The 143,229-nt window shown below is 40.2% G+C and overlaps 9 protein-coding genes across 16 annotated transcripts; 4 read left to right on the top strand and 5 right to left on the bottom strand.

The window, feature by feature from the left end:
• The first annotated feature begins 75,481 nt into the window (after nt 1-75,481).
• On the top strand, nt 75,482-77,459 carry atoh1b (atonal bHLH transcription factor 1b). Its single transcript, XM_019268429.2, has one exon. It carries the CDS (start codon nt 75,999-76,001, stop codon nt 76,728-76,730), a length of 732 nt encoding a protein of 243 aa, XP_019123974.1. The 5' UTR covers nt 75,482-75,998; the 3' UTR covers nt 76,731-77,459.
• Nucleotides 77,460-77,536: 77 nt separating this feature from the next.
• Nucleotides 77,537-84,432, bottom strand: dok3 (docking protein 3). Of its 4 annotated transcripts, XM_027279371.1 has the most exons (6): nt 84,341-84,432; nt 84,075-84,201; nt 82,618-82,911; nt 82,273-82,363; nt 79,739-79,926; nt 77,538-78,617 (listed from the first exon to the last, which is right to left on the bottom strand). In XM_027279371.1, exons 2-6 carry the CDS (start codon nt 84,129-84,131, stop codon nt 77,754-77,756), a joined length of 1,494 nt encoding a protein of 497 aa, XP_027135172.1. In that variant the 5' UTR covers nt 84,132-84,201; nt 84,341-84,432; the 3' UTR covers nt 77,538-77,753. The 4 variants fall into 4 exon arrangements, with proteins under 4 accessions (XP_027135179.1, XP_027135175.1, XP_027135172.1 ...); XM_027279378.1 differs by lacking the exon at nt 84,341-84,432 and having other exon boundaries at nt 77,537-78,617; nt 82,777-82,911; nt 84,075-84,328; XM_027279374.1 differs by lacking the exons at nt 84,075-84,201; nt 84,341-84,432 and adding an exon at nt 83,926-84,013 and having other exon boundaries at nt 77,537-78,617.
• A 23-nt stretch (nt 84,433-84,455) lies between these two features.
• ddx41 (DEAD (Asp-Glu-Ala-Asp) box polypeptide 41) lies at nt 84,456-90,993 on the bottom strand. The gene is made up of 17 exons (XM_027279354.1): nt 90,804-90,993; nt 89,207-89,302; nt 88,602-88,752; nt 88,438-88,512; nt 88,257-88,317; nt 88,034-88,170; nt 87,853-87,925; nt 87,595-87,748; nt 87,178-87,314; nt 86,871-87,033; nt 86,297-86,428; nt 86,102-86,173; nt 85,907-86,003; nt 85,485-85,634; nt 85,289-85,360; nt 85,034-85,144; nt 84,456-84,891 (listed from the first exon to the last, which is right to left on the bottom strand). The coding sequence occupies exons 1-17, from the start codon at nt 90,828-90,830 to the stop codon at nt 84,755-84,757; spliced, it is 1,845 nt and encodes a 614-aa protein (XP_027135155.1). The 5' UTR covers nt 90,831-90,993; the 3' UTR covers nt 84,456-84,754.
• A 1,332-nt stretch (nt 90,994-92,325) lies between these two features.
• On the bottom strand, nt 92,326-102,057 carry fam193b (family with sequence similarity 193 member B). 2 transcript variants are annotated; one of them, XM_010744739.3, is made up of 10 exons: nt 101,615-102,057; nt 99,601-99,879; nt 98,874-99,060; nt 96,697-96,915; nt 95,883-96,294; nt 95,565-95,748; nt 95,214-95,447; nt 93,037-94,099; nt 92,883-92,958; nt 92,326-92,768 (listed from the first exon to the last, which is right to left on the bottom strand). In XM_010744739.3, exons 1-10 carry the CDS (start codon nt 101,771-101,773, stop codon nt 92,672-92,674), a joined length of 2,910 nt encoding a protein of 969 aa, XP_010743041.1. In that variant the 5' UTR covers nt 101,774-102,057; the 3' UTR covers nt 92,326-92,671. The 2 variants fall into 2 exon arrangements, with proteins under 2 accessions (XP_010743041.1, XP_027135149.1); XM_027279348.1 differs by lacking the exon at nt 101,615-102,057 and adding an exon at nt 101,212-101,336.
• A 1,432-nt stretch (nt 102,058-103,489) lies between these two features.
• Nucleotides 103,490-112,581, top strand: LOC104930061 (max dimerization protein 3). Of its 2 annotated transcripts, none has more exons than XM_027284293.1 (6): nt 103,490-103,571; nt 110,925-111,024; nt 111,158-111,187; nt 111,296-111,410; nt 111,517-111,682; nt 112,148-112,581. In XM_027284293.1, exons 1-6 carry the CDS (start codon nt 103,502-103,504, stop codon nt 112,264-112,266), a joined length of 600 nt encoding a protein of 199 aa, XP_027140094.1. In that variant the 5' UTR covers nt 103,490-103,501; the 3' UTR covers nt 112,267-112,581. The 2 variants fall into 2 exon arrangements, with proteins under 2 accessions (XP_027140094.1, XP_010743042.1); XM_010744740.3 differs by lacking the exon at nt 103,490-103,571 and adding an exon at nt 110,071-110,292.
• LOC113745771 (max dimerization protein 3-like) lies at nt 103,647-105,727 on the top strand. Its single transcript, XM_027278715.1, has 6 exons — nt 103,647-103,686; nt 104,264-104,306; nt 104,441-104,470; nt 104,577-104,691; nt 104,802-104,966; nt 105,719-105,727. Exons 1-6 carry the CDS (start codon nt 103,647-103,649, stop codon nt 105,725-105,727), a joined length of 402 nt encoding a protein of 133 aa, XP_027134516.1.
• A 1,399-nt stretch (nt 112,582-113,980) lies between the features above and the next one.
• Nucleotides 113,981-118,872, bottom strand: prelid1a (PRELI domain containing 1a). The gene is made up of 6 exons (XM_019268502.2): nt 118,719-118,872; nt 118,121-118,246; nt 115,852-116,077; nt 115,646-115,759; nt 115,325-115,403; nt 113,981-114,874 (listed from the first exon to the last, which is right to left on the bottom strand). The coding sequence occupies exons 2-6, from the start codon at nt 118,210-118,212 to the stop codon at nt 114,753-114,755; spliced, it is 633 nt and encodes a 210-aa protein (XP_019124047.1). The 5' UTR covers nt 118,213-118,246; nt 118,719-118,872; the 3' UTR covers nt 113,981-114,752.
• A 5,570-nt stretch (nt 118,873-124,442) lies between these two features.
• npy7r (neuropeptide Y receptor Y7) lies at nt 124,443-130,021 on the bottom strand. Its single transcript, XM_010744742.3, has 2 exons — nt 129,878-130,021; nt 124,443-126,556 (listed from the first exon to the last, which is right to left on the bottom strand). The coding sequence occupies exon 2, from the start codon at nt 126,517-126,519 to the stop codon at nt 125,404-125,406; it is 1,116 nt and encodes a 371-aa protein (XP_010743044.1). The 5' UTR covers nt 126,520-126,556; nt 129,878-130,021; the 3' UTR covers nt 124,443-125,403.
• Nucleotides 130,022-133,535: 3,514 nt separating this feature from the next.
• trim105 (tripartite motif containing 105) lies at nt 133,536-138,890 on the top strand. 3 transcript variants are annotated; one of them, XM_010744744.3, is made up of 8 exons: nt 133,545-133,661; nt 133,804-133,881; nt 134,056-134,398; nt 135,581-135,676; nt 136,487-136,720; nt 136,850-136,863; nt 137,010-137,125; nt 137,361-138,890. In XM_010744744.3, exons 3-8 carry the CDS (start codon nt 134,108-134,110, stop codon nt 137,918-137,920), a joined length of 1,311 nt encoding a protein of 436 aa, XP_010743046.1. In that variant the 5' UTR covers nt 133,545-133,661; nt 133,804-133,881; nt 134,056-134,107; the 3' UTR covers nt 137,921-138,890. The 3 variants fall into 3 exon arrangements, with proteins under 3 accessions (XP_010743045.1, XP_010743046.1, XP_010743047.1); XM_010744745.3 differs by having other exon boundaries at nt 133,795-133,881; XM_010744743.3 differs by lacking the exon at nt 133,804-133,881 and having other exon boundaries at nt 133,536-133,661.
• Nucleotides 138,891-143,229: the final 4,339 nt, after the last annotated feature.

The raw sequence follows: 143,229 nt of genomic DNA, 5'->3' as shown, positions 1-143,229 counted from the left end.
GATTAAGTCAAAGTCAAGTCTCAAGCCTTTATTTTTCAAATCCAAGAGCTCTGAATGTGACCAAGAACTACCACCAGTGCTCCACGTCAGTGGAGGTGAAGAATACTAAACCACTGATTAAAAATCTAGGCTGTAATTAACCACAATGCTTTGAGCTTAATGCTAATATCAGCATGCTAACATGCTCACAATGAGAGTACATGTTGTAGACTGCTGGCCTGCATGGGCACGTCTTTTTTTATGCAGCATTCTTCTTTCCTGCTGTTCTGCATGTTATGATTTTCCGAACCAGGAAACAACAAGCTCCTGCTAGCAACCTACATGCAAAAATGACTAGTTTTCAATATCAGCTGAGAAAAAAATTACAGAAAAAAATAAAATAAAAGCAGAACCAGGGTGTGAACATGTTTATTTCTGCTGTGAAACTGGGCATTTTAATATGCATATGGAGATATGACTCACTTTTGCAGCCGGTCTCAGTCAAGTTTTTTGCACTTCCATATTGCCTTCATTTCCCAGCAGGTTGCTGCTTGTTTTCGATTCTATTTTTATTTTTCGTTGACAAAATTATCATACCCCCATAATGCAATCCCAGTTTGAAAAACACTATTGAAGCTGGGGTGCTGCAGGAAGGACTCTCCGCCTTTCATGGGATGCACACTCGACTACCAGGGCACTCCTGTTTCTTAGTATTTTTCTCATCCTAATATTATTGTGTGTTTATATTGGTGTTGGCTCCTCTGTCTGTCTTTGTGTGTGTGTGTGTGTGTGTGTGTGTGTGTTGAAGTGGGTGTGGTCCTCCTTTCTTCAATCTCCCGGTTTGCGCGGCTCTACTCACACACCTGTATACAATTGGCTCATCAACCTCTCTCAGTCCACACAGCTGCCTCTCGTCATGTCATCAGCCTGCAGTGTATCTACCCAACCATTGTTGTTTCAACCTCAGTGGTAGTTTCCCTTTAAGGCTAACTCACTGTATATTCCCACTGCTTTTGTTTCTTCGTGTTGGGATCATCACTCACCTGCCAGCCTTCCTGCACGTCTTCCGGCCTGCCAGCCAACAACCTTGTAGTCTCCCAGTTATCCCTGCCAACCACACTTCCCGTCATTACCTCCTGCTTACACCAGCCATGCTCCTTTATTATCATCACTCACCCCTGATACCGCCTCATGTTCATTCCCTGCTATCAGCCCCTCATCTATATTCTCCTTTATAATGAAAATGATCTTCTTTACCAACACCATCGTGTCCATGTCCTGTGTTTGGGTCCCTCCTGTGTTCATGGTAAGAAGTTGTTAGAGTTGCAGTTGGCACTTTCTCTTATGTTTGTAGAAAAGCAGAATACATGTTTGGACAATGATTGGCAGGTGATTGGATCACTGTGTATGACTTTAACCATCAACAGACCCAAACACAATGTAGTCAAACTTACTTACTTACTTACTGTAGCCAGTTGGATGAGGAGCCAAAAGAGCCTTCAGTGTCGTTCTTTGCTCTTCGGCGACATTTTGCTCTTGATCCATGTATGGGTAGGTCAACATAAACCAATGACTCAGCCTCATCAGCATTAAAAAATCAATTATCCCCTGACTGATGACCCCACCCAATTTGAAGCAGTTTACATTTTACTCAGCGAGCCATGAACATATTCACAAATAGATTTCTTTATGTCACATAATCACATATGGAAATATCAATTTGTGCTTCAAGATGCTTTTTTACTGTCGTGTTTTTGCAGCACTCACATTTTGTTAGTAAAATTACTGAATTTATTAGAATGAACAGAAATACTGCTACAACTGTGAGGTATTAATGGGATTCAGTGAAAGTTTTTACTTATCAAGTAAATTGCCTTTGCCACCGCCCGCCAAAAAACTGTAAGAAAGTATTATTAAAACTGAAAAAAAATTATTCTGCACTTTAGTTAAAAAAACAGATAAAACAAACTGGATATTTAAATGTTAATCCTATCAATATTCAAGGACATATTTTTCTATAAAAATAAAACATGGGGTCTCTGTGTATTTTCTATTAGAGACTTACAAAATCTGATTTACATTCTTTCTTTGATGGCTTAAACATCCCCAATTATCCAAAATGCAAATGAATTTACTCTTCTCTTGATGAACTACATGATGCACAAATAAATTATTGAGGTTTTCAGGTCTGAATATCATCCTTCTGAAATATTCTGGGATGAATTTGGTCCTCTCTTATTGAATGATGTTCCAGCAAGTTATCAGAGAAGGAAGCTTTTCATAGAGATGTAAACACAGCTATAATTACAGTTTTACTAAAAAAAAATATTCATTTATGCTCATATTACCATCCTGTCTCTACTTACACTAATGGAGATATAAAATTATATGCTAAAGTGCTTGGTTGGCGTCTTGAGTCAGTGCTGCTTATTTTTGTTAATCCAGACCAATCCATCCAGGCAAACAAAGATTTGCATCAGACAATTTGAGACATCTTTTCCATTTACCTGTAATTTATATTCAGCAGCAGTAGACAACTGCTATGTAGAATATATTGTAAATCTATTATTGTAAGACCGAATGGCAGTCCATTTTTGTTTTTCTGCAGCCCTGGGGCATAGAAAGATATTTTTCTTCTTCTTTTGTGAGACTGTTTTATAGAGTAGATATGGGTCAAAAACATAATTGAACAATGTTACATTTTGACCTAATGATGGCAGTAGACAAAAATTAATGGGATCAGAAAAAAATATTGCAATTAATCCTGGGAAAACAAATATTTATATCAAATTTAATGGACGTCAATAGTTGCCAAGACCCTCAAAACCACAAAAAAGTTAACCTCATGCTGAAGCCAAAGGAAAAGACAGGTGGTCACAAAAGGCAGTGAAATTCAACTTGTGTGGATCATTAATGGTAATACCAAAATTCATGTCAATCCATCCAACAGTTGTCGAGATATTACAGGTGGTTGACTGACTACCTGACTGACTAATCCACCACTTGGCTAAAAATAGAGTAATTAGTAGGTGCAAGTGTGTTATATCACCTAAAGTTACAGACCATGAATTCATCCTTTGTAACTATGACAGGTTTGGTGCAGGAGCTTCCAGAGGGAACACAGCATGCACACCCTAACGAGGATCCTGACACCGCATGTTGAAATCTCAAAAATCTGATGTTAAGTGTTTTCAACCATCAAAAGTTAAAATACATTATTCTTCTGCTAGTTTGGTTCAGTCTTTGAAAAGCCTCAAAAGTCTGTCTCGTTTTCATGTTTGTGCCCTGACTTTAAATTTAAGTTAAAGTTTGAAAGTTCAACATTTTAATGAAGTGATTACACTGGGTGAATGCCATACCCTTTTCATTAGAGTAAAAAGAAAATGTACATCCAGCCAGAAGCAACATCTTTAAAACTGGACCCTCAAAATATATATTTAGGGTTTTGTTCTTGTGTAAAACTACTTTTATAATATCGCAAAGCTCCTTCAAATGACTACAGTGAATGTACTGAAAACATGATGAAAGTCTACAACAAATCTCTGCTTCTTTCTAAGTAAATTATCCAAACAATAAGCCAAGCTGTAGAGAGAACTCATTTCTAAGAAGGAACAATCCAGGCTCTTTTCATTAGCAGCCACGTGCTCTTGGTTTTGTGTTATGAATGTTCTTGTTATGCACCCACATCAACCCAAAGTATGTCATTCAATTGCGAAACATTATGTAGTTTCAAAATGCTGAATATAATCATGAATCTGCCATTTCATGTCTTGCACAATATAACAATCGGTTTTGAAATTTCAGAGTATTTTGCACAAATTAGACTACAATGGACTGTTTCACCTGTTTCAAGAAGAAGTTTATTCTTCCCACGATGTCTATTGAGAGGTTTAAAATGTTTGTTTTTCTCCCAGTACAATGGACATATACCATGTAAAAACATGGCTGGTTGTGTATATACAATATGTTATTACCTCCTCTCAGGTGCTTTTAGTTTGTTTGTTGGTTTCTCTGTAGGGTTATGGAAAATCCTCTGGCCTGATTTTCATGAAGTTTGGTGGACTGATGCAGCATAGGCCAATGAAGAAGTAATTAAAATTAGAGCAGCTATGAATGACGGTTTTGGTTTTGGTTTTGTTGAGTGAGTGAGTGAGTCAGTTGTAATACTGACATAGTTGTTGCAGACTTGCATATCATAAAAGTCTACTGGTCCTTAAGTGCCTTGCTAATTTGATTTGTTTCTGGCTCGTTTCTGTTTGATGGTGTCTTACATTTTTTGTGATGTTTATTTGATCAAGACAATTCCCAGACTGGGATTAATCACATTCAACTCTTACTAATCATATAAATCCTTGAATACACATGAAGCATACTCACACATCCCTCATGGACACTCATGAGCCAGTGAGTCTGCCTGGCACACCACATACTCAAACACATATCTTATGTAGGGATTTCATTAAAAATTTCACCTGGGTATGTGGCTTTTCTTATTTATCTGATGTGAGGTTTTATGTGCCTCACGTTCCTACAGTATTGCATCCACAGATTGAGCTCTCAGCGAGCTGGATTTCAAGGTTATCATTGCATAACAGCTTTCAGATGAGCTACTTAACGTAGGCTAGGGATGTTACATCTGGACAGTTTATCCAATGAAGGTGTTTGTGCTTACAGGGATCACACATGACTCCAGTCAAGGGAGTCTTGCAATCTTTCTCTTTAATAAATCAATAAATTGAACTCTGATCTGTCATGCTACATGGAGTATTCAACAGCCACACTTTGCCTTTGCTTTTATTAGTTATTCCTGTCACTTTCTTTGCAAAAATCATGGCTAAGTTTCCCATAGCATTCTGGATGGGAAGAATAAAAAAAGAAATCCTTTGGTTCAAAAACAAGGAAATGTCTATTTGCAGTGCTGGTGAGACTTCAGGGCCTGGTTGGGTGCATGGTGGCGTGGTGGAGTTCGCCTGCAGAGAGTGTGCGGGATGTGAGTGGCCTTGCAGGAGCCCAGACAAAGACACACCATTACAGTTAATATGCACTCTCTGGCGCTGCTTGAAAAGAGACATTTGGGAAACTGCAGATCGCTGTGATAAGGGTGGATATGACAGTTCTCTCTGTCTTGCCTTTCTTTCCTCCTTTGCCTCAATCCCTCCAGCTTGCTGTCTGTCTGTTAGTTCTCTCTGTGTCTCTTACAGCCCTCCTCCTCCTCCACTGTTGCCCCCTTATATCTTTTCTTTCCTCCCTCCACCCGCTCTGCCGTCTCTCCTGGTGATGGCTGTCCCCGACACCTCTGTTCAGTCAGCCAAATGTCACATAACAGAAACTGAAATATCAACTTGGCAGTCGATATGGCAGAGAAATGATAGGGAGGAAGGAAGGTGCGCCTGTCTTGTTGTCCTCAAAGGTGCTGTGAGCATTACCAAGTATCGGACTCTCCGGTAGCTAGTGAAGTGATGACAGCCAGCCAGCCAGCTGGAAAAAAAGGCAAATTGGACCTTTAGTAGTCTCGTGCATTGTAATAACATTATATTCAAGTTCACCTGCTAATAACTGAAGATCACTTTTGAGCATCTACGAGCATTATTACAGGAGGAGAGGGGAGAAAATGGTTTAATTATTTTTTGCTTTTTTACTCTCTCCAAATTACCAAATGCAGAATGCACAACCCTGTCTCTTTTTTAGGGTTAATGTTTGTTTTTTTCCACGGTAAACTAGCCAACTCGGACCAATTTGTCAGATATGAAAAACGCAAACACATGAGGATCATTTGTTGATGTTAGTGATTAAATGTCATCGCAGCCAACTGTTAACTCTCTAAATACAGCCATTTATTTAGTATCTCATAATAAAACAAACACGGTCTTAAATATTCATAGTTGTGCAATGTTTTGCTATAAATCTGAAAATGTCAAATCCCATTTTAATTAAAATATTGTAGGTTAAACTAGATTACACTTTTAAAAATGTTTTCTATGCCTTGGCTCTTAGTTATTTATGGTGAAAGGGAACATTAATAACGCTTGTTACACGAGCCTCCCACACCCTACCTCCCTTCACCAACACTTTTTTGTACAGTCCCTTATCATCCACCTCCACTTATGTATCATCTGCATTATCGGCTAATAATGTATTTTCTTGCTGAAGAAAACCACATTCATACTTAATATCATTAATATTAATCAACATGTATATTGGATTAGCTCCCCCAGTGTGTGCATGTGGTTAATATTAAAAAAGTGGAAAATAAAGTATTTACTGTCCTCCAGGAATTCAGGACATCCTACTGTCATTCAACTGTGTGCTTTGTTTCTCTTTCGTGCTCTCCATTTTTTTTTCCTAGATGTTTGCTGGTTTTGTTTTTGTGTGACTATGCATATAACGCTGCTCATTTTTGCAATACATAAAAAAACAAAAAAAAACAGTGCTGGCCAGTACTGTATGCTGTACTGTTACAAAACAAAATGCAGGAACATATGTGAAATACTCAGCTGCTGCAGAGTACTTCACATTTATAGTTTAAGTATGAGAGATCAACCAAGACAGGGCCAAATCAATACAGAAAAAAATCATTAATAATAATCAGAGCATTTATTGGCATCCTTACGTGAGCTAATAAGAAGTCCTGCTTCTTTCTTTTTTTTTTAAACTGTCTTCATTTGAAGATCCAATTTGCTCTGACCTTTAATGACACAGCATGTAACTGCTGGCTCTGGAGAGAGACATTAATAGACACGAAGAAACTATTATCAGCTTGCTCTACCTAACTGTTAATAGGAGAGAATAGAAAGACTCCCTGGCAGCATGTCAGACTGTACCAGCTCCACACACTCTCTTACACACTCAATCCTGTGCTTATAATCTACATATTTCAGGTTTTCTTTATCTGAAATGCTTTTACTGTCATTTCTGAGAAGCTTTATGAAGAGACTCTGGACATCTAAGATCTTTCCATGCAGGAAATTGGAAGCGGTCTTCTCGTGGTAGTAATTTAGGCTGGGTCGTATTACAGGATGAATTATTGCAGGAATACATAGTCCATTACGAGACATTATGAATATCTTTGTAAATATCAAATGTGCAAAAAGAAATGCAGGGAGTCCATTTATAGTTGAAGCATTTATCAAACTGTATGGATTTAGAGCCGGTGTAATCTGATGTGAAGACTTTCGATTGTAAGAATTAAACACAGGGAAGGTTCGTCCTGACCCTTACCACAGACTTTGTTCACTGCAAGATGCTTCTACATGCTAATTATGGCCAAGTTGTTTGTCGTGGAGCAGCTCTTTCTCTTGTTTACTAATGAATACCATGTGTGTTGCTGCTGTAGCCTTGATTAAAATGGATTAGGTGACCTCTCCTCACTTCTGCTTGCATCCACCAGCAGAGGCCCAAATGCTCATCCATTTTACCTATCAGGCAGTCACACCTTTCAAAGTGGATCCCTGCTACATCCAAAGTGATCTGGCTGTTTAATGGGGTACACATGGTGCCTCTTTTTACCTGCTGAGACACATCTGTGATCATTGGGAGCCTGTCCGTCTGATCCAGGAATTGAAGAGTGGCCAGAGAGGATCGAGGCTCTTTAGAGTGCACCTCTGTGGTTTACCTGAGGGGAGCGTGTGACCTCCGGGGTCCTCCAATCCATGCACTATTGTTTTGTTCTGCTAATTAAGAAGCAGTGTTCAGGCTGATTGGTTTCCAGTGTGTAATTACTAAACAGTCTGCTGAGAGTGCTTTCCATCTGAGTGCCAGCCTCTCCCCCTCAACCATGAGGAAGCGATGTGAGAACTTGGTGATGCAGAAAGCCAGGGTCATGAACCTCATTTACCCAAAACAGGCCCAAGGATTCTAAACAAAGATGAAGGACAAGGAGAGGCGACGGCAATACGCAGGGCGAGACAGTGCACCAGACAGGTACAGGCGTCCTTACATCTCCTGTTGCTGTTTGCTTTAAACAATCCATTTTTATAAAGGAGAAATATGGCAGCCACAGTGCTCCCTCTAAAGGAGGCTTTGACTAGTGAATCCAGCACACCAGAAGGGAGGAAAAAAACAAACAAACTATTGACTATGGTTTTATCTGCTGCTATCTGGAACTTATTCAACACTCTAAGAAACCAAGATGGAGTGACTCATGAGTCAGGCCCAGAATATCATATCAGAGGCCGCCAAAAAGCATGCAGAACAGTTGGCCAGACTCTTATTATAGTAACACATTTATAGGATGGCAGATTAAAATAAGAAGTTTTCTTTCACATCAAGATGTAAATGTGAACATAAGTATTACAAATGTCCAACTACTGTAAATAGCTCATGGCAGATTTTAATTGCAATAAACATTTATCACGACCATCACCACGGAGTAATAATGACACAACTGCGAGTGTCAAAGTGTCAACCATCCTCCTCTCCAGCATGCATGCCGGAACACTACGTTCACTCTGTTTGATCTTTACAATGCCGTTCAGTATTCATGAACCTGCTAAGCGGAGCAGAATATCTTTTTCCAAGGATGCTTGCCATGAGCTGATTCCACAATATCACTGCTTAGAGGGACAAGCCAGCATAGTCTTCCATCCAAATGAAGAGTGAACAAAGGAATGCTTCATTTCCAGCTCCGGGTTTTAAAACCACAGATAAGACAGAAAAAGGGAGGCAATGCATACATCAGTCCTTGGGAATAATGAACATAATAAATGATAAAGCCACACTAAAGAGCAACCTATAAGAATAACCATTGTGTTACAAGGAAAATGAACAATTCGAGACAGAAGAAATGATGCTTAATCTTCAAAGGCTGTGTTTTCTAGTTTGCATTCTCAAAATCACAAAAAAGCAGCATCTGAACAAGTCATACATCATTAGCAGAGAAAAAAATAAACACCGTGTTTGTTATACAAAACTAATTATTTTTTTCTCAAAAAATTTAAAGAGGTTATTGTAGAGAAGCACCCATTTTAAGAGAAAGTAAGTCCTTGGAGAGAGCTTTGCAATCTTAAGAAATACGATTTATTGCAGTGTTGGTCTGAGAAAATATCCTTTCAATGAGAGTTGTCATTGGATTCACAATAGATCAACACAATGAGATGTAAAACTAGAGATTCAGTCGCAATGGTAAATGGACTTAAAGCGCTTTACACTACATATCTCATTCACACACATTCATACACTGATGACATAAGCTGCCATAGAAGGTGCCAACTGCTCATCAGTTAAGAGCTAACCATTCATACACAGCCTTCAGGAGCAATTTGGGTTTCAGTATCTTTCCCAAGGACACTTCGACAGATTGGAGGTGGATTGAACCGCCGATCTTCTGATTAGTGGACGACCCGCTCGGCCTCCGAACCACAGCCGCCCCAATGCGTCTCTCGCAGCTGGTGGCTTAAATGTGTAGACTTCTGAGATTGAAAACTCCATGTACCAAATATAAAATGACACCATCGAGCATAATGGACGTCTTTCAGCACTGTTGTTATTATTGCCTCTGGAGGGGAAAAATGATATAGGTCTGACAAAAGAAAAGCTTAGAAATCGAGAAAGTGATACCTCCTGAATAACATCTTCAAGTCAGAATTGCTGTCTATAAATGAAAGTCTTCAGCACTTTCAGAAAAAAGTCGCGATGGCGCACTTACCAGATGTTTACCTACCCGCATGTGTTTGAATGATGATGTCATCACCAGCCATCATCAGCCTCGGTGTGAAAGATCTTGAAAATGAGGTGAAAATATGGACAACTTGCAGTGCTGGCTATACAGTACATGCCGGCATGCATGGAGTGTAGCGATGAGCAATGCCAGACGCTAAATGAGTCAACATGAGGCTGTTAGAGATATCTCTCACACAGCAGTACATCATATAGGGTGTGTTTATGTGTGTGTGAGAGAGAGAGAGAGTGTGAGAGGATGGTGGTGTTGTCCAAATGAATTCTCCATCTACTCTGACAGAACTGCGAAGAGTTGTTTGCACTGACATATGAGCTAAACTTTACATAAAAGTCTAAATGATTTTCAAAGAGCCCAACTGCAGTCTTTGATTTCGGAGTCGAAAACTTCAAAAGTTTGTCTCAAGCTATGACCAAGGCAACTTTTTAAGAGAGTTACCTCTTGCGTGACCTATAATTTCATCTATATTGCAGCAGATGGCCACTCACTGTATATTGTGTCACGTTGGAAATGGATGATGGTGATAATTGACCGAAGCACGGCCTATATGACAGGTCCATCTAATGATAAATGCGAGAGAAGACAGCAGGTGGACAGCATAGTTTGATATCTCGTTTCTCCCCTTTTATCACAGCATGAGTCCCCAGCACAACATCCTTCCTGTGCTCAGGGGAATGGAAAACACTGAAATCTTTTCAGTCTTTCACCGCAGTCTTTTTCTCTCTATCCTCTTTGTGTGTGTGTGTGTGTCTGTGTGTGTGTACAAGCAACACAACTGTTCCATTTCATCAGGTTTTAGTCCCTGCTACCCATTAAAAAAAAAAAAGAAGCTCAAAACAGGATTTCAGCTACCATTGTCCAGGAGACACACTGTGTTGACAGCAGACATTTTTCATGCGAGCTACTCAAAAGCTTCGGGACGCAATCTACAGTGCAACAGGAGAGGAGCAGACAAATCAGTCCCCTATGAAAACAACAAGAATAAGAGCATTCAAAAATGAAATAAGCAGCTCCAATTTCAGGATGTGTTGCAGCAATAATGCATGTAGCATTGTGTGTCATCTACATTTCACCAATTACCCCCACTCCTGTCATGCCACAATGCTCCCAGAGCCATTTGTAATTCAAATGAAACATTTTAACCACTATCGCCCTAAACATGAAAATCTTGCTATTTACTCCACACATTCCCAAGCCAGTATCATGCCTAATTCAGAGCTAGCATGTCAAGTGAGATAATTCAGACCTCAATGCTGGAGGAAATCCCCTTTGGCATATTCTAGAGATTTTAAAGTAGCAGTGTAATGCAAATATGAAGCGGGATACGTTGCTAGTAGAAGTCAATGTATCTAATGGTCTCTAATTGCCATTCATTGCATGAAAGTAACTGTGGGATACAAATTATGAAAGACTTAATAAATCCCAGTGTCCCAGAGCTGAGATCTATTGAATAGGACCCATATTGGTTTGTATGAACCCAACTAACAGTGACAGCACAGCAATCTAGCTGCGACTACTGAGAGAGGTCTTAGCTGGAACAAAGGAGATTTCAATTTGATTTGGTTTGAAAGAAAAGTCGAGGGAGTCCAAAGAAAAGAAGTTACTCACCCAGCCCTCCTTAATTTACACAGACTGTTAAAGTCGGACTGAAAACACTATTGGCCGCTTGGCAAAAAACATGTAAAAGTGTTTTGTTTTTTTTAAAGTTATTGATATTTAATTATCAAATGGACAATAAAAAAAAGCAAGAGCACAGACAGTAAACAAACACAGGCAGATAGATTTAGCCGTGTAGCTGCTGCATTATCGTTGCTTCATGCATGCATGGTGTTAGAAGTTCTGTATCTAAAGTAAACAGAGAAGCGACTGCAGTTTGTTTGGGTAATGAAGCCGTCGCTGTCATAAAAGACAAAATATACACAATTTCTCCTTGGATTGTACAGAGTGACTGCAAAACAGTTACAGAACGATGCAGAAAAGGACAGGAGGCCATGGGAGAAATAAAGGATGAGAGAAAATGACAGAGAGAGAAGCCAACTGGTTGCTCCCTGACTTTTCTGGACGTTGTAGCCGCAGCAGCTGTCATTTTTCCATCAGGAGGGAACAAAGTCACCTTGGCCTGTGTGAGGACAGGTGACAGGAGGAGTGGGAGGCTGCAGCGCCGGCGCCGGCCCCTGCTGACGAGGGTCGGTGTTAGTAGAGGTGACAGAAGCGAGAAGCTGCTCACCGGGGGCCCCTGACACCACACAGCACCTGCCCCCCCAAGAGATGCAGCGTCAGCACATTTTTTTTTTTTCCAAGGAAAGTTGGAATGAAGAAGTTATCCGTTTCCTTCCTCTCCCATTGTTCTGTTACTTTATTTTGTTATTCCACTAACCCCCATGTGAAAGACAGACAGAGACATAAAATATTGATATGACCTGGTGTGTCTCATATTGCATTTTGCTGTAAGGGTGTAAGTGCCAGGGATCTTTCCATCGATAGCATTTGGAGGTACACAGGGGTAGAAGTTCTGGACTTATATAGGAGTGCTTTTGATCTCTTGTGGAAAGTGAAAATCCTCTTATTGTATTACTCGCTGTCTTATTACTGTGTGTGCTCAGTGTTATTCAAATACTACACCCAAAATATCAGATGTCTGCTCATTTCCTGACTCCTCTCCTCCTCTATGCTCCTTTTCTCTCTTTTTCTCTTCTTCCTCCCAGGTCGGCATCCATCACCATGCGGGAGGCCACCTCTCCTCTGACAGCTTTGTCAATGTAAATTACTGCAGTCTGTCTGGAGTGGTCTCTACCCAGGGAGAGCAGTACCTGCAGGGCTGCCCATTGCATGCTCAGAAGAACCCAGAATAACCAACCTGCAGGTCTGCACTGTTTGGTCTCCCCCATCTCTCCTCTGGCTCTTCTTGTATCTCTCTCACCCTCACATAGACACTGTATTCCTCTCTGCATCATCGTCTCTCCCAAACACACAAGGTTAACTCTTGACTGTCTTAACTAGACTGATCTCTATTAAGGACTATGTTGTTATTCTATTGATCTTAATCTTCCCTTTTAACTTTGCAAACACCCGGTGTGTTTTGAACTGAAGCAATGAATTCACTGCCTGGTTATCTCCCTGTCTGACCAAAAATTGCAAGCTACCATCCTGGAAGTAAACAAGGTTGCATGGCGCTTTGATTTCCTCCATTACATGACTATTCGGTTACACATTTCCCCTATGGAACTATGTGCACATGGTGGTTTTCCCCACTTAGAAATATGGCCTATTTCCTGCTTCAAATGAGGTCCCTCGGGATTTATTTACTAAATTGCAAAGGACGAAAGATAATTCATATCTCAGTAATTAGGCATGCAAGGAATACATCACAGAACCCAATACGCCTTGTTATTAAAAAAGAAAAAGCTACGGTTTGATATTATGTAGATTTAAAAACCCTCCCTAAGGGTTTTCATTCATTAATTATTTTAGCTTTTTTTTCCCCCCCTTTATTTTGTCTGTGAATAGAACATCAGTGTGAGCTGGTTTACATCCACAATGTGGTGCAAATTAAGAACAAAGATGACAGAGGGAAGAGGTGATTCCATTATTGTTCTCATCCATGTTTCTTTCAAGAAATACAAGTTCGAGGACTCACTTATGCAATATTAGCACACAGAAGAGGAAGAATGTTTACAGTATGTTAACAGCCTCGGATGACCTGGTAGGATGATAGTGATGAAACATTTTGCATACGGTGTGTTTTTCCTCCAAGGTAGCTGGATCTCCCAGAGGTCTGGAGCCACGGCAACCTGGGTGCAGAGTCAGACTCCTTCTCTGTCTAGCTGGAAAAAATGAGAGCCACTGCTGAGGCTGTGTGTATATGCTTATATGCTTGTTGTAGCTGTAGGTGTGTGGTTGTCTCTGTTTGTGCGTTCGCTTTAATACACACATCCCTGTGTGTGGCCTGTGTTTCTGTGGAGATAGATTTCAAAGATGGAAAACGTGTCGCCGACAGTTTTCAGAATTATTTTCCTGGGAATGGGGCAAATTTTCTACTTTGAAAGTTATAGCACTATCAATATAAAATGTGAAACTTCAGGCAAACATTGTATGAGTACACAAAGTCAGTCTCCCATTCATGGTCAATGAAGCAGCTCCAAGCTGTATATCAGCATGTCATCACAGATTAGAGTCTCAGTTTTTTTTTTTGTTGTTGCTCATGACTACACCGTTAAAGACTTTAGACGTTTACACACTGGATGTGCTTTCTTAAAAGTCAAAAGAGCTCAATATGAGTTAGAAGTTAAACTGATCAACTTCACAGGAACAGACATGGCATGTAATTACCAAAATGAAATAAACACATAAATAAACATTAAGCCTGGAGGTGCAGCATCAGTGTCACTTATATTTAAACGAAGAACTATCTTGAGTTTACATGGCACATGTGATTGCATTTTTATTAAATCACGCTTGCAAATTAGAGCAGCCGAATGCAAATATTGAAACATCTCAAACGTCCAGTGAGATTGAAATATAGCTCTTCATATCTAAATAAATATGTGATGATGTTGTGAGATGTTCTCTGATCACAGCAGTGGAAGGGGGCACAAGAGTGGATGGCAACAGAAAGGGACTGGATTGAGCAGACCGACTCTCCTTCAGGCTTGGGAGCACAGCCACCTGTCACTCCTCTTCAGCCCCAGCAAGAAATCATCCAATTTCATCCACACACTATCAGAAGGTCACCGGGATGGTGGTCCATACTCTGAGCAAGCAGAGAGAATCGCTCTTACTTAGAGCTCCGTCTCCTGGGACCCTTGTTCCTCTCAATCACTTCTGAGACTCTTGGACATGCCGAGCCACTTCTGAGACTCTGACCATTACGCATCTTTGCTGCATCAATAGTGGAGAACATCCCAATTTGAACCCTGATCTGATTTTACCCATAAACTTTTCCTTAAGTTGTTTTGAAATTAAAGTTTTAATGCAGTGAGTTTTGATATCATCGCTCTGCATCTGTTCCAAGACTTCATTGCAGCTGAGATATGATGCCTAAGAGAATATCTAAATCCCAGACAGCAAGTTTCTTTGGTTACACTGTGTTAATGAAATCCTTTATTTAAACAGGATGCCTCATTGAGATTAAGACCTTTTTTTTTAAGAGAAGCCTGAGCACAACAATAACCATATCCAGTATAAGCATAAACAAATGCACATTAAATCTGGCACTGCTCAAGTGTTCAAAAGTTTGTAATTTCAAAACTTTTCTAACTCAAATGTAAGAAATGTAGTATTTAAAACCAGTTCTCAACATTGTAATTATTTAAATTAACTCTCTTCTATTGCTTAAGGAGGACCACAACTTCCCTCCACTTAAAAGTCTCTTCACTCACTGTTTTAAGTGGAGGGAGAGGTCTGCATATTAACAGTACCACAATAACCCAATGATGGATAATAAACAATAGTTTACCAGCTAGCAGAAGAGAAACATAATTAGCTTGTTTTATTAGAGTTTAATATTTTTAATTTGAGCAGGTTTGGATATAACCAATCGACCGACTGACAGAATGATATAGCTTTTCCTGCGGCCAGTTTATCTAAAAAACGAAATAAATTGGATTCAATTAAATTAATTTAGTATGGTGAAATTGATTGGTTTTCAAATAAAAAATATCTTCCCTGCACATAAACGTATATTTCAATGCCCTATAGCAGGCCATCACACATGCACACATAATGATTTCTCCCATAACTCTACATCTTACTAATTTAATAATTGTTTTGTGTCTGCTTCTCTCTGTACAGCAGGTTAAAAAAAATTATCCATTCTTGGGTGAGGCTCGCAGGGGGACTCATGACTCATGACCTCAGTATTTCTAAACTCCGTCCCTGCATGCAACAGTTGGGCTTTTGCACAGGCAACAATGGAGTCGTTGACGTTTATTGCAAAACAATACATCTACTGGATTTATCCTCGATCCCAATGCAAACATCAGTAAATCTATTTTTACTGGTCTCAAAACATTAATTTTTAGAGCAGAATGCCTTTTTAGTTATTTGTCAGTGTGGCTGAGAGATGTCTAAAAACCTGTTTGAAAGTCTTTTCTCCCACAAATATAAACTGAGAGCTATTTTATGTTCAAATAGTTATTTTTGCAGTGCTTCCTGTCTGACACTCACTCTGACAAAACAGCTCCGTGAGAACAGCTTGCCTCACAATGCATGGCTTAATTTGCCTAGGTGGAATCCCTCGTCTCTGCTGGTCCATTGACTGGTGTCACAAACCAGAGCTCGTGTCCCAGTGTCAACATGAGTGCACCAGTTGTTTCTCTTCTTAGTGACACGCAGCATGAGGAAGGCTAATAAATAAATTAACAAAGTCCGTGCAGCACCCTGACTCATCATTGTTGTAGATAAGCAGAACAAGGTTCTGGTCTGAAACACATGTTGCTGTGTGCTTTGATCTAGTTTGACAGAGGCAGAGAGCTGCAGAAGACAGGCAAGGCCGACAGTGATCAAAGTCAACACCAACATACCTCTGCTTTCAATATTTCATAGAGAGCACTGGATTACTAAAACATGTCATCATAAAATATCTGACTTTTTCTGACTGATATTTGCTGAATAGGTGTCATCCAAGACTCTAGTGTGCTTTTGAATCTTTCAAACCACATCTACACAAAATAGATTTTTTTTTCCCGGCACTCATTCCACCGAAAAAACTGAAGAGAGGATGATGAGAAATCATGTTTGCTCTCACTCCAAAGTGATGCAATGAACTCCATGATCAGTGTTTTACAGCAGGGTGAGCACTCCACCTCAGTGTTTTATTTATCACTGCCGTTTCACCTGCCAGACAAAGCAGCAGTGACAGATGCACGGAACAAAATGCTGAATACCTGAATCAGAGAGAATCCGACACAATTACAAGGAAGAAAGACTAGACGTTTTTTCCCTTTGCAGTATTTTGTAATGCATCGTCAGTGCTTCACGCAAAACCCAACACCTGCAGTATCATGACCTTGAGAAGATCCAAATTGGGTGAAAATTCTAAGAATAAAGTATTTTGTTCATTTTTGCTCCCAAGATGATGAAGACTTCAGTGATCTGACTTTTCCTAGCACCACCACGAGGTTGAGGTTTTTATTTTTTTTTTGGCAACTATTGGATGGTCACTACATTGGGATAAGATTAACTCAAATACTTAAAGGATCTGTGTACGACTTTCAGAGCCCTTAGATGTTGCAGTAGAGCACCGCCATCTCCGAGCTCTAGACTCCATTGACACAAACAATAATTATCAAATCAAATCAAATTTTATTTGTATAGCCCGAAGTCACAAAGTACATTTGCCTCAGAGGGCTTTACAATCTGTACAGGGAGTGACACCCTCTGTCCTTAGACCCTCGGTTCGAGTGAGGAAAAACTTGCCCACAAAAAAAACCCTTTAACAGGGAAAAAAGGTGGAAGAAACCTCAGGAAGAGTCACAGAGGAGGGATCCCTCTCCCAGGACGGACAGATGTGCAAAAGATGTCACGTGTACAGGACAAATCAACACAAACATACTGTACAATTACAATGAATGATAAAATGATTATAGTAGCAGATATGGTAGCAATAATGACAGTGGTAATATGTGTAGTGGACGTTATGCAGGACCACAGCAGCAGTGACGATCTACGAGAACCGAGAACAAAATGATATCTTGCAGATCATAAAACATCATTTAAACTGAACAGACGGAAAATAAAACTCAACCAACGCTGCATTGGACGAGTTATTCTTTGGGACAAAAAGTGCTCAGATTACAACAGACATAGAGGTAGTGTTACTTCATTAACTGCTTTGGTCGCCATTACTTTTCCGTCTTTGACAAATACGATTGTGAGAATGTCGATGTTTGCATTTAGCTCAGTGCTTAAGTTCAGCCTCTGTCCTAGCATGGCTGCAGACTGTAGTTATCTAAAACATTCAAGTCAGCCCACAAAACGCAACTTATATTATATGTGTGTTAGTGTATAATGGAAATTGTTCTTCTTGTGTTTTACTTACACTGTATTTCAGCGTCTACATCTATTTGTACTGCGACACACTGATGATGCTCCCCAGACAAACATACTTGAGCTCTGATATTCTTACATTTTGAAACCAACAGTGTACTAAAACTCTAATTTCATGGCTGGTTGTACTATTGCACATCTTTTTTCCAAATAGAAAATGAAAAAAGAAAACCTTGGTTGTCAAGAAATTTTTTCTGCTCTCTTGTCTATCTGTTCACCTTGTCACGCTGTGTGTACAAAAGCGTATTTAATGGCTCATACTTAGATTTCACCTGGCAGACATGAGTTTGGATTAGTGTTACATGGGACCTGTCTTCATTTAAATCTCCCAGTCGTGTGAGTTTAATCGGTAAAACCAACGTCTTCATGAGATCTTCATGTGGTTATTTTAAACACACAGCAAAGTGGTTGTACTGCATAATATGTATGCGGTATACCAGTTTTTGATGCTTCTTACTGTTTACTGAAATTCATACCAAACATAGTGTCGGATGAACACCACAGTATCTAATTAAGTTTCCTCCAAGAATGAGCATAACCTCCTTGTTTCATGATCATTTAATTCACTTTCTTAAACTTAAAAAGTTTGTTAATGCTGTATAATATATATATCTATTTATATTTATATGGAAAATGGATGCATAATTAAACTAAATTAGAAGTTGATGATGACCAAAAACAGCAAACAAAACCTTTTTGCAGTAAATGTAATACGGCTGGGTATTCGAAGCTCCCCTAATTAACACAAAAACAAAAGGTCACACCAAGTACGAGAGTTGTACTTGTTTACTTACTGTTTAAATTCATATCACAGTTTTTCCTTGAATCAACTTCCTTCTCTTTAATCTTCTGAGATTTAACTTCGCTACCGTGAAGACAATCACTGAGGCAGTGAAATCTCATTTTACAGCATCGGCAAGCTGTAATAGATTCAAATGTAATACCGTTTGAATGTTTTAGATGGTGACATAAGCACGTTTATAGGTTTTAAATGCCAATCTGATGCTTGATTCACAATGTCATTTATTAAACTGAGACACACCAACAACATTTTAAGTGGATTCTGGCATACTAAATTATTCTACACATCTTTAGAGAGCAGCAATAAGCCATAATACAGCCTGATAATGAAAGACAATGGTGTACCGTTGTCATCATAACACCTCACAGTACCTCGTCTTTGTTTTTTCTTACCTTCCATCCTGATTTACAGAGTCATGTTGATTCTCATCACGGGTCAACTGAGGAACATGGCAGAGTCCACATCGGCAGTTTGTCACATGTAACCGCTATAATCTGCCCATTGTCTTAATGACGCTGTCAGCAGCCCCTAATGACCCGGCTCAGACGTCGCCTGCTGCACTGTATTAATTTGAGCAGGCCCCACACTGGGAAGGTTATTTTTTATTGTGTCTGTCAGTGTCTGATAAACCCTTGCGCATCTTCAATCCTTCTGAGGAAACGAGAGGGGGGGGGAGGACGGAGATACAGAAGCATCTTACAATTCTCCTCGTCCCACTCTTTTTTTTTCTTCCTCTCTGTATTTATTCTTTGTCTTCATTCCTTATTCCTCGCCCTGCCTGCCATAAGCTTACCTCCCTTTTCACCCACCTCAGACTAACACCCATTGCATTTTCTTCTTCTTTTTTTTTTCTGCTGCTCCACATGGAGGCCCTAATATTTTCCCGCGGGGCGCCCACTTCTCTCAAACGGTGATGAATGGCTCTGGCTCCCGTATCGATTTCCAAACTGAAACAATTTAGGGACAAAACAAGTAGCAGTTTATCATATTGATTTTCTTCTGAATTCAGTTTCTCCCTTTAAGGTGACACTGTGCATCTGAATGAATACATGAATGAAAGCGTAGATGAATGCTTAACACTTCCTCGCTGAGCAGTGACTGATATTTAAGGCCGCTTTCACACACCCCTGCATGACTGAGTCTTCTCAAAGTGCTTTTTAAGTAGGAAGTCGATATGGCAGCAGGAATATGTATGAAGGTTGCTAAATCAGGAAATCAGTGGCCAAGCCTTCCTTGGAGATATATGTGTTTTTTATTCCCATCCAACCGTTGAGAACACACATCAAGAATTCACATGGAAAATCCTTACTGCAACTGTGTTGCAGACCAAAGGACTATTGACTCCATTCAAAAAGGTTGAATCTAGTGTGCAATCCATATTAAGTTTATAAGGTGACCAGTGGCAGGAAGATCATCGAGGACTTGTCTACAATCACATTATACAAGCTAACTTTCCCTGTTTTCTTTTGATGGAGTCAAGTGTCAAGATCGTCTTTTAATACCAGATTGGATTTGATTACAATCTGCTGAGGCTGCAGCCAGCGACACACCTGAAAAAGCATGTAGCTCTGCCCTGAATGCATTAGTGCTGACAGTGGAGTCACAGGCGGGCGGGCGTGCCCTTGGCCACGGTGATCTTAGCCTCGCCCTGATCAGCGACCAGCACCGACAGCGCTGCAGAGCGCGGAAATTGGGTATGAAAGGGCCCACTAGAAAAACTTTAAGAACAAACAAAAGAATAATAATATTGGACAAGCAATGGATGACAGTTTGCTATTGCAAACACATTATCTGCTTAACCTTATGTCCTTTCCTCATGCTGCCTCTTTTTCTCCAGCTGGTTAAATTAGCTCGACTCCTAGGACGCCTGAAATAGAAAATTGCTTTTACATGAAACATCTGCAGTGTGGTGACAACAGCAGGGAGCACACGCATTCAGATGGACATGTGGCTGTTTTTTTTTTTAAAGATATTATTCTAATGGAAAAACGCATCATCGCCCTCATGATAGAAATCACAGCAAAATCAATATCAAGGAAATGAAAGGAGGGTGTTTAATATACTGTACAGTGAATTAAACATGGACCGCATTCATCTAATTAAAAAAATATATAATAATGTGATCACTGAAGGCTACAAATAATAAAACCAATAATATTTCAAGTAACAACAAATGTAATTTAAATTTTTCACCAAACGAAAAACTGACTTTTGTGCCAAAAGCATGTGTATTTGACCTTCAGCACATCAATAAATCCCACACAGGTGTAATGGCAGTAGTAATAATCCAATGCCAGACGGCAGCTCTCTCTTGATGATTAAAAAGTAATACTCCAACTGCTGTTATGAACAGGAGCATCATTTTCTCAGTGTACTAAAAGTTAAGCAATAAGAGATGAATCAAGAATAGATAGGATAATTTCAGACTCTCACACATTAGAGTGAAGGAGTAAACTCTCACTGTCTTGCACTTAATAATATGTTAATATGAAAACACTTTTGCAGCGAGGCTGAAGTGTTTTGAGTCGCTGACACTCAAGTACCGCAATCAGGCCAAATCAGCCCGTATGCAAGAGATAACACTAACTAATAACTCAAATATGAATCAAATTCACATTTGTGCTCTGCAAAGGATGTGCTAGGTTCAGGTTAAAAACGGGTGGATGATTCCCAGAGGTTGGACTATTTATTTTTTAAGACTATAAAATTGCATTTAATGGACATTACAGCCTTAAAGAGTCACAACAAACAAAGATTTTTATTATTATTTTTGTATTGTTATTAAATGTCAGATAACAGAAGAAATTATCCAGCTTTATTCAGTTGAGTGATGATGATCTTTAGATATGTGACAGTCAGATCTGTCCGTGGCATTGCTTCGCTGTAGCAGGTCATCGTTTCTGTTGAAGAAAGTAATTTATGGCTATTTGGTTTATTGTGCACCGTCAACACTAAATCAACCATATAGACACCAAGTGAAGCATCATTTCCTCAGAAGGTCTGCATACCTTGTGGTCCATTTACTATGTCATGCTGGTCTTAAACTACAGTATGTCATAGTTGAAGTCCCGTCCTATAGGTGGCAATCTAATCTGTAGAGGACCCTGTGCTCCTCTTACAGCGCTGGACATTATTAATCTGTAATGTCCACCGCTCTCCAGTAGTTATTTAGTGTTGTAATTTACTTTTCCGTTGACCTCTTTTGCCTCAACATGCCATCAGCGTCATCTACAGGTGCTTCTATCACCCAGCAGAATGCTTTTTGACAACCCTCAGCAGAGGTCTTTGCTGCACACCGCATGTGTGTCTGACAGAGGAATGGAAATAGCTTTGTGTGTGACAGTAATTTGCCACTCAAAAAAAGTGTGTGGAGGGAGAATAACAGTATGATGCTGCGCCTTGTTGTACAAATAGCAAAAAAAAAAAAAAAAAAAAAAAAAAAAGCTCCAGTCCCCGATGGAAATGATGACGGGTGGTGTTCTGACCTGTGTGGCTACTATAGGAATTAAAATTGGTATCTCCCCTGCTTCTGTTATGGATTTCTCCCTGCATGTAACAAAAAGAAAAAGCCTAGTGACATAAAAATTGGAAATCTATAAACTTTAGAAATAATAAGAATAATAAAAAAATATATATATCAACCTTTAAAAGCCCATGGCACCTGCACTGGAAAAGTGGTAGTATTCAAGTTTGGTTTGTTGCTGACTGAAAACAGCAAAAAAAAAAAAATGCACCAGCAAACAACAGAATGAGCAAGAAAGTCACATTGACAATAGATGTAGACTGTCTTAGATGTGTAGGTTTTAAAGAAAGACATGGGAATTCAATGTGCATGGAAAATAACTACACAGATTAAAAAAAAAGAACAACATCACATCACATGTCAATTCATGGACATAGTGTTCAGTGATGGAGTTTGATGGGGTGCATGGTCAAACCAGCATGACCTTTGGAGGAGTGCTTACAGCTGTGCCCGCAGGCTGTTGTCAGGCTACGGTTGGCCCGGACTGACCTCTCAGTGCTCTGCGGCACATTCTCACACCAATATCTCCAGGCCGTCACACCTTTGCAAGTCAAAGACCTGGCTAGATAACACTGTCATCAAGACATAGAAGTGCACAGCATGTACAAGGCATGTGAGTGAAGAAAAGTGGAACAGCCAGTTCTCTTGAAGGTGCACTTTAAACGATGAATGGTGCTTTTTGAACAATTAAGTGCTTGTTTCCATTCAAAAGGGGTCTTATTTTTTTGCTGAATGTCATCGAGTTGGTCCGCTGTCTGGCTCTGTGTTTCAGACCATTAAATTGAAAAGGATTGAGTGATACATGGTGAAAAGGCTACGTGTTTTAGCTGCAATTATGAGCACACAACTGAAGGGAAAAGGTTCCAAAAATGTTTTCGGTACCAAAGGACACATACCCCCCTCCAAATGAAATTATAGCTGCTGATTGATTGATCAAAGAGTTATTATGCTCAAATTTGGTGAACAGATGAAGAATCAGCATGCAAATCAGGCCAAAGTGGCTCCCGACTGCTTCCAGAGCACGATTGCTTTTGGTTGGTGGTCTGAAATTTGGTGTATCCCTCCAGCCTCGCTAAAAACACACAACATTCAGAGCATAGCGTGTCTGTTACTGACAAACTTGTTTTTGACCAACAGCTAAAATGCTTAAATATTTGATATATAAGTGCTTTATATATCTAGAATTATATATCTGTTATTTGACTCTGCATTTTTCTCTCTTTTTGGTGCAAACTGCTAAAAGCAACCTCAGATATAAAACAGATATAAACAAAGCTCTTGGGGCCAATGGGCATCGGGACAAAACATGTGTTGTATGTCTTTATGAGCATGAAAAAGACACACACACAGTATGGGACTTGTGCAGCCAGCTAGTGTTGTATAATGATCTCAGTCTAAGCTCTGGTGTCTAACTAGCTGCTTCACTGGTCTACTTAATGTCAGTCCACCGACCAGTAGGAATCGATCTGGAGTCCAACTGTAAACAATTCTGCTCGGAGAATTTTCTTTTCTCGGTTTTTCTCCCACGTCCACCTCTCTGCTCGCAGTCTGCAGCATGGTCAACCCTCTCGGGTTCTGAACTATACTAAACTTTCTGATATAGGCAATCAATAGTCATTTCTACACACACACAAACACACAGGTAGTGAAGTTTAAATGTGTGTATTTGCAGTTTAACTGTTATGATTGATTCCCTCCCTAACACGTGCATGAGCCATCTTAATATGCGTTTAATAGAATATGAACGTAAGAAATTGATTATGCATACAATGTTGCACACAAAACAATAGCAGAAAATATGAAGAGAAAACTTTGAAGAGCTTTTGCAGCGTACCTGATATTTCTTGACAGTGAGCTATTTGTACTTCGTCTACTGGTTGGCTTTGTTCAGTGTTTTCTTATTACCAGCAGAGTTTCATTCTCAGTCCTCAACAATCGTTTCGATAAACCAAATTGGGAAAAGAAATTATAGTCCAACCGAACAGATACCTCAGGGAACATTTAAAGTTAGCATCACGAAAAAAACAAAAAGCGCAGAAATGATGCATTTAAATGTTTCTGTTAAACAGTTTTCAATTTCGATCCACACTCCGGCAACTCCAGAAAGCAAGGAGCAGAGAATCACTTCTCTTTTACCACTTAATGCATTTATCAGAAGCTTTACCTACTAAATTTCTCCCTCTCGCCTGTTTGGTATAATCCATTTAGACTTCTGAAATCCAGGTATTTTAAGTAGCTCAAGTTCAGCAGTGTATTCTAAGTAAGTTTATGGTACAGTGTATCCCTCACAGAGACAAAGATGGATTCCCAATGTTGCCGAGCTCAACCCTTGTGTGTCAGCCGCTGCTCAGTATACACTCTGCTCCCTGCAGGCAGCACATACATCCCGCTGGCCTCTGTGGCCATGGGTCTGAGGTGCAGCACTGAGCCTTAAACTGAAACAATAGATTATTGTCACCTCGGCCATGTTAGAGCCAACAGTGAAGAGAGCCTTCTGAAAAGGACAATAGGGTATGAATTGATTTATGAGGGTTCAGGGGGCCATAATGTGCAGTAGTAACAAGGAATCAATGGGCTAGAAAAATGCTAACAGCAGCCCTTTATGTCCTAAGCCTTTGTCTCATCCAGAATTTAATTAATTTCACTCGTTTTTGGGAGCGGGTGGAGTGGTGATGGAGAGGTGCATCGGTCTCCTCTCATGCTGCTGCTTCATTGCAGTTTATAAACCAGCTCAATATGACAGATGTGATGGTGTTCTTTTGAAAATAGCTCATCCCATAAGGACCGAATAGATTTTTTCTTCTCTCTTAACTGAGAAGACAAAGTATAAAGGTGCGAAGAACTTTGGTTGCAGTTGTTAACATGAGCTGAGGGACTAAAGCAGGAGAATCTTCCTCCAGATGCCACTGCCTGCTAATTTACAGGTTTTTTTCTTTTTTCTTTTTACCTGACTTTGTCATTTTTAATGTTAGTCACATCACTGAGTAAGTATGATGAGCCCCCTTTAATATTTTATCAGATACTGGAGGAAGAAAAAGGCATTTTAACCTAAATTTGATGCAGCAGTTTATCACTGACATACAAATAGCTTTTGAAAGCCAAGATTCTAACACATGTTAAATTTTTTAAAACAGTGATTTGTTTCCAGTCTCCAGTAACAACAGGATCTCATATAAGACATATTCATTTTTGTCATGATGGTATTATACAATTAATTTTCCATGCGCCATTAACTTTGGCAGCAGATCGTATTTTCACCCATAAGCAAAGGAAGACTCTTATAAATTAAAAAACCTGCATAAATATCATCATCACAGCAGTGATGCTGTGTCTTTGAATTAAAGACTTTTTGTGATGGCACAGTCTTAGTAATGCAGTAACCGGAGTGCACTAATCTGCCTCCAAGTTGAACAGATTGTAAGATTATGTAACATGGTATGGGAAGAAATTGAAATCGATGCTGTATTCTAATTAGCCATGTCACTTTTTTGTTGCCGCGTGTTTAGTTTAATTGGCACGTAGGCTATGTGAGCACCACCGTTGCACTTGGCAAAATAAAACTCTATCCTCATGCTTAACACAAAACTGTGGCTGATGTATTGGTTTTCCGTCTGGAAGTGTTAGTGTGAAGATGATGTGCCGTACATTAGATGATGTCCTGTATATCGAATTAGTTGCTGAGCTGTCCGTGAATATTACATTCAAACACATTCTGCTTCAGCTCCTGGGAGGAGGTGTGAGGTCACTATTCACTGTTTCATGACCAGTCAAAGTGGGATACACGATTCAAATGTTTTGGAGTCGGCTTGTACTGGTGGCTTAACAGTTAATTACTTATTTGAACCTGCTGTCATTGTGATTTATAACTTGCTTAGTCATGTCCGGATATCAAATAATCCTCAGTATGCAATGTCCAAAAAAACACAGCTGTGACTGTTTAACCTTCACAGATCAGACAGTAAGAATTCACTTTTACATGGCTGAACTCGATGTGCTGTGATTTAGCATCATCTCTCCCGTTATCGGCTCGCTACCTCTCTCGCTGTGTCATTAAAGTCTGTTCAGATTAGAGCTGTCGCATTTCAAGTGATGTGTTTTACGACTGTAAACCATCTGTATGGCTGTACCATAAGGCGGAAATGAGAAATTTTAGCTCCCAGTTCCACATTACTGTACGTACAAATTTAAAGTTTAGATACCGTTGTGTGGGAAAGCAATGAGATTAAAGTCTGTGTAAAGGCAATTCTGGTATTTCTTTCAAAATACATAAATATGTTGGAAAATAGTTGCTGAAAACATGGAAAAATACGTTGAACAAAGATTAAAACCAGTTTTCCAGTCCAGGATTTTTTGGGCGGGCTCGATGACACAGTGAGGCCACCCTGAGCATACCCCTGCACCACAAACAGTGAGATAGAGATGAATTCATCTCGCTCAGAGTGTTTCACATTAGTCATTTTCTGAACTCATCTGACACGTTTCAGTAGCTTCAGTGGACACACCCCCACAGTCCTGGAGCTGAGAATACTGCTCACTGATTTTAACAGCTAATTTCATAAACTTGTCGATATTTTTAATCATTCAAATTTGGCTGGATGGTTAACAACACTTTCTGCTTTGGTCTGACAAACTCAGAACATATATGTATTCTAACTTTACATGGACACAAATAAACATAGCATACATCTCAAACACTAGATTTCCTGATTGGGCTGTTAATGTAAACTACTGTGCAATGAGCAAAAGATCATTAAACTAAAAAGTGTTAAATCTTTCTTTTCTTTGGCAGTGGTATTCCAAGTGACACACTCAGTATATTGAAGTGTCCCAGTACTTTGATTCATTGTTAGTATAGAGCAGAAAACTGTATTGATTTCCTGCATACTAACTGCACAATCGGTGTAATAATTATAGGACATCCTGTATACAATTACTCTGCAGTATGGAATTTGGATCCCCATCGCATCTTGCTCAACTTTACACTGAACTCAACCCTCTGAAACCGAAAACAACGCACTCCTACTGTGCTGAGTAAATTCTCAGGTGATGTGGTCATGAAATATTTAACCTTCCCCGCAGAAAGAGTTGCAGAATAACAGAATATATGTACATGTCGTCTTTTTATTTTATGTATTCTGGATGCTTACCGGTAGGCTTTAACTGTGTATCATGACACACACTGTAACAGCACAAAGCTAAAAACCATTGAATTTGTAGAAAAATACCACAAACAGTGAAGCCAAGGAAACTGATAATCTGACATCAAATGAATTCTCTGGTGTTACTTTCTCTACCACCACCATGTTCATGTAAAAACTACACATGCTTTTTATTTTCATTACAGAGTGTTCTGGCTCATCCTCTATGATTTATTCTCTTGATGAATTATTAGCTGAGATGACACATTTCGAGCAGATTTTCACACTCTTTGATGTTCAGGCGCCAAACCTGGACTTGAAAAGTCATTACTGTTGCTCCAACATGTTGAAAAAAAAAAGTGGGAGAGCTTGAATATATTTTTAAGTTCATTTGCCAAAGTCTTACTAAAGTAATGTTAGAGTGTGTGCCTGGAATTATTGTTACACTGAACTCATAGCTGGTGACTATTTGTAGACACCAATTTATATTTTTATTGCTTCATGAACTGTACAAATATCATCAAATATCATTTCCTATATACCGTCAATGCACCTTAAACATTTTCCCCATTACAACAAGCTCAGTTTCCATGGAAATATTTTGTCTATTATATCTATATCCCTCCTCATATTGGAGGAACATGAGGAGGCATACAGATCTACTACCTACGATCAGATCCTGGATATATGAGTTCATATTTGGAATATATGCAAATGCATTCACTGTTGGCACAGGCTTTAAATCAACAAGAAATGGTGAATTGGGTGGCTGTTCCTGCATTAAAGATTAAAGGAGTGATTTTTTGGGCATGTTCAATTTCCATATATAAATAACTCATGCAGGCCAGCGAAAGCATTAAATTATCACAGAGTGTCATTACGTCGCATTTCATCTCTTGTATTATAGTTATCTTTATTTTGGATAAGCTGGCATCACTCACATCTCGCCGTGTGTTATTTATATGATCACTGCCTGCCAGCACTTTGTCAGCACACAGCTGAGGTGACGGATGATGTGGCGACTGTACTTGAGCAGTTAAAGGAGGTAGATTTTGCAAAGAAGATAGGAAAAAATAAATATAAACAATAACAACTTGTCTTGTGCACGCTTTTATGAAGAAGCCACTCGGCGTGAATCGGGCATGATTTGTCTCTCTGAAGTGCGGTAAAGCAGGATGAGATGCAGAGGTACCATGAAGTATTTGACACTCGACTGAGTGATCTGAATTGAAAATATATTGACTGCTTGCTGTCTGATAGCGGGTATGTCAGTGTGTGTATCCAAGTGGTTGAACATCGATTGGCAGGCTGTGTCTGTGGCAGTGTGAAACTATGAAAACTACTATAACTACTGTATTGGGAAACCATTATCGCACTGGCCAACATAATGATAGCTGTAGTTTAATGAGGCAAGGAAGAGACCCACGATGCAATTTAATTGACCAATACAATTAGTTTACTAATTTAAGTTTAATACTGCAATCTGTCCCAACACTGAGATTTGTTCAGCATTTAAGACACCTGTCAACTGAAACATTGCTTTTAAAACAAGAATTAAATGTATTGTTATCAGTGATGAAGTGGAACATTTGCAGCACAAACCAGTATAACCAGAGGTGCAGGATAAAAAATGTCCTGCTTGAAATAACAAACCAAAAGCACAGGAATTAAAATATAAAAGCAATGCTGGCTATTATCCAGCTAAACTGATAAATGCACGAGTGCAGAGCTTCTAACCAGCCAGGATTTGTTGTGGCGGGGGAGGCGGAGAGGCAGGCCGTGTGCCATGGCTTTCCCTTCAGCTCCCCCACGGTCACCCATCCTGGGGGAAATCCCAGTAGGATGCATCAAATCAAAACATGAGTAGGTAAACAACACAACCGAGCCTTGTTTTAAGATGAGACCGAGACAAGCCCCAATTTAACACTCGCAAACACATACACCCAGGAACATACACACAGCTATGTAAACCCTACACTCTAGGTACCAGGTAACCCTGTGCCAGACAGCCAGCTAAATCAGCCAGGCGTGTGGAGAGGGAAGTGGTGCAGTGAGACTGGAGATATTTCTCCTCTATTTTAGGCATCTTCCTAACAAGCATCCTCAGACAGGGCTGTAGGGGAGCAGGGTAACTGCTGAGCCTGGCACCACTCAAAGCCCAGAACAGTGCAGCCAGCAGGGCTAACAACCATCAGCAGCCCAACCAGCTGCTGCTGAGTGCCCCAGTCCAGGCACCAACACCCCTGGGAGGACAGCGATCAATAAAACCCACAGCCCTGGAAGATATGCAGGAAGAAATGTGTTGAGGCAAAACAGGCTCATTTAAAACTAAACTGTCCTATCAGTGGGGTTGGAGGAGCATGCTGAATATCTGTTCAGAGAGAAGGGAAAAAGGGGATATTGCATTCACTGTAAGAGTCTTTTGGATGGTCTGCGCAATTTGGAAGGTCAGAGTAATTGGTCAAATGAGTGTGTCTGCATTTGTGTGCGCACAATGTGTCTGTATCACAGCAAGAGGAAAAGATGGAGAACCAGAGGCAGGAAGAGAAAAGAGATGAAGAATTGAAGTAGGTGCAAACATCTGTTCAGTCACACGGGTAATTTGACAGCAAGGCTGATGAGTCTCACTACATGAAGCCAAAGCATATTGGTGGGTTTAACATGTTTCAACATAAATTGGTTATTTAATGAGCAGACTTTACTGATTTGCACATGTTTTGGTTTTTTTTTTCTTTATTCATGTGTTGATTTTGGAAAGAATACCTGCTCATGTGTACAACAGTACAACTTTGCAATTATATGCTTTTTTAAATGTTTTTATCATCGTCACGAAATGTGATTTCAGAGACAGGAACCTTGAAGGTCATTATACTAATTCTTTATATAATTATACTTGCCCACGTTGCTGTCTAGTAATGCAGATAGTTTTGGTTTCATGTGTTCAGGCTTTAGATATCTGTCTCTGACATTTCTGCGACGAGCGTAACACAGTGCAAGCAAAAAAAAAAGTAGTTTGTGGTGTTTTCGCCATTCAATGAATATTTATTTATTTATAAAACTCCAACATCTCTTTTCAGAAATAATGTTTTTGTCCAACGACAACACGTTTTGCTCTGCAGTACCTTCTACCAAAGTAATGGTTCCAGTGAAAACTGTTGACTGTGTGCTCTGTGGATCATCCATTCAGGAGTAATGGGAAAACATTTTGTAGAAAGAAATGTTTCATTTTGGGACAATTCTGCAAAAGAAAATCCCAGATGATATGTTTTTTGTCCAGTAGTTTTCTACAGTATTTCTACAGTATGATTAGAGCTGAAGGAAAACTTTCTACAGTATTTCTACAGTATGATTAGAGCTGAAGGAAAACTGTGGCTGTTACTAATAAAAACACAAACAGATCTGACGGGAAGAAAACTTCGGTCTCCTGCATAAAAGTCAGAGAGGCGGGGGACACCCTGGACAAGTCGCATATAGAGACAAACACCATTCACACTCACATTCACACCTACGGCCAGTTTAGAGTCACCAGTTAACCTGTTAGGTGGACGTCTCTGGATTGTGGGAGTCCCTGGAGGGAACCCACACACACTCAAACCAGGAACCTTCTCACCGTGAGGTGACAGTGCTAACCACAACTATCGTGGAAGGTAGGTAATTAGAAATAAACATGTTATTTTGTAATTTGGGTGAACCCACCCTTTAAGAAATGTCTGCTCTTTTTTGTTCAACCAACATTTTGTTCGGACACACAGACACTTCTCAGGGTCTATAAACAAAAGTTGAGCAGCAGCCCGCTGGAACAAAGCCAAAGGAGTCAAGCATCCCATGTGTTGTGAGGATAATAAGAGGACACATATGCTTCACTTTGGGTAAATTCGGTATGTTTGTGAGTGTGTGGCGAGGCTGAGAGTGTGTGTGCGTGCGAGATGAAACGCACTCATGGTACGTCTGGCACACCGCAGACCTTGTGCTGTCATCCTCTGTTGAGGAGGCGCGACTGAGGTGACATTCATGTCCCCGGTAATTATCAGGACTATGATGTGGGAACATTAATGATGTATGAGGGCCCAGTGAGGGGTGAGAGCCACGGCTTCACAGGGCCTCATTACTGAGAGACACCGCCAGTGAGAGAGAGACTGCACTGCCACACCCAGCCCAGACTCAACTGTGCATTAGACTGCAACACTTCACTCTCAGTTGTGCTCTGTTATTTTCAGTTTTGTCACTGTTGTTGTCACACAATAAATTTGCTTCCAAACACCGACACCAGTATGATTCTGTGAATAAATACCACTTCTTCCTTTCAGCTGGTAATGATGGATAGTTTGTCGATGCTGACTTATTTGCTCCATACACGGAAAAATCTTGGATTAACAATGTTGTCAAATTTAAGAAATTGGAGTCAGAATGTCAAATTGAGGACTTTGATCCAAGCAGACCTCGATTTTTGCCCTCTTGTAACTAGAATGGACAAGATGTCTGATTATCTCTAATTAAAAATGATTAAGCACCTACTTGCTGCAGTCAATGACCATTGATTGAGGGGAATGCTGATGCAGTGAGTGTGGCCCTGGTTTGGGCTTATTCCAACAGGCCTACAAATTTCTCATTTCAAATCAGAGAAGGTGCTCATTGATAAGATTTAAATCATTAAAGCCATTCACTTCTCTCCTGTAGGGGGATTATGGATCTCCGGGCTCCCCCGTGCTGTCCACTTCATGCATGCTGAGCAGAGGGAATAGCGAATGAAGCCAGTGAATGTGAAAAGTGAATAAAGGATTTAAAGTGGGAATAAAGACAGAGGGGGAAAAAGTCGATGACATCTCCAGATTGTCCAACATTTGATCGTGAACCAAAGTGGGAGAGGAAAAGGAAAGAAAGTCAACATCTCTGTGCATCACTGGGTGGTTGGGAGAATTAAACAGGATAAAAAGCGATTACATGTCGCAGGCTGACAAACAGCGCCGTTGTATTGGTTTCCCTTCTTCTTCCTCTTGTCTTCTGAGTAGTATGGATTCTTGGAAAGATGTCATCCGGCTTGTCTTGCTGTCACAATCCAGAGGGCACGTGCATGAGTTCATGTCTAATCAGGTGGTGGTATCCATGGAAACTGAGGTAGCGGAATGTCATGTACAGCATCTCGTCTCATAACACTTCTTGGCAAACAGCAAGGCTGCAGGGCTCGTGGCCCACATAGAGCATGTTAGCAATGTTCAGAACAACACACTCCATCACAAACACGCCAAAACCTGCTCCTCAAAAAGTTCTACAGACTTGTAGCTAAAAATATCTATCTATCTATCTATCTATCTATCTATCTATCTATCTATCTAAAGATGTACCCAGGTGGTGCTTTGAACTAAACGCTAATGTTATACTAACATACTCACAAAGCACAGCTGAGGTTGACAGGAATATTGCTACATGTCCAGGTATTTTTGAAACAGTCTTTCTGTTTGCACTGAAGTGTTTGCGTTCACCAACTTTCCAATGACAATGGCGGAGCCATACTGTAGTGTACAGGATCGGCCAAAACTTTGTCAGTAAGATTGAAAATGTGAAATTTTCCTACTTTTATCAAGTATCCACATGCAGAACAAGGGTTCTTCTGCATATTCATATTTGGAGAACATTTAAGAAGACATGGCCATTGTGCAAAAAAAACACGCATTTTATAAGTGGTACCACTTAAGCGAAATAGCTTGAATCTGAATGTGAACAATGCCGAAAATAAATTTATTCTCAGAAAGGTCCAATTGTTTTGCTACACAGCCAAGTACAATTGCTTTCTGATTGTTCTTATGTGCCCAAATGAGCCAAACTAAGGTGGAAACTAGTGCAGGGTTTTTACCCCATTCAAAGTAATTCACTCCAAACTTGCACAAAAGAAAAATACTCTCCAGTTCCTCCGGATACAGCTAACAACAGCAACATAAAGAGCCTGCAACACTGACAAAGAAAATTATGAAAGAAACTTTGTAAACAAGGTAACAACCCATTGCACTCTCAGACAAATATGACCAAAATTAAATGCATACTTCAAACCGAGGTCTAAGGACACATCTTTGTCACAACAACTAATATCATTTTAATTTCCATCAGAAATGGATTTAGGATTTACTGAGCAAACATTCACAGCAAATCTTCAAACTGTGAATTTACCAAAATAATCAGAAGAAAAAATTCAAGTTAATTCAAATGCACGGCATGCTGTGAAGTACGCCGGCGAGAATAATTAAGATGTTCCTTCAACTTACAAGTTCAAACTCACAGGCGTTCTAAAGCTGGTAACCAGCGAGGTAAAACTGACAAAAGCATGAATAAGGACTGATTTACTGATTAAAGATTAAGATGATCATTTCCACTACATTGTTTGAACAGGACAGCGTTGGGCAGTTATACGTAAGTAGGCCTATTGTGGCGTGATTACCCGTCTGTGTCAGTCTGTTCATTTGACTGCACAACTTAAGAGTTTCCTGCAATTAATTGTGCTTCATGACAATGTTCAAACATTAACCAGACAGATATTTCACTGAGACATCGGTGCTTTGAGAGCCTGCAGCTCATCTGCCTGTGTGTCTCTCTGGTGGTCAGGCTGCTGCTACCAAAATAAAATGATGCATGACGTCCACCAACAAACTAATCAGTGGGACAAGTTGTGGCCAATTTACCCCATACAGCTACAGTATGTTCATATTATAATGACTCGTACAAATATAACTCAGCTCCTGGTCCACCTGTAGCAAACAGGTGGCATTAGTTCAAAAAAATAAAGATTAATTATAGAACATCTATGCTAGTATCTACTAAGAGTTATTCTAAGAGCTCAACACAGTGCAACTTAAGAGAACACATGCAAGGAAACAACTTCATCAATTTGACAAGTCATGCATGATTAAAAAAAATGCTGGTAACTGTTACCTGAATCCAAAGTTGTCCTCTTTACATGTTGAGACTTCTTATACCAGACACAAACTGATACCTTTGCCTAGATTCGGTTGATTAGCCAAAGACGGGACTTTGTCTCCAGACGATAGGTTAGGTGATTGTTAAATTACAATGACTTGTTTTCTATTTCTACACATTAAAAACGGAAGTTATGTGTGGAGGCGTTGGAGTTTAAAGGCATTTTAATTGAGTGACAAAAGGAATTCAATCACTATAACTAAGTAGCCTACTTTTGGTGATGAGTAATTACCAAAGTAGTGTAATAACTTTAATTAGTAATATGTACTAAGTGCTATAATTCATTACTGTGTGTTGTTCAAGTAACTTGGAGCACACTAAATCATTTTTCGGTTGACTGATATAAAAGATTCAGACCTTTACAGAAATCTGCTTCAGACAGATGTGAAAAACACAGGTGTTATTAACATCAACACCGGCTCTGTTCTGTGTGACAGTGAGTCAGCATGCACAGCACCAGAACCCTGAAACTGAAGCAGTTAGATTGACTTCAACCGTCATTAATTTCATTATTTACACCTGTGCTTTTCCACATATGACATCCCAAAATGTCAATTTAAAGTGTTTTACAGGAGCCTGACAAGCTACTTAATGAGAGTGTACAAATTATTAACAGTAAAACAATGTTCTGCCGCTGGTTTTCTGTGTCAGCTCTCTCTAGAAACAGAAATACAAGCTCTCCTGCACGTGCAAGGTCTTCAGCATCTGCTGCTAAACTTATGTAAAACGCTGACATGATTGCGAGCTTCTGAAACTGCACCTGCTGCTTTGTTCAATTCAAATTTTTACGACAGAGTGTATTAGAGGCACACAAACGGAGCGATTACCACTTCAAATCAATATTTTCTTAATATTTCACGAGGTTATAATTTGAAGTAACGACACTCACAGTCCACTTTTCTTCACAGGAATCTGCTTTTGCATTCGTCTCTGCTGTGCTGGCTGTAGAGTTGCTCTCTCACCTGCTCTGGCTCTCGCTGTTCTCAGGATAACGCAGCATCTCCTCTCCCTGCAGGTAAACGCCGTAGTAAAATGTCCAGCACTGCAGATGCAGAATATTAAATGTAAATCACCAAGACATAACCGTGAAGAGAAATAAGATTGAACCAAATGAGTCTCAGCCCACATCTTCTCTTAGTTGTATGTTTGGACAGTATGTAAAGCCTAAAGCTGGTAATGTGCCCAGCACTAATATCAATTAGCATGCAATATCAATTAGCTCCCAATCTCACAGCACATTAGTAACGATAATGGGTTGACCCCAAATATGACTCGTCCACTATTCTCTACAAACATAGCTTGCTTGAAAAGCCAAGACTGTTTGCAACAACAATGCGATAAAGAACATCAATTATTTAAATCATTTTGTTTTGGAGTTAGAATTTTTAAAATTCAGGTACCACAGAGCACCACAATGAGGAATATTGCTATTCTTACTACAGGAGCAGGCCTCAGCCTGGATAGCGACTGAAGGGTCTATAAATGTTCTATGCTCTGCGTCCCGTGAGTTACAATGCTCAGGGCAGGCAATAACTCACACCATTAAACATAACGAGGGCTTAGACAGGGCTTAGGCGTTGGCAACAACCAAAAATAATGTCTAATCCTGCAATGATGTGGTATAATATTCCTTTCCTTGGTGTTGTCAACCAGTGACAAATCCAAAAAAAAAAAAAAAAAAAAAGCCAAGAGATGGTTGTGTCATGCTGCCACTGACAGGTAGGCTCCCCTGCGAGGGAGATCCATCAGACAAGGTCAATTAATTTCAACTGAAAACAAATACGATTATCCGAGGTGATGCGCATTAGCCTTTCGCCATATGGTGCCAAGCGTGTCAAGGAGATGCTCAAAACATGTGAGCATGCATCGCCAACAAGTAGAAAATAAAGTAGTTTCACAGATTTAAGTGAAGTGGTGTAGGCAGGAGCGATCCTTAGAAATTGGACAGTTTTGAGCAGAATCGACTGCCGTTCACGACAAGAACTGCAATGAAAGATCAAGGTTGAATTTGAAAATGGATTCTTTAAAATCTTTAAAATTTAACAGAAATAGCTGAATGATTTTTCTTTTTTTTTAAATGGAAGAAGTTTGAAGTTGATAAACATGTAACACAAAAATCCTTAAGGTCAAATTCTTTTCAAATGTATTGCAACATACAGTAAGATTTCATTTTTTTTATTTTTCCAAATCTCTGACTCACATTTTTAGAGTGGGCGCCTTAAATCCCACTAGCTCAGGGATACGGGAGCTGGTTTAAATTTAACATCATGAGATGAGGATGATGCAGTTCATTGACATATACAGTACATGCAGAGTATTTGTTCAGCTGAAGGGAGTTCATCTATTATTTTTACTCATCCATGATATGTAGATTTATGTCATTACATACCTCTGTGATTAAAATTTCTTCCCTCTGACACCATTATGCCACACCAGACTGCTGCGAGCAAGAGATGGCAATCTGTTATCTATCTGTTAATGCCATACTTTCTCCTTCACATTCATCTGTTACGGCATGACAATCAAAATTCAGCAATTAACCCGCTCTGTCACCCCACACTGAGAGGGACTGCTGGACTGAAGCTGAACTTCAGAGGCGGCAAATGAATTTAAAAGGGACGAGGGGGTGGCGGGCAAGCTTGCAAATGAAAGCTGACATGCTGTGCTCAATAGAGACGTTACATATTTTGTCATTAAGTAAAATATATTTCAAGGATGTTTTTTAATATTAACAGGCACTATTGTTTCATGTTGAAAAACACCCACAGCATCTGTCAAAATTAAAATAACATTAATTACCATAGGCAAAGTAGATATTTAATTTAATGCAATCTGTCTGTCTGTTTTAATATTGATAGTTAAGTTGGTGTTGGTGTTATTAATCACCGAAACAAAGAGCAGTAACTGCAGCATTAGTTAGACAGTTTGTAGACCTGGCATCTTATTAGATGTGCTTTAAGAATATATATTAGTACATTTTTTAAAATGTTCTCTGATGTGTTCTGAGGCAGCATAGGTCATAGAATACAGCCATGGTGTTATAGCAGTTTCTGTCACAGTGGGATTTTGTTATGGCCTCTTCATAACCCTACTGGGTAGAGGGAAGTCAAGGAGGAACCTGAGACTCCTGCTTGTTCTCCAAGCAGCGTTTGAATTACATAATGTGGGTGAAATCCAATTGTCTCCAGTCATCTCAGGCTCCCATGTTATCCATCATTTTTATTAGTGCGGCAGTGAGATAAGACTTTGTTATGTTTCGCGGGGAATCCATTTTCACATGACAAAGAGCGGCGATTAAATGTGTTTAAGCTGTGAGGTTACTTGAATCGCAAAGCTGCTGGACATCGGTCCAGGTTGCTACTTCCGAAGCAGAGAAATGGATCAAACAAAAGAAGATAATTCCGATTTCACAAAGTTTGTGCGTTCAAAGAAGAAATCTCCCTGCAAAAGAGGAATTGGGATGATATAAAGTATAGAGCATGGCTGGCAAAGAGGCTGTTGTACAGCACAGGGATTTATTAAATTGAATTTCAATGGCACATTGAGCAGTTCATTGAGAGTGTGCCAAAAGTGAGAATCCTATGACGGATTGAGACAAATCACTGCCCAAATGAGCTGACAACAAGATGCCTGAGGCATTGCATTACTATTCAATTAGCATTTAAGAGGGCTTTGGGGAGAATTGTTTTGTTCTATTTTGCAGATAAAATATGAGTATCTCCCACAGATTTCTCATTAGGGCCACTTTGAGGGTAACTCTCACCCCATTTATCTTCTCCAATATGGACCCCTGGTGAATTGAGAGCTTCGAATCGAGAAGAGAGGAGACACGCTATTGAGTTATGCTCATTGAACTGCAGCGTGATGAGTAGTTAACTACTTTCCTATCAGTTCCTATCTGGATTTTCTGATGCTAAATGTGTCGTGGACATCTGTAAACATGACTGGAGCGATAACAACATCCTTCTACATTCAATTGGTTTAAGTTTTGATGAGTAATCACACCAGCGTCTCATGTCTCTTGGTGACTACTGACTAAAACTCTTTTTTGACATCCAAGGCTCCTCTGTACAATTGCTTTTAATCCACAATGCTGTCCATCATTTGTTATTTAATAACAGTTTCCTCACAGTAATGCACGGCTTTGAAAAGAAGAACTCCAGACTGCAAAAATATCCACTTTTACATTAATAAATCCTGTCTTATCTCAGTCATCAGCTCACGCTACTTTCATTTGGTTTTTCATGAATCCATTATGGAGACTAATATGCGTGAGAAACCTTTCCTTCAGTCTCATGGTGCATTAATCACTGGGCCTCTAATATGCTTTTGTTCTGATTATGACAGTGGCTAGCTTAGAGCTGATAAACACCTATGACGTCCGGTTTGTGTCCCTCCCGGGCTTCTGTATGACCAAGAAGCCAAATTGCAAGAGAAAATCATCAGGGAAAAGGCCAGCTAAAGCCCACTACAGAAATGAGGCTACAAAGAACAGACAGCTCTATTCAATCTCTACCTGCATGCACCTTTTTTTTCCCACAATCAATTTGATTTTCTCTTTTTAATTATGGCAGGATGATGATGTATGCTCCACTAATAAGACATGAATGGGAAATGAAAGGTCGGTGAGACCTAGATAAATGACTGCCATTATTTCACCAATCGGATAGAAGCCCCTCTATATGTTCTAATTTGAATGATAATAAAATTCTGAATTGCTTTGTCCTAGCAGGCCACTTTCTCCATGATAAGCAGTCTGGCAAGGTAACCTTGTCCTGTAACCCAGACTCCCATTGCCTTCTGAGAATGTAATTGCTTTAAATTAAGGCGCAGAAAACACACACACAGTCCAAAGCAGCATCTGATCCAGAGATAATGCGACTAAACCCTTCCCCGATTTTGCATTTCTGTGGCAAACCTGTTACAAAATTGAAGTTTTAGGCAGACATATGCAAGAAGAGAAATAGATGAAGAGTTCTCAATCGATGTCAGTTGTAGATTTAGTTTATTGTTGAATAATATATATGTACTTTACTTCAAAGCACATTATGTCTAAAATGACAATGTCAGACTGCATAAAGCATGAAGCATCCATTATCTGTGCTTAGAAGTCCTAAATGAATTGTTTATTTTTAGCCTGACCATTGGCAGCGAAGGATAAGGTGGCTTTGGGAGTATAAATAATAAATCACATTGTCCTTGTCTTGGAATACGTTTGAAAAGCAATGAAATGTGATAAAGTGTCTCATCCGGATTGTCTGATATTTGTGGCAGTCACTTGTGAGTTGACATGCCGTGCTGTATAGGTTACTTATGGCACAAGTCTCAGCGGGTCTATAGCACAGGAAAGGAGAAGGCAAAACAAGTCGATGTCAGTCTGTAACTGTGGAGAAGGGCTACAGGAGCTGCAGCTGTCTGCATTTAAAACATCAAGCACCAAACACACTTCATAGTATTCATATACTTTAAGGATAAAAACACAATAAAGGATCCTATTCTGACTGCTCAACATACTTTCTTCTAATTTAACTAAGTGCACCTAAGTTTGAGGGATACATGTACTTTACATAATAAAGTCTATTTTATGCCACAATAATAAAATAAATTACTAATGCTGCATTTGCATTAATGCACCGGTAACTATTATAAGTACTTTACATTTGTCTGATCACATGATTTTGTAAATTTGTTTCATTTTTTACGCATCAACTTTGACCTCTGGAAGTTTTTCCTGTAAAAGACCTAAATAGTATATAGCAAGAAATTCCATGGTGAGTTTCCACCGCTAATTGCCTATTAAACATTAAAATACAATTTTATGAATAAATTAGTATTTACTGTTGAATCTGCATTATCACAATACAACACAGACACAGAGGGCGTCACCTGTATTTCTATAATGTTGTATTATAATGTTGCCTAATATCTACAGTGACTTACTGTAATCACCATATGGCATCATATAAATTATCCTTTATTATATATATATATATATGTATATATGTATATATGTATATATATATATATAATAACATATATGAATATTATAATAACAATATATGAATATTATGCAACTTACAGTACTGTAAAATGGTTTAGAGTAGGAATTTTAGCAGTATTACAGTTTTTGTCCACCGGTTTTCTTTACTACTAAGATTTCATTGTGTTCATTTTTTTCCTTTTTTTGTTTTTTTTATACAAATGTGAGGTTATGAAAATTGTAGCATCAGTCCGTCTTCTCAACATGGCACTGTGTATTGGTTTGTTTGTTTGTTTGTTTGTTTTTTTCCTGTCCCTTTAAGCTCTCTTTACCTTTTGATACAGACCTATAGGTAAAAGAACATAACCTCAAGTCAGCATGACTTTCCACAGTAAGCCATAGGTGCAGCCAGACTTCCGTCATGCCTATTTAACTCGCTCTAACAGCAGCTTTGGCTGCGATATGTCTGAGCCAATTGAAGGGCTAAGTTGAGCATAACTGGGTATGTCTTTTAATTAAGTGGGAATAACAGGTCAGCCCATGGATATTGGAAAGCATCATACCGAATTGGAGAAATGCATTTTTGTAATAAATAGCAATGATGTGGTTTTGTGGATTCATTTATTTTGATTAGGCCCATTATTGTTCCACTTTATGAAATTAATTGAATTCCTCATGCGTTTGAGTAAACGGACAAACAAATTAATCAAAAATTGGCAAATGGGTTTCCATTCAGCTGTGCTAGGAATCTTGCCATCGTGTGTGTGTGTGTGTGTGTGTGTGTGTGTGTGTGTGTGTGTGTGAGAGAGAGAGAGGGTGCATAATCTATCCTGTGTTTGTGTGTAGTTGTATAGGTGGCCAGAGCATGTATGTTTTAATAATGATGTGTTTGGGTGCATGACCCTGTCTGAGCACTTGAAGAGCTGAAATGCGTTCACTCACAGTAACATCAGATAAGATTATCACACAGAGAAATGTCATTGTTTTGCTTCACACATACGATCTGCTCGAGAGCTTTCCATCAGCTCACTGTTGACAACAAACAATGACTGACACATTTTATACGGCCTCTCATGCGCCTCATTTTCACTCCAGCATTATTCGGTAATTGTTATTTTTATTGGACATTATTTTTCATCTTACACAACTACAAATGAGTCATGTTTACTGCGTTGAACATTTTCTCTTGGGCTTGCGAACAGTACAGTGGCCTTGCGAGTTCAAAACTCTGGAGCCAAAGAAAACCTGAAAATAGACCAAACACAGGAAAAAGGAAGAAAAAGAAAACCCCAAAAACATCCTAAATTGGCAACAAATGTAGCATAATAGAACACGAAAACACAACAATATTTAGAAAACAAGACTAAACAAGGACATGTGCTGCAAAAACAGATGAGAGAGCCAATTACAAAAAGCACAAGAACTCAGTTTTCTCTTTCTGGAAATCAGGAGTTTATGCCTTCTCGTTCTTGTGTTTAAAAACAATAGCCATGCACTCAATTGAGTCATTATACTTGTCAATTTATAATAGTAAAATTCACAGATTGTAATCTAAACCAGCCCTGAGTTAACATTCATAGAGCATCACATGCTGTCATTACAAGGGAAGGGGGAAAAAAAGGGAGAAAGTGCTGTCAGAGACATCAATGGATTTTTTAGAACATATCAAAGCACAGTTACTCTGAGGACATGATAGGGTGGTATACCTGTTTTTATCTCCGAATGCTGCCCTGATGTTTTCTGAAGCCTGCCTACCACTGACACAGCCTTCAAACTATTATCTCTCTGCTTCCTTCCTCCTCCTCCTCCTCCTCCTCCCTCTCCGCCTTCCCCACTCCCCCAGAACATAAAAAACACTCTCTGCAAGTCTCTGTCTCAGCAAAAAATATTGTGAGATATAATGATGATGCGACACAAGGAGCAGAAAGCGGTAAAAAGAAAAAACACAAAAAAAAAACTTTGTACTTCACTGTTCGCAATTCGTTTGCTGGGGAAAAAAAGTGATTTTAAGAAAAACTGCCGTTTTTTTAAACTCTTCTGAAAATACAAAACGCGTATATGAGACAATATTATTACCATCTCAGCTAAAGTGAAGAGGAACAGAGAGGTATGTTTTAATGGAGGCAAATTTAATCTAAGTAAAGTAGCGATTATGTAAATTCCTCCACACAACAATGGGATCATCAATAAGAGCGTGATGTTCATTAGGCTCAGCGAGCTTTAATATATGGATGTTTTGGCTAATACACAGAGCAGATTGGTAAGCAAGCGCACTCATGCATGATTTCTCTGTTAATCGCTTGACTGTATTCAAATGTGTCAGCCACAATGGGATGTTACATCTTATGCTCTTCTTACAAATCATATTAGCAGCCGGAGTTACAATAGCACCAGTAAATGCAGTCACTGCAAAAAACAGATGGAGCTTCTTTTTTTCTGCTTTGAGAGAAGTTTGTGAATTCAAGTTGTAATTTTTATGGATGATATCAAAGACAGAAAAAAACAAAAGAAACAAATTAGGAAACAAAGCACCTGCAAAGCACCGTGACATTCAAGAAGTAATTGGACTAAAATGATGTCTCAGTTTCTTGATGAATACATGATGAGACAAACGTTAGTCGTAGATCAGTGCAGACAACTTCTCAAAAGAAATGAGAAATGATTGTCTCCTTCCTTCTATCTCACTCGATTCTTGTAAAAACTTGTGCATAAAGACAACTTAAGGTAAAACGTTTGGATCTGGGATCTGAGGGAAATTACAATGGCATTAGTTATTTTGTTTTTATGATGAATATAATATTTTTTAAAAAGGCGCATTCCTAGTGGACTTATTCACTGGGATGTGACACTTTATGATAATGTTCTATCCTTAAAGCAACATTGTATAATGTTTCTACTCACATGCTACCAAAGATGTCACTGATTTTGATGAGAATCACATTTGATAGAGAAAATATTTTGTGTTTTTTCCCTCACAAAGTTTCCTGATGGACAGTAAAGTAACTGCTGTGGTGTCAGTTAGTTAGCCATACTGCCTGGACTGGGAACTGAAAGAAGCTGTGCTGGTGCCAGAGCCAGAGCTGGGCAAGCAAGCAATGTAACTGACGTCAACAGCCTCTACTAACATAATGAAAGAGGCAAATCGACCAAATAAGTGGATGAAAGAAACTGACAATAAACAGTAAGAGTGTCAGACAAGAGCAGCTGTCCATATTTATGACAGTGGTATTGCACTTACATACATAATATTGTTTTAAGTGTCTTATCTTTGTTTGATTTGATATTAACTCAATAAAAACATAAAACATTTCTAAAATATCCAGAAGAACTGATATCTGGTGCTTTTTTTCCACCCCTAAATATTGGCTGCAGTTTTTCTCACAGACATCTGTGTCCCCAACAACCTACCTGATGAGGTACAGTGGACTACATATAGCCTGAGAGGTGAAATCCAGGGCAAAAAAAATAAAAAATCCACCGTTCTCCTCTATTCTGTCACCTGGAGTTTGTTTGGCTGGACAGTCAGAACACGCTGGACACTGTTTACAGTTATTTCTGTGAGTGAATATAGCTGAAACTTGTGTGTGTGTGTCTTCCTGTGCATTTGTGTGTGAGCTCTCTGTGGAAATCAGAGCAATAAGATGTTGAAGCCTTCAGTACTGCTGAAAACAAACAAGAACTAATGACAGCGTGTGTGTGTTACATATCTGGGGTCAATTTTGAAAGTGACATGACTTATGGTTTGTCCGTCTCCTCCTTCGCTCTAGTTATTGCCTTTTTCACCGGCTTCACAGCTGAAAATAAAGAAATTGACGCCTCTTCTCTTGTCAGAAGTCGTTGCAGAAGCAGAAGTAAACGAAGAAGGCTCAAGAGAAGGGGATATACCACTAAAGTAAACTGCAACACTTTGAATATGTTGCACTGGGAGTTTCCGAGGTGGATTTTTATCCTCTAACGTATAGGCTTTACTTAGCAAGTCAATAACGATTTTAGCAGTGTGAAGTGTACAGTATGCATTGAGTAATGGATAAATTCTACACTCGCCTGGCTGCCATTTGCAGAGGAGTTAGCCTTTTAATCATGACAAGTTGAACCTCGCTTAGTAATAGAGACACGGTATGCTTTCAGTGATGTTGAAACAGTAGTTAAAAGTTTAAAGTTTCACTGCTTTAAACTTTGAATGACCACTGTCAACAGTAACTCATCAGAAGTCATCCATACTCATCCTGTCTTTACGCTTCGGCCTAGTCACACTAACTACTGGCTAATGAGACAGCTGACCCTGCTGGATGAGGCAGCCCACTCAGCAGTGCAGTAATTTAGAATTGAGACAGTAATCAGTTAATGGGGGGCAAAAGAAAAAAAAATCAATGTGGACGATTTAGAAGAGACACCAGAGTATGAGGAAAACATTTTTTTTTTTCTTCTTGACTTTGATGAGTTTGATTGCAGTCTGCTGTGGGGGCTGTTTTATTTCTCACTTGTGAAATGATCAGCAGTGTCATTGTCAAAATGACCCTTCTGCATTGTCTCACACCCCGCAGCCTCTGGCCGATCTTTTTATTCTCGATGCTCGCCGGCAAAGGCAACGCGTCATCTGTGTATTTATTGTCACAAACAGCCGCACAGCGCTCTCTCCAGCAGCAATTTAGCTCCATCTCTTAGGGGGAGAAAAAAAATAGATAAAAGAGACAAGAGAAATCAACCAAAGGCCCGTAGCATCCGGCAGCGTCACTGCTGCTGTCTCACTTCTGACCGCCGTCTGACGGCCATGTGTGCAAATAGGCACTGAGGAAAAGAGAAGTACAGCACAAGGTTGTGAACTTTCCCTCTCTGTTTCTGAGTGGCAGAATGTTCCCCCTCCCATGAATACCAAGGGCAACCTCCTTCCATTATTCATAACCCAGCTGTTCTAAGGTGCCCATATTTACACTTATATTGCAGAACCAGCAAGTGGCTTCCCCTTTTTAATATTGTGGCTGCCAGCCCTCACTGACTTCTGCAGCTGAAGGACCAGCCAGAGTTGCTCTGGGGCAAAAAAGTGTGCACTGATGGGTGGCAGGCTGGCAAATTTATAAACAAGGACTGGTAATATCATATTTGCTTTTTGAATTATTGAGCAGAGTTTTATGATGCTTTTAAAAACTCTATGAGAATTTGATTATAATTTGATTGTAAGCCAGCTGTAGCTCCTGAGGATGTCCACTTGATTAGGTTATTCATATGGTTTCAACCACAATTTTGTGTCTCGCTTCAGGATGTCTGTTGAATAATGAACAGCCGAATTTGCCAGGGCGAAAATCTCAATCCAGTGTACAACTGCAGTGATCAACAGTCATTACATGGCCACCGGCCAGCAGCCCAGGCAAATGAATAACACATGAATCCCTGTTGATGAAACATTGGAGAGTAGTTACCAGTACCCAGCTGTCTCATTGAGATAGTATTCATCGCCAAGTGGAGCAAATCTGGTCAACCCAAGCAGGTGGTATGTAAGGCTCATGACATCACAGAGGCGCCTGCTAACAGGTTTAAAAATGACCTGGTCTGCCAACCACAGGCAGATTGTTTCAGTGTCTCTTTTTCCCTAATAATCCCTCACAAGGACAGAGGCAGTTTGCTGGTGTCTCTTACACAGACCGACCCAGCCGATCACAGATATGAGTCAGATAAGTTCTCACTAGCTCTTGTAGATACTGTTGCAGAGCTGTCCCTGATGGCTAAAAAAAAATCTATGGCCAGCTACTGCAGTTTATCCTCTGCACCGGTCAGCATGACGGTGACTTGGGTTTTACTCCCAAATCCTGTTCAACCCCCCTGGGATTCCAGATGAGAACGCAGTCGAGAGCGATGACAGGATAGAGTTACAGAACGAGACACATATCTTATTTATTGTATGTGGTCAGACTGCATGGGTGGTTTGGGCTTAGCTGGAAATAGCCATTTGTTGCTGTTGTTTTTCATCATTTCCCACCAGGGACACCTTCAGCTGACACCATATGAGACAATGTAAACACAGTTTGATGTGAATTATACACCTATATCACACAGGAGGATGTCTGAACATCCTCCTCCTTGTTAGATTAGATCTATATGTTTGTTACTTGGAAACATTATTTGCGGTACAACGTGAAATTTGACACATTTTGTGGATAAATGAGGAGCACGATATAAATTTTTAATGGCTCATGAGTTGTAACTAATAGATTATTACTTTTACTTTATAGTTAACTTATATATATATATAAATAGCCATTTAAAGGTATTTTTCACAACCTGGAAACCCAATGTGTCCTCATTAGTATCTTATAAATCTACAGAGAGTCTTATAAGAAAGTGGTACCATTATATAATTTTTTTTATTTTTTTTTCAAAGGACATGCTGCAGTGCTAATGAAGCTTCTCCTATGTGAGACTCTGAGGAGAAGATGGGTGTATATCAACATGTCTGCAGAGGTGGAACAAAGACGCTGATACATCAGAGATAAATGGGTCAGGGCCGCTCACAGGGAGACGGAGAAGCAGACAAAGATCCAGAGGTTGGGTAACAGTCGGAGGGGGGAAAGGCGTTAGACAGGAGCAGTGCATCATTTGCATGGCTGCAGCTTTAAGTTCTGTTGTTGTAATTGTTGTTGTCAGTGTTGTTGAGTCACAGGAGAGCGGCGAAGGTGATGATGTCACAGAGATTGCCTGGCATGTAGGGCAGCAGCTGCCTCATTTCGGAACCGTTCCACATTTTTGCGCATCGTTGTGAAGGAGATGTCATCTGAGCGGGAACCTATCTGACAGCTGAGAGTGAAATGAGGTGAGAAATCAAAGTCACATTCTATTTGGGAACGTCTCCGCGGTGCCTATCCTGCAGGCTGAGATCACCAACAGCCTCCACCCCCCCGCCAAACCCCAACCTCCCCACCTCCCACCGCCCCTTACCCCGCTCTCACTCCGCCTCTTACCCTGCCTCTCACACAGCAGGGGCCCTAGTCCCTGCTCTCTGAAATAAAGTGTTATTATTGAGCAGAAAGGAGTGCATATACAGGCATTTACACCTAAATATGAATGGAAACAATATTTACTGGAAAAATTCCTGTACTTAAGATGTATGAAAAACAATGACATCTGTATTCATAAAGACCGGAGGATGCTATACAGTTCAACAGCATAATTTCCCTCTCCCCAAGCTGTCATACCACAATATGTTAAACCCCACTTTTAACACAAGCTGTGATCTATGTCTATATTTAGATGACATTAATCATTAAAGAAGCTTTGTTTTGAGCTTGTATACTGTTAACACGACTCTCCCCCAGAGAAAGTTCCATGTAAACACTTTAAAGCTTTACCGCACCACCAACAGGAGAGTAACCCATTATTGGGCAAAGAAACTAGCAGGATGGATGGCTCCTTTCACAGTCTGTCTATTAGTTTTCATTAGGCGGCCCAGGGAAACCTGGAGATTTATAGGGCACATTTGCTTTAAATTCAGCCCTGCAGGGTTTCACCTGATTGCTGCACGGGACAGACAATAATCATCTCCCATCCGTCTCAACACTCTGCTTCCATTTCCATAAATTCTTCCTGTCTGTGGGAGAACAGGAGCCTGTCATAGTCTACAATGTCACAGCGGAGACATCCACCCCGGCTGGACTCCTAGTTGCTCCAATCCCCATCTTATTCTGCCAGGGCTTAGCGTGGATCAGCGCTGACAGATCCACACCTCGAGTTGTTCCCGTCTGAAGACTTGTCAATCATGAGTGTTCAGGGACACTTTTTCATGAAACAAAAAATTACTTTTTTTTTTTTCCTCCTCCTACTTCTTTTGGTAGAAGCAATATCCTGTAAATTCTTGAGCATGGATGTTGTAAGCTACTGATTCTCTGTATGACCCAGCAGAGCCGGCAGGTCATTCAAAGATGTTTGTCACAAAGTGAGAAATGGGTGATTTACTCAGAATGAAAATAATCAGGCAACTCACCGCATTCAGTGGAACATATTATTCCAGCCACCACTGACACGGATTGCCTATTATTCACCAGACAAATAGTTAGATGAAAAAGAGGCGAGAAAACTTTTGAGATCATTTTATTAGATTTCTCTTCTTTTGAAGTGACCGCCGATCACATGTTTCCATTTATATTTGTTGCACGTGTTTTCCGGACTTTGAGTAATCATTCCCTGATTGTTATTCCAAAAAACTTCTCAGAGAGTAGGCGTGATCGCTTCCATTATGCAAAGCAATGTCATACAGCACATCCAGTGATTAATCTGAACTGGCAACGTGATATAGGATTTCCTCCCCACAGCGAAATCAATACCCTCTTCCTCAGCTCAGAGTAAAGTCTGAGATTTCATTAACCCATTTAGAAAGACTTGACCATATTTTGTGAATTATTATGAAAGGGTAAGAAGGCCAAATGCATTCTTTAGCCAAGATGATGTCCTCTGGGGTTGGCATTTTTCCCTCATAGGCTGTTAGCGTACAGAATAGAAATGATGATGATGATTTATATGCATTTCAGTCAATGGCAGATAAATCCCTGTGTTTAACCAATCAATAATGCTGTAATCCATCAATTGTATTTCACTACTCCTGTCAGAGCCGCTCTCCTCCTTTAAACAATATTTTGCATTCACCAGGCGGGCCATGAATAAATGTTTTGCTTAGAAATTCTAAACCTCCCATTTGGTCTGCAGCCATGTTACTTCAGACTTCCGCTATGTTTTATTCATATTTCCTCCGTCCAGGCAGCCAAAGTTAAAAGCAGCAGACCTGATGTATTTGATCCCTCTGATGTTTTGATGAGATCACTCACACTCACGAAAGCATGTGTTCCACCTCTCCGTCTACTGTTTCATTCATTCAACCCCCGATGACTGTTCTCTATCTGTTTCCACAACATTAGGCTACAACACATTAGCATCAGAGGGAGTGTATCCGTTCGAGCCCAGCAGCCTGGTGTGGTTGTGAAAAGAGGCAGGCTGCAGCCATCATCATATGCGTCTGAATGGCCCTGTCTGTGAGTCATTCCGCTCAGTGAGCTTCTTCTTCTTACTGCCTGTTCTCGGGGTGAGTAGCTCTCCTTCTCTGTCTGATTGTTGCTCCTGTGGAGCTGAACCGCCTGCTGTTACCAGGCCTGAGGGACAGCCTGCCTCGTTCTCCGAGAAAGAAAGAAAGAAAGAAAAAAAAAAAAAAGCGAGGAGTGAAAATCAATTTCTCATTAAACAAATTTGTAAAGGCTGCATCAAAAGGTGTTCAACATTTGCTTTGGCACAGCTGTCCTGCCTGATGCGACCTTGAGAATGCGACGCGTCACCTGACAAATAGCGTGGCATGGCTGCTGAGGAAGAAGGTGTTATTTTGTCTTACTCTTGATTGATAGTCGGGTCATTGCTCCCTTCACTTTCCAACATGGAGAAACAACAACTTAGCGGTGAGCAAATCTGAACGTGAATCAATAAGAGTGTGTGTGTGTGTGTGTGTGTGTCCGTGTGTGCGCATCTGTCTGACTGTCTGGGTTGTCAACAGCCAAAGTCTGGATATTTAAAAGTGTTAATGAAATCCAAAGAGCAAATAACAATACGGAAGTGAGGGAGAAAAGAAGAGAAAGGGAGGCACGAAAAGGTGGAAGAAGAAAGTCTAAAGTTCCGTCACAGGCCAGAGGAGGGAATGTCATATTCTCCGTGTCCTCTCTTGGCAGAGGAGTGGAATTACCCACCCTTATGTGCTCATACATCTTTTCTTTTACAGATGACCAGCTTTCCCCTTTGGAATTGACACCCACAATTTATACTCATTTCATTTCTCTCCTCAGGCCGCACAAGGGCTTCTTGCTGAGGTGTACCTGCCACGGCTATCAATAGAGTGAGTCGTCATGGGCTACCTAATGCAGCCCACTCCTACTGAGGTAATCCTTCAGAGGCGTCCCGCGGCCTGAGAGAAATGTCAGAGCGCTGCTGCGAGGATCAGTCTATCCTAGCATACAGAGATGGAGATATATCTTATTTAAGCCTGATTTAATTTGGGCATCTTGGCACTGCTGACGGGAAGTGTTCTGTGTAGAACAGAGGGTTGGAGCTGGGGATGCAAAAAGTCTGTCTTTATTTAGAGGAGCTGGCTTTGGTACAACACAGGCCAGATGCACCGCAAACCGAACTGACAGATGTAGTGGTCACAGATATTTCTCTGCTCAGATTACCACCTGTACGGCCATATGAATATTTACTGCATGCCAGAGTGTCAGCTGTAATGCTGCTTCTAAAAATCGACCGTATTCTGCCATATTGTATATAGGGAATTCTGGCAGTGTTCGAAAGTGTAGCATTGATAATTCATTATGCTCAGTAGGGGATTGGCTCAAAACTTATGAATAAAACTTTGTGAAACATGTAGTTTCACCAGGTTTTCACCTGTGTTTTCAGTTTCCTGCAGCGAAGAGGTTCCATTGGGATCGGATACTGGTTCACATTAGAGTCCTCTCTTGGTTGCACAAGCTAACAAACACCTGGTTGGGGAAAAAAATTTGTTTCTTTAAGGATACCAAACATTTTCAGTGTTTTACTTCATTAACTACAAACTGAAAAACACATATCTTCTCTGATTTACATATTGGGCAGCCATTTGATTTCCATTTATTTCCGTTGACTTTGAATCTGCAGAAACTCAAAACTTGTTACTACAAGTCAGCTATCATAGTCAACAATCTCTCACACTAACATCTCTGTCAAAGTTATCCTCATGCGGTACTGATGATGTGAGATGGCACCTTTTTTTTTTTTGAAAACTCTCCCTGGTGGTGCTCACTGCATTCAAAGAAGAGAAATCAATCATGACTGGCTGCCAAAAGTTTCTACTGTATGTTGTCTTTAAATCAAATCCAAACAAGTAAACAAGAAAACATTGTAAATAGGATTATGTATATTTGTTCCCACTGAAGAGGTTGCTGCACAGCAGCTGACTCATTAATCTCAGATGTTGCAGCATCTTTACTGTAAATACGACAGCACAGAGATTAACAAAATAAGTCTGCTCACAACTGTTTTGCATATGTTTTACATTGCCAGGGATTTCATTTGAAATCATTTTCTCAAGGAACTGAAAACAGTTGGCGATTCATCTCAAAATGAAATCAATGTTTTGGAAAATATACCGGATGTTAGCACACGGATCCAGAAATCTCCGACGTGTCTTGACTTCACATTGAATTCAGTACGTTTTCACCTTCAAAATAAAATACAATAACAAAACTGTGCCAAACAATTCTGGCACTTCATTGAAATATTTGTATTTTGCGAAATGATTTTAAATTCTGTTGATCGATAATGGCATTAAAATATTTCTCTTGCACCAACTCTCCAATGCAGTCATATCAATGCACACCTCTGCTGTCATTAAATATGTATAACCGATATAGAAAGTAACCTTCTTTTCGTATTCGCAGAGTTTGGAGCAGCGTTGGAGGGTGTTCATCTGAAGTTTTTCAGCTCACTACTCTCTAATCCATACTGACAGGGAAAGCTCTACAGGAAATCAGAACGACAGAGACTCAGCTTCAGCTAGTCTGTACTCTGCGGGGAGAGCGACGTTCTTCCTTTTGTACGTTAGATGTATTTATTATGCCTTAATAAAGAATGCAGTTATTTCTTGCTGAGTGAATAAATCAATAAAATTAATTCTGTTTAGCAAAAGAAAACGCTTTCCGCGATGTGGAATTCTGTGTACCCAGTTTGATTATCTCCATCTATTTCTTTGGTTATTTTGTTCTATGCCAGGCCACTAAGAGCTTGATCCATCTAGGTTTTCTTTCTTTTTAATGAAAGTGCAAAGACATTCACCCTCTATATTGACCTTTCTGTCTGGCAGATGGCTTCATATCCTCACACACGAGCCTGCTGAGAAAAGAGATGATGCCTCAATGCAAACAACGCTCACGATCAGACCTTTAATAGCTTTTTTTTTCTTTTTTTCACTGAGTCAGCCATAGTAACACTCCTTTGTAATAACCACTGATACAGTAGAGTGGGCAGGGGAAGACGATGAAATTTTCCGCAAAACAAAGAGACCCTCTCTGCTGATGTAGTCATCTACAGGAGTGAGGATGGGTCAATAACAGACGGATGGATGAATTGTTAGCCCCGTGAGCCGTGAGCGTGATCTGAGAGGGGTATGAGCATTCTCATTGAGGGCAGTATATTCAAGTCCATCTCTAGCAAAAAAAAAAAAAAAGATTATATATATATATATATTTATTTCACACAGAGAGTATTGTTTTGGTGATGAAAAAGATCCAGCTGGCATGCTCTGACATGTTCCTCTTCTAGGAAAGGATCGTGGTTAACAGTTTAGAGCGAGCAGAGCCTTGACTAATCCTATTATTCTATTACATCTCCATCACTGCAGATGGAGAGTGTGTGTAATACAGTGTAGTAAATACATCAATCAACACACAGGGCCATGGCCACATAGAGTGCAACATAAAACAAAAAATGCCATGCACACAATAACGTCTGCCTCCTTTTTCTTGCACCTCTTTCCTCACACACCTACACACACACACATTGAGATACTTGTGGTACTTTCAGACCTGTTGTCTGGGAGACCATTCCTTGTTTAGATGCGTTGTCAAGGAAACAAAGATGGGAAAAAAAACGCTGTTCCCTGATTTTTTTTTTTTTTTTTGATAATCCATCTGCTTGGTTGGAACGAGGAAAAAGTGAAGCTTGAAGCCCAGTTGGATCAGTGCTTCCAATAAAATATATCTTCCAAAGGGAAAGAGGTTATTGATTTTGCTATTGTGTTATTAATATAAAAATGGAGCCCGGTTGTTGTAAATAAGCTCAGTGATTTCTTTTTATTGCAGTCCAGCTGAACCTTTTACCTTTTGAGCTGAAAATTGTGTGCGACAAAAATCCAGCATATAAGTCAGGTAACGATCTGCAGTATAACCACAGCAGAGCGGGCCACCTCTGTCTATAATTCTAAATAACAGGATGTCCAAATGCTTATAATCACCTATGATTGCTGGTGAAAGGTTAAGCTGATTCAATCCCTCAGCCCAATTTGCAACTAAATCCAGGAAAATACTACAAAGACTCAAAGGGATTTGTGAGTCTGCTCGTTAGGGACGCTGAATGATCAGATTGTTGCTTTGGGAGAATAATAGCATGTTCTGCACAAGGAGTCGCAGCATAATTTCATTGTAGTTGCATTACCCAGGAGAGCAGCAGCAGCTGGACATCCAAGGTAGCAGACAAGCTGCATATTGTGCAAGCGATTAAAAAAAAACCCCCAGTGTGGCCTAAATATCTTCCCACAGCCTGGTTTCCTCCCTTTTTACACATCCCCTGATTCTGTCACATCTTCCCTGTTCTACTCCACCGCTTCCCCTCCCTTGCTCCATATCTCCCCGTTTCACATTGTATGTTCAGAAATGTATGATGCAGTCATTCAATAATCATATCCTCCTGTTGGGCACATGCTGATAAACCTTGCAAACACAATTTCCCATCTTCCTCTGACAATCACAAGTTTTTACAAAGGATGAATCATTTATTCAGCATGAGAATTTGCCCTGGGTGCAAGCAGAAGATTCAGGAGGTTGCATGTTTTTAGATTTAGTGCTCTGCCATTTTCCCCTGGTGTCACCCGGTGCTGATCTGTGGCAATCAGGACTGACAGCAGCAATCAGAAGTGGGACCACCTGCACCCTGAAGACCTTGGTCCTAACCCCGGAGCTGTGACACAAACACATCATAACAACACCGAAACAATAATTGTTCAGGAGTTGTTGGAGGAGCGTCCTTCCTCTTTTATTTTCTTTCCACATCAGGCACTCCTGTGGATTCTGCTAAGAGCAGAGACTGAGGTGCCATCATGTGCTGTGATGCTTCTGCGCTGCCCGGGACACGTCAGCTTCCCTCTTGTTGAAACAGAGTGAGAAAAGCCCTGTCAACACGCCCAACACAAGGGGCTCGTCTTAAGGAGTAAAGGGAGACATAGGAGATGTTGAGGATGACAGAGAAAAGGGGAAGGGGGCGGGGAAGAGGGGAAGTAGGTAGCAGGAGAAGTAGAGGTCATTGAGGGATCTGACAGCGGAGGGCAATGCCAAGCCTCATTTAGAATTCACTCTCTGAGAAGCAGCTGTTACATCTTTTATTGGAGGAACAAAAGAATGGCGTGCTATTTTCATATGAGAGCAATTTTCTTAAGAGTACCATCTAAAGAGACAAGAGGGAAACAGGAGTGTGTATGTGTGGAAAAAAAACAAAACAAAACTCTTCCTCCAAGAACACAAAGACAGCCAACATGCAGCTCATTGCTCACTGCTGGCTGCCTGTTGTCAGCAGTGCAGGTTCTCACCCTGTCACTTTTTAGGTCAAAAGCCACCTCAGATGGATAGCCAGGAGACTTGTCTCCAACACTTCCAGACAAATCAATACCTAAGATCCTATTTTATTTCTGCAGTAATCCTCACCCCTTAAAGATACACTTTTGGCACAGTTTAAAATCCATTGAATTAAAACGAGGAATCGCTCAAGTGTAAAGTCTAATTGCTGTAAAACAATATCTTATATGAGCACACCAAGAAGACACGTTGCATATAAGCGTACAGCAGAGAAGGCATTTTTCTTTGAGTCTCTGAAAATAAAAATGGAAATTACAGTCGCAGCCTCACACTTTTGGTCAGCAACCGTGATTCAAAAACTCATTAGGATTTCCTTGCTTGGCATTTTAATACACTGTGGGGGTAAATAACAGGATGGTCCACCACTGTTTGGAAAGCTAGTGGGCAAATTCATGTTGTTAAAAATTGGACAGCTGCACGGAGAATTAAGTTTCCAGATGACAAGTGAGCAGAAGAAAGCAAATGAAGAGGCTGCCTGTTCCTATATCTAGCAACGTGCTGTAATAAATGACTACGCTGATGTCAGTAATAACACCACAGTCACTAATTTTAAGTCACCATATTCAGGCTAACCAAATACGGCCAGTCTAGTGGCCTAGTTCTTAGGCTGGATGAAGGCCAGCAGCTGAAACATGTTGGTTAGATGTTATATTGTTCTTATTTGAATGAGCCATTTAATAGAGGCTTTTTAATCTTGCTGTGTCTTGGCAAGACACTTCCCTTGGCTCACGTCTCTTGGTTAACAGTGAATGTTTCATCCCCTCACCAGAGTGCACTTGTGTGATTACACAGCACAACACTTGCCACATATGTTTTAATTATTAAAAAAATGCATTTCACACCCGTTTCCATCATTTTCCACGCGTGAAGATCATGAAATTATGAAGGGAAAGGATGAGAAATGATATTAAAAGTACTCAACCCGACTCAGGGAGAGAGTTATTTGCATCCTGATAATTGCTTCTACGCTTCTCGACTTGTGAGGACATGTCAGCTGTCCTGACAGACACGGTATGTCCTCCTAATGTCAGTGTGTACTCAGATGAAATGTCCTCATATACATGAAACCCACGCACCTACACACACACACACACACACACACACACACACACACACACACGATATGATATTTCTAATTCCACACATTCTTCTTCCATCTCAAAGCCTACAATACCCACCATGCACCGTGAACACAGACAGTTCGACTGGAGTGTGTTGTGCTAGTTGCTAATGTAACCTCAAGTCACTTTAAACAGAGATGAGGAGCCGGTAAGAAGTAACTTTCTCACTCTGCACCAACAGATTTTTTAAATGTTTTAAATTTTCAAACTTTCAAATTTTAGGCCCCTACTGACTCAGTGACATCACTTGATGAGGCAAATTATCAGACTTTACGTAGCTCCCTCTGGAGCCATAAACGCCTTTATACATTCTTTTATCATATGCAGTAATACTCTCTCTACTGATATCTTCGTTAACCGCCCCTAAGCGGCTGCTCAATATTTCACAATAGTGTCTCATTTAAAAGTCATTCCTACAGTAGCAAAACAAATAAAGTCCTGGGCTTCGTATTGTAGGTAGTTAAAGTTGCCATCACTAATCAGAACTAGATATAAACATCATTATGTCGATATACATGATTGTATGATGATATACAGGATAACTTGGCTTTCATTTCCAAAAGCTGGAAGCTGTTTTTCGGGGCACAGTTCACAGAGCGAGTCAACAAGGAGGACTGACTGGATCACGTGACTTTTACATCAGTTTTTTTCACATGTAGCTATACTGTCGTTTGCTCTTACAGAGGAAATAGCTATTTATGAGAGATTCGGTGCTATTTGTTTTAAGTGAAGACTCAATTTAAAAAAAGCTACAAATGTCACATATTTGTGTTTTTTGAAAGAAAAACACCTGTCGATTTGTTTCTGTTTTTCATCTGTTAGAACTCGTGAGTGAACTGCAGCAACGTTTGAGAATTCGACTGGTTAAAGAAAATAAACAAAAGAAATGTAGTAATTAATCGAGAAGAGTGAACTATGAGGCTGATATCAATGGGATAAAATAAAACAGGATTACATATATGCAATATTTCCTATAATCCCCATTTGATTTCATGCAAATCTGAAGCATTTGATATTTTAGCCTTTGCTACATTGACTTTAACCATTATATTTCAGCTGTTTCTTGACAATTTCCTCCAATTTAATGGAAGTGCAATACTGAATTGCTGAAGTACTCCTTCACTGCCAATTTTGCAACGGTAACAGAAGAGTAGTTACTGCACTCAGGGAGCAGTACATTAAATTGAAACAAGCATAAAGTGTTTTCGCAACTTTTGTTTTGTGACAGGAACAAGCCTAACAGGACCTATGTCTGGGCATGCCATGTAGCGAAATACACACATTTAATGAGATGTTTTCTTGACGGCTCAGTCTTTGCTGAATGGCAGAGACTGTGCCCGTCCACAGGTTCAAAGCCAAAGCTAGTTAGCCTTTCGTATTTGGTGCTCACAGAAGGACGGGCAAGATCAATCGGAAGTAATCTGAGAAATGTCAGCCTTTCATTTTGTTTTGCCCCAACAAAGGCTAAGCAGAGGGGGAAGGAGTCATCACTATTAATTATGAAGCCCATTAAGTTTTGATCTGTGTAAAAGCCCTGTCAATCGAAGGGGCTTTTATCACCCACCCAGCCTTTTTTCCTGGAATTAATTATTTTTCTTAATAATTTCTTGGAATCTGTTGTCAAACATCACATCAGAACACCTTCTGAATAACAAGTATAACAATTAGGTTGTTGCAGCACATATGGCACACAAACAAACAAATATTAAAGCTCAGACAATTTGTATGGTTGTGTTGTGGCTGATAATAGAAAATAGCTGCTTGTCAGGCCGTGTTGAGAAGATCTCCAGAGGGCATATCTAAGGCATGTTTCATGTTTCATTTCAACAGTAAATCATAATTTACTGGTAAGCAGCATCACTGATATTATATAGTTTTCTTCAGTTGTGCTGAAGGATGAAATATGTTCCTGAAAATGGAACAGAAAAGATATTATTCATGGAAAAATGGAAATCAAGTGTTAATGTGATAATATTTCTCTGCCTCTCACAACTAAAAGACATAGTGATACATCATCCCCATCCGCACAGCACCTTGAATCTTCTGCTAGGTCAAAAAAAAAAAAAAAAAACAGAGAAGAGAGTAATGATTTTCTTTGTTTGTGAGGCACATAAAAGTAATTTACATTTGTCACCTACCAAGATAACATAATTATGTTTTATGATGATCATGATGAGAAATAAGTGGATTAGTACATTTCGGACTCTGGAGAAGCGGCGAGTTGGCCAAGAGGTAAAGAGGCCACCCAATTACCAATTTGATCCCTGACACTCGGAGATGGGTGTGCTCCAGCTGCCAGCTTGTTACTGGAAGTTAGCTGAAGTCACATCTGTTCTCTCGGTACAGTCACCCCATCAAAAGGTCCTTGAGCAAGGCACCAGAGTCCTCGGTGCCCTCTGAAGAAAAGTAAATGTTGCCTGGTAACTATGTATTAAATGTCTCCGAGGGAGGTAAACAAGACTGGAATGGATGTTGTAAAAATAAAGGACAATAATAAGCCGAGGCCTCCTATATGAGCTGTTACTAAGCTACCAAGATAACTAAAGTATAAAACACATATCACAAGTCAACTTTCATAGCTCTGCAGGACGTCAATGTCAGTTGCTGGTCAGTTGGTCCACCCCTTTTTGTTCAGACTGAAATATCTCCTCAGGGTGTATTGTTATGACTTTTGAGTTACCTGCAAATCTAATGACATCAAGCCTCCGCTCTCTTTGTGTTTAGTGCTAATTAGCAAATGTTAACACACCGAACTGAGGCCGTGATCATGGTAAACATAATACATGATTAATATCAGCATGTTAACATCATCATTATGAGCGAGCTGATGTTAGAATTTAGCTCGAAGCATCACTGCCTCACAGAGCTGCTACCATGGCTGTAGTCTCTTTGTCTTGTTTGTCACTATGTAGGAACTTTCCCTATGGGACAGTTTACCTCGGCTACACACAGCCGACACTAAATCTTCAGAACCTAAATTCTTCTCTTGTGTACTGGCCAACCGTTGATTTACAACTGTAAATGAAAAGGTCATTGTCCAAGTAAATTCTTTATTTATTTTCAGTCATAAACTCAGTCAGCAACTGTTTGCTGGGAGGAGGCTGTCACAGTATTTGTGGATTTTCTTGAAAGGACATTACCTTAAATCAACTTTCTAACTCATTTGTAGCTGCTGATATTTACACTTCTGTGTGTATTTTAGCATTTTGAATGTTTTTATGGGAGCCAGTAAACATAATTCAGCATATAAGTACAAATATAAGTCTCACTTAAGCGTCTGCAGCTATAGTCAGGCAGCAATGAGCTGCTCTGATTGTACAAAGCCGAGTCAGAACTTTGCTGATAATTGTTGCTTAAAAAGCTGCAAACGCATAAAAGCATGTAGCAACACATGGCGGAGCTTTAATTTCATTCAGATCCTGTTGTTGAGGGTCTCTCTCATACCTGACTGCTCAGTCTCATCCCAAATGAGCAGACGACAACATCTGGAGTCTTTGTGGAAAGGAAAAGCTCTGAGGACAAAGAGAAAAGCAGAACAAACCCTCCTTCGCACACATGCTCTCACATGTGAGTAATACACGTCTGAGGTCATTAAAAGGTAAAGCCCTCTCCATCTGAAATAATGTACAGATCACAACACATCATTGTCACCGTCTCATGAGAGATTATGCACTGCTCGCATCTTAAACCGACGGCGAGTGTTCAGAAGTGAAATGCTGTAAAAAAGAATCACTTTCAGACAAATAGGATATTACACTGCATGACTACACAGACAGTATTATGCAAAGGCAGACGGTCGGAATAGTGCTCCATTATTCGTTCAGTCTGAGCAAACTGTTGCGAAACACAAATGTTGTTCAAAGCACAAGCAAATAGGAAGGAAGTGGGAGCTTTTTGCCTTTTAAGTGGATTGCAACTGGAATATATAGACCTTTAAATGAAAGGATTTTTTTAAAAGATTATCTGTTTATTGTGCTGTATACAAAAAGGTACTCCAGAAAATGTTTATCTCATTATAGATCAGTCTAGACCAGAGGTTTTACAGAGGTGGGAGGCATGATTCTCCAGGGGGAAATGTAAGTGAAAAAACATTAGTCATCAATAGGAGATCACATAATCTCAGTCCTTTTGGTGTAGTCTGCAGTTAGCTCAAACAGCAATATTAGGCAACCTCAGCTCAATTGTTGAGTGTCTATGGGATCAAATAATATAATTGTGATCCCATGGGCATCTGAGAATTAAATGAAACCCACAGTGTCGGACTCTGTAACCCGATCTATACTGTATTCCCTCTAAGAGTAAAATTATTTAATATTAAAGTTATGTGATTGTGATGTCTCCGATCACGCAGAAAATTTAAAGGAACATTTCGGGAGTTGTAATTATTGAGTCTGAGACATCAAGAATTTCATACATCAACAGTATCTCCCATTTGGTGAGAATAAGTCTCAGGCCATTGGCAAAATGGCTGCAAGAGCACCATCTAAATAAAATCCAGTCATAAAACTGATTCAGCTAATTTACAAGGAGCTACTGTAACACTGTTTGTTTGCATCTTGGTATGATTATTAGGTATTAAACTGCTACAAATATGAAACACAAAACAAGTAAACTATTTTAAGTTTGTTAATGGTGTGTGACAAGGTCAGCAGTGAGCATTATGATCTAAAATGAAAAAAACTGTTGTGAATGCAAAGTACAAGAGCCAGGAGGTAATTATCTTAGCTTAGCATGCTAACTACATGAGACAAGCTACCCTGACTTTGTCCAAATTTTAAAAATACATACAGTACGTACAGTGCCTTCTTAAAGCACCCATTGCCATTTTTTTAGCTTGTTCAATGAGCTTTAAAAGTTTTGTCTGGTCTAATTTGACAAAATACTTCCAATCTATTTGCTAAGATAAGCTAATTGCAATATTGTGGGTTTGTTTGATTTGGGTCACTTAACTTGGTGTTGCATTGAATTAGTGATTAATTAAGGTAGGTGTAACCATTTTTCAAACTATGGCTAACTTTAACCATAACCTATAACGGCATCAACCTTCATTTTATTGCACTGTTGTGCATGTTCTGTACTCTACACAAACTGCTTGCCCCAGCCCAGGTGTGACCGCACCCTCACGCCAATGACATTGAGTAAATATTTAGAACACCTCTCGCTTCCAGTCTCAGGTGAGTGCAGAGTTTCTCCTCTCTGGACACGGAGCTCTCTGGAGCTCTGCCCTACTGCTGCTACTTTTGTTCTTACTCTGTTAGGGATGGGCCTTGAAATGTAGCAAAGTACAATACTTGAAATAAAAAAATACTTTATTAGTAAAACGAACAAGCAACTTTGTTACAGCAATGAGGGTGAATGTAATTTGTTATTATAATAGCAGCACCGGCTAGAGTAGGTTGAGAGTCGAGAGGATTGCTAGAGTTGAGAGTATAATGTGAACCTTGGTTATCGCCTTGGCTGAATATTGAAAAAGTCAAAATTGATTTGAAAAAGTGAGAAGGTCAAGACATGTTTACTTTTTTAAGATTTTCACATAATCATAATCGAAGACCATCTGTTGCCTATACTGAGCGACAGCTGGCATGTATTCCAAAAACGATGCACTCCTTACACTTGAGAAAACACCACTGAGGAATCTGGAAAAATCCGTAGATAAAACACATTTGTATTATATAAATTTAGGACCTAAGTCTTAGGTGACTAATCAGATGATCGGCGGTTCGATCCCCGGCTCCTCCAGTCTGCATGTCGAAGTGTCCTTGGGCAAGATACTGAACCCCAAATTCCTCCCGAAGGCTGCGCCATCGGTGTGTGAACGTATATGAACGATTAGCTCCTAAAACTGATGAACAGTTGGCACCTTGCATGGCAGCTAATGCCATCAGTGTATGAATGTGTGTGAATGGGTGAATGAGCTATGTAGTGTAAAAGCGCAGTGAGTGGTCAGAAGACTAGAAAGACGCTATATAAGTACAGTCCATTTACCATTTACCATTTGATAGTGATATGAATTGTCTCATGTAACTATCTCTAGGAAAACATACATGTTTTCCAAAACGTCACACTGTTTGTGACATGACCTCTCTATCCCTGACACATTTCAAGGCCATATGTCTGATGGAAACCCCAAAATAAGAGCCTGCCATTAAACGTCGCACCAAGTGTTTATGGTTACCTGTCACTTAAATGCCATGTTGGCTCGGTTTATTTATATCTTGATCATTTCATGTGTGTGCATGTGTGTGTGTGTGTGTGTGTGTGTGTGTGTGTGTGTAAGAGTGAGAGCTACCATGATGACAGCCAATTAATTCAGCTCTTGGGGACTCGGCGAGGAGAAACAGTGACTTGCGGGCTGCATTAGTCATGCAGCATGGCAGCACTGGCATCAGGGAGCTCTCATACACTTTAAAGGTGACTCCGCGTATGTGTGTGTATGTGTGCGCCCACATTTGTTGTTTGCCTCTTCTGCTATTCTGTCATCCCTCCCTCGCCCATGGGGGCCCAGCATGAAACAGCCTCATGACTTAAGGATACCGTCGGCAGTGTTGAGTGCAGCCTGAGAAGCAGAGTGTCAAACTTCCAACAAAGCATTTAACAAGCACAACAGTGCACAGTGCTAACAGCTCGTTCAAAGACTATCGCAGAGTTTACCCCCTACAAGCACACGAACAAACAACTTTATTATGGTTGATGTAGTGCTGAGTCCAACGGGATGCGGGGGAAGTTTAAAAAAAAAAAAAATGATGCTCTGCAAAAAGCAAAAGTGAAGTGATATAATGATCACCGTGAAATGGCCCACAGGGCTGTGTACAAGTAATTAAAGGCTCAGCTGTACGCTTGCTGTTATTGAGTATGACTGCCGTCGGACTATGCAGAAAAGTATAAGGATGTTTAGCGAGGTCTGTGAATGTGAAGGACACAAACACACGCACACACATTAAACTGCTCATTGAATATATTTTATACTCATTATCCATCAATGCTGACCATGAACAGCCTGTGTAACAGCTTGAAATTTTCTATTTTAATGCCACAACCAATCACAGGTTATATATTAGCCATTCAGTTCATTCTTCGAAAGCTCACGGTGTGGCAGCTGCTTTGTCTTTAAAAGACGAAAGTGAGGGCAAAGATCCTCGTCTTTGTTTCCTGTCGCACAAAATATATGCAGATAAACTGTCGCGCAAAATAATTGAGTGATATATATGCACCTGCGTGCAGACATGAGTGCGTTCAGCTACTATAACAATGTTCTGAAGGTGGTTTCAGTTGACTCAGAGTCATTTTAGTTCCTACCAGCTGTTGTTTTACAGCTGACAGTTGTGAGTGTAACAGCGATTGCTGGAGTTGAATCGAGAGTCTGATGCGAGGCTTGAGAGACTGTTGGGTGTGCCAAGCTGTGTTTGTCTGAAATATTTAGGCATATAAACTGTAGCCTGTGGAGTGCCCAAAGAACACATCCCATGAAGAATTCATGGTCATAAAAATAAGACTAACTAAATGAAAGATTTATAAATTGTGACTAATTACTTTATTACTGGTTAAAGCTTAATTTATTGATGTTTTATACATATATAATTAGCCAAGGACAATCTTGGATTGTCACCAATAGAGCATTTGGCTGGTTACCCTCCTCTTGCATAACTTTTTTAGTTATTAACTGCAGATGTGATGCATTGGCATGTAAGTTATGAGGTTTCTCTTTTCACCATAAGCCATCAGGTTGGCAAATATAAATGATATTTCATTAATTAAGTTTGTCCGCCATAATAATCCATCATGTTTTCAAAATTGCCACACGCTTAGGTGTTCTGCTTATTAACTTATTAAATGGACTGTGGTGCAGATGCTCTGCAGAACTTTTACAGAATGGAAGTCAGTTTGGAGGGGTCCAACCTGGCAACACAAAAAGTTTTTCTTGTTATCACTGAGTTACAGTGCAACATGATTTATTAGCATTAATAAAGCCAACAGCAGTGTAAAGACATATGTATTAGGCTGATGAGATCGTTATTATTGCTTATTATATTATTATACTATACTTATACTATAATTGCTTATTAACTATTATTATTACTTATTTGGTTCCATTAAGATGACTTTTTACTTCCATAATAACCATTATTATTTATTATATTTTCTATTATTATTACCATCCTTGTACATGTGTGCCAAAAATAAATACAGTTATATTAAGTTGAACGGGTGGTCTAAGACAGCTTGCTTCATGCCAGCAGCTTGATGGTCCCCCATTCTGCTGGTTGAAGGCAGGATGTCTCCATGAAAAACAAATGATGAGCAGGACCAGTAGGTGACTGGTGTGCTGCATCAGCCAGTGCTCTGCTAAGAAAGGGCCATTAGCCAAGGTCTGTAGCTGACAGATGAAGCCCCCCTAATGGTGCAGGATCATGCTGTGATTTACAATCTTTATATTTAACCAGAGAGAGATTAATTATCACAGGCAAATTGACAGGTCCAATGGGGTGAGGGAGGTTTCTGACTGACTTTGCCATTCCTCACAGCGCTTACTGCCAGAGGGCATCACTCCTGACCTTGTGATGCCAGGCATTTTGGGCACCCCGCCTTCTTTCAGCAACGCCTCCCTGGTCTTTCTCTTTAATAACCATCCTTTATTCTTTGCAGGGATGCCACTCACCCCTGGATGAGCTTAAAATCCGACAATGGCTGTCAAAGTAAAGCAAAAATTTACTGTCAGGCAGAATTCACTCTTGTTTTTGATCGTGGATTCTTTATTGTGTCCAAGCTTGTGTGTGTGTGTGTGAGAGAGAATGAGAAGGTGAGTGAGTGTGAGGGAAAACAAGTCTTGCCCAAAGCAACAAAACAAAAGAGCCATGATTCCACTCTGTGTTTCTACCCTCCTGGTTTACTGATGCCCTGCAGATGTCCTCAGCCACTTTTTATATCTAAAGTATTGTTTCTTGTTTGAGGTTTTTTGTCATGTTCTTCGCTTTGTTTGGGTTGCTATCTAGTGTATGATCCTTCCTGTGGGTGACAGGCTTGGTCCGGTCATCTCTTTGTGCTGCACATTAACAAAAGGATGAAATTCACTATTTTTCACTGTGGGACCAAATAAAGAGCCATAATTAAATGTTTTTAGGCTGTAAAGTAGTAAAAAGCCCCAGCAGTTGGCACCATGGGATTTCAGTCAAACCGACAACAAACTGAAAATTGAAACTCTAAAAGGCTTCATGTTGGCATTTGTACTGCTGCAGTTACTGAAATCTGATTTTTTATTTTGAAAAATACATTTCAAATTGTCTGCAGAGACAAATTCTGTGAAGCCTTTTTTCAAAGGAGTCATCCTACATTTACCAAGAGTTATATGAAAATATTAATACCAGTATCGGTTAGCACTGCCGCCTCACAGCAGCAAGGTTCCTGGTTCGAACCTCTATGGCTGTGGCCTTTCTGTGTGGAGTTTGCATGTTCTCCCTATGTACTCTGGCTTCCTCCCACAGTCCAAAGACATGTATTTGCCCGTAGGTGTATATGTGAGTGTGAATCTCTGTGTCCCCTGTGATGAGCTGGCAACTCCAGGGTAGTCCTTGCCTCTTGCCCAAAGTCAGCTGGGATAGGCTCCAGCCCCACCGGGACCCTGATAAGCGGTTACAGATAATGGATAGATGGATGGAATATCATTGTCAAACCTCAGATTCAGAAGGAGCAATTTGGATTTCCTCCTGGCAGCTCTTCATCCGTGCAGGGGCACTGAGGGAGTATAGCACCGGGGCCGTTCCTACGAACCATGCAGTCAAATATCTTCTCAGTTGGTGTTGGGCTCCACTAACGTTGCCCCTTGTCTCAGATTTTGTTCATGATATACACAGACGACAGCTCAAGTGTGAGGATGGTGTCCGGCTTGAGAACCTCAGAATTCCGTCTCTGCTTGTTGCAGATAACGTGGTTCTGTTGGCTTCATTGCCATGACCTTCAGCATGCACTACGGTGGTTTGCAGCTGAGTGTGAACTGGCCCAGATGAGAGTCAGCACCTCCAAGTCTGAAGCTATGGTTCTCTGCCAGAAAAGTTGCTGACAAGGTTAGAAGCTTGGACATTCCTCGGAGTAGAGCCACTGCTGCTTCGCACTGGAAGGAGCCAACTGACGTGGTTTGGGCATTTGATATGGATGCCTCCTGGGCACCTTCTTTTAGAGGAGCTCTGGGCACATTCAACTGGGGGGAGACTTCAGGATAGACCCATCTGGCCTGGAAACACTTTGGAAACATCTGGAACACCGTGCTAAACCTGCTGCCACCGCAACCCTACCCTGGATAAGCAGAAGGAAATTGATGGATGGATACCACTCTCATATGAAGCTAGATTATCTTAGTATAAAGAATGAAAGCCGGCTAACAATATGTCTAAAGCTCAATTATTAACAGACAAAATGTCTGATTTGTTTCATCCTTATTGTGGTTTTATGATTGTACTGTTTCCCCCTGCTTTTTTCTTTACTAAACTAACCAGCTTGTACTTCCAACTACATTCCAGCATGCAAATTGAGAGCGCTATCACTATTTTCATCTGACTCTCGGCGATAAAGCAAATGAGCACATTACCAAAAATGTTAAATGTAAAATTTTAAATAGTTAATTGGACAAGTTAATGTTACGTCTTTCTTCAGAGTGGCTTGAAAAAGAAGAAGAAATGGAGCACTCTCTACAGAACAAGCATTTGAATAAAAAAATCTGTTTTCCTAAATTTTCAACATCTGGTTTATTTTTTCAAAACATGGTGGCAGAGAGCAAAATGTTGAAGAAATCCTGTCTGCTCACACAGGCATGTTGGTCAGCACTTAACACCAGTGTTGCCCGTCTGTCAGATTACCGTCTATCTTCCACTGAATAAATCATATAAACACAATTTGGCTTCTGTTATCCAGCACGAATGGGAATGCAGCAGGACTCTGACACAGACGTTCTCTTTTGAGGATGAATAATAAAAAATAAAAAAACTTTATGGTCTCTTTGTGGTTACAGCAGAGTAAAAGCACAGTGTGCCGCACAGGAAAATTATTTGATTCACAGCTGTTATCAGGCAGTGATTCGAGCTATGTGGGGAGAGTTGTTGTTTAGCTATCACAGGAATAACACATCCTTTCACACTTCTCATCCAACACAGCAGCTTCCACGTTCCTTTTGACTATTCTCCACCTCTTTTTGTCTCTTTCTCACCCCTCACCTTTGCCTCGCTGGTCTCATCCATCTCTGTTCACTGCTTTCCATAGCCAAGAAGCTCACCTATGGCTCTCTCCTCTGGCACCCTCGCTTGTACTTTGCAGGCTGAGGATCACAATGAAGGACAAGGCGCTAATGATTTCTATTCAGTTTAGCCTCAAGGCTTGTGAATATACGTCCCGGATAAATCCTAAGATTTATGGCATCAACATTTTATCTTTTTTTATGTGCGGGGACGAGTAGGAAGAAGGACAGCAGGGATGGACCAGGAGTACCATGCAGGTGCCATGACTACCTTTACTAATCCTTTGGCACCCCTACCAGCCCACATTACAGATGGAAATCACTGAAGGGATTATAACAGCGAATCAGCTCCGCTCAGTTTAAGATGCCGTTCACCATCGGCAGTCTCACCCTACCCTACCTCCCTTCATTTCTCTCTCCTTACCACCCTTATATCACACCTTGTTCATCTGAAATTAGTGCTTTAAAAGGAGAGATCACACCAATTCAAAGTGCCAGCATGGGAATAATTAGCAGGCAGGTGCAGAAAATTGCTCTTTTCATAATGAAGGTTATTTATACATGTCCCCTCATAGAGCTGGACATGCTACCTCATTGTCGCCTAGTAAACGCTCAAGGCCCTTTCTCTCATCCTTTTCTTGATTTTCTGGCTTTTTTTTTTTTGCCTTCACACACACACACACACACACACACACACACACACACACACACACACACACACACACACACACACACACACACCACAGACACTCAAACACAGCTCAGACACCCTTAATTCACAGCCACAAAATAAGAAGATAAAGCCTGTTGCAGAGAAAATCATCTCAGATGTCAGATCAGACTGAGACATCAGTGATTCTCAATCCAATTACATTAATCGACCATAGAAAATCCATACTGAAGGTTGATGAACAATCTTTACTGCCAAATTACAGGGATGGCACGATTATAATTGAAGTTGGTTGTGGCTGTCACTATTGGTCTAATGAAATCTAATCTTGTTGAGCTAACCCTCTGACCGTGATCATGACAGACATAATTATCAACTTTTTATTTTAATATTCTTCTTCTTATATCATCCAAGTTTCTTGTCACTACTGTCTGTCAAATGCGAGAAACTAAATCCCGAAATGCCTTGTCGTATAATAGACGGCGGGTGAGAGATCAAGTCAAAGAGGATGACAAGGAGAAGATGTGAGGAGTCCAACACCATCAAGCCAGTTCACTGACTTCACAGACAGCGAAGACACTGAAGGTCACGCGCTTTCAAAGGCTCACTTATTGAAAGCAGCCTTGCATGATTCCACAATGTCCACATAAGTTCATAACAGCTCTCACTCTGTGCAGCACATTTAATTCAGTCCTGCAAGGTCAAAGAGGTCAGTGGACAAAGTGTTGCTTATCTTAACTGACTAACAGCCACATGCTGCTCCACGTTCAGCTCGCCACTAAACACAGAGCGCTACTGCTCTCTATTGACAGCTGGGGGACACTGACAGCTGAAATCTCTTATCGGGGTAAATTTAACTGATGGGAAATAACATGAAATCACTGGTGGGACGTGTTTTATATGAGAAAAAGTTTTAAGGCTATTGTCTTTTCTTTTTTTTTAAGAGAAAAGGTTTGGAGTAGCAGCTGCTGTGCTGGTGATATGATCTTGTCATGGTCTATAATATCATGGGGGATGTAATCCCCAGTGTACTAAGCAAGGCCTTATTATGATAAGATACACATCTTTATCCTCACAGTAAATAGCTTTCTGATTGTTGACCATTGCTGTAGCCTCCGGAGATATCCCCTTCTCAGACAACCATCTATGTCTTGCAGAATATATGTATTGCAGAGAGCTGATAAATAACCATGTCAGCTCTTAAAGGATCACTGAATGTAATGTGTGGCAGTATATACATAACGTGTGATTTGATGATGAAATAAGACAGCTCCTAATATTTGATTTTAGTAACGCTGTGACTGTGGCAAGTGTGTTGTGTTGTCTCCATCTGGTGGTATCTGGTGAAAATGGCATGATTCTATTTCATGTACGTGGCAGGTACGTGACCATGATTTTTTCACATCATATTTATTCATTATATTTGCTGTTCCACTTCCAGGTTTTAGTTGCATCCTGTTTATATTTGAAACTACTGCTTTTTTAAAAACATCCCTCAAATATCATGAAATAAACACAAGCACCAGGGATATAAATGATCACAAAGGTTATTCTCTTTTAAACTGCACCATAAGTAAGATATATTTCAGATATTCATGAGTAACCAGAAAAATATAAAGATCTGGATGATGCAATCTAATGCAAGACAAGACCCCTTCAATAAATGATACATAAGGTGTGAAGTGCTACTTTTGATGTTTGTGTGTTGACTCAGTTATGTGCTAACTTTTGAGGCTGTCTTTTGTGTTGTATTGAACACTTAAAATATTCTGTGTGCCTGATTTGCATATATGGAGGAGTAAAAATATTAGAAACACCTCAGGATTTATCCAATCCAATACAACAACAGCACAAAGTACAGCTTTAATCACCAGATGGCATCCTCACCTCTCAGACACAGTGTGAACAACAATTGAGTTTTCACAAAGGTTTATTAAGGGACTGTCTTATTTCTATGTTATGATTCCAATGTGTATATAAGTTTAGTTTTTAAATGCATGAAGTGAAATCAACAACATCCATAAGGACCATATTGCTATAACACCCATACTCCCTTATGATAAAAAGAGGATTGGGAGAGATATTTTTAGGACACTTCTGTGCTTGTCTGTGCATCATGTGAAATGCTATCATGAGCACAATAGCCTGGGCATCCATTACACAATGTAAGTGTTTATTCACCGCTGACAGCTCTCAGAATCCTCAATGCTCAAGTGTCTGGAAGCCTTTCATCTTGTTTTGATGGACTGGGCCTATACAGCCCACTCTATGTTTGCCTATCTGCCATATGGTGTGCTGGTACAGAAAAAAAAAAGGGAAAAAAAAGAGAGAGAGCTCACTTGAAGCTACATTTTCAGCCTGTCATACATGAAGGAAATCCGCAAATGGTCCATTAACATAAACGTCTTTTCTTCTTTCAAAATGATTAAGCACCCAAACGAACTCAGAGTTTTCTGGATGGCTTCACTGATGAGCAGTAAAGTATCCTCATGTGAGAAAAATAGAAAAATCAGGATAAAACAGGGATAATAATGCACATACCCAGTACTGGAAGATGTTTACTTAATTAAAAGCATCAATCCAACAGTGTGCATTTACTCTGTTACAAGTAGAGTCCTGCATTGAAAATGTAAAAGTACAGAAATAATACGAGCATAACATACTTAAAAATATGCAGCAGAATCTTATTTATATTATTATTAGTAGTAGTAGTAGTAGCAGCAGCAGTAGTAGTAGTAGTAGTGTTATAAGCATATACAAGATTAGGACAGTTTCATCTGTAACAAATAATCATATTTTATAGGCCGAACATATATTTTTGTTAATAAAAAAATAGTGATATACATATATATATATACATATAGTGTATATAAAAGTAAAGTTACTGTCAGATAAATGTAGTGAAGTACAAAGTATCCTGGAGTAGTAGCCTCTGAAATGTGGTGTACGGCATTGCAGGTACCTCAAAATTGTATTTACTGTAAGTACTGTATAAGTATTGTATTGGAGTAAATAGTACTTAGTTACAGCCACCCAGTGCACATATCTGCCTCAGAAAGTACCTGAATCTAGTATGAACTATAATATAATATTATATTATTATTATTATTATTATTATTATTATTATTATTGTTATTATTATTATATTATTATTAAAGAACTTTAAATAAAGTTTATAGAAGTACATACAGTAACTCTGTGTTCATTTTCGAGCAGCATACTTCCTTAACACGAGTTAAATTGTCTGTTATTGTCAGACACGTGTCTGACTAAAGTCATTGTGTGACACCTGTGATCAATGGTGCAGGTCTTACTTTTCAGACCTGCTTTGTTGTCCGGTCATGCTGAGTAAACCGCTGACCCCGGGGTGTGTGGGGGGGCCCCCGTCAATCCTCTGCATCACTTGTAAAGAATAAACGGCACCCTGCAGAGACGAGATTTCGAGCATCGCGACATTTGCACACTTCAGAGGCTGTGCAGCAGCTATTCTCGCGATGATAGAGATGTTTACAGCACACACACACACAAAAAAAGGGGTTGCACACGAAGTCGTTTGAGGTCTGCCAGCTCAGCATCGTCCTCTGCAACCAAGAAGTCATATCTCCTCGTATTATTGCCCTTCCCCCAGAGTTCATCAATTAGCCTTCTACCACCGATAACGTTGACTTAATGAACCGTTGCTTTAACTAGAATATTACTTCCCCTTTTTCCAAATTAATGAGGCCGCTAATTGTCCTAATTTGCGTCCGAAACCCCGGCATTAAGAGTCCCCTCTTTGCAGAAGCACCTCCGGTGGCTTCGGGTATGCGAGGATAATTACAGAGTAGACTGCTTCCAACATCAAGAGGTTCACTGTTCTTGGTGAATGATTCTGTTGGGGAAAAAATGGAAACGCTCTATTGTTTCGAAATTAAGTGGTCTTTAATTAAAACACAAGAGAGACACAAGGCTAGACGATGGATCACCAGTAAGAGCCAAGAGAGGGAGGAAGGAAATCCTCCGCTCAGTGTGGCACTGTTGAGTTAAAGTCAGACCTGTTGGTTAGTGTCTAAGTTTGGTAACAGTGGGATGGATGAGTCACAATGAGGGAACACTATAAAAATAAACTGGGCAATTATATGTAAATATATTGGATTACAATATTAATAATTAAACATTTAAACAGTTGGTACATTTCCAATTAACCCCTGGTTCTCAAATTGGTATGAGTACTTGACTTTCCTGTAGTGGTACTTCAATGAGTCTCTGAAATGTGAAATGAAAATCATTTAAAACATATTAAAACCATCTACAACATTTTGAATGAAATTGAACTAAAATGTATTTAATTTTCCTGAAATATCTTTTTCAATATCAGCCTGATATGGAGACACGGTCGTTCACATAGTGCGCGCGTACATCCATGATTACTTCAAATGTGACGTGAGATAGTAAACGGAGATTACATGACTGTGGAGTGGGGAGTGAAATGTGGATCAGGAGAACCCCTATAACACCAAATGAGTTCTGGTTCTTCAACTGGTTCTATTCAGGATTTAACAACAAAGGAATAAAATCTGCGTGAGGTGACACTGCTGGATTTTAACGTCTGCCAGAATAGTAGTACTCGCAGAGATAAATATATTCTGAGGTTGTACGTGGTGTGAAATGTTTGAGAAACACCGTCCTAGAGTAATCAACAGAATCAGCAGGTCAGTGTATGGCAAGCCAACAAAGAATTAGTTCATAATAAACGAAAAGTTACTTGGGCATGTTCTTCTGCGAAAGCTGCTATTTCCCTATAATTAGTGACAAAATGACCTTTTCCTTTTCAGGGAATGTAAGTTAAGTGTTAAAACCCTGTAAAATGAACGTGACTTCTTAACCCTGTGTTTGTGTGGATGTATTGCTCTTCCTATAAGGTGCTACAACAATCTTGAACAGGTGGACAATGAAACAGAGACACAGCGCTTCAAAGTGGAGCCTCAAAAATAGACTTGAATTAATTATAGATTGCTCGGGGCCATTGTTCCCCCATTGCGGTTCCCCAGGGATAACTGAGAAGGTTTTAAAGCATCCCCAGCGAAATGAGGACTGCTTTAATTTCACTATTAGGTCTGCTTCATTTACTAGAAATTAGAACAATGAGATAATGTATTATTGGAACTACTCTCGCTCTCTCTATTAACAGCCCAGGAGTAAAGATGAAACCCTGGAAAACATACACGATACGCACAGAGTGTGGTGTAACAACTTAGGTAGTTAAATAGCAGCCATGTGTTGACATGAGAGGGTGCTGCCGTGGTTGGCTGGCCGGGTTTAGGGTTTGAATAGTTAAGGGTCAGGATAAACTGTTGGGACTGTTGCCAGTTTCTATCACGAGCGTCATCTGGCAGCTGCAGTTGTGTATGGCACCCCGGTTGCCAAGTTGGTAACAAATTGTGAAGCCATTAAAGTGAGTTGTGAGGTTGCTGAGGTATTCTGTGCTATCTACCATCGAGATAGTTTGTTGTTTGGCATTAAGTGATGTTGTATTTGACACTATGGCCTACCTGACATTCTCCATTACTGAAAAACATAAATAATGAGTATGTATGGCAACTATAAAAGCTACTGCATGTTGTTTATTCCTGACTGTTTGCCCAGCTATAAATATGAGTTTATAATGAGCGCTTAAAGGTAAAGAACACACAGCTCCTCGCTGTGAACAAATTGGTCCAACCTGTTTACATTCTTCTACAGTCAGCCATGTTTATAATCTACTTTAGTCCATTTGAAGAATATAATTAGGTTCACTCTGAGCTCTTCAGAAAGGTCACACAGGGTACATCCATATTTTATACAGTCTATGATTTTATCATAAGACAGAGAGCCCTGGGGGCAGTTTGAGGCAGTATCTGGATACTTTGAAGACTGACAGCGCTCCATGTTCCATTTTGAGTGTTTTTTTTTTTTAGTAATTCTGTCTAGATAACTCAATAAACCTATTACAACACAGCCCAGACAAATACTGGTTACACAAACACCTGAAGGATGGGAGCCCTGCAAGACATTAGACGTTAATAGTGGCTGACAAGTGGCGATATCATTGCTTCTAGTTTTGGTGAAGTGAGAGAAGCACTCATTTTTAGAAACCACATTCTGCAGGCTATCAGTTTCATGTATTTTCTGCAGTTGATTATCGGTTTGCATATTTGCACAACGTGAATTGCTCACACCTGTTAAACACTTCTCTCGGTGCAAATATCAAAGTAATTGTACCATCTCACCTTCCACGGATTCTGTGGAACACGTGTTTGTCGTCACTTCTTTTTAGCATCATGCAGCAGCATGGATATTTCCATTTTATGCCACTTTACACTACAGATTAGATTTATTTAGGGGGCCAATAAGTTACCTAGCAGACAGACAATGAGTACAAATGCTGCTTACATGTAGATGCATCAGTATTAACAATCCAATTAACACCCAAATGTGCAATTTTTGCTTTTACTTTTCATGCTTTAAGCAGATTTTGTTGACATATTTTGAAGCATTGTTTGAATTGTGGAAGGCCTATAATACTTTTACTTCTTCTACTGCTGCCCAGGAATAATTATGGCAGCCACGTACAGTTCACTCTTTAACTTGTGAGGGAGGAGGAGGATATATTTTGCATATATCTCCCCCCAAAGAGGCTTGGACCAGGACTCAAAGTTGCAATAACTCTCCGGTTGACACCCAAGTTGTCTCTCCTCCCTCCCTCCCTCTCTGCCTGCATGGTGGGACACATCAGTCTCTCTCTCTCTCTCTTGCAGGAGGTCACTAAAGTTGACCTTAGAAATGTTCCTCACACCTCTTCAGCCTCCGCTGCCACTCCCCCGCTCACGCCCCGCACCAGATGGAAAGTGTGGTCGCATTTTTAAAGCCTGCACGCAGGGTTACAGGCTGTTGCGCTGGCAGTGGGGCTGAAGGAATGAAATATTCATGTCGCCCCCCCAAAAAAAAGAAGAAAAAAAGAATGGACACCCCTGTGTGGAGAGTGTGCCGATTTATTCAACTAAGACCAGGCCTCATTAAACTGCTGGCGGCGAGGCAGGTCACGGTGATTTTCTTTACCAGTGCGCGACCCTGACTGTCTCTCTCTCTCTCTCACACACACACACACACAGAAAGAGAAGAAGATAGAGAGGGACGATGAATTTTAAATGTACCCAAGTCACCATCATCATCACGCCAGATCTCAGATCTCCCACCGGACAGGTCTGCTCCGGTGCTGAAGTGGTTCCACTCCTTGTAATTGATGACCTAATGAGTGATTAGCTCCGTGTCAGAGCAGAGAGCGTCAGTGTGGAGGCTCAGTAGCCGCTGCGCACGGCATATGGGAGACGTGGGTGACACTGGTTGTGACACAGAGGTGTGGAGCTTGTGTGAGGTGCCAGGGGACAACAGCTGATAGGCACAGGGGCCACGTGACTAATCAGAATTCATTTATCTGACTTGATTTGGTCTCACAAATCAAGTCAGATCTTACAACAACAACAACAACAACAACAACAACAATAATAATAATAATAATATTAATAATAATAGTGGAACTTTTTGCATCCTGACTCAAGCATGTTTTGATCCAAGCTCCCTGCTAAATGATTCATAAATTGCCCTCAGACTACTTATCGGTTATCGTGGCTCTGCCATAGACAGGTGTGTCTCAGGCCTTGCCTTCCACCTGTTCGTTTTATTATTCTTCTGCAAATAATCCGCGAAAGATTGTCCACCTTTTTTATTGTTTGTTTGAGAACAAACCTCAGTGCTGCCAGAACCCTCAAGTAAGCAGGCAGTTCCTTTGCTCATGAGAATGATGTCCAAATTCATTTTCCATGGATGATGATGATGATAATCCGATTCAGGAGCCAGATCCTTAATTGGCTTTTTTTTTGTCACACAATATCTGATTAACTCAGCTTTTTAAATCCCTTTTAAAAACATTAATATCGTTTATAAAAGACAAATTGTAGGTGGGAAAACACGAGAAAACTCCTTAAACTGCAGGCACAAGTTGTTTAATTTACTGATAAATTTTTTTTTGACATGCGCACTTGTTACTTTTTCTTTATTTCTAAAAAAAGTTCTAACAGAATTTACTGAACAAGTTCATTAGATCAAATTTTCCTTAACATATAAGCCACGCTCCTGAATGATTAATATTCTGGGCTCCCCTCTGTGTGAGGACAATAACAGTGTCGTGATTGAGTTACAATGCACAATAGGAGAGAAAAAGTCGAGCTTTGTCTAATTGTTCCTTGACAGGGTCAGAGGGGATTGTGCGATTGGCTGCTGCCTCCTCAGGCTGCAGGGCTGTCAGAGCTGTTGGAGCGCTGGGTGTGACACCAAGGTGACTGAGGGGAGGCTGTATAAAATGCTGGCGCGGTGCAAACCGCTCCAGAGACGAGGGCATCAGCCAGACTCTTGTGTGTGACCTTTTTTTCCCTGCCACGCACGACCACAGGCCCACTACAGTGATGACTGCAAAAGCAGAACTTTCAAGCTGGCCAGAGTACCCTGAGGATTTCTCTCTGCTGCAGCAGCGCAGCCTGGCCCACATCAACTCCAAGACTTGGATTTCTTCAAATTCTCTCCATGCGTTCTCCAGGAGGGATGCGCACGGAGCTGCAGACGCACTGGAGAAACTCGTGCCAATGAGTAAACTTTCTGACTGCGTGTCCCCTGCAGGCATCACAGAGACAGACACTGACAAAACAGCAGAGGGAGGTAAGGCGAGTCACTTTGGTCCCCAGAAACACAGGCGCGTCGCAGCCAACGCGAGGGAGAGGAGAAGGATGCACGGCCTGAACAAGGCGTTTGACGAGCTGAGGAGCGTCATCCCCTCCCTGGAAAACGAGAGAAAGTTGTCCAAGTATGACACCCTCCAAATGGCGCAGATCTACATCACTGAGCTGTCGGAGCTCCTGGCTGGTGTGGTTCATCCGGAGTGCAGGAGTCCTCGTCCAGGTTCAGCAGACAAGACCACCAGAATGAGTCTGATTCACTCTCTCCTACCAGCCACCAATGGTCAGCCCCAGAACCCTCTGACCGGAGACCAGCGGGACCCCTGCGGCGCTGTCGGTCACCTTATAATACTTGGACCTACATCTGACTTGGGGTCAAATAAATCAACGACATCTTCAAACTGCAGTGATGGGGAATCTTCGCACTTCAGTGACATGGAGGAGAGTCAGAATGGAAGACAGTAACTGGAAGCCACTGACTGACTTCTCACTCTCTGCTATAGAAGGAACCAGGAGAACCAAATATTCCAGCTTGTAGAAATGTTGATCACATGGGATAGTCCTACATGTTTCTCCTGACATTTTTATTAGCTTAGATGTTGCACTGCCAAATGAAAAAGACAAAACAAAAAAACAGCAGCAGGTAAAACTCAAACACATCGACTGAGATCTTGAATTTTTCTCTTCCTGAGGCCACGATGAACTCCCAGAGGCCTTATTTGATGCACTTTATGGCCTGAACCATCACTAAAGACTTTTCCACTGTCATTAGTGACATTTGTCTAAATTAAAAACAATTATTTTGATATTTATGTATAGCTATTTTATGAGGATTGTTTTGCTACAATAAAGATATACTTGAAACACGAGTGTGGATTTTAAGTTTTGTTTTTATATATTTCATGTTTGTTGTTTGTTTTTGTTTGTTTTTGTTTATTTTTTTTTACAAACTGTTCAACAGTCGGATGTTCATTCAGCTTATCTTTCTCACATTCCAGCAGTGAAGAACAACATCAATTGAATCCTCCTTTTGTAAAAACAATCCACAGAATAAAATATATTATAGATACATAGATATTATAGATACAACAAGCTGCATGTACCACAGACAGCGAAGTACAACTATATACACAACTATAAGGAAATACTTTGTTACATGTACTTACGCAAAAGAACAGTTGAATTATTGATGCATTATATCTGAATTATTGAATATTGATGCATATATATATATATAGATATATATTATATGCTAGAATATATATAATTATAAAAACTAAACTAAAAGTACCTCAAAACTGTACTTAAGTGCAGTATTTTAGTACATGCGCCTTAGTTACATTCCACCACTGCAGACAAACATACAAACATCTGCAAACCAAGATCTGATGCCTAATGAGTGGAGGGGATTTCAAAGAAATAATAATGCTTCATGGCAGTTTATCATGGTTAAAATAGCTCCTTCTAGTCTGTCTGTTAACTAATAACCTAGTCATATAATGTGGGACTGCCCGGTCCGGAGGGAAGAGGTGGCTGGAACTTTGCCAGGTCCTTGGAAATGATTTCTGCCAGCCTGTGTTTAAAACTGCCAGGGGCCTCTGTGGGGGTAGCACGGGAGGAGCTGATGGCCTCCTCCATCTCTTTCATGTCATCCACCGCCTGTGCCTGTGCATTGCACCCTGGCTGGATGTTGTTATTCACAGGGGGCTGCCACTGGTATCGGGGCTTGGGTAGGGCAAAAAAATCAGATAGGGGAGGTGTGCATGGAGGAGGCGGGGGGGCAGGCTGAGAGAGGGCTGACGAGAAGGGCTGCAGCCGGGGATTTGAGCGAGAATGAACTGCTTTCAAATCCGAATAGATGCACTCTGTATTTATCTCAGGTTTGACCACATCTTTTCTGATAATAGGAGGCGTGGTTCTCCTTAGGTTGCAATAAATGTCGTCGTCCATGAGATTACCCAGGTTTACAGCATCCAGGGAACGACACCGTGTCTCCTCATCCTCACCTTCCTCTCTCACATCGTCCATGCTGGTAGAGAGATAAGGTTTGAAAACAGGTGGTTTATTTACATTCACAGCTGTATCATTAATAGTAGCATAGTGGTTTGCAGACTCGTCCACTGTGTCAGCAGCAGCAGCAGCAGCAGGCTTCTCGGTTGTGGTTGGGAGTTGAACAGGCCACTGGCCCATAGATGATTTCCTGTTGTCACTGAGTGGCTTTACAGAGGACTTCCTCTCTGCACAGCAGTGCTTTAATATAGTCTGGAAGATCTCGGAACCACGCCTGGACAGGAAGATGAACAGTCCCTCTCCCGAATCACAGCGACGGCCTGCTTCAATGCTGAATCCACCCTGCAGTCACATTTACACAAATTTTATTTGAATAGTTTGATAGTTTGAATTATGCTAAGTTGCTGTCTTACTGAGAATAAGATGAGAAGATCGACCCCGCTCTCATGTCTGTATGATACGTACGATGCTACTAACTGCAGCAGGTTAGCTCAGCTTAGCATGAAGACTGAAAGCAGGCAAACAGCGAGCCTGGCTGCTTCAGAAAGTAGCATTACTGACAGTATAAAGATGGATCTGTGACCAAGGGGAAGAGTTAGTACAATTCCAAGGGCCCACGACTGACAGGGGCCCCCATAAAATAGGTAAAAATTATTAAACCATCATCACTGAGTATATAATAAAATTAATTATCTCTTTATTTTTACGTGTTTTGGGCAGTAAAAGTTAAATAAAAATTTATGGTAGTTTTTAATCTTGCATCAAATCGTGAACTGCACTGCATACTGTATGCAGACTTGCATGCATGTACAAATCACCAGCAGTAAATATTGTGCTAGTACTAGTATTGAACTGCAAGACGCAAAACAGTTGCAAGCCTTTGATTAGAGTTATGTAAAGCTTTTGATGGGATAGTTAGGTCCTAGAGATGTGGGGACAACAGCTGCACAGAGGGGGGGCCCGATTTGATTTTTTTTTGTCATGGGGCCCAAAGTTCCTGTCTGTGACGTCACCTGTAGGTTTCTAAAGAGCTGTTGTATGACAAAGAATGTGGCTGTCCTGCCTCTTCCACTGACACCTGGTTGCTCAAACAAGCTACATGGCAATCAAAGTGTCCATGCTGCTTATTATGATTAACTTTAAGCCTTGATTTAAACGGGTGACTTAAAAAAAAATAATAATTCAGCCTCAGTACAGTTGTCATGAATGAGGAAATTAGCTAAAGAGACCAAAACAGTTTTTTGTACCAGGCTGTAAACATGTATCAGGTTTCTGCTGTGAAGTTTGACATTTTAATATGGGAACTTATGGAGACTGATGTTCTGTAGCCAGCCCCAAGTGGCCTGTGACTGTAGCCTACAGACATGAGAGGGCTAACCTTGCTTCTTAAACTGTTTCTTTAAACATATGATCTGAGCTGAATGTCAAATTTATGGTCAGGTCGGTGGGAATTCATACTTTACCTCAACCTGTCCAAATTTACGTAGGAGAATGTATGGCCAGCAATAGATTGTGTGACCAGTATTGATGGCCAGCAGTTTCAAAGCCTGTTTTTCTGGGGAGAGCAGATAGTCTCCAGCCAACTGGCACCTCCTGGACGCATCTGTGGTGTGGACAGTCACCTGGTACTGGTTTGAAGGAAGGATCAGATCTAAACATGAGAAGACAAGAGAAAATATTTGCCACTTAAAACATGACGGTGCTCTGAAGTTAGTGCAGCTACAACTACGCACGAAAGTATTTCCATAAGAGATCTGAGCAGCGATACATCGGCAAAGGGAATATATACATTCGTATACGTTCTCATACGGAAAAATGCTGATTTTAAAATAGCTTGCATTCCACTAATCTCTCTCCGTGCGACTGGGCTGCCTGGATTTTTCAGGAGAAGTGTAATCCATTAGGAAGTACTGTAAAAAAGAAGTAAATTTGTTTAAGCCAGAGTTTGCTGACGCTAATACATTCTGGCATTCATGTTTGAATAAATTAGTGGCTATAGCTAGTGCTCACACATACTCAAGGGTTCTGCTGATGTCTTGAATTTATGATTCTATGACATCTAAACCTCACTGCTTACTTGGTCTTTTTCCTTTCTTATACTACATTTACCAACAACTTTGGGAAAAGTTATTTCCAGTATCGTACAACTTTGGTGTAATTTCTAGTACTTTTGGCAATTATTTCAATCGGTTATGACAATACTGCTGTTATGAGAGAGCTACAGCATCATTACAATGTAGTTTGACGGGACAAGAAACACTAACTAATCTGTGAGAAAGCCAAAAATGAGGTTGGTAATAATCCTTCAATGCTGTAATAATCCCTGCTCTGCATAAAAAAAGACATCACACTACCTGCCTTTAGAAAATAAAGATTACAGCACCCTTTGTCATTTCAGTCCCTTTCTTCCCAACTAATACTTTCTGCACTGTTCCTCTGCAATGGTACCACTAGTTGTGTTTATTGCACACTAGTCTGACTTCCTTTAGGCAAGTTTGAGATTTCTATTCTGGTACAGTCTGACTAAATCAATATTGGTTCATGCATTTAAATATTAAAAGTTGAGTTTCTTTTTATGACCTTTTTATAGGTCAGGTCTTGAATGGTCTGCTACGTGATGGCGAGCTAGGAACCTGGACTTGAAGCAGAACTGGAGTGAGCTGGAGTAAACTGAACTGCCTCCACAGGTTGTGGTAGGAGGAGCGGACCCACCCAGCGGATTTGAGGACTTAACTGGGACTGGGGGAAAAACTGGGGGTGATTTTTTGTTGTTGTAATTATTTGCCTATTTAAAGCTAAAATACAGACTTTGGTTAATCGTATCTGTCTGTGGTTATGTTCATACACATTGGTCTCCTAGCTGAATCTACATCTTCTATTACATTTTAATTTAATCAACTACATTGGTTACACAGTATCCACAAAAAAACAAAAACACCCACTTCTCATGAAATCAGTAACCCAATCTGCACCTCTCCGATGCATCAAACAAGCCCAACACGGTACATCATACACGTATCTTAAAATATGAGAGGAAGGTTTTGTTCTTTCAACTGCATTTATAACAGTTTTAGACCCAAATGTGCAACATTGATTCCAAAAAAGTTTGGACTTAAAAATAAATGTAGCCTTGAGGACACCACATCAATAAACTCTAAAAACAGTATGAAATGTGAAACCTCAGCACAATTCTCTTTTTGTCAGTCTATCTCAGTCGAGCTCAGAGTGTTCCTGGATGTTGTTGTCGCTTTCTCTTTTGCATGCTTCAGTCTTAACTTGCATTTGTAGATGATGCAATGAATTGTGTACAGACACAAAGTGTTCCTGAGCCCATGTAGTCACATCCTTTTTACAATCATGTCAGTTTTAAAGGTTATTGCTGCTTCACGGCAAAGATTAATCTGATTTCCCTTTTAATGATATTACAGATTGTAATCACTTTTTTTTTTTTTGCAATTGCGCATTTAGAAATGTTAAACTGTTGGACAACTTGCTCATGCAAATGTATCCTCCCACCATCTTAAATCTTAAATATCTTGTATTTGTACTGTATTCAGTTTAATATATGATTTGGACTGGGAAAAAAATGGATTGCAAATGACCGCATTCGTTCTTTATTAACGTTTTTACACAACATCCTAACTGTGTTGTATTAATCTGGATTGTAGCCACGTGTCATGTGGGATCATAGCGTTTCCTTTTGCAAAACTCTTCCCACGATATCTCAAAATTTACATAATGGTGTTAAATTGGTCTCACTAGGCATCACCAATGTAGATATTAATTAATTACACCCTGATTTGGAAACATAACTGACCAAGTACACATTTATAAAGTGAGAAAGTGAAAGTTGTCATTTATGCACACACGTCAACCACACAGTAGGTGAAGGAACTGTTTGTGTCGGTTTCTCATGAGAACCACTACAACAGGCACTCACTAAACTGAAAATTATCTTCGATTGCCTGTTGTCACCTGTGGACTGATGAACAATTACCGGTTTTCCAAGATGAGTAAAGTTCATTGTCCTCCATGGTACAAACATTTCCTCTCTCGAAACCCCCTTTGTCTGATTCTCCAGGATCCTTCTGTAAACACAGTGACATTGCAAACATTACATGGAGTGTACACTATTCTCTTATCACCGTTTTATGACTTCAAAGAGGTAAGACGCAAGAAAGTACATAGCTTGTGCAAGCAAAAGAATTAGAGAAGTGAAGTGGGAGAAGTAACAGATAGCGTATTAACTTCCTCATTGTGCTATCTGTCTCTGAATGCAGATCCTGATATGAAAAGAAACGAGGTAAAGTTGCACTGGTCAAGAGGGCGAGATGTGTGATACCTGAAAGGCTAGAAGACATAGGGCGTCCAACCAGTCCTGGCTTTCTTTGGTGGCCAGGGTGTAGTTGCAATTAGTGGTGTTTAAATAGAAGGCTGTGCACCCAGGAGGGCAAGACTCATTTGGAGCATGGGTGACACTGAGGCAGTCACTTAAACGCACCACTTTTCTCTCTTGCGTTTTCTTCTTCTTCTGTTCAGTCACAGCATTGTTGTCAAACTCGGTATAGAGCTCCAATCGCCCAACCCCTGAGGAGCTGGGTTTAAAAAGCGTCATCCACATTTTCCTCCATGTTCTCTGTTGTAGATGACAGAGAGGGAAAAGGGGAAAATGACTGTTAATACGTGGGTTATCATGCTTAGAGCTTGTGGTATTATATCAGGTAGTTGTTTCTAAAAGGGACAAAACATAAATTATGAGTGAAATCTTATTTCATCTTAATTGATTTCAAGATCCAGCATCTAGAACAGCCCCTCATGTTTATTTGAGCATGTACAGAACGGCCTTTAAGAGTAAAAATGAAAATATGTTTTTGTAACCACGACCACAAACGCGTACATACAAGACCGCCCTTTGTGCAATCCTGTCGTACTGCTACTGCTTAAATTTTGCAAGAGGTGTTCCTTTGAACAGTTTGTGAGGAGGCAGTACATAAAACACAGAAAGGATTTTCACAAGACATATTGATCTAAATTCTGATTAGTCACACCTATGTCTCCCCTCATGCTCTGAGGACCAGTATTTTAAGATCTTATAACATATAACTAAAATGAAGTTCAGTCATGAAAATGAATGTAGAAACATGTGGTCAAACAGAATCATTTCCATGTTGCCCCAAACAAGAAGCACTGTTCATTTTAAAGTATTTCATTTTCTCTGACTTCAGTTGGTACAGAAAAATAGATGACATTTTTAGCAAGTCGATAACATTAAACATGTATTCAAGCAGCGTGTGACCAACTCTCAAGTCCAAGAAAATATAATGATTGCTTACTTGCCTTATTTTGCAGAGCTACTGAATATTTTAAGAAACATCTGAAGCTTACACCACGAGAGCTATGCCACTGAGTGCAGAGGTGAACGCAACAACAAATATTGAAACTTTACGTAACTATTACATTTTTTTAAGGCTTTTTTCCATCAAATATCACTGGACTAAACATTTGAAATTTAAGCTTTTGTGTAAAGATTTTAGTAGTGCAGTCGACCCCTCAGTATTGTTTAAAGAGTAATTATTATTATATTTAGTTAGTAATGAGTAATTAATCTGCATTTGCATTAAAACTATGGAGGTGACCAAGACACACTAACCTCTGAAAAACATCTGCATTGCCAACTGAGCCTCTGCTTATTTATTTGCTTCGAAATCAAACAAGCTCATCGGTTTCCATGCTGACTTCAAAAAAACAATATTCACTTTTTACAGTTTGCAGAATTTGGGAAATTTATAGAACACTTACTTTTCCAAACTTGACCCCTTGAAGGTACGCCATCCCTTCCTTGAAGATATTATCCATGCTTGTAAGCTTTGTCTGCCAATATTTCACTCAAGTACCGCCAACCTGTTACTCCGTGGTCAAGAGGCAACTAGAACAGGGTTAAAATTAGATTTATGATACCACCAAGTGAAACCAACGTGTTCCTTTACATCAGCAGCATTCGGTTTTCTACATGTGACGCATGTCAAACAGGCCAAAAGTCAAGCTATCACTGATACGCAACTTACTGTTGCAAAATAAAGGATGCACACAGTGTTGCTCTTTGTTTGAGTCAAACTTCCCTTTGCATTATTCTGCTTGTTGAAGCAACTTCCTCTCTATAAAAAAGAAAAAAAAATAAGAGACGGTACCACACCTTTTACTTAACCAGAAAACATCACCACAGATAGTTTTATTTACAATTATTGTATCAAAAAGAAGATATGTTACAAAGGCTGCACAAACAGAGGTGGAAAAAAAAAAAAAAAAAAAAGTACAAAATATTCCCCAAAATATTTTATCTGACATACCTGCAACTATGTTGGGTGATGATAAAAACACACTTCCTTAGTTCAGTGACACGACACATGTACAGTTTCTCAGAAACGTGTATCAGTTCCTTTTAGCACTGGAGAATCCCCCCCGCCCCGAATGAAAAACTCTTAGAAGTCCATTGAACTATGAGCCAGGTAATCTTTCCGCCCGATGTTGGTGACCTGCTTGGTCTGCATGGCCTCCAGCTTGGGACAGTCCGTGATACGATGACCCAGACCACCACAAAACGTACAGCCCCTCTCTCCTGTGAAAACACAAGAATCAGGTATGAACACATTAGGTTAAGAGGAAATAAAATGGAAACACAAAGTTATTTTCGTGTGTAGCCAGAATAGAAAAACTAAAAATAGAAGAGATGTAAAATAGACTTGGTGTGAATGACTCACCTCCGATGTCCAGCATGGTCTCGTCTCCCGTTTGCAGAACCTGGAGGACTGGGGGAACCTTCTGCTTGGCTTCAACTAGCAGGGCTTTAAGGTCCATGAGGACTGACTCATCTACGGAGAACGATACACACTTACTGTTAACTTATGGCCATCGAACGCTGAATTAAGCAAACTAAAGTCACTTTAATACACTGCAAATATTCATAAAAACACTACGTGTGTACATAAAATGCATTATATTTTATATTTCCTTACCACAGCCTTTATTGATGAATGTCGTGGCAATACCAGTCTTGCCTGAACGACCAGTTCTTCCAATTCTATGGACTGAAACAAGAACATTTCATCAACTGAGCTTTAAGGAAAAGTGATGACCGATTCTAATAAGGGCAGGTCATGTATATCTTTACATACTACTGATATACTGTCTGTCTGTATACCCGTTTCTCACCATAGTTTTCTATCTCCTCGGGCATGTCATAATTCACCACATGCTGTATAGCTGGGAAATCCAGACCCTTGGAGGCGACGTCTGTGGCGACTAAGACGTCTTTCTTTCCTTCTTTAAAAGCCTCTATGGCTTTTGTTCTTTCCTCCTGATCTGAAAAAACAATCAACAAATATTACAGAAACTGTTTTTTTTTTTTTTTGCAAGACAGTGACAAATGGAAAATAAACGACAGCGTGTGTGTGTGTGGTTTTTGGACATGTTGTGCAAACTATGAAGCAGAAACGGTGACATCTGCAAGCATAGTGGCATCTGGTGGTGATGATGAGCAACTACAAGAATGTTGAAAAGTGAGACTGTGTGCATGCTACGATTGGTTGCAGCTGTTTGCTGTGTTTGAATGATAAGAACAGAGTTCTTTGTACCTTTTCCACCATGGATGGCCACGGCCTCCACTCCTTTTAGCAAGAGATACTCATGGATGGCATCTACATCTGCCTTCTTCTCAGCAAAGATCAACACCTGTCAATATGAAAACAACATTTAGCAACATTTGACACCATTGAGTTATGTGTTTTTTTTTTGTATGTATCAGTGTCATAAAATGTAGAAGTACTCACAGGTGGTGGTGTTTTCTGGAGACACTCGAGTAAATACACCATCTTAGCTTCCTCTTTGACATATTCCACTTCCTACAAACACGCACACACAAAGTATTTACCTCAGATCATTTGTTACATTGCTGGGTTTGTAAATTGAATGAAATGAATCAGCCCTTAAGAGGACAATACTTCTTCAGTGAAAAATGAACATACCTGGATGACATCCAAACTAGCAGCACCGGCCCTGCCCACGTTGATAGTGATGGGTTTGACCAGCGCGCTCTTGGCAAAGTTCTGGATCTTCTTTGGCATAGTGGCACTGAAGAGCAGAGTTTGTCTTTGTCCCTTAGATAAAGAAATAGTACTTTTAATATAGTCTCACAAAGCCAAGCTACATCTCACAAGCTTTTATGACTTTAAAAAAAAAATAAAAAATTCTAGTCTCAACTGATTTGAGCCCAGCAGCTGGGAGATGAATTAACCATTCAACTATGGCGAGTGCTTAAATAGTGACGAAATCGGTTGCCTCTTTAAGCATCAGGACCGTGTGAAAAAAACAACTTCAAGCAGTGTCACAGATCTATAATGAAGCATTGTTCTGTAACTACGTGGCCTAGCCAAATTAAGTAGTGAAAGTTTCCAGAAATGTCATCATCTAGTGTCTGTTTCATAGTTTGTCTTTGACAAATATAACCTTGCTGGGCCAGACTGGCTTTGTAAAAACTACTTGACTAGTTGGGGCGTTATTGTCTGGGAGTTAAGAGTAGTGTAAGGGGGGCGACCTTACCTTGAAATAGGAGAAGATGGTTCTGATGTCTTCCTCAAAGCCCATGTCAATCATCCTATCAGCCTCATCCAGAGCCAAGTAGCGGCAGATGTCCAGACTCACCATCTTCTTCTGCAGCAGGTCCATCAGTCTGCCAGGTGTAGCGACCATCATGTGGACGCCACTATAATCAAGAGGAGACGCAGATTTAGATGGAGAATGAGCTGCTTTTTAAAATGTGCTGGTCATGTCAAACGTGTACTATGCGAGTATGAATTTCTTAGTTCAAACTGAACAGATTTTTTTGTCACTGTTCACTCTGACTTACTGTTTTACAACCTCCATCTGCTCCTTGACAGACATCCCTCCGATGCAGAGCGCAGAGCGCAGCTGAGGAGCTCCCTCCTCCTCCAGCAGCTTGCAGTAGTACTCGATGATGCCGTGGGTCTGCCTCGCCAACTCTCGCTGGGAGTTAAGGGAGAGGTATTAAAAACCAGGCGTGCTTACTTGCAGAAAAAAAAACAACAACAACACGGTGCGCAGTAAACACCATCTGTCCAAAGTGCAAACAGTAAGAAAATGCTGTATGATTTTCTGGTCACGCACGGTTTTCAAACGAGCCAAAGGTTGCAGGATTATGCAGCATGCGCGGGTTGAATTAAACCACTGTGTTGTTTCGTTTCCACAAATCAGACTTTATACAGTGATCCAAGCTGTGTCATCAATTAAACAGGGGTTGTCTTACTGAGGGACAGATGATGAGTCCATATGGTCCCTCTCTCTTAAAGAAAGACAGCCTTTTCTCCTGCTCCAGGGAAAACATGATGATGGGCAGAGTGAAGACCAGAGTCTTTCCAGAACCGGTGAAGGCGATTCCAATCATGTCCCGACCTGACAGACTACAAGACAAACACATGTCAATTCATGAACAGTTTTCACGTACTTAAACATGACATATTTTACAGCCTGTTGTGTATCGCGTATGTCCGTTCACTGTACTTACACAGTAGGGATTCCCTGAATCTGAATGGGTGTGGGATGCACAATGCCCTTCTTTTTCAAACCTTTTAGAATTGCTGCAAAAAACAAGAGTTTTGTTGCCAGTTGTTAATCATGTTGGACTCCTTAAGATCTCATGCAGACACTATCTTTTTCATGTGTGGAGAGAGGGAGCGTGTTGTAACCTGGAGGAAACTTCATCTCTCTGAAGCTTTTGATTGGAGGAGGGATGCCGTCTCCGTCCACCAGGATGTGAAACTTCTTCCTGACGCGCTCATGTCGGGTGTCTGGCATATTCAGGATGTAGCGCGGTGCCTTCCAGCTATAAAGGACATTCAAAGTTAGATGGGAAGTAATAAAGCTTGACAACTGATGTCACTTTATAGAATTCACTGATCCGGAACTTACCTTGTTTTTATGGGATCATCATAGATGATACCTTTGGCCATTTCCTTCACAGACATCAGAGCTGACAGAGGAGAGAGAGAATTAGTTTTACAACTATTTTAGTATCTATAAGTTCAGGGGAAAAGATCTGATTAAGGATTCGACATGGCTTCAAAGGAACTTGACAGCATTATAATTTTACCTCTGCCCTCTGCTACACTCTCAAGGATCTTCTCTTCCTCTTTCAGCTGCTTCTCTTTGGCCGACTCCTTACGTGCTGTAGATACAAAAACATAAAGCAGGGTGAGATATCGCAGAAAAATCAAACAGTCATAACCCAGAGAGGATTACGTTTGAACTGAATACCTTCTGCTTTTTCCTTGAGGTGCTGATGCTGGTCGAGGAGACTGACATTGGAGCGTGGACCAAGACCCTCGTCCTCATCCCTCTGCTCCTCCCCGCTGTCCTTCTGCTCCTCGTCCACTGCCTTTCCTCGCAGACGCAACATCTTCTGTAGCTGTGAAGTAGTTATAAAAATGCATTACATTTAAATATATGTGTTGTTAATATAAGTTTGTAAAATCAAAATATAATTCTATTTTAAAAGAAATGACACAACTTTTACCATCACGTGCTTCTAATCTATGTTTAACTGAACTTTAATTAGGAAAGCACTGATCACTCTTTTTCTCTCCTGATATGAATTCTGATAACTTAACTCAGACAGTTTCTGAGTCCAATACCAATGCTGTTTTGTTACACAATTAAAAATCTATACAGCTCACTTTGTGAGAACAGTTTTATTGAAGGTAGCACGAGGTCAGACACTGCTGTGGGACTGAAATCTGAACAAAACACGGTCACGTTTGCCCGTCATCCCTGAATAAAATCTTGGCTCCTGTTAATGAAACAGTGAATTTGGATCAGTGCATAACCTCTAAAGTGTCAACAGTGCAATAACAATAACTTACCATTTGTTGTTTTCTTATTTTGACAGGAACGTACGGAACATAATCATCAGCCTCCGATCCTTCTGAGCCGGACCTCTCATCCTCTCCGTGGGATCGCTGTACAAACACATCATCATTATCAGTGGTTTTTCCCTCTCTACAGAGAGGTTTGAGCTCAGCACTCAGAAAGAACGGCCTTTAAAACATCCAGATGGTATACGATGCAGAAAAAACACCTCTGCTATGGATGCAGTGGTCATTTTTCGGGAAGTTTACAAGAGGATCATACATGCAATGGTACGGAGATGACCAAAAATTCATTTTATATGGTGATATTTATTGGATGTGATTGATCCGTATATGCCAGAGACGTACTGGCACGTACCACACCGAGACACATTTGCACAGTATAGCAATTTAAGTTCAAACACACATTTATTTAATACATACTTCAGCAAGACGCTGCCTGATTGTAATCCATCAGCTCTGAATCAGCTTGAAGTATCTTTACTTTGATTAAATGCCATCTTAAGCTTGTTTTGATCAAAGATATGTCAATAGATATAATAATCTCCTGTGATTCAGTGATTTTTTTTCTTTATGTTTTGCACTAACTGTATGATTTTTTTGTTGTCATATAATAGCTGGATACTATTATTTATCTTTAGAAATAATGCTTGTGTGGTAGTGATAGCAGCAGCTATTAATAACATTACCCTCATCCTGCCACTGCACCTTATCTACCCATTTATCTTGTGTTTTTTAAGTCTCCTTGTCCCATTCTGCGTTTTATTTTTTTCTACCTGAGTATTTTATTTTATTGTTTTTTTATTGATGCACAAACCAAATGGCTTTTACAAACCGATTTGCACTGTATACATATTTCATTTTTGATAGACCTCACTGTTTATACTGCCACACTGATACTGTTAGACTGTTTCTTTTTATTTTGTTCATTCTGTCTTTTAGCTTGTATATATTTGTAGTTTATATTTATTTATAACATCTTTTACATATGTTATATTTCATGTTTATTGCTGTTTAATAACCTGGTTGACTTGAACTTGTATTCAAATATACCGACGACCTCATTTCCCTTACTTCGGGGATTAATAAAGTTATCTATCTATCTATCTATCTATCTATCTATCTATCTATCTAATTTATTAGGCCTAAGTTCAGATGCTTACTGCTTGTCAACAATAATAACCACCACTAGCAAGCCATAAATAAACATAACTGGGTCAACAATGATGTAAAAGCGCACATTTAAAATAGATATCCTTGTTTTCAGCTGCCCTGCGTTTAACTCGATGTTATTATAAGATGAAAATTGATCCAGGTAAATTTATATTTAGCTTTAGTCACTGGAAACGTAACAAATACGTGTTGAGCGCCACGGGACGAGCACTGTTTTGTAGCTTTAACAATAAGTATACTTGCTCCTACGCCAAACTAATGCTAATTAGAAACTATTTAAACGTTTTAGTTCAACATTTTCCATCTGATCGTTTCGTGTTTTGACTTTTTGACCGATAAAGAGCTCGGTTAGCTGGCTAACTTTAGCTTAGCATAAGCTCCTCGTAGTATAAAACAACAGAAGACGTTTTGACTTTACCTTTTTGGGTCGATTTTCCGCCTCCATTTTATTAATGAGTAAAGTGACGTCCTGTACGTGTTCAAACCACAAATGTTACGGAGCAGAAAACAGCCGGTAAACGACTCAACGACCGCGGCTAATCCACATGTTTACACAGGTACTGTACGGAGCGGCGGGAGGGTCAAACCTCAATCCGTCCACACACACACATTTACAAAACGCGTTTTTCAGTGTGGCGTTTCAGAGAAGAAGCACGTGAACCAAACCCCCCAAAAAGATAAACGTAGAAAAACAAAACACCACACTTTATTATTTTTTTGTCAAAACTGTATTGTTTTTAATCTTTCCGAACGAAAGATTTTTTTCACAGTATCAAAAGTGATTTAAAAAAAAAAAACAAGCCAACATACACTTGGCTAAATATCGATATAGTATAAATCTACATTCGAAACATTAAGATAATCTTCTCTAATTGAATATAACCTGGAAAGCATCAGAGATGTTATATGAAAAACAAAATCTCAGCACAGATTCAAGAAAGAAATGATCTCATCTCAATGAAAAGCCATCAGCTACTAGCTGTGTATCTCGAGGCCCTCGTCTCGGAAAAGAAAAAAAACGGTATCAACTCTTTTTTTAGTGATATTTCTCATCAAAATATTATCAAGACTTGGACTTCAGATAGGCTCGCTGAGGTACAAGGTGCCACCAAGGTCACAGTACAAGGAAAAGAGTAGTATGGTTTGAAAATATATCTCACACACGCACACACACACACACACACAACCTCCAGAAACGCATAACAAAAGGCTCAAAAAGGCCCCAAAATAATCACTCAGTTATGTACAAACATTGAAATTAACTGCGTCAAACAATGTGTGATGTTAAAATGAACATTGCACACTGGTGTACCTGTCACTGATGGGATGAGATAGAGAGCTTTTAGGTTTAGGAGTGAGAAATAAACATGGTAAAAGGACGTTCTTCATCAGATGGCGTGTATTAGGTAGTACTATAAAAAGATCTACACCAAAAGGATGGTGGGGACAGTATTTAGATTCATCTGTTCTACGTGCCATGCATTGGGAAAGTCTTTGCATGGATACTTGATTGGATTCATATTTTGAAGATGCATCCTGTGAGCTAAGTGTTGCTGTACTGAAAACTGTCAAACATTCACGTTTATATAAAAAGATAACAGTGTAGCAGGTAGGTCATCGAGTGTTTGTCATTTCATTTTTTGCTAAAATCATTTGATGATCACTAAATAAATTAAAGTATTCCAATCGGGGACTATCACATGCACTGCAGTCTGCTCGTGAGTAAAATCAATGCTCCCTACAGAAGAGGAGTGGTTTGTTTCAGATGTTGCCTCGTGGTCCTTTTTGACAGTCCTACAGTATAAGACAAATTGTCTCCAGCGTCTACCGTGACTGGTGTCGTGGCAGGAAACTAACAGTGATGAATGTGACGGATGATGAGCACCAAATTGAACTGATCAGAATTCAGACGTTTAACAACGTTAAAATGTCTCAGATTTGTGATAAAAACATTTATTTCATGTAAGGTAATTGTTTACATACTACATACGTAAGCACATGGATGCAGTGGATTCAACAGAGTTTTCCATTTTTGCATCTCTCATTTAGTGAACATTGCAGTAATAGCAAAGGGTAGAGCTGGCCTTGAGAATGATCCCTGGCTTTGTCAGCCACAAGTTATGTTTCAGTCTTCTGAATGGAGAGTATGATTTTTGAACCAGGGTCCCTTGGCTTAGTAAGGAAGAGAAGAAAAACAGGGAATGAGAGAAGGCCTCAGGCCAAATGGGGCTCTACTCAGAGTTTGTGTTGTTAAGTTTTTTTTTTGTCGTCTGGCACTCATCCAAGTTATTGAGCTGCGTTGGAAGGAACCTTTTTGAGGCTGAAGTTGGACCAGTTCACTGCTACCTTCTGGCGAGTTTGTTTTGCAGAGTCAAGGCAAAACCTAAAAAAATAAAAATAAAAAAGGAGGGAAATAACACCCAGTATTAATAATCATGGTTAATGTTAATCAATATAACTGTTCAGTTTATCCTGATACAGGCTATTTAGAGCTTACCTCTTAAAGTATTCCACTTCACGATCAATCTCATCCATTTCTGTTGGATCCACATCTTTCGGGAGAAATACATCATCTAGGGAATAACAAAGACTAAACGTGAGTACAATACAAATGAATGATTCAAAATATATACTATATGTATTTACTGTACCGATATTAGTCGTGGGTTTCTCCCCCTTGTTCTTGTTCTTCTTATTTTTCCCCTTGGGTTGCTGATGTTGCTGCCCGTTTGCAGAAATGGTGGGGTGAGCTTTGCTTTCTGAATCCTGCTCAGACCTAACGCCTCGTGTTTCTGTGTCACCTTTTCCCCTTTGTGCATTCAACAGGCCGCCATTTGCTCCATTTACTGGATGTTTGGATGACCTACCCTCTTCGGTTTTCTTAGGCCCGTTTCTCTGGTTGTCTGCACAGTGCTGGGGCTGTTTGTTCCCAGCTTTCGAACCGTTGGAAGCCACTTCTTTAAACTCGTTGGTTTTCTGTGTTTCATTCCCAGAGGCAGCTTTGGTTGGTTTGTTGGAATTTTGCTCCGACACAGATTGCTCCTGTCTTTGCTGCTGCTTTTTATTCTTCTTCGACTTTGCACCGCCATTCCCAACTGTTGTGTTTTTGGGATCGGGGGCGTCCTCCTTCGACTTAGCTGTAGCTTGGGCTGGCACCGGTGGCAAACTGTCAGATCCAGTGGAAGTGCATCTTTCTGGGGACCGAACCCTTATGAGCTTTGAGAGACTAGGGGTAGTGTGCAACCGCTGGATGTCCTTGGACCCAGCAGGGACCCCTGATGTGGTGGTGGTGGTGGTATTAGGGGAAGACACAGTGGTTGTGTCCTCCCATCCATTAACCAGGTCCAGGTGGTTCTTAAAGGTTCCCAGTGAAAGAGGGGCCAGGTCAAGGTCTATCTGCTGCAGGTCAGAGGAACCATTGATATGAGACAGTAAATGGTTGCCCTCCAATGTGGCTGCCTTCTTTGGGAAGTCATTGACATCGAGATTGAGGTCGTACATGCTAAATGAGGCCCGGATTGAGTCTTTAATGGTGTTCTTAATCTCCTCAAGTCGACTGGTGAGGAAACTGTTGACGCGCTCGAGCTCCAGCTGAGGCCAGTCGAGCAACCGGCTGGCTTCTGAACCATCAGGGAGGGACTCGTCGACAGGCTCTGATGGATTGGAGTGGGGGTCACTGCCTGCAGCACCCATGTTGCCCTGCTGAGCTTTTTCCTGAAACAGAAATGGTAGACTTGAGTGTGTGAACAGGTACAAACACACATAACCATAATAGTTTCTCGTCAGATTCATCATTTTGTTCATGTATTCCTTTAATTTATGTTACAATTCTTAAGATGTTTATGACATCAAACCCCTGTTTAATAATTCTGGTCCTATGAATTTACATTTTGCAATCACTTCTGAATAAAGTAGTTTTCATTAGTGGCAGAGTCTGCCATTCCCACACATGATTCAACTGGCCCACCTACGCAAGAGGGACTCGCAGGAAATGATGCATGCATGTAATCCAGTGTTACTGTTTGTTACAATATCAGCCAGTTTACTGTTCACTCTCCAAAAGGTACATTCAAATAGGATCAGTCTAGTCTATTTGTGCTGACCATAACCGCTGTGAAACAATCAGGAAATAACTTTTTATCTCCAAATTAACCAGCTTTATCGATGCCAACGCTCGCTCACTCTCATTCACTGTTCATGTCTTTTGACCAATGCTCGCTTTCTCCAAATTTAACTTTGTTTCACTGTTTTGCAGCATAAATTGCGAGCCATATTTAGAAGCTGGATACATGAAATAAATAAACCATAACAGTGTATCATAATTTAGTCCATGAATCCTCCTGGATAGCCTCAGTTTCAGCAACGTTTCAAGGAGGTTTGCCCGAGTGTTTGACTGGCAGCCGCAGTGTGACGTTGGGCTGCATTTTTTTTTTTTTTTACAAAAGTTGGATCTGGCTCAACTTCTCGGCTGCAGGTTTCTGCGTTTTTTTGGTGGACACTCCTGTGGCCTGGTCACTACAACCAAAATACACAACCCCCACTCAAATGAATGGAAAAATCTGTGTTTCTGAATATACCCTAAATCCGTATCAGAGCTGAACTAAATTAATACTTTGACAATTTTTGTCTATTTAGGCTTTAAGTTCTTATCGAGGTTCTTGTGTTTAGACAATATTTACCATTACAGAATGTTGGTATATTTTGTCAAACATCAAGTCAAACATTAACAAGTAACAATGTATTCTATGGGTACAAAGTATCAAAATGTTTAACAATACAAAAGTTGATACATATTCAAAGTTAAAACAGTGTTTCTAAGCTGCAGTACCTTCTTCTTTTGTTTGTGTCTTGCTCTTTTGGCAGCCTTGGCACTGTTGACAGGTTTGGGCTCAGAACTGTTTATGAAGTCTAGGAGCTCGTCTACGTCCCGGTTGTCAATGGCACCAGCCACTGTCAGTTCTGAGTCTTGACGCTGAGGAAGCTCCTCTTTACGCCGGGTGAGACGTGAGCGGAGCTTCTCTCGGATCTCAGCGTAGTTACGGCTTGTTGGTGCAGCTGGAGGCTGTGACAAAATGATACATTTCAATGTTTCATCATAATATCCGCTTTTTATAAATGTTTAACAAGCAAGTAGTAGCAAAGGGTACATAATCACTACTTAAAAAAAGTTTCAAAGTACCGCATTGTGTCCAAAGAACTCGCAGTAGCAGCAGTCGCAGTACTTCCCATCCTTCTGGTTGGTGGAAGAAGACGCACAGGAGCTCCTCTCAGAGCTGCTGTCTTCATCCTCTCCCTCCTCCAGCTCAGATGAAGGATGGCACAACGTCCCATTAGTCATTTTGTGCCCCTTACACGCCTGGTCCCTACAAAAAAAAAAAAAAAAAAAAAAGACATTAACCATGAGAAGGCATTTGTGTTTCGAATAAAACACAGCTACTGAGGCGGTTTCTTTATTTCCCATACTCAACAGAAGCAATGTTAAGATGGTAATACTAACCTGCAGGCCCCAGCTGTCAGATGGCCTACATTTGAAGTGGCCACTGTTCCCGCACTATGTCCATTACAAGGGTGGTTACAGCCCATGATAGAGGTGCCCAGTTTGCTGTGTTGTGTGTTCACAGCAGGAATGTGGGAGTTTTTGCACGGGCTGGGCTTATGGACAGACGTTGGGCTGTCTGGAGTGGGAGAATTGAGTTTGCCCGTAGGGCCGTGGAGGTTTGGTACCAGCGGGGAGAAGGGAGCGTGGTTTGCCACACTAGTGCCAGACGAGGAGGTTACATGGCCGTGCTGCCCAGAGTTCGGCTTTGGGGGCAGGAGTGAGGAATGCTGGGAAGACAGGCCAGTGGGACTGTTGGGGGGTACTGACAAGTCTATGTGTTGATGGTGGTCACTGGGATGGAAGGCTTCACCTGGACGATGGAAAGCATAAATAAAAATGACTTGTAGATAACAAACAATAAGTAGACACACAGATCATTTCTTATTAACTGAATAAATCTATTTAGACACTACTTTGAATGTCTTAAATGTGTCCACTTTTCTATATTTTATTTTATAAAACTATAGTATATTTTATATTAACAAAGTTAAGTTAAACACTTTGAACTTGAGTCAAAAAATTAAATACAAACACTGGCTTACCAATTTTGTTTAGTGAGAAAAAAGTTTTTATGCCTTAAAACAAATATTTGCGGACTAAAATGAATTTATCAAGATTCAATAAAAGATTAAAAACCTTTAATAACCTTTTAAAAGTTGAATATATACTTGGTTAAATGCAGATGAACCCTAACAGTCAAGGGAAGTATTACCTGGTGGCGTTGGTCGACGGCACACGGTCTTGAAGTGCTTGGGAGTGGTCTTACAAAGGTCTGCTGAGGTAGACAGGGGATTCCCAGCAGATGATCCACTGGAATTCTGGGATGACGGGTGACTGTAGGGACAGACTTTGGTACCCGACGTTTTAGCAGATTTCCCAGGCGCTTCATGAAGTCCTCTTTTCTCATGACAGGCCGACCCTGCTGTTACACCTGAAGATGGAAAGAGTGGTTAATGAATCTGAAGGGAAATGATGGATTAAATACAACACGACGACTGTTACAATAAAAGTCAAATCCTCTTTTTGATTAGAGATGCTTTCCGACACTAAAGACTGATTGAGGAACAAAACTATACAAAGTAATTTTTGTTTGTTCGAATATCGTGTTCAAATATTCATATAAACAAACATTGTAACATTCAGAGGAACATGTGGTAAGATTTTTACTGTCTATATCACAAAGTAACCATGATGTCTCAGGAAGTTTGAGAGTTTTGACCGATGCGCTTGACTCATCGATTTCCTGGTGTTGCGATTTTGTTTCAGATGAATTTATGTTTTGTAAAAAAGAATCCTCTGCTATTTGGTGGCACGTTCAGGCATGTTTAACTGTACAATGTCTCACCCCTGTGAGAAAGAAACAAGCATTGCAAGACACTTCATCCTTCAGACAACGAAATAAAAATAAGAAAGTAGTATTGCAACATTTGAGCTAATTAACAAGCTCATTCTGTTGTAAAAAAAGAGACTATCTCTTCTTGGCAGTCACCCATGCTTGTCAGTAGAAGTTGATACAAGTCACTGTAACTTAATGCCAACTTCAATATTTGCTTTGATACGCAATGAAGTACATTCAATAGCTCAGTTACCATCCAATTTAAGACATGTTTGTTTAATATTACCTGAGAAAAAATTATTTTACATCAACAAACTTCATTAAAGTACAATATACCATTTTGAATGCTCGTGCAAGAAGGCCACAGCTGCACACAGTGAGCACACATGACACTAGTTTCACTGATCCTAATTTAAATGCAATTTGGAAACGAGCCATTTAAGTGTTTGCTAAACTAGAAATACTACCACAGTCATACCACAGGTATCAACACAAAGTGGTTTGATAAAAGCCAAAGAAGCAGGAAGAAAACATACAAAAGCAATGATTGAACTAGTCTGACATGCTGTTCACATTTTATAAACAAATGTCTTTCTCAGGCCCAGGACAAACATGTCTCGCTTTCACATTCAATTCTCCTCTTATTTTACATCTTCCTGGTATAAATGACACAGTTTGTATACTGCATGGCCTTTTATTAACATTTAATGTGTGTCCATAGCATTGTTTTTGTATTATATGGACCTTATTTTCAAGATAAAGTATCATCTGTGCTTTAAAAGAAACTTTCACAGGCGCTTGTTATTGTTGAATTTCATCCACATTTCATAGTGGTAAACTATTTGCCCAATGTTATTTGTTATTTGTCGTTATTCCTTTGTACTGTGCAGTTATGTGCATTCATTAAACACAATTTTACAATTATATTTGAGGTGTGTGCATAATATTTCAATAAAGAATTACAATGAATGCAATGCACTGCCATTATGTACAAGGGTCAGTGTTTGAGTCTTCATTATAATTAGAAATGTGCGGGTCCAGGCATGCAGTAAATGTTTAGTATCCTAATACAGCAGCGTCTCTGTAGCCTTGAAGAGTAGTGTGATTAAATAACTGAACGTGCTCTGTGTACATTTGCCAGAATAAAACTAGACTTTTAAAGCATTTTTGTAATAACGCATGAAGTTTTCTTCCTGATATTTCATAAACTGTGATCTTTATTGGAGATTATGTTATATTTAAAGTTATCACCACAAGCTGAGTGCATTTTTTTACAACACGCTTATCTCAAAACATTACTCGACCAGCTTTAAGGAGCTCAGAAAGTAGAGCATTGTAAGCTTCTACAAGATGTCTTTCCGTAGACCAACACCTGCAACATGGATCACACATTTATTGCTACGCAGCTGAAGAGCTCTAACCAAATTTGTTTCCTTTTCACAAAAAGGAAACACACAACGCAGCCTGATATTTAGGTTTGTGATGTTTTCAGCAATTACAGTCACTGTCATTGAATGTTTTCTGCAGCTGTGTTTTACTCTGTGACAACAGACCTTGTTGTGAGTGTGAAGAAGTGTTGTGGTTGCAGTGTTCCCCTCCGTTGGTGTGGGCAGAGTTCCAGAGACCTGACAGTTTGTGGGCTGACAGGAAGGAACTCGGGTCCCAATCCACAGTACTTTGCTCCGGGTAACCGTTCCCACAGCTCTGGGACTTACAGGAGGAAGAGTGTGACAATGGTACCTGAATTTAAAAAAGAAAAAAAAAAAGAAACCCAACAGGTTAATCACAGGGCTGTCTACATAGGCTTATATTCTGGCATTCAACCATTAAACAAATCACAGCAGGGGACTGTTCAGCTGTTGCTTCTTTACTATTTTTAAAACGTTTGCACTTCGAGCGAAAGATCAACAACACATTTTGAACACAATGTTCATCTCAGCTGCAATATGACGATACAGAACTTGCGATCTGTGTAAAAACAACCAAGAACGCAAAAGTTAATAGCTGTTGCTGCCTCATGCAACAGCTATTAACAAGATGCCACACAAGAGACACAAACTCAGAATAAGTTCATTCTGAAGAGACAAAAAGGAGATCACATGTTTAAACTTATTAAATCCAGGATGACATTTTGAGCAAGTCCATGCAAATGCAATGCTTTGTATGATGAATGGAGGTGAGTTTACCTCAGTCAACAAACATAGTTTAACTAAAAGTAGTTAAAGGAAAGTTGTGAAAAGGATCCACAAATATGACCCAAATCACTCCACTTTTACTTACCGGTGTCGGCTGCTCCTGGGTGCTCCGTCTCTCCTCTTCTTCCACACTCTTGCAGCAGCTCTGACAGATCCACAGAGGCACCTCTCCCAGCAGGGACTGAGACAGCGACGGCACCGCATCAGCAAGCTTACGCCCTGGCGCCTCCCGCAATAAGGCCTGGGAGAGTGCAGGCACGGCATCAGCCAGCTTGGTCCCGTGGCCCCCGGGGAGTCCGTTTACGGAGCTTGCTCCCCAGTCCTTAAACTCACGGTGGCATAGGAGGCAGCAGGTGTGCATAGGCTAGACAGAGAAAGAGAGGATGAAGAGGTCAAGTATTAGCCTGTGATTATCAAACACATAATTATTGTAATACTAACAATCCTATGTGTTCATATACACATGCCAAAATATGCATCAAAACCTCTTTAAAACAGTTTCAACCAAAACAGCTTTCACTGAGTTATTTACAGACTTGTTCGTAAGGCCGGTGATGTTGTGGGGGTGCAGATGGACTCGCTGACTGTGGTGTTGTAAGGTGCTACCTTGGACTATGACTCCCACCCACTCCATGAGGTGCTGCACAGACTCAGGAGCACCTTCAGTCAGAGACTGCATGGCACCGAGATGCTCCACAGAGAGACACAAGAAGTCTCTCCTACCTGTGAGCATCAGTCTGTACAACTCCTCCCTCAAAATATCAGACACAGTCAAGTCCAGTAGCTGTCGAACGCATGCATACTGCACTTTAAACCATCAGTGTCTATTCTCTGTACAGTCTCTCAAAGACTAAATTCTTCTTCTAAAGGTTTTAGATTTACATATTGCATAGATCACTGTTACTGGTTTTATTCAACTGTGAGTTATACATGTGTATATAGTGTTAAAATAGGATATCGTATAGGTGTATAGTGTTAAAGTTTTGTTTTCTTGCCATCACTTACTATCTCACTTACCGTTTGAGAGCTGCTGTAACAAAAATCCCTGAGGGGATTATTAAAGTATTTCTGATTTACAGATATTTAGATGTTTCACTGTATTTTCTGTATTACTGCATAATTTTATGATACAATAACATTGCATTTTTTCAGATAAGCAGATTATCTGCAACACAACACAGCCAAAAAATAAACAAATGTTACTTGGAGTTATGAGGCGGTCACATCTTACACGTGTGGTATAAAAGGGTAATAACTCAGCAGCCATGCAGGCTGTGAGGCTCAGAGGACAGATGTAAAAGCTTAGCTGACATACAGTGTATGTGTATCTTAAACTCACACATCTAACCTCACTAACTCCGATCCAGCTTTGGCATCATCTGCCTGATGCATTTTGAAACTTTTGACATTAGCTCCCCTGTCACGCTCCCGACAAGAAGCGCGTGGTCCAAAGGGGGGGGAAGCAAAACAACAAATAGCACAGGTTTAAGAGTCAAAATAAACAACTCCGAGCCGTGTCTGTGTGAGTTTAGCAAGCAAACCCGTTATCCTCACTCAGCTAACGAGCTAATTAGCTGGTAGCATGGCTGAAAAGCACGTTTGCAAAAAGCACGCTAGCCCCGGCTAGCCTTGTCTGGCTAAGGTAGGCTAGCTGGGGCGGGTGGAGGAGTTTGTAAACGCTGGAAATGGGACCGACCTGTCCGAGGCACAATGTCACCTGTCCGGCAAGCAGCAGCTTTGGAGGGAGATGGGCTGCACGCACACACACACACACACACACACACAAAAAAAAAAAAAAAAAAAAAGCTAGCCCCACTGTTTCTTCTGCTCGGCGAAGTTGAGCGTATTATTATTTATTTAATTACAAATCAAACGACGTGAGAGCTCCACATCCCAAAAAAAAAAAAAAAAAAAAAAAAAAAAAAAAAAGATTAAAAATAGCGTTCAGCCCAGCGGAAGCGTCTAACTTCACGTCTGCCTGTGTCTGGCTTCAACAAATATTTTTTTTTTTAAAAAGCACAATGGAGGATGCTTGTGTTCGCATTTTTATTTATTTTTTTTTAAACCAGACATTGGCTTGCTGCTGCTAGCTAACCTACCTGGTTCGCCCTGGTGGTGGGCAGCCTATCCAGCCCTGCATCTCCGCCGCCACCGCCAGCTGCATCGCCGGGAGAGACTGGGCTCTTCGGTACGGTCTGCTGTCCAGGCACAAGCTCCTTCTGGGCGACCCCTTGCTGCTTGCTTTTCTTCCTTGCCATCGCAGCCGTGTTTGTGATACGCTTTGGCCAAGTTTGCACCAGTTTCGATGATTTTGAGAACACACTTTCGTTTCTTCTCGGACCTCAAAATGTTCTCTATCTCCTCCAGTCAAGACAACAGTCAATATGGCGGAGGACTGGCACACTCAAGAGTTCATAGGTTAAAGATACTGCTGGCAACGAGGCTTCACTGCCGTGCGGAGGATGCAACGGGAACCCGATACAGGCAGCGAAGCCAGGCGGGCGCCATGTTTAGTGAGGGCAAAGCTCTCCTCCCACTTTCTTCTGTGTGAAAAGACAATTAAACAACAACAGATCGTCAGTGCGACGAGAATATACATTTATATATATATACATTGTCCTATTTTAACCTGTTTTTAATGTTGTATTCTTGTTATTTGATATACTTTTATGGTTCTTTTTGTTTGTCTCTGTTATTTGCCGTCTACTCTCATTTATTGTAAGGTGTCCTTGGGTGACAGAAAGGTGCCTATGAAATAAAAAGTATATTATTATTATTATTATTATTATTATTATTATTATAATAATGACTATATCATGCTTTATGTATGCAGTCTGTTGAAGCTGTACACCAATGTTTCAGTCTATATGGTGCACAATGAGTATTGTGATTGTAATAAAACGAGGGCTGTGTGCTGGAGTTGAGATATAGATGTTTAGTCTGTGTATATAGTGTTAAAATAGGATATCGTTAGGTGTTAGTGTTAAAGTTTTGTTTTCTTGCCATCACTTACTATCTCACTTACCGTTTTGGAGCTGCTGTAACAAAAACCATTTCCCTGCGGGGATTAATAAAGTATTTCTGATTATGATTTCTGATTCTGATCATGCTTTATGTCTGTTGAAGCTGTAGACCAGTGTTTCCGTCTATAAGGTGCACCAGTGATGTATTATGATTGAAATAAATGGGCTGTGTGCTGGAGTTAAGTATAGATGTATAGTCTTTAGTTGAGATAAAACATAAGTCTAATAACAATAAACACACACACACACACACACGTACATACCAATGCAACTTTGTACAACCAGCACCCTGTGTCATTTCACGTGTTTATATAACCAAAGGCCAAATATGAATAAGCACATGTTAGTGTTTTACTAATGTGATCAATGTTTGAAAAATAAAGGTGCCGTGGGATGGGAGGGGGACGCGGGACGGAGATTTGACAATGACGTTTTTTTACGTTGCCTGCCGATGCATTCAAATGCTATCGGAAATATTGAAATAATGGCTAAATCCACCATAAGGACCCACTTATGTACCCATTATAATGCAGTGAGTGTTTACTTGACTTAATTAATAGCTTTTATGACGTTTGCTTAAGAAAAACATCTATAATTATTATGTTTTACACTAATGTAGTCTTTTTTCAGATGCAACCGAACTGGCAGAACGTTATGGATTTAATATAGATAGATAAAAATGTAATAAGTCACCCACATGAGTACTCAGGTACTAATAGAGGCCAGAGCGATTATATCCGACAAACTTATGTCTACCTGTATTTATCACAGCGAGTTTTCAAATGTCCGAGCTTACATGAACGCATCCGTGTTTCTACTGCTGTGGACTGAGGACGTAGCACAGACTGGGCTTCATCTACTTGGGCTGTACTGACGCCTGCACCACAATGGCTGTTTACCCGCGGCTGTTGTTGTTGTTGTTTGTGTTTTAAAAAAATATATATAATTTGAACAAAAGCAATAATGGAAGGACACGTTTGCAACATCCCGGTGCTTCTTCGGGCTGCTGAGTTTCTGGAGAGAAGAGAGCGAGGTGAGTGTTTTTGTGACAACTGTCAGTGTTACAAGGGGGGAGGAAGTTGGTTATTGTTAAAACAACAAATGCACAATGGAGCGACAGCGAGTGCACATGCGAATGCAACACAGAGGCACCGTGGGGTGAATTTGTTCGAGAAAAACCATCGAGATTCACGCTTGAAGGCTATTTTAAGGGCGAGTTTCCCATTTGACTCAGTGACCTACATATCGGTCCAGCATTGTACTCAAAGGCGCCAATCTGGTCCAGTTTGAAATTTAGCCGAGCGTCGCTGAGCGCTTTCAACCCGGTGAATGAAAACAAAACAAAAAAAACAAAAAACAGCAAAAGTTTAAGTTTATTCAGTGTTTGTGCACGGTGTTTGCACATTTCTGCTTGAGAGACTACAGAGATAGTTTTCCAATAATAAATAGTTAGTGAGTGATGGCGCCAAAACCAAAAACAGAGCGCCTCAGCTGATGACAGCAGTCGAGTGATTTCATCCCCTCATCTTACACCATAGGAATATATATATATATAGTTATAGGTATTAATCTGAAGCACTTGTCCGCTTATGTTCATAAAAAGCACAATTAGCATTGCTTACAGTTCATTTTCAGACTGTTTTTTAACATGTTTTTTTTGTTTTTGCACAAGAGCAGAACAGGATATGCTTCAGTGCTGCCCTCAGCCCAGATCTCTCTGACAAGAGAAGCAAACAGAAGAGCAAGAGATAGCTGCTGGTGGCAATAGGTGAGCGTATTACATAACTGATAACCGACAAGAAAGGGTGTGGTTGTGAAGTTTGACTTTCAGTTCAGATAAAGTGCACAAATACCTCACCAGCTTCAAGAGCTGAACACGCTTGTCTCTTTCTGTGACTGCAGGTCGGTTCACAACGAGCTGGAGAAAAACAGGTAAAGACTCCTTTTTATTGCAATGTGTCTTAGTGAGCCACAAATAAACATCCTCTCATCGTGCATGGATTAAACGGCGTCGATTGTTGCTTGTCGTGCTTTGTAGACGAGCTCAGCTGAGGCACTGCCTGGAGCAGCTCAAGAAGCAGGTCCCTCTGTCGTCTGACTCGATGAGGAACACACACCTCAACCTGCTGAGGCGGGCTCAGCTTCACATAAAGGTAGACGCAACAGAGAGTAAAACCGTACATCTGCTCTTAAATAATTTGCAAACAGTGCTTCATTGCTGTCTTCGTCTCTCTCTCTCTTTCTGTCCTTTCCCCCCGTCCAGAAGCTGCAGGAGCAGGATGAGCGTGCAGAGCAGATGAAGGGACGCCTGCGCTGGGAGCAGAGAGAGCTGAGGGTTCGGCTGGAGCAGCTGCAGAGAGGCTCGGAGAGGATGAGGAACGACAGCCAGGGGTCCCCCATGTCCTCCGAGAGGTCTGACTCCGACAGGGTAGGTCTCTCTCCGACTCAGATGAGTCTCAACTCACGCACAGTCATATGCATACAAAACATGCTAAGACAAGCTTCACTGCCAAAAGAGCGATTACAGACAGACAGAAACTTAAACTGAAGGTTTCCTGTTCTCTAAATGATTTTTTGTTGACACAATTTTAACAGGAAATCATTTATGACTATATATGATTTAAAATTATCATCTTACAAAACTCTGCCCTAACAAAAGAATGATTTTAAGCAAAGTCACATCAAAAGTGAATAAATAAAACTTCTGAAGAGTTTTATCTGTCTGTTTATCACTATTAGTGGAAAGCAATTAATTGCCCTGAATATGTCATTGATAATTGCATGTTTTTCATGCATTTTCCAAAGAATGTCTATAGCTCAATGTGAATGTTGTCGTATTTTCTGCCACTAATGGATTGATCTTTTGGTTTGGTTTTTCCTTACAGAGGATGTGGAGGTTGATGTGGAGAGCATCATGTTTGACTGTGTGGACTCTGATGGACTAGCATTACGCACACTGTGCAGACCACTGTTACTCCAGCATGGACAAAGCTTGGCTATGACGGCACAAAAAAAAAAAAAAAAAAAAAAAGCTACGTTAACTCGTTTAATTTCACTAGGTGCACAGAAGAGGAGTAAACATTCCAAAAAAACAAACAAGCGAACGGAGGAAGAGGAGAACGGACAGGTGTTACTGTACAACTGAACACTTTTTTTAAAATTTTGTTTTGTTTTTTACAGAAGGAGTAATGTTGGACATTTTCTTTTTCAAATATATCAGACTACAAGCTAAATTTATATGAATGAGCTGTGTTCATTTGCACTGAATAGCAGTTAAAATCACTGGGCTGGGATGGATGATGTAACAATACGCGTTTCTGGCATTAATCGTTCGTGGTGTTTCTTTGCAAGCCAACCTTCCAATGATCCACATGATCATTCATCTTTTAAGGGTTTTTAAAATACAAAAAAAGAAAAAGGCATTTTTATTCAGCTCTTAAATTTTCTTTACTACAGTACGTCTAATACTGAATTCTGCCTTAAAAAATCAGCTTTGGTTTAATGTTCCATACGGCTTTTCTCTCTAGCACTAGTGTATTTGTAGCATGCACTTAAACATTAATCTGTGCTATGTTTTGTATTATTGTCCTATTATGTAAGGTCAGACATGTATTTTCTTCTGTTGCACAAAACGTCCACACATTGCACTTGTTTTTGTTTCATCAGGATTGTGGGTACATCAAATGAAAAAAAAAAAAACGTGAACAGCATTAACTGGTCATATTTGCACATTTATATCTGGCAACTTTTAAAACCAAATATTCATTTGGTGTGTTGGTGCACAATTCTCTGTAATTAAGTGCAAGAATGTTGATGCCTGTATTAAGAGATCATTTGTGAGATCATGTGAGGGATGTCGGTTCTTTATCACAGCTGTACACTTCATTGCTTCTGCATTTGTCATATGAATGTTAATTATGCATGCAACAAGTTCACCAGTCGGGCAGGTAATGTCTACTTGTAACAATCATGCAGTTATTGCTGTTTTACAAGTTGTATCATATTCATTGCTATATATTTATAACAGACGGTGCTTTTTTTCCCCCCTCCTTCACTTTGTATATGCAGATGCCTTATTATCTTTTAATATTATGTATGCATTCATCTGTCTCTCCGCCCAGAATATTATGTAGCATTTTTGTATTGGTTAAGCTTTTTTTTTTCTTTTTATTAAATAAATATTTTCTATATTTACGTGCCGTCTCTGACCGTTCATTCACGTTCATGAAACTTGATCTGACCTTTTAAAAATAAAGTAATGCCTAAAACACTTTTCACTGGCTGATGTACAACCAGAGACGGGTGTCTTACTTGTTTTATATGTAATATTTAGAGGTTATGTGTAATTAACTATTTGAAAAAGATAAGACTACAGTAAAGTTTAAATGAAGCAATTTGATATTGCATAAAGGTTCCGGAGATGCAGAGAATCTACAGATGACGAGGGTCAAAATTTGTCAAATAGATATGAAACTTCCCCAGTTGATCACTGACAAAGGTTTTCTGAAAATTATGTTTTAATTTTGCATTTTTAATGCCAACGTTAGGTGAAAAAAAATCTAATCAAATGAATGTCTTTGTGTGTCTTTAGTGTCTCATCTGCATCGATCAAATTTGTCTTGCAACCTCTTGTCAGCATCCTCTCCCCCCCAGGTAATCAACCAATCATGTCAATCAAAGACATCACCGCATGATGGTTACAAAGAAGCTGTCCATTTATTGACAAGCTGATATTTGATTGATTACAGTAAGAGCACATTGCTGCATGGGTTGTATCATTAGACTGAAGCGAATGTACATAACAGTGTCACACACATTCAGAAATGTGGTAAAGACCACTGATGTCCATTGCAACCACAGCGCTAGGTGCCAACAATGAACTTCAACTTGAAGCAATCAGTCTTGTTAGGATGATTAAGGTGTGCTGGGTGAACTGAACAAAAAGATAACATAGCAACAAAACAGAACTGATGTCAATCAAACACTGAATTAATCATATATTCCGCGTTGTAATCGTTAGCTTCCAGAGAAGAAGCTATAAATACAGAGCTATTTTAAAATGACACGACATACTCAAAAGGAACAGAGTAAAAACAAAACGTTGACGATGGGCACAGAGGTTGACCAAAGGTTTGGGGAACATATCGAGTGCCATTATGATTTTATGGCATCCAGAGCCATGTTCAGCCACTCCTTTCTGAGATCTGTGGTAAATACCAAGTATCAAAAGGTATGATATTTATCAGCGTGCGAAAACAGGAAGGCTGGAACAGGCTCTTGAAACCCAGCTCAGGCCTTTTATGGTCCACCACCATTTCAGTTGGACGTTCCCTCACAGAGGTGTCTACCCCTGACCCTGACTGAACCATGAGGAGGGGGGCGAGGGAAGGGAGGAGGGGTAAAGATAAATCTGTCCCGGTATCAGTAGCAAAAGAAACGATGATCTGTGGCTCACACCTATTGTTTCTTCTGGGTGCGAGGCGAGGGTCTTTGGCTTTCTCCTTAGCTGCCAGTGCTGTCTCTCTTGCTCGTTCTGTAGCAGTTTCTGCTAAAGTTCTTGACGGACTTTCACCTGCACATAACACAAACTAGTTATGTCAGTTGCCATATCTGTATGAGGAAAAACAACACTACCTCTTTTTAGTCAAACACAAACCTGGCCTCACTACCGCCAAACTATCTTCACTTCCTCATAATAAAATCTCATGCATTGTACTGACGCAGGGTATGAAGATGTTTGATGTTTCTACGGCAATCAAAGGTCGTAACCTTATAGCTTTACAGTCATTCACCCAGACTGGCTATACACATTGAGCCTTGCTGCTATGGTTGTAGTAACACCACAGTCTTCCTGTTGATGTAATTTCATCATCGACACTTGAATGTTAATGTGAATCGATACTGTGAACAGGAGAAGCACAGGCATTACTAATAAAATGAAAGACGCCTTTGTTCCGGCGATTAATGCAATACGATTAGAGACATGGTCGTTATTGACGGTTTACCTTGCATTTTAGCCAGCACATACTCAAAGCCTTTCATGGTCTTTGTAACACTGGTCTTGAATCTTGCAAGACCAAACTCCTAGAAAGAAAGAAAAACAGAATAATGTGTCATCGACCTATTATAAGTCAAATGTTCTGACATGTGTTCCCCGAGCTTGACCATCATCAAACAAAGTCTTGGCCTCGACTGCTCTAGGTCACATCTTAACACTGTATCATGTTACAGAATGACAGGTAGGTGGGTGAGTCTCCCTTCCAGGACCACAACTCCCACTTTCCCTGGGTGGTTATGTACTGTGACCCATTAGATTAGATTCAACTTTATTGTCATTCCACATGTATAAATACAAGGCAACGAAATGCAGTTTAGCATCTAATCAGAAGTGCAAATAGAGAAGTGCAATAGATACAGCTAAATGCAATATTTACAGTAGTGCAAAGGTGTAAGGTGTGTATAGCTATGTGCAGAGTATGTACAGATAAACAATGTGGGCAGTAGTTATGGGCAGATTATATACAAATAACTTATGGGAGCATAATGTACAGGTATATATGGCATAGTTTACTGTTACTTGGTTTTTATTTTACTGTCACTGGTTTTATTTAACTGTTATTTATACATGTGTATATAGTGTTAAAATAGGATATCGTATAGGTGTATAGTGTTAAAGTTTTGTTTTCTTGCCATCACTTACTATCTCACTTACCGTGTGGGAGCTGCTGTAACAAAAACAATTTCCCTGCAAGGATTAATAAAGTATTTCTGATTATGATTTCTGATTCTGATCATTCTTTATGTCTGTTGAAGCTGTAGACAGTGTTTTCCGTCTATAAGGTGCACAGTGATGTATTATGATTGAAATAAAATGAGGGCTGTGTGCTGGAGTTAAGATATAGATGTATAGTCTTTAGTTGAGATAAAACATAAGTCTAATAACAATAACACACACACACACACACACGTACATACCAATGCAACTTTGTACAACCAGCACCCTGTGTCATTTGACGTGTTTATATAACCAGAGGGCCAGATATGAATAAGCACATGTTAACAGTGTTTTACTAATGTGATCAATGTTTGAAAAATAAAGGTGCCGTGGGATGGGAGGGGGACGGAGATTTGACAATGACGTTTTTTTACGTTGCCTGCCGATGCATTCAAATGCTATCGGAAATATTGAAATAATGGCTAAATCCACCATAAGGACCCACTTATGTACCCATTATAATGCAGTGAGTGTTTACTTGACTTAATTAATAGCTTTTATGACGTTATGCTTAAGAAAAACATCTATAATTATTATAGTTTTACACTAATAGTAGTCTGTTTTCATATGCAACCGAACTGGCAGAACGTTATGGATTATAATATAAATAGATAAAAATGTAATAAGTCACCCACATGAGTACTCAGGTACTAATAGAGGCCAGAGCGATTATATCCGACAAACTTATGTCTACCTGATTGTATTTATCACAGCGAGTGTTCAAATGTCCGAGCCTACGTGAACGCATCCGTGTTTCTACTGCTGTGGACTGAGGACGTAGCACAGACTGGGCTTCATCTACTTTGGGCTATACTGACGCCTGCACCACAATAGGCTGTTTACCCGCGGCTGTTGTTGTTGTTGTTGTTGTTTTTTAAAAAATATATATATATTTGAACAAAAGCAATAATGGAAGGACACGTCTGCAACATCCAGGTGCTTCTTCGGGCTGCTGAGTTTCTGGAGAGAAGAGAGCGAGGTGAGTGTTTTTGTGACAACTGTCAGTGTTACAAGGGGGGAGGAAGTTGGTTATTGTTAAAACAACAAAATGCACAATGGAGCGACAGCGAGTGCACATGCAGAATGCAACACCGAGGCACCGTGGGGTGAATTTGTTCGAGAAAAACCATCGAGATTCACGCTTGAAGGCTATTTTAAGGCGATGTTTCCCATTTGACTCAGTGACCTACATATCGGTCGCAGCATTGTACTCAAAGGCGCCAATCTGGTCCAGTTTGAAAATGTAGCCGAGCGTCGCTGAGCGCTTTCAACCCCGGTGAATGAAAGCGAGGCAGGAAAAAAAACAGCAAAAGTTTAAGTTTCATTTAATGTTTGTGCACGGTGTTTGCACATTTCTGCATGAGAGACTACAGAGAATAGTTTTACAATAATAAATAGTTAGTGAGTGATGGCGCCAAAACCAAAAAACAGAGCGCTCAGCTGATGACAGCAGTCGAGTGATTTCATCCTCCTCATCTTACACCATAGGAATATTTATATAGTTATAGGTATTAATCTGAAGCACCGCTTATGTTCATAAAAAGCACAATTAGCATTGCTTACATTTAATTTTCAGACTGTTTTATAACATGTTTTTTTTTCTTTGCACAGAGGCAGAACATGGATATGCTTCAGTGCTGCCTCTCAGCCCAGATCTCTCTGACAAGAGAAGCAAACAGAAGAGCAAGAAGATAGCTGCTGGTGGCAATAGGTGAGCGTATTACATAACTGATAACCGACAAGAAAGGGTGTGGTTGTGAAGTTTGACTTTCAGTTCAGATAAAGTGCACAAATACCTCACCAGCTCAAGAGCTGAACACGCTTGTCTCTTTCTGTGACTGCAGGTCGGTTCACAACGAGCTGGAGAAAAACAGGTAAAAAGTCCTTTTTATTGCAATGTGTCTTAGTGAGCAACAAATAAACATCCTCTCATCACGTGCATGGATTAAACGGCGTCGATTGTTGCTTGTGGTGCTTTGTAGACGAGCTCAGCTGAGGCACTGCCTGGAGCAGCTCAAGAAGCAGGTCCCTCTGTCGTCTGACTCCATGAGGAACACCACCCTCAACCTGCTGAGGCGAGCTCAGCTTCACATAAAGGTAGACGCGACAGAGAGATAAACCGTACGTCTGCTCTTAAATAATTTGCAAACGGTGCTTCATTGCTGTCTTCGTCTCTCTCTCTCTGTCCTTTCCCCCCGTCCAGAAGCTGCAGGAGCAGGATGAGCGTGCAGAGCAGATGAAGGGACGCCTGCGCTGGGAGCAGAGAGAGCTGAGGGTTCGGCTGGAGCAGCTGCAGAGAGGCTCGGAGAGGATGAGGAACGACAGCCAGGGGTCCACCATGTCCTCCGAGAGGTCTGACTCCGACAGAGGTAGGTCTCTCTCCGACTCGAGATGAGTCTCAACTCATGCACAGTCATAATGCATACAAAACATGTTAAGACAAGCTTCACTGCCAAAAGAGCGATTACAGACAGACAGAAACTTAAACTTGAAGGTTTCCTGTTCTCTAAATGATTTGTTGTTGACAATTTTTAACAGGAAATCATTTTATGACTATATTATGATTAAAAAGTTATCATCTTACAAAACTCTGCCGTACAAAAGAATGATTTTAAGCAAAGTCACATCAAAAGTGAATAAATAAAACGTCTGAAGAGTTTTATCTGTCTGTTTAATCACTAATAGTGGAAAGCAATTAATTGCACTGAATATGTCATTTGATAATTGCATGTTTTTCATGCATTTTCCAAAGAATGTCTATAAGCTCAACGTGAATGTTGTCGTATTTCCTGCCACTAATGGATTTGATCTTTTGGTTTGGTTGTTCCTTACAGAGGATGTGGAGGTTGATGTGGAGAGCATCATGTTTGACTGTGTGGACTCTGATGGACTGAGCATTACGCACACTGGTGCAGACCACTGTTACTCCAGCATGGACAAAGCTTGGCTATGACGGCACAAAAAAAAAAAAAAAAAAGCTACGTTAACTCGTTTCATTTCACTAGGTGCACAGGAAGAGGAGTAAACATTCCAAAAAAACAAACAAGCGAACGGAGGAAGAGGGAGAACGGACAGGTGTTACTGTACAACTGAACACTTTTTTTAAAATTTTGTTTTGTTTTTTACAGAAGGAGTAATGTTTGACATTTTCTTTTTCAAAATATATCAGACTACAAGCTAAATGATATTATGAATGAGCTGTGTTCATTTGCACTGAATAGCAGTTAAAATCACTGGGCTGGGATGGATGTAACATTACGCGTTTCTGGCATTAATCGTTCGTGGTGTTTCTTTGCAAAGCCAACTTCCAATGATCCACACTGATCATTCATCTTTTAAGGGCTTTTTTTAAAATACAAAAAAAAGAAAAAGGCATTTTTATTCAGCTCTTAACTTATTCTTTACTACAGTACGTCTAATACTGAATTCTGCCTTAAAAATCAGCTTTGGTTTAATGTTCCATACGGCTTTTCTCTCTAGCACTAAGTGTATTTGTAGCATGCACTTAAACATTAATCTGTGCTATGTTTTGTATTATTGTCCTATTATGTAAGGTCAGACATGTATTTTCTTCTGTTGCACAAAACGTCCACACATTGCACTTGTTTTGTTTCATCAGGATTGTGGGTACATCAAAATGAAAAAAAAAAACGTGAACAGACATTAACTGGTCATATTTGCACATTTATATCTGGCAACTTTTAAAACCAAATATTCATTTGGTGTGTTGGTGCACAATTCAGTCTGTAATTAAGTGCAAGAATGTTGATGCCTGTATTAAGAGATCATTTGTGAGATCATGTGGAGGGATGTCTAATGACGTGTTCTTTATCACAGCTGTACACTTCATTGCTTCTGCATTTGTCATTATGAATGTTAATTATGCATGCAACAAGTTCACCAGTCGGGCAGGTAATGTCTACTTGTAACAATCATGCAGTTATTGCTGTTTTACAAGTATGTATCATATTCATTGCTATATATTTAATAACAGACGGTGCTTTTTTCCCCCCCTCCTTCACTTTGTATATGCAAGATGCCTTATTATCTTTTAATATTATGTATGCATTCATCTGTCTCTCCGCCCAGTAATATTATGTAGCATTTTTGTATTGGTGTAAGCTTTTTTTTCTTTTTATTAAATAAATATTTTCTATATTTACGTGCCGTCTCTGACCGTTCATTCATGTTCATGAAACTTGATCGTGACCTTGTAAAATAAAGTAATGCCTAAACACCTTTTCACTGGCTGATGTACAACCAGAGACGGGTGTCTTACTTGTTTTATATGATTAATATTTAGAGGTTATGTAGTAATTAACTATTTGAAAAAGATAAGACTACAGTAAAGTTTTAAAATGAAGCAATTTGATATTGCATAAAGGTTCCGGAGATGCGGAGAATCTACACATGACGAGGGTCAAAATTTGTCGAGTAGATATGAAACTTCCCCAGTTGATCACTGACAAAGGTTTTCTGAAATTTTATGTTTAAATTTTGCATTATTTAATGCCAACGTTAGGTGAAAAAAGTCTAATCAAATGAATGTCTTTGTGTGTCTTTAGTGTCTCATCTAGCAACAGATCAAATTTGTCTTGCAACCTCTTGTCAGCGTCCTCTCCCCCCCAGGTAATCAACCAATCATGTCAATCAAAGACATCACAGCATGATGGTTACAAAGAAGCTGTCCATTTATTGACAAGCTGATATTCGATTGATACAGTAAGAGCACATTGCTGCATGGGTTGTATCATTAGACTGAAGCTGAATGTACAATACAAGGTGTCACGCACATTTCAGAAATGTGGGTAAAGACCACTGATGTCCATTGCAACCACAGCGCTAGGTGCCAACAATGAACTTCAACTTGAAGCAATCAGTCTTGTTAGGATGATTAAGGTGTGGCTGGGTGAACTGAACAAAAAGATAACATAGCAACAAAACAGAACTGATGTCAATCAAACACATGAATTAATCATATATTCCGCGTAGTAATCGTAGCTTCCAGAGAAGAAGCTATAAATACAGAGCTATTGTAAAATGACACGACATACTCAAAAGGAACAGAGTAAAAAACAAACGTTGACGATGGGCACAGAGGTTGACCAAAGGTTTGGGGAACATTATCGAGTGCCATTATGATTTTATGGCATCCAGAGCCATGTTCAGCCACTCCTTTCTGAGATCTGTGGTAAATACCAAGTATCAAAAAGGTATGATATATATTCAGCGTGATGCAAACAGGAAGGCTGGAACAGGCTCTTGAAACCCAGCTCAGGCCTTTTATGGTCCACCCACCATTTCAGTTGGACGTTCCCTCACAGAGGTGTCTACCCATGACCCTGACTGAACCATGAGGAGGGGGGCGAGGGAAGGGAGGAGGGGTAAAGATAAATCTGTCCCGGTATCAGTAGCAAAAGAAACGATGATCTATGTGGCTCACACATATTGTTTCTTCTGGGCCTGCGAGGCGAGGTCTTTGGCTTTCTCCTTAGCTGCCAGTGCTGTCTCTCTCGCTCGTTCTGTAGCAGTTTCTGCTAAAGTTCTTGACGGACTTTCACCTGCAACATAACACAAACTAGTTATGTCAGTTGCAATATCTGTATGAGGAAAAACAACACTACCTCTTTATAGTCCCAACACACACAGCCTGGCCTCACTACAGCCAAACTATCTTCACTTCCTCATAATAAAATCTCATGCACTTGTACTGACGCAGGTATGAAGATGTTTGAATGTTTCTACGGCAATCAAAGGTCGTAACCTTATAGCTTTACAGTCCATTCACACCAGACTGGCTATATACATTGAGCCTTGCTGCTATGGTTGCTATAGTAACACCACAGTCTTGCCTGTTGATGTAATTTCAGTGCATCGACACTTGAAATGTTAATGTGAATCGATACTGTGAACAGGAGAAGCACAAGGCATTACTAATAAAATGAAAGACGCCTTTGTTCCAGCGATTAATGCAATACGAATTAGAGACATGGTCGTTATTGACGGTTTACCTTGCATTTTGGCCAGCACATACTCAAAGCCTTTCATGGTCTTTGTAACGCTGGTCTTGAATCTTGCAAGACCAAACTCCTAGAAAGAAAGAAAAACAGAATAATGTGTCATCGACCTATTATAAGTCAAACGTTCTGACATGTGTTCCCAGAGCTTGACCATCAATCAACCCAAGTCTTGGCTTCGACTGCTCTACGGTCACATCTTAACACTGTATCATGTTACAGAATGACAGGTAGGTGGGTGAGTCTCCCTTCCAGACGCCACACACCACTTTCCCTGGGTGGTTATATACTGTGCCCCCACTTCACTCTACTGACCTGAATAGCTCTATTAAGCCCGTAGACACTGGAGGAGATCCAAGCTTCTCTTTTTATCTCCGTCCAGCTGCCATTCTCGGGGTTAATTCCGTACTTGCACCGCTCTTCCACGGACTGAGACAACAAAACAAACAATGGCACGATGAGGCTGTGATGTTACTTTGTGCGAGACGCTGAGTGAATAAACAAAGCAGGCGTTGGGTTACCATGAGGCGAGCGTGGCTGATGTTCCATGTTAGTGTGGTCATGGTCCTTTTCTGAGGGTCCACAATAGAGTCCTCGATGATGTACGCTGAGCTGGCCATCTGTTTTGGAAGGTACCGCTCCATCCAGCGAGGCGATCGGCTAGTTTTGGTCAACAGACGTCTGGAAATGAGGCAGTTGGTTGGAGTGACCTCTCGGAAAATGATGTCCTCGGTCAAAACGTGGTTACTGTGGGAAAAAGAGGAAAACTGTCTGTCAGTTTTTTTTCTTTATTGAATCATACCCATTAATCTATACAATGTTAATGAGCGTGTCTTACTATCACACATCAAATTTGTGATTGTATTAAATATCCAGTGAGATAAAATAGCAATGAGAAACAAAACAAGCATCTTTATCTTGATAACATTTATTTTGGTTGATCCATCAGATCAAAAGCTTCAACTAACTCTTCAAAACTGATTAATGATCAGCTAATTACTCTATTCGTTAATCGATTATCTATTTGGTCTAAGAAATCTCATTGCTTGTTTTGTCTGACCGTGTCTTCTGCATTATATAAACTAAGAAAGCGTCAAATATTATCAGCTGCAAAACTGGAACAAGTGTATTTGTTCTGCTGTACAAACACAAAAAGATAAAAATATTCACTTGATTTATGATATGTACCACATTACTGCTGACACTATTAAAGTGTTCATCACAGGTAAAAGTCCATACATACATGCATTCATAATCATACAGCAGTTCGACCGAGTAATTTGAATGGACAAGAGTCAGGATTGTACTGATAACTCCATTATCAGTACAGGTACATTTACATAATCTATTTTAGATTGTGATAAACTTTGCACCAGAAAGACAAATTTAAAAAGTTGTTTAAACACACACACACAAGGGGAAACCATTTACTGCATCCTGCTGTGCGGCTGCTGATGTTAACCCGAATCCGATTAGCTGATAATAAACCTGATGAGCCACCGTCAGTAATCAACACACAACCATTAATTAAGATAATAACTAACAGCAGTGAACGTCAGTCAACCTGATCATACTTAACAGTTACCTAATGCTTCTGTAGTGTTGACAAAAAAACATAAAATAAAATAAAAAAAGAATATTCTAGCAGTTTGAATTAAACTAAAGCTCCCTCCACTGTCCGGGGAAAATATTACACCAAACTTCCTTTAAAGAAATATTTCAACATTTCCTTATGTGAAAAGACTGTATCACTGTAGAAACACAAGATAAAGGACTAATTCTTATTAATACGGCTCCAATATAATTAATAAAGAGATAATTAACTGTATATCTAGTTACATCAGTAAATGTTTATATGTTGCTCAGCCAGTTGTGGAACTATTTGTGTTGGCCGCGCCAAAACAAAACAAAAGATTAAATAAACAGTTTATAATCTGTTGTCATGATCTTATTACTACGAACCAATAAATAGCTCTTGTAGTAGTTGTACTCGTGACGTTGTATTGACTATGACTGAATCACAGCCTCTCATGTGATCAAGTTCTGAATTATCATTATTATTATTATAATAATTATTATTGACACGGTGTCACATTTGATCAGCTAACCACATGTGTAGCATGTAAAAATCACAATCCTCAAAGTAACTAGCACCTAAATAAATATGGAGTTATATTATAAAATATAACAAAAACACTTAAGTCAGTGGTTCTTAACCTGGGTTCGATCGAACCCTAGGGGTTCGGTGAGTCGGTCTCAGGGGTTCGGTGGAGCCTCCGCCCTGGAATTTTTTATACCATTTGTTACAACATATCTTTGTGAGCAATCGTTTTCGTTGAGGATGCTGGACATAAAAACTAAGAAAAGGAACAGACTTTGCTGTGAAAATGACATGAGACTGGCACTTGCCAAGGTGAAGCCCCGCATATCTGAACTGGTCTCTCAAAGGCAACAGCAGAAGTCACACTGAGGTAAGTTGTTGTGAGTTCATGCACTGTGTTGGTTTTGTTATTTGAACAAGGTGATGTTAATGCACGGTTCATTTTGTGCACCAGTAAAAAAAATCATATTTTATTTTTTACTAAAGAAGGGTTCGGTGAATGAGCATATGAAACTGGTGGGGTTCGGTACCTCCAACAAGGCTAAGAACCACTGACTTAAGTACTTCAAAACTGTACCCAAGTACACTCTCTGCATGCAAATGGAGACTTTTATGCAATTTATGCAATGCAATCTGGATTTGTGCAAGCATTAGAGGTCAAACTGAGTCCAGGCTGCCTCTAATCTCACCTGTAAGGGTTGGGATATCGTTGCCAGAAAGCAACACACACTTGGTCCCAGGTGCTTTTGAGCAAACCTGTGCAGCAGAAATACTTCACCATTGTTCCGTGCGTTTACTCTGGCTGGCTGTATACCCTGTGGAGACAAAAAAACATTGATTTAACGTTAGTTTGACGTTAGATTGATGTTATGCAACCTGTTTCCACACGATGCCACAGACTGATGGCGACTAGTAAACACAAAAACACGTCTAAGTGTGTGTAAATGTTATATACTGGATTTAAATGAGAGACACGTGTTTTCCTGAACTTTCCAGCGCAAATGCTAAATGACAGCTGTCAGTCAGGTGACAGGCTGGACGCGTTACTTCACACGCTGACATGGCATGACTAAAAAACTAGATATGTGGGTGACAACGAGGGCTGCTGAATATTTCACCAGGTGTAAGGTTACTGTCACATGTGTCACGTACGCCCTGCTTTAACTTCCTCGTTAGCACGAAGCTACCATGAATGAATGGCCCAGGTTGACCCTGAAACATCTTTAACAGCGACATCCCCCCAAAAAACAAAACGGCAGATTTGTTTTTATTTCAGAGTATTGTTACCTGTAATGGCGACGACATTCAAAGGTTGAGTATTTGCATTTTTTTTTTTTTTTTTGTATGCTCCAGTCTGGATGAACTTCACCGAGCAAGGCTACCTAGAAATCATGTCAAATGTGACTCGGACTTGGGGGGGAAGTCAGACATTGACGACATATCCGGTGCAAAGTCTCCATGTGAGCTGTGAAACAGCAGAGGGCAGCAGGAGACTGCGCACAAACATGCTGCACAGTGATCAGAGGCAGAGGCGCTGCAAGGGATTTTAGACCCCCATGACAAAAAAATCTAATTGGGCCCCCCCTCTGTGCAGCTGTTGTCACCAAGTCTCTAGGACCTAACTATCCCATCAAAAGCTTTACATAACTCTAAAGCAGTGGTTCTTAACCTTGTTGGAGGTACCGAGCCCCACCAGTTTCATATGCTCATTCACCGAACCCTTCTTTAGTAAAAAAAAAAAAAAAAACTCACAACAACTTACCTCAGTGTGACTTCTGCTGATGCCTTTGAGAGACCAGTTCAGATATGCGTGGCTTCACCTTGGCAAGTGCCAGTCTCATGTCATTTTCACAGCAAAGTCTGTTCCTTTTCTTAGTTTTTATGTCCAGCATCCTCAACGAAAACGATTGCTCACAAAGATATGTTGTAACAAATGGTATAAAAAATTCCAGGGCGGAGGCTCCACCGAACCCCTGAGACCGACTCACCGAACCCCTAGGGTTCAATCGAACCCAGGTTAAGAAGCACTGCTCTAAAGGCTTGTAACTGTTTTGCATCTTGTAGTTCAATACTAGTACTAGCACAATATTTACTGCTGGTGATTTGTACATGCATGCAAGTCTGCATACAGTATGCAGTGCAGTTCACTGTTTGATGCAAGATTAAAATTTTCATCTAACTTTTACTGCCCAAAACACGTAAAAAAACAAAGAGATAATTAATTTCATTTTTATATTTGAAATGTATATACTCAATGATGATGGTTTAATCATTTTATATTGGTTTACCTATTTTTTGGGGCTCCTGTCAGTCGTGGGCCCTTGGAATTGTCCTAACTTTTCCCCCCCTATACAGAGAGTTCATCTGCAACAGGGGTGTCCAAACTTCTTTTCCATTTTTTTTTCCAGTTGCTAACACACTGAAATGGCATGGATGGCACTTAATATTTAAACTGACACACAGGGAGCAAAACCTCATCTCAAATCTCTGCTTTACACATTTAAGTGTACTGAACGCGGTTCTCTGCATAAGACACAACAAAAAACACTGCCATTTAAAGTTTTTTCAATTTGCTTAAACATAATTTTGCAAACTAGGCTGGTTTTATCAAAATACTAACACTATTCACCAAACTGCAAAACACCTCATATGTCCTGCAAAATGAAGCACTGCAACCAAAATCAAACTTTTGCACCAGATGGCACACACTTCATTCGTATTCGTAGATTTTTGTCTAACCAACCACACACTGTTGGGCATAATGAAAAGCACTCTCATCTTTAGTATGCTTTGCCATAATACTAACATAGTTCAAACTGTAGAGAATTCTTCAGATTGTTCACATGCACAGAAATATTTGCAGATACACACACGTGCTATTGAAATATTATTATTATTATTTTTTTACCAAACAAGTCAGTGCAATATATGCACAGCAGATATATTTACATTGGAGTGAACTAAAATATGCTCATAAAACAGTAAGCTGAAAAATACAATTGCAGAAAAAATGTCAGAAAAAATAAATAAATAAAAAAATAAAGAGGAAAGCAAAATAATTTCACAGCACTGCTCTACCCCGACCTCTCACTCTTCCTCCCCCTCTCATTCAAACCCTCCCTCTTCCTCTTCCTCTCTCAGCAATGTCTTCCAAAGATGCTCACCTATGGGTCTTTTATTGCTTACTTCCTGATTGAAGTGTAAACAATTACATAACACCATGTTTGACCAGGTGGCACTATAGTGGACGATGAGCTCATGTAGTGTCATTTTAGATGGCGTGTTTTGTGTGTGTAAAGCAGAAAATGTGTTTAAAGTTTTGGAGATTTGAGATGAGGTTTTGCTCCCTGTGTGTCACTTTAAAATATTGTGCTATCCATGTCATTTCGTGTGTTAGCCACTGGAAAAAACTGAAAATTACACTACATGAGCTCATTGGCACTATTGTACCAACTGGCCAAACGTGTTATGTAATTGTTAGTTCAAGTTCAGTTCAAGTTCAAGTCAACTTTTTGTCAATGCTGCTGTTGTACAGGACATACAGAGTATTAAATTTTGTTTCTCCTCTTATCCTGTGTAAACACATAAAACATGACATATAAAAATATATGTAAAAGATGTAAAATTAAAATAAAATATACAAATTACATAATCTAACATAAAATTATACAAGCTAGAGAGATGTGTGTGGCAATATGGCACAGTGCAATGTAAACACTTCTATAGGAAGTAACAAAGAAAAGCAAGTGTATTTTTCAGCTTACTGTTTTGTGAGCATATTTTAGTTCACTCCAATGTAAATATATCTGCTGTGCATATATTGCACTGACTTGTTTGGTGAAAAATAAATAAAATAAATATTTCAATAGCACGTGTGTGTATCTGCAAATATTTCTGTGCATGTGAACAATCTGAAGAATTCTCTACAGTTTGAACTATGTTAGTATTATGGCAAAGCATTTTAAAGATGAGAGTCCTTTTCATTATGCCCAACAGTGTGTGGTTGGTTAGACAAAAATCTGTAATTCGAATGAAGTGTGTGCCATCTGGTGCAAAATTTAGATTTTGGTTGCAGTGCTTCATTTTGCGGGATATATGAGGTATTTTGTAGTTTGGGTGTGTGGTTTGGTGAATTGTGTGTGTAGTATATTGATAAAACAGCCTAGTTTGCAAAATTGTGTTTAAGCAATTGGAAAAAACTGTAAAAGAGGGCCAGATTTGACAATGTGAAGATGCCCAAGGGGGCAATACTAACATATTAAAAATAAAAAAAACAATCAAAGTTACATCTGAATGCACAAAGTTTGCATGAAGTTGATACAAATCTTAACCCTTATGTTCATTTTAAACATGACTTATTATGAGCAATGCAAAGTCTGTTAACATTTAAGTTTAAAATGTATCACTCTTGTCTTTCACAAAATCATTCAGAAAGTAATATTTTGTGTCACATCTACAGATAAATAACAGCAGCTGTTATGTCCTTAAAGGTTCAAATGCTTTGTTATGTCAACCAAAAAAGGCCAAATCTGGCAGCCACACAGTATCTGACAATCCGAGCAGGCCATAAATAATATATTAGAAAAATGAACCTTCGGGCCGCATGAAATCTGGGCTGTGATTGGCCCCCAGCTGGACTTTGGACATGCCTGCTCTACAACAGCAGATATCTGAGATTTATTTGTGTGCATTAGAATATCAATCAAAGTGGTGTTTGTTTATCTGTAGTCACTTTATATTCTGCTTAAATCAACCACTCTGTGCAATACTTTACACATCCTACTGTCCGCATTTTAGTAGACTGTTGTATATCCTATTTATATAGTACGTTCATATCTAATTGAACGCTTGGAAGAACATATTGATGAGACAGATTGTAATGATGCCTTTAAATGTAAGCACAAACACAGACAATAAATACAAGGTTTAAATTACTTAAATATCAGTGGCTTATGAGACTCTATATAACTCCTGCCAGGCTTCATCATGTCTCTGCTAATATTCCAGATGTTTGTTCGAAATGTTTGAATGAGATTTTACTTTTTACTGTCTATGTGACTGTCTAAAGATCCAAAACCTCTGAAAGGATGTTACAAAATGTTTGTCAGATAACACCAAGCTCTCAAGGTCCACCCATGTCTGAATGCTTGGAATCTATCTGAAAACCTTTAAACAGACATTAAAACAGACTAAAGTTCTTTTTCAAGCACTGGTAATCAAATATGAATTACATTAAAGATGAAAATGTGATGGCTTTCCATAAAAAGAAATTGTATGTAATGTATGTGAGGAAATATGTGTTATTTATTCTACCTTATATTGGTGCAAGTGGGTGCCTGTGTAATGTATGTACTTATAGTCTCAAGCTGTATTGTTGATGTACATTTTCCTGATGGGATAAGAAAACGACAATAAACACATTGTGTTTATATCTTTATACAGTGATACTACATATTTCTCTTATTGTATTTTCTATTTTGTCTTTTGATAATATTCTTTTTTACCTAAAATGTTATTGTATTGGTTTTTGGTTCTTTTGCTTATTTTCATCTTTAGTGCTCTTAAATGCTGAGCTGACCGGTTCCTCTCGTCCCACACATTTCATTGTATTGCTGACCCTGTGTTAACCCGCATGACAATAATGAGAATAAAACCTGAAACTTGATGCAGTTTGTGCAAACTCACGCTTCAAAGTGAGATTTAATATCTGACAAGACAGACTTTTATTGATCCCTCACTGGGGAAATTCACTTGCCACAGCAGCTCGTATACACAGGGTGGATACGAAATTACTCATAAATAAGAAATACCTAGAAAAGTCATGCTGTAGAAAGTCATTAAGTCCTGTTCGTGTAAGGCTCCTTAAAAAGTCTGCTGCCTAGAAAACCTACAATCTGTCTTCAACTAAAAAAAAACATTATGGTAACTCTGACCATGTCTTGCTATTTTTGGATATATATTGCCTTTAGCGTGTTCTAAAGTAGAACAGATGGATAATCTTCTCTGCATACTAAAATCATCCCAGAAATCAGCTCTACTTCATAGATTACCTCCAATGCCCATTTGGTTTATGCTCAATGTTTGTTTGTTGGTAGTCCTGATAAAGGTTGAGAGCTTCTATAACAATCTACAGGAATATAGACAGGAATCCAGCAAGCTGTCAAGAATCAGCTAATACATATTTCTCTCCTAGAAATTAACTAAATAGACCATGTTCATTACATTTTACTGGAATGTATTTGTGCCCATTGGTTTTGTTTGTTTTGCTGAAAAAGATTTTGTGTGGGACTTTGATTCACCTTGAAAGAATGCATTGTTTCTATTTAGTTCTATTTCCCACACGACTGTGTGTCTGATGTGGTGATCTGCTGCACCAAGGCCCTTTTCTCTTCACCCTGTACACATCAGACTTCGACCACAACACAGACAGCTGTCCCCTCCAGGAGGTCTCTGATGATACAGCCATCACTGGAGATGTATCAGAAGGAAATGAGCACAGGAGGGGGTCATCATAGACTTCTTCGACTCGTGTGATCTCGACCGCCTTCACAACAACACCAGCAAGACGAGGGAGATGGTGATCGACGTCAGGAGGAAGCCTCAGCCTCAAGAAACTCAAGTCAAGAGGGCCGGCTTAGTCCTGGACTGTCCCCTAGACTTCATAGAGGAAGTGGAGGAGAGGATGGTGTTAGCAATGCTGACATGCATCATGAACAACTCCTCTCACTGTGGAGGCCTTAAACAGCTCCTTCAGCAACAGACTGATACTCCCACCATGTAAGAAGGAGATCTGCCACAGGTCCTTCATTCCAACAGCTGTCAGACTCCTCAACACCAGCATGACTTCATGTAGCACTGTTAAATTACTCAATTACTTTTTCTGTAATTAATGTGTTAATTATATTCACTGTTACTGTCCATATGCATGATACATGATACCTTGTGCATTGAAATATGCCACTATATCCATTTATACACCCAGACAGAATCTGACAAGACATTTACCTTAATTCACTCCGTCTGTTTATTTGACGTAGAGGCACAAAACACAATTTCTCCTGATGGTCAAATGAATTCTCGAAAGATGAGTGTACATCTGGAGCTCAATATGTGTACCCAGAGGCCCTGTGGTTCATTAATGGTCCTCTGTTCAATACTAAAACACCACAAACAAAGGACACTTTAGCAGCTGAGCATCCAATTACACGTTTTGACTTCTTCCAAATCCCTTTTTTTTTAAATATCTTTGAAGCAGCTGCTCACATTCTGTAACGAAGGTATTAAGAGCTTGTTCTCTCTCACTTCACACAGTTCAGTGGTTTTCAGTCCCTTTCCTTGAGAAACAGAAGACTTCATCTAATCACGAACAGCTGGTGGTCAGGTGACCACAATTGGACAGAAAATCATTGATAGTCTCTTCTGGATTCCTTGAACGACAATTAAATGTTTCATTCTGCAAGAATGTTGGAATTATTTCAAAACGCAGCATTTGAAGTGATTGTGAGAAAATCAGCCAACAGATAGAAAAAACAACAGTCAAAAATGAAACCTGGCCTCACAGTCACAATAATCACCTCCTTTTTTCAGCAAGCATGAACACATTAAAAGCCTAATTTTACCGTATGAATCCAGTGGCGTACATAATTATTTGGACGTTACTAACTAACAAGACTTCTGCATTTACAGGAAACACATTATACATTATACAATTAATTACCACATTATAGTAAACATCTTACACACATATCTGAATAGATTTGACAAAAGTATTTTTACTCGTACCATTCACAAAGGAAAGAAGAGCCTTACATAAAGCGATTTGCATGCAAAGCTTTGAGCCCTCCTCTGTGACATAGATACCCAAGCTCAGATCATTCAAGTCACAAGGCTACTTCTAAAGCGCCACAAACCAGAAGTGCCTTCAGTGTGTTTATTCAAATTCAACAGGTTGTTTTAAAAAACTGTCTTAATCTCATACAGCGGTGGGAGGGTGTCCGCCATTTCGACCGTTCAGAGTCAGCCGTCTTATGGAGCGTGTTCTGTATGAGCCCTCTGGGTGGAAAGAATCTGCCTTGTCCTCGCAACGGAAGACCATGAGGAAGCCATTCCTGTAGTTTTTATTCATCCACCCATACAGCAGAGGGTTGGCAAAAGTTGAACACATAGCTATGATATGGAACACGGTGTATATCAGTTTGTACTCCTTCAGCCTTAGCGCGAGGTCCAGATCACTGGCCAGCTGAATCACATGGAACGGCAGCCAGCAGATGGCAAACACCACCACCACCAGTGCCAGCATCTTGGTGGTCTTTTTACGGCGGTTAATGCTGTCGTTACGGCTGGATGGGCTGATATGATTCTTCAGTTTAACCCAGATGCAGATGTAAGCGTAACTGATGATGGCTAAAGGAATAATGTACTGTAGGAGCAGCATTGAGAGGCTGTAGATGACTCCATCCCTGCTGGTCCCATGGGGCCATTTCTCAGAGCAGACAGCAATACGAAGGTTGATAGAGGCAATCTCTTCTTGGCGATACTCTCTGAAGATAGCCAGGGGTGCTGCCAGGACAGCTGACATAGTCCAGGTGAATGCCATGATAAGGAAGCTGGAGTGCCATGTGAGGCGCCGACCAAGGTGGAAAACGATGCAGCGGTAACGCTCCAGAGCGATGACAGTCAGGGTCAGGATGGATACATGCACACTCAGGGCTTGGGCAAACGGCACCATGTGGCACAGCACAGCCCCAAACTTCCACTCATCTAGCAGAGTGTAAACCAGAGTGAAGGGCAGGCAAAGAGTGTCCACCAGGAGGTCTGCCAGGGCCAGGTTAGCTATGAAGAAGTTGGTGACTGTTCGCATATTTCTGTAGCGGATAATCATGTAGATGACAAGCGCATTTCCCAGCAGCCCCAGCAGAATGATTAGGGAGTAAGCTGTGATCAGGGTGATCTGGACTCCGAGGTGCTTGGTGATGTCAGTGTGAAAACCGGGTGGGTACAAACCCATGCTGTCGTTAACAAGAATCCAAAGATTGGTTTCACCAGCGTCCCCTTCGCCTGTGCCGTTGGATGTGTCTGGTGGGCTCATTTTTTCAACAGACGCCAGATTGAGGCTGTGCTGACACCTGACGAGAGAAAACACAGAATAAAATCACTTTCTGACACGAGCCAGGCGGAATAGTATTCCCAACAAGCTACGGAAAAAAAATAACAAAGGTAATCACTGTGGAAAAAGCTCGAGCTTGAGCTCAACTTCACATGCTGTCATCCCCCTCTGTGCAGGTGTCTCAAACACTGCCACTTATGTTACCTTGAATGCCTGACTGTTATAGAATTTTCTATCCTTAGGTTACACGAGGTCACGCGTGGGCCTTAAGGTCCTCGGCAGTATTAGTTGTTTGGCTTCGGTTGAGAACAGCAGGTGCCAGTCTATCTCAACACGGTGGCCAGGGTCGAAGAGACCTGTTGCTGCCTTCTTCATAATAGATAGCTTGCCGTTGAGGAAAACAGACATCTGCGTCTCCAGACTAGACAATAACAATAACACCTGCATGAATAGAAACATCCTCTTTAATTAATTCTGGGCGTATTTGTGGTGTTATCTTTGGGTTTAAAGTCAATCCACCAGGATGAGTTCGGCAGAATGTGAGAGCGACTCAGGCACTTCTGATGAACTTTGAAAGTGTCTCTAATTCTCCTTGATCAAGCGTCAATAAATAATACAGCATCAGAGGCTCCTGAACACCTTCCTTCCTGACCTCATCATTGACCTTTGACTTCAGCAATTTCTCCACAACACTGACCAAGCCAAGATATCACTGATGGGAATTAAACCCTGATGGTGGGCCCATCGTCTCTTTATACAAAAAAGCAACAAATACCTCCCACCATTTGCCGAAATTAGCCATAGACATTCCCTCCATGTTTGAATTCAAAATCATGTCATTTATTCTTAGCGTAGAATGAACTGCAAGGGTTTTGATTAAATCCAGCTTCTAATAAAATTTGATTAAAAAGAACTGGTTCACAACTATTTTATTATTCTCTTTATATTCTCACCTGGGGCGGGCAGTTTTCACTGTAAATGTCATACTGTTATTAAAGCCATTTTGCATTTTACTTGAGAGAATGAAACAGTGCAATTTAGAAGATAAGATAATTGTCTAATGAATGCGGCTTAATTATAAGAACAATTACCCAAGATTGCAACGAGGAGGTTAGTATTCTGAAAAGCAAATGAAAAACTCATTTCAGTTACGATGATGATAATCAATAGAAAATCAGCGCCCCCCCCCCAAAAAAAACAGACCTATAGGTGTTTGTATAGAAATGACCATGGCACGATTATTTGTTTGGTTACAGCAGCATGTTTTTCCAAGAGACACCTGCACCATTATATATGAAATGAAAAGGCTAAAGGAAAATGATGGAGGAAGCAATGTGATCAGAAGGAGACAGCCAGTTCAAAGCTACCTCATTAGCGCTCACATACACAGTCTGCATCTTATTAAGGGAATATATGGTATGCCTAATTTCTGCTTGAAAGATCAGTACTGGCTGATGTTTCCCAAAAAAATAAAAAAAATAGTTTCAGTATACTTTCCGGAGTTCATTATTTTTTCATTTCTGTTAATTTACCTGAGAGCCTGAAAGCTCCTGTTGAATACAGAGAGAATATTTTGTCATGGGATGTGAACTGCTGTCGGTGTTTGACTCTTAAGTAACCGCTAAGTCTCTGCATCTACATTAAGCAGATTAATGCTAATTATATTAAGAGACATTAGGCTCAGCCAGAGGCTTTCACCAAATCTGCAAGACTCTGATTTCATTTACAGGATCTCATTTTTATATTTTTCCATAAATGTTTTATTCATTTGACAGGCAAAAGTAAATACAATGAGAAATAAGAACTTTTTCCTTTTCCAAAAACAACAGTCATACTTATTACAGATATAATACAGTACATACTTGTTACAGATCAGTAAAAGTGAAAAATAATACAAATCCTTCCTTCTTACCGTAAGCTGACAAACAACTAGATAAGTACACAGAAGATAACAACATGTAGAGAAGTGCAATTGTCAGTGGATTAAAATGAGGCAGAGAGGGAGGTGAATTTTTTAAAAATAATTTATTTTAGTCAAGTGTAGACACTTTAGTAGTTTTTTATGCACTCTCAGGACTGAAGTCTTTATGTAATCACTGAGGACATCATTTGGTAAGAGGACATCTCTCTGTGAATAACACTCTTTGGTTGCTCTGAGGATTTCTGACAGACTATTGCACAGACTGTAGTCTACTGTCATCTATCATCATCTGTCATCATCTCAATTCTATTTACAATTAAAAACTGTATTGTGGAAAATGAGGAATACATGATCATATAATATAATAACACCATATTTAGTTGCATTGTCTTTCTTTATTGTCATAATTACTATATACACTACATGAATCATACTGTCCTCTCTCTCTCTCTCTCTCTCTCTCTCTCTGTGTGTGTGTGTGTGTGTGTGTGTGTGTGTTAACAAAGAAATTAAAACCACTCATGCAGCCTTTGGGTTCTTGAACATCTGAGTAAACAATATAAAATATCAGGTGTGAGGCCCATAGATGAGAGGGAAATATCAAGTATCAAGGATGGAGATAGACACACACACACACACACACACACACACACACACACACACAGACACACACACACACATCGTGATTCAAATGACTTGCAAGATAACTCTGAATCTATAGGGACCACTGAAATTGTGGTCATGACAACTACAGTGTGGCACTGCCCACAATCCAGAAAGCATGCACAGCCTGTACCCTCTGCAACCAGAGCAGACAGACACACAGGAACATTAGGGATTTATCAGGCAGACTGCAGGCGACATGTGCACTTTACAAACCATCAGCAATTTGTCAAAGCACCCTTCTCTGATCAACATGGTAATCCTTGACTTGAGGCAAGCTTGTGACACTGAGAAATCTGTTACATTACACCTGCTGGAGCAAAAAGCCACAGTGCGACCGGATTCTGGTGAACTCTGGCGCACTGCCGTCAGATTATAATGACAGATCTCATTCCCAATCAAACATGCATTGATGCTTCGCTCGTGCGTAATTTGTCACCATTTGTTTAACTTACTGAATAGTGCGCATTGAAATATCACCAAGTGAGCTCTCAAAGCTTATTCAAGCGACTAGTCACGTTTGCTTCCAACACAGGCAGTGCTACATAATTTGGACAGTTTTTCATCTTTATTTCCAAAACGCTCCTCTCATATCCAAATTACGCACGTTTAATAGTTTCAGCAAGTACAAGTTACGCAGCCAGAAAAGAGCAGAGAATTTAATACCCTGTACGTCAGGGACACATAATTGTCACTAAAAAAATCCTGGCAATATTAATTTAAAGTCTAAATGAAAGCTTATATTAATGCACTCACCTTTTCCCCTATATCTCCTTTTGCAAACGAGTCCTCACCAGAGAGTGGCGTGAAACAGCGGGGGAAAATCCCGAAGCTCCTCCCAAACTGTAGCGCTTCGTGCGCATCTTGTGGCTGTGCGTTCCTGAAGCAGGTCTACGGGACTCAGCGTGAGCGTCCACATCAGTGCCAGGGACCGTCACTGGAGATCTGCGCATTGTCTGCGCCTTAGAGAGCGCTTTTTTTTTTTTTAAACGAGGCACTCTCCACTGCATTAAACAGTAAAGAACTGTAATGAAATGTCGCAGAAACACAGAGTTTATGACATGTTGCTCTGTGTTTACAGGCAGGCTGTTCACTTTAAAGCCTGCCATTTCACCTTCTTTTACACTTTTGAATGAACTTTGGAACAATACAAGATTGTAAAGTAAATCCTCATGTATTGCTTAAGTTAATTTCGGCAATCAAATGAACAACGTTAGGACTAAACTGTGACACATACTGTTGTGTCAGTTTATTGCTTGAAACAGTTGATTCTCTGGGAAGACAATAAAGACACAAACCGTCTTATTGTGAGCTTCCAGGACTTTCTAAAATAGATTCAAGTCCTTGATGAGTAAGTTGTTATTTTTACTTTAAGCTGGAGATCAAAATCTTATATTCAAATGCTGTATTTAACTATTCTGACAGTATCACACAGCTGCATGAATTTAGTTCTCACAAGGTTTGAATGAATGAATGGTGTTACTGTGCCTGAGCCTGGAGTTATTGTTCTTCATGTAAAGCAAATGCAAAGCTTTTGCATCCCCCAGTCACGTCGGCAAACTATTATCACCCACTACGAGAATGTTTTGTGAATGTCACGTCTCATGAGTGTTACTTTCTGAGTTTTCGTGTATTTGCCTTTCAAGGTCCCAGCTGAGATTTATCGTCCAGGGAGCAACAATATATGAGATCCTTCTATCCTCCTGGTGGGATTTTATTTAATGATGCAGTAATTGGTCCACTGATTATTGATCTGTGGTAGACTGCCTCTCTGGCTCAATCTAGTCTCTCAGTTATGAGAGCTGGCTTCCTGCCTCCATGTGCACTGGGTCACTCGGCAGTCAAGGTTGACAGTACTCTCCTTCTGGCTCTTCTGGCTGCATTCCTGATAAATGTTCCTGTTCTTGCTACAAACTTGTTTATCTTCAACTAGGTTCTCAAATGGTGAGAAAGTGTGGCCATGGAGAAGATTTTTTTTGTACTCTGCAGTGTCATTTAAATCACTGGTTTTGCTGTAGGTTTTTTGCAGCTTTGTACATTTACCTGTGCTCATATCAATCTAATTAGTGAGCTCTGTAGGACAACCCTCCATATGGCCTGGGATCCTTTATTTATGGCCCACTGCTCTCAGTCTGATTGCTGTTTCCGTCAAGCTCCTCTGAGAGTAATGGTAATCTAACAACATGCGGTACAGTCACAAAACTTACGGTGTGGTTATTCATCCTGTCTCTGTCTTTTTGTGCATAGACTGTGTGAATAAATGATTGCAGGAGTGGAGGACAAACAAAATTGTCTTCATGCCTCGTCCATCCTCCTCCTTTGGCTTTTCATGTTTCTCACACTGGTGACACTTGACAGGTGGAGAGTGTATGGCCTAATCCAGATAACAGCCTTTAATTCTTCAGTGATTAGAAACATTGATTTAAAACTCTGTGAAGTCAACAAATTGGATTCTTGCGGAAAGCGTTTGTGTGGGATTCTCCAATTACACCCCTGGGGGTACTTCCATTAAAGACAAGGCCAGTGTGTCTAGGAAAGCAAAACTGGCTATGGTCTTGACATATGACATATTAGTATTGGTATTATTAGATACATACTTTATAAGTATATTTATTATACAAACACATAAGGTGTCTCATTAAACCTACTTTATAAGCAGGGCTGTACCACTGAGGACAACGTCATGTGCTCAGTATCATGTCTGGGAATTAGGATGTTTTGACAACATGAGACGGAGTTTCCAGTCCACAGTTAGGATATGAAAAAGTGATGTAAATTAGGTGCACGTTGTAGATGGAATATTTAGCCTGTCAAAACATGACAGTATGTCTACTGTGACTCTGAATCTGAAGTTTGAAATAAAGGTTATCTTGATGAGGCCTTAAAAAAGCCTGCTACAAACTGGTGGTGAGGCATTTGAAAGACTTGAGCATTTCAAGACAGGAAGGGTCACTCTTGGGTTGCATTATGGGAAATGTAGGATCCAGTTCTTGAGACTTAAAAGTGTATAAAAGGGTATCTCAGCTTGTACTGCTTTGATTTTGACCCCTTTTTCCTTGTAAACTGGTGGAGAGCTTCTTTAAATCCTAAAATTTTTTAATTGAAAGTCTCTTGACATTTTCCTTTTTCTCTTGGTTTTCACAGCCTCTTGGTTAAAGACGGAAACAGCCTAAACAGTGTCGTTCAAATCTGTTCAAAGATCACTGATGAGTGAAGTAAAGGGATCTCAGTTCCCTTTGTGACAAACATCAAGTATTTGGGCTTTTTTTTCTGGACACATACTAAGTGAATTTTCTCTGTTGCCATCAGGGCGACGTTATGCTATACCTGCTTGTAAAACCAACAAATATTTGTTCATTCCCTCTGCACTCCGATTGCTAAATACTATTTTTTATCTGGTCTTACCTGGCTTTTTAAACAATTTTATAAATTTTGTCTTTTTGTAGTTCATTTATCAACAATTTATTGACTCTTCCACATTTTTTCCACAGGTTTTTTTTTCCTGTGTTTCGTGTGTAAAAGTGCTCCAAACGAACTGAATAAAGTTGTTTTGAACTTGAATCACATGCTTTTATTATTACATCATACACCACACACACACACACACACACACACACACAAAAATAAAAAAATACAAATCTCCTTCTCACCCCGGCGGGGTGGTATCCGTGTCATCCTCAAGCTCGGGTCCTCTGGTGACCAGAGGCCTGGGAGTTTGAGGGTTCTGCGGAGTATCTTTGATGTTCCTAGGACTGCACTCTTCTGGACTGAGGTTTCAGATGTTGTTCCTGGGATTTGCTGGAGCCACTCTCCCAGTTTGGGGGTTACTGCCCCAAGTGCCCCCACTACCACGTGGACCACGCAACCCTTGACCTTCCACATCCGTTCCAGCTGCAACAGGGGGGAAAAAAACCAAGCATCCAACAGCTTGAAAAAACGAGAATTTTATACAGAAACATGCTCATCCTTTAAAAAACGTATGTATGTATGTATGATAAGGGAATTAGGGTTATGCAGATTAACATCCTGTCGAATGTTTGCTACATGAAAGCAGCATCTGGAACTGACAGCTTGCTTTTATTTGTCATATTCATATTGGAGTTCATATATTATGTTTGTCATGACCAGTGATACACTGCAGAATCCAAAACTAGCTGGCTATTTCTTTTGTATCATTGTTGGAGATAGTGGAGGCTTTATAATCCACAATATATAACTGATCAGTACTGGCTGCTGCCCTGCTTGTGGCAGCATCGCATAGACTGACTTGTGATGTGACTTTGTGAATTTGCAGCGGTGCAGAAATGAAGTTTTTCTGTGCAAAAAGAGAAACAGAAAACCAGCTGACTGCCTGATGTCTGAGGTCTGACTGCTGCTGTGTGAAACAAACCATCCAATCAGAAGCAGCGCTCGTAGTCTGCGCATGCGCAGTGCGTGTGTACGTCTTGTTCCCAAAACAGCAGCAGCCGAGGGAGCAGAGAGAGCAGATGGAGCGACTTTGAAGTGTTTTGGCCACACGTTTCTCCGAACAACAGACACCGTAGGTTCATTAAAACCATAACTAAAGTTTAATTATAGTCTCTGCTCCGAGGCTTTTACATTTATGTAGCTTTATGCTGCTTTAACAGGCTGTTTTTGCTGTGTGTGTGTGTGTGTGTGTGTGTGTGGCTAAGCGCTAACAGGCTTCATGGTGAAACCAAAACAAAACACATGACAGATCAGCTGACTCCTGCTCACACTGATTAACGCTCACACTTGAGGTAGGGTGCTTAAAAGTATTAGGAGCAAGTGTATTTGTTATTAGTGTTGGAGCTCAGAGGGGGAGGAGGTGCACCACCCACTGTGCAGGGTCCAGATTTAGCCAATGATTAACCTAATGTGGTGTGATCCAAACATGAAGTTGTTGACTGAACTGATCTCTCATTGTCTTCCAGGCTTCTGCTTTCGCTTCCTCCAGAGACATCAGAGACCAAACTTCCCTCGACGATGGCCACCGCCACCGCCGCCCTTGCCACGACTTCCAAGATCAGCCTGAGAGAGGACCTGACGTGTGCCATATGCTGCGACCTCTTCCGGGAGCCCGTCATGTTGGCCTGCATGCACCACTTCTGTAAACCCTGCATCTCCAGATACTGGAGGGGATTTCAAGGCCCCGTGAGCTGCCCGCAATGCCGCAAAGAGTTCAGCTCCAAGGAGTTTCAGACCAACTACCTCGTGGCGGCCATGGTGGAGAAGGTCAGAGTCACCACCTCGGACTCTTACCTCAAGAACCTCGAGGTGAGTTCACGCCTCTGCCGCGTGTTCAGTCGTGATCCTGCTTGGCTGCCCCCTTCAACGCCTTCAGAGCTACTGTTTGGCAATCTAATACAAATAACCTTGTGCTCCAAAGTAAACCTATTGATTAAAAATGAGCGTTCGGCAAACTTTGAGTTTTATAAGATTAATACAGCTGTTTTCCACGTTTCAGTCCACACCTGTGTTTATTTCACAGCAGTTCCACCTTGAACATATCTCACTTGTATTGCTCAGGGCAAGGTTCACCCTACACTCCCTATTTATATTACTTTGTATGACCGGATATGTGACTTCAGCGCAGCCGGAGAACCAATACACACTGCCCGAATAATAAACGCACCTGTAGATTTTAATATAATCCAATCCAAAACTCCTGGAATAAGTCTTTGTGACTCTCATTAAGTTGTAAAGGTGTTTTTGTCTGAGCTTTCACGTATGTTTCTCAAAGAATAGTTCCTCATTTTGGAAAATAGATTCAAAGGTCAACAACACACTATCAGGATAATATAAAGCTAAAGCCAGATAGCTCTTCCCAGAAGAAATAAAATCCACCCACCGACACCTCTAAACCTCACCGACCAATCCATACTAAAACTGAAAAACAATAAATGACAGTTTCACGGGGGCTTTATGTTTTCGATTATTTCTTGTCGGGTTGAGCGAAAACTTGGCTTGAGTATCGATAGCAGCGTCAGCAGGATAGATACCATAAAGAAAAATGATCCATCACATTTTAGATGCCATCCCGGGCAACGTTCTTCATACTGCGGTGACTGTTCACATTTATTTATTCATCACCATCATCTTTACCGCCTGTGTTTAATGTTTGGCAAATTATTTTTATAAAAAGGCTTAATTAGCAGAATGTTAAACTCTTTATATACACATTAGGTGGACAAAAATATTAGAAACATGTCCTCAAGTAAACTTCCTCAATAACAACAGAAAGTACCATGGTGTTGACTCAGCGTAAAAAAAAAAAGCATCAGTCATCACAAAATTAGAACATTTGAGGTGGTGTTTATTTTCTGGTCACTCAGTAACACGTTGCACGTTGAAGGTTGTTTATCAGTTTGATATTGATTCTCTGCGCAGTCTCCATGCGTGTCACACTTTCTGCCCCCCCCCTCCACACACTGATTTGATTTACGTATCACTGCACAGAAACAACTGAGAGACACGTTGGAGAGCCATCGCCTGAGGAAGGAGGACTTCATGAACAGCGTTCGCAGAGACAAAGACAAGATGGATGCCATAAAGGTACACTCGTGTGATGGCAGCACTTAACAGATAAGAATGCAGAGTCCCTCGCCTAATGGCTATTTGCAATATGTCACTGTGCATATTTAGTGGTGTTTGCAGATGTGTTAAGTGACAGTTTGTGCTTTGATATGTTAAACATAACGCCACCCTAACCTCTGACCTAATCGTGTGTAAACTATGAAGAGGAACTCTTTACCCCTATCTTATTTTTTTCATGTGGTGCATTAAACGGAGCAGCTATGCGACGGGCAGCAGCGATCGAAACAAAACAAGCCCATCAGATTTGTGAGACAGATGGAGGATAAGAGCTTGAGTTTAGTTGTGCATGCTGTGCTGAGATGATCAACAGGAAATCCTTCCCCGCTTAAACGGTTATCTGTCGTTTGACGCACATGTCTTTGATGTAGTGTAGGTTCATTACCACTTGTTTGTCTCTCTCTAGAGATGTGTACTTTTTGTAGAAGTTATTCAGAGCATTAAAGGATCAGTGTGTGTCAGATTCAGTGGCATTTCCCCTCCACTTGCCCTCCAGTTTTTAGTGTGAAGAAGGAGAAAGTATGGTGTCCATGGAACAAGCAAAAAACAATGTGAAACACCCACTCAACAAAAACATAATGGTTTCTTATTTTCAGGTGATTACGCACTACACTGTTATGCATCTGTAAATAGAGGCCCATAAATCATACACACTGGATCGGCATGCCTAACTTTTTTACTATTTCCGTCGGGTCAATTAAATACAAAGAAAGGAAAATGCTGCATTGTGTCGTCCACCTGTGCCATCATTCATTTTCCCCCCTGTCGCAGAGAGCCGGAGCAGATCTGCAGGCTCGTGTCAAAGGGGAATTCCAAGCTCTCCATCAGATCCTGCAAAACGAGGAGACCTGCATGCTGGAGCAGCTGAGGAGGGAGCAGGAGGAGGAGCTGGAGAAAGTCCAGCGCCACCTGGAGGCCGTCAAGCTGGCCGTGAGGGAGCTGGAGGACAATATGAGGGTGCTGAAGCAGGCTAGCGCTAACACAGAGAGCGTCGTGCTGACTGAGGTGAGATATCAGCACAAAGTGGGTGTCAAGCTGGGAACGTGTAACTCGACACCTGAACTTTAAATAAAACCCAGTGTGTCGCCTGCTTTAATTCATCATGTGATTATTATTTTTTTTCCTTCTTTCCAGCTCCCACAGCTGAGGTAAGTGTTCATCCTTGAGTTATGGCTGATTGCTTTCGGGATGTTTGCACCTGTCGTGTTTATTTGACGTCTACATTTCCATTTAGCGCGATCTGTGCTGCGAATAAATTACCCTAAAATGGAATTTGTTTGCTTTGTTTGGACAGACAATGTGTTCAGGTGGATATGGCCCCGGAGTTTGACATAAACACTTTCAGCAACAAATACATGGCTCCCTTACAGTACATCACATGGAGAAAGATGTTCAAGTCTCTGAAGCCAGGTAATTTTTCCTCTCTGATGCGCTTCATTAAACACAATAAGACTTGAGCTGAAAACTGGTTCTGCCGCAACAATGGGAGTAATCACAGTAAAATTATAGCGTTATAGAAGGAAAGAAGGTGACAGTAGTTCCACAGATAGGATGTATTTTCAATTTAAAATGTGACACTCTGTTGAATCTTGTTAACGAAAATATTATCACAGTTATCATTCAATGAATTGTTTCACCCCAAAAGGTCCTTCCCCGTTAACGTTCGATGTTGACACGGCACACGTGAGCATCTACGTCTCCAGGGACAAAACCGCGGCAGCTGAGTGTGACGTCGTGGTTCCACATACGGATCACAGCAAGCGTTTCCTCCAGTGCGTCAACATCCTGGCTGCCCAGGGCTTTCAGTCAGGCCAACACTACTGGGAGGTAGAAGTGACCTCCAAACCCAAGTGGGACCTGGGCGTGGCGTCTGAGTCCGTGGACAGGCGCGCTCGGATCAAGCTGAGCCCGGAAAGCGGTTACTGGACGCTGCGCATGCGCAATGGGAGCGAGTGCTCTGCCGGCACGCAGCCCTGGACGAGGCTACGGCTGAGCTCCTCCCTTCAGAGGGTCGGGGTTTTCTTGGACTGTGAGGAGAGGAGGGTGTCCTTCTACAACGCCGATGATATGAGTCTGATCTATTCGTTCACCAACGGGCCAAGGGGCAAGGTGTTCCCCTTCTTCAGCCCATGCATTAATGACAGCAGACAGAAACCTCAGCCTATTAAACTCCTCCACTACCCTCCTGTTGCTCTGCTGGACTAACATAAGCACAATCAATACAGTTTCAGTGTGTAAGAGCTGTTAATCCACTTATTGAGCAATGGCTGTTATCACTGAGCTTTAAAAAGACCGTACTGCCATTTTTAGCAGAATGAGTTTAACATTTCACACCGTTATGTTCCGCTCTTATTTTCCATACTTTATTGATCGGCAGATGTTTTTTCTTTCTATGTGAAAATTGCCTTGAAATGTTATGAAAATTGCCATAACCACCATTTGTACTGTAATCATACTGAAGAAGTCAACATTTTTAAAAACAAACATATAATGAAGCTCAAATTACATTTTAAAGATTATTACTTTTGAAGCTTTATTTCTGATAGAGACAGCTGAAGAGGGACAGGACTGCGGGGAGAGAAAGATGGACCGAGCCTTCGCACATGGGGCGTCTGCTCTACCGACTGAGCTAAACGCCGCCCTTACATTGTGTGCTGGTTCTGTCTATAGACAGATGGAGATAGTTGACCTTTTAAATGATAATCTGAATCATTATTTCATCGGGTCAGGCTATTATTAAACTCACCCGTGAAAGTTTTTTTCATTATCCAGTATGAACAAATCATGCATTTTACTGTAAGATTTGTTTAAATGGTTTGGAAATTAAACCGTTTTGCATTTTTCCGATATGTTATTTGACACCCAGATGAAACTTTGAGTTCTTTATTTGACTTCCAGCAGCTCCTGTTGCTTTGCCATTATTTGTACATTCATATATATATACGTTACCATGTGCCTGAATCTGAACACTTATGTGATAGAATGCACACTCTTTGTTTTTTCACTTTTCACTCAAAGAAATAACTGAAACGTGGTTCTTTGACGTATATTTTACGTTGTTGTCATCGCATGTCAATCACATGTTCGATCATTTCTGGAATAAGACCCAAACAATTATTGTAAAAACCTGCTGATGCAAGTAATAAAGCGGATCACCTTTTCTTTATGAGATAAACTTCGTCTTTGATCCTTTTCTGCAGCTGTGACACCGCACACTCCCCTGACCTCACTTGAAATAATCAAGGATGTTATTAAGCATCATCAAAGCAGAACCCTCAACTGTGAAACACTCACGAACACACGAACCATCTCTGACACTTAAAGAGCAACAAAAAAAAAAAAATGAAAAAAAAAAATCAGGCGGGCTCTGGGTTATCTTTACAAACACACAAGGGCACTGACTTCCTGTTTCCTCCTGCCAGGTGAAAGGTCACACAAACACAGTGACAGTGGGGATGCCTCTGCGCTGCTCCTCGGGCCTCAGGGACACGTTAAAGCAGGATGCTGCAGACTGGAAAAGTGGCACAATGAACCGCATCAGAGGGGGACGCATGCCCTTCCTGCACAGCGGCTATATGGGATGGGTGTGTTTATGACACAGTTATGACACACCAGTCACTCTCTTTGACCTATAAATGCAGATTAAAAAACAACTCCTGAATTTAAAAGAGCCTCTACACTATATAAAACATGTTCTTTATGGAGCCTTTGTCCATCTCTGGAAAGCTATCCGTGCCTCTTGATTGAAAAGTGATATATAATGTAATATTTGTTTGTTGCAGTGATTACATTTTGTTGTGGTAGGCTGACTCATGAATCAGGCCTTTAATAAGAAGCTGCATTAATCAATATTAAATGAGAAAACGTAATGTGAAAGAGATTACTCACAAACCCAAACAGAGTTATCACCTTACTGCTCTGTAGTGAGTTTTAGTTTTAAGTATACAAAATATCCCCCCCCCGCCCTTTTCCAATTTTTACATACACAGAAAGTTATTACATCCAACAGACCTTGTGGGCCGTAACTCGGTCCATAAAAGAAAATTGAAAAAGAAAACTCTCAGCCCTCCATCTTCATTTCCACATGTATATATCCAAGTATATCCTTCAAGTGTTTAAATCTGCGCCTACCTTCATCTTTCTCACATGTCCATCTTGCAGTAAAATACAAATTAACTATATAAAATAGAACCAAGGGAGCTTACATTTCTATTTTTCACGTCAACAAAATGACGGCGCTTATCCTTAAGATCAGGCCGAGAAAGGAGATAAGAGTTCATCTATGCAAAATTGATTTTATCTTTAGAAACAATTGCCCATAATTTGCTTTTAGTTATTCCTAAAGTTATTCGTAAATATTCTAATACTCAGCTTTCTACCGAAGATTATCTTTGTCGTGCAGCTTCTTTGGGGCATTAATGTTTAAAGTTAAAGAGTCTGAAAGGTCAGTTTTTTTTATCCAGGCCATACGCTGATCATTTAAGGCCTGGATTAGTGTAATAAATCTTCTGTAGTGAGTTTTGACATCCCTAATAATTAATAATTGTTTCTATGTCCCGCAACTTTAAATGCTTTGTTTCACTCTCACCCCTCTTGTGAACAGCAGACAGTTGTTTGCAGCTGAGAAAGCTCCGATAAACCGACCTGAACATGGAGCATTCAGCAGCTGAACAGACAGATATCTCTCCCTGGAGTTGGTGGAGACCAGAACAGCTAAAAGAAGAATAAATATTAGTCTTGCATTTGTCTGGATTTTCCTTATCTGCTGTGTGTGTTTGCAAAAAATTTGCGTTTGCGTCGTTTGTTTTGCTGATTTCAAGTGACAAGATCACAGAGACACCCAGAACAGGCTACATATTCAAAACACTTTGCAAATTCTGAAGCGCATTTACAGGATACATAAATACAAAAGCCACAACATACAGTGGAAGTGAGCAACGTTGAATGTGCTTCCGTGTTGTTTTTGTATTTGTTTTCTCTTTCTCCTTCTATGTTACAGATCCAAGAGTTTGGGATATGCAGTTTGTTCGCCACATCTGGAACATCACGTTAAATGTATTTATTAGTTTGTAAAAAGTTCTAGTTGAATGAAAGGACTGAAACTTTAAGTACCATTTGCTTTGAGATAGAAGAGTTCAGTCACTTATGTTGACCAGCTGTATTCCACTCAAAGCATAAACTTCATGGCTAATTAGTTAGTAAATGATTTAAATGGAAGCATACACCAGCACAGTTCCCTCTTCTAGTCAGGAAACTTTCCATAATTGCTGACTGATAGTGAACATGACCTTCGGATGAATGAGAAATCTTGGCTGCCTCGATCAAAACAAAACAAAATATAACAAAAAAGAAACAGGACTTCCAACAGTGACAGCTACTTCAAAGTGGTTTGAGTGCAATGTAGTGCACAAGGCCCATGGGCACGAGCCTCAGTGAGAGAGTGAGCAGGTCGCATGTGTGCTCCACATCCTTCCTATGATAGTAGTTGTGGATCTGTAATGTGTTTCCTGACCTGAGGATGGGCCGGATGATGTGCTGGCACTTCAAGGACGGGTCCTTGAGTCCTCAGTTTTCTCTCAGGATTATAAACTGAAAACTTTTCATCCTGACACAGCAGCACAGATCGTGCTATCCTGCATGAGGGCTATTGTTTGTTTGCACTGTTGTCTGAATTGCTTATGTGTGCGGTTTATTGCTTTATTGGCCCAGTGTTTTCATGTGGTTCTGACACTTATCTGTTTTATATTCGTAATGAGATTTGGTAACTCTCTGGACGTAGCTTTGTTAGACTATCAACGCGATTTAGTGTGTTTATTTTCCTCTGAAGCCCACGGCGATCTGGGACCGAAACCAGGAGAACATTTTAATTACAACCATTCAATCACAACATTGTGTTTTAAGGTCAGAGAGGTGGGTTGCCGTAAGGGATCTGGGGGGGAAAACGCATGCCCACAATAACACGCAATGATCCTTGGACTCCCTGTTATTCCACACACTCCTGATGTCCGGTTCTTCATGGCTCAGACACCATTGAGAATAACATCATACTGAGAAGAAATATTACGATATACATCTAATCAACAGCTGCTGTTGGCTGATGTTTGAGCTGGTCTTCAACAGTTAGGAAGGAGGGTCTCGAGCTAGCCAGTGTTTTATTGTTGTAATGGATTTCCAAGTACAGTTAGAGCATACTATTGATTTTACAGCTCAGGTCATAGCTCTGGAAAGCAGACATCTGGGATTGATTACTGGCTTGAATGGGCATGCTGGTGGCTCCATAGGAGGCTTGACTGGACCTCGAAGCTTCTGCGACATCAGACAATTAATGAATGAAACACACAGCTGCACCTGAATCCATCTATGCGCGTGTGTGTGTGTGTGTGTGTGTGCTCGATCATCCAAATGCACACCACTTGTACCCTTTGACATTTTATATCTGAGTGTGTATGGTACATGAGTTTTCAATTTTCAAAATCTCTCCTTGTTAAATAAAACCGGCCTGATAGCAGCTCACTATGGGCATGTCGTGCCCTCACTACATGGTTTTCATTCTCACTCCGAAGACTCCCTGAGGAGGATGGATGTGCGAGTGGATCGGAGTTAACAGGACTTGGATGAGGCTGGAAGAACTCTGCGCACTTCAGTTTCATTGGAGGCATCGTTGCATCTGACCTTAATTCACCGCCAAGTACGTGAATACAGTGCATAGAAAGTGTCGAGTCATACTTCTCACGGTGCCTACATTTACTGAAGGCAACCTGTTAGTGGAAGGTCGTCAGCCTTCCTCCTTGTGCTGTCAGTCATGATTCCACGCCTGTCTGAGTTCATGCCACATCCCCCACATGCAGATCAGTGCTCTGAAAAAGAAGAAAAACAAGTTTTGAAAAGTTAAAAATAAGATCTGAATCTAAAAAGTTAACATCTGCAATCGAAGAAATACGATCTGAAAGTGAAAAAAAGTTTGAAACTGTTAAAAAAATAAGATTATAAGAAACAGTATTAGTATTAGAATATATATTTTAGTGAAATTTTTTAAATAAATGATTGATTCAAAAGAACTGAATTAAAACTACATTTCTTCCAACTTTATTAATCCTCAAACTTCAAGATACAAAACTTTTTTTCTTCAAATCATCAAAACGTTTGGCTCTGGTGTGACTCCATAACTCTTTGGAAGACTCATTACAGACAAACTTTAAATAGTGAGCTCAGCTTTCGTCTTAAAGAATTTGTGCTCATGAGCACAAAAGTCACGATATTTTACATGAATTAATGTGAAATACTATCACCTTTCCTCCTGCTCACCAAAGTCAAGAATACCATGTAACACCGACTCTGTCTGTTTTATTATGGTATGTGTGCTTTGCTGTACTCTTGCTGTTACTTTATAAGAATTCCTGATTGATTTCGGATTACCTGCTGAGCTCTTTGGGTGTCAGGGGGGGATTTAAATGTCTTGGAATCCATGAAATTAAAATCAATATTAAACTGTCTAAGTGCAGCATCATAAATTC

Source organism: Larimichthys crocea, chromosome I, assembly GCF_000972845.2.
Source record: "Larimichthys crocea isolate SSNF chromosome I, L_crocea_2.0, whole genome shotgun sequence".
Lineage (NCBI taxonomy): Eukaryota > Metazoa > Chordata > Actinopteri > Sciaenidae > Larimichthys > Larimichthys crocea.
The sequence above is the reverse complement of the archived record's forward strand: the minus strand, read 5'-3'. Positions and strand labels throughout refer to the sequence as shown.

Excerpts from the sequence above, each read along its gene's own strand:
- atoh1b (XM_019268429.2), top strand. The coding sequence starts at position 75,999 with ATGACTGCAAAAGCAGAACTTTCAAGCTGGCCAGAGTACCCTGAGGAT.
- dok3 (XM_027279371.1), bottom strand. The coding sequence starts at position 84,131 with ATGGATAATATCTTCAAGGAAGGGATGGCGTACCTTCAAGGGGTCAAG. Across the intron at positions 82,364-82,617 it reads TATGTCTTCTAGCCTTTCAG|AAGGATCCTGGAGAATCAGA; the intron begins GTATCACACATC and ends CTGTGTTTACAG. Across the intron at positions 79,927-82,272 it reads TTACTCATCTTGGAAAACCG|ATCTGATCCTTCCTTCAAAC; the intron begins GTAATTGTTCAT and ends TCTCATGTTTAG.
- ddx41 (XM_027279354.1), bottom strand. The coding sequence starts at position 90,830 with ATGGAGGCGGAAAATCGACCCAAAAAG. Across the intron at positions 88,171-88,256 it reads GATGATCCCATAAAAACAAG|CTGGAAGGCACCGCGCTACA; the intron begins GTAAGTTCCGGA and ends TGTCCTTTATAG. Across the intron at positions 86,004-86,101 it reads TCCAGAAAACACCACCACCT|GTGTTGATCTTTGCTGAGAA; the intron begins GTGAGTACTTCT and ends TCATATTGACAG.
- fam193b (XM_010744739.3), bottom strand. The coding sequence starts at position 101,773 with ATGGCAAGGAAGAAAAGCAAGCAGCAAGGGGTCGCCCAGAAGGAGCTT. Across the intron at positions 99,061-99,600 it reads CCCAGGAGCAGCCGACACCG|GTACCATTGTCACACTCTTC; the intron begins GTAAGTAAAAGT and ends TTTTAAATTCAG. Across the intron at positions 92,959-93,036 it reads GAAACCCACGACTAATATCG|ATGATGTATTTCTCCCGAAA; the intron begins GTACAGTAAATA and ends GTTATTCCCTAG.
- LOC104930061 (XM_027284293.1), top strand. The coding sequence starts at position 103,502 with ATGGAAGGACACGTTTGCAACATCCCGGTGCTTCTTCGGGCTGCTGAG. Across the intron at positions 111,025-111,157 it reads ATAGCTGCTGGTGGCAATAG|GTCGGTTCACAACGAGCTGG; the intron begins GTGAGCGTATTA and ends CTGTGACTGCAG. Across the intron at positions 111,411-111,516 it reads GAGCTCAGCTTCACATAAAG|AAGCTGCAGGAGCAGGATGA; the intron begins GTAGACGCGACA and ends CCCCCCGTCCAG.
- LOC113745771 (XM_027278715.1), top strand. The coding sequence starts at position 103,647 with ATGGAGCGACAGCGAGTGCACATGCGAATGCAACACAGAG. Across the intron at positions 104,307-104,440 it reads ATAGCTGCTGGTGGCAATAG|GTCGGTTCACAACGAGCTGG; the intron begins GTGAGCGTATTA and ends CTGTGACTGCAG. Across the intron at positions 104,471-104,576 it reads AACGAGCTGGAGAAAAACAG|ACGAGCTCAGCTGAGGCACT; the intron begins GTAAAGACTCCT and ends CGTGCTTTGTAG.
- prelid1a (XM_019268502.2), bottom strand. The coding sequence starts at position 118,212 with ATGGTGAAGTATTTCTGCTGCACAGGTTTGCTCAAAAGCACCTGGGAC. Across the intron at positions 115,404-115,645 it reads GGCTTAATAGAGCTATTCAG|GAGTTTGGTCTTGCAAGATT; the intron begins GTCAGTAGAGTG and ends CTTTCTTTCTAG. Across the intron at positions 114,875-115,324 it reads TGTGCTGGCCAAAATGCAAG|GTGAAAGTCCGTCAAGAACT; the intron begins GTAAACCGTCAA and ends GTTATGTTGCAG.
- npy7r (XM_010744742.3), bottom strand. The coding sequence starts at position 126,519 with ATGAGCCCACCAGACACATCCAACGGCACAGGCGAAGGGGACGCTGGT.
- trim105 (XM_010744743.3), top strand. The coding sequence starts at position 134,108 with ATGGCCACCGCCACCGCCGCCCTTGCCACGACTTCCAAGATCAGCCTG. Across the intron at positions 134,399-135,580 it reads CTTACCTCAAGAACCTCGAG|AAACAACTGAGAGACACGTT; the intron begins GTGAGTTCACGC and ends ATCACTGCACAG. Across the intron at positions 137,126-137,360 it reads GTTCAAGTCTCTGAAGCCAG|GTCCTTCCCCGTTAACGTTC; the intron begins GTAATTTTTCCT and ends TCACCCCAAAAG.